The sequence below is a fragment of the Acartia tonsa genome, chromosome 2, assembly GCF_053477335.1.
Source record: "Acartia tonsa isolate MP-2025a chromosome 2, ASM5347733v1, whole genome shotgun sequence".
Lineage (NCBI taxonomy): Eukaryota > Metazoa > Arthropoda > Copepoda > Calanoida > Acartiidae > Acartia > Acartia tonsa.
The window spans coordinates 24658218-24766280 of record NC_137261.1 but is presented as its reverse complement, the minus strand read 5'-3'; the positions used below and the strand labels follow the sequence as shown (position 1 = coordinate 24766280).

The 108063-nt window shown below is 32.2% G+C and overlaps 3 protein-coding genes across 16 annotated transcripts; all 3 read left to right on the top strand.

Annotated features, from left to right (window-relative positions):
* Nucleotides 1-228: 228 nt before the first annotated feature.
* Nucleotides 229-82570, top strand: Stoml2 (stomatin like 2). Of its 14 annotated transcripts, none has more exons than XR_013875427.1 (24): nt 229-295; nt 767-835; nt 4222-4313; nt 5318-5416; nt 5810-5877; nt 6698-6739; nt 14042-14132; nt 16433-16462; nt 17721-17750; nt 20973-21032; nt 21220-21294; nt 21582-21620; nt 24556-24604; nt 29397-29502; nt 29997-30109; nt 32110-32256; nt 52779-52869; nt 54166-54223; nt 56148-56201; nt 75001-75156; nt 78475-78682; nt 81052-81164; nt 81521-81561; nt 82042-82570. XR_013875427.1 is itself a non-coding variant. In XM_080149780.1 (22 exons), the coding sequence occupies exons 1-22, from the start codon at nt 244-246 to the stop codon at nt 81105-81107; spliced, it is 1755 nt and encodes a 584-aa protein (XP_080005906.1). In that variant the 5' UTR covers nt 229-243; the 3' UTR covers nt 81108-82570. The 14 variants fall into 14 exon arrangements, 2 of the variants coding, with proteins under 2 accessions (XP_080005906.1, XP_080005853.1); XR_013875426.1 differs by having other exon boundaries at nt 81508-81561; XR_013875425.1 differs by having other exon boundaries at nt 81508-81561; nt 81866-82570.
* On the top strand, nt 63439-68363 carry LOC145312318 (uncharacterized). Its single transcript, XM_080151562.1, has 3 exons — nt 63439-64334; nt 64575-68266; nt 68316-68363. Exons 2-3 carry the CDS (start codon nt 64775-64777, stop codon nt 68361-68363), a joined length of 3540 nt encoding a protein of 1179 aa, XP_080007688.1. The 5' UTR covers nt 63439-64334; nt 64575-64774.
* LOC145307334 (uncharacterized) lies at nt 68335-72309 on the top strand. Its single transcript, XM_080149717.1, has 2 exons — nt 68335-71497; nt 72011-72309. The coding sequence occupies exons 1-2, from the start codon at nt 68378-68380 to the stop codon at nt 72116-72118; spliced, it is 3228 nt and encodes a 1075-aa protein (XP_080005843.1). The 5' UTR covers nt 68335-68377; the 3' UTR covers nt 72119-72309.
* Nucleotides 82571-108063: the final 25493 nt, after the last annotated feature.

Here is a 108063-nt window from a genome sequence, read left to right as displayed (position 1 = left end):
TCTTTGCTTAATCTCTGAGGGAAGGGGGACTAACCCTAAGGGGCAAATGCCAGCTGTGCTCGACTACGCTCTTTGGTGGGAATCGCTTCTTTACTTGAATGGGCTTCTTCAACAAGAGGGATTTTTTCATCTATAAAAACAAATTTTTTCATAACTTTAATAGTTTTTTCTTTGTTGGCTTTTAATTCACAATTTATGTTAATACTTTTTATTAATTGATTGATTCGATAAAATAAAGATAAAATGGATGGAAGAAGAGGTTCAGGGGTGTCAATACCCGCCACTCAACCTCAAGGTAAAAAATTACAGGGATTTCAGATTAAAGGAAAATATTTAATATAATCATAAGAAAACTTGGGTATAGTCCCTTTCGTGACAACGTTTCTTATCGGGCGATTCATCATATTTTCACAGAAGCTTTTCTCCTATTGCTAGCCCCTGCGGGGGGCTCTAACTCTGCTGGGCCAATTAATTGCCTAACCTAGCGGGGCAATCACCTAACCTAACCTTAGAATAACCTATCAAAAGCTACTGGGAAAATATTACGAAACGCCCCTTAAGAGGCGTTTTCACGAAAGGGACTAAAACCGAAAACTTTATTTTGATTTGAAGCTGTTAAAAGTGCCTCGTAAAAAAGTGGACAATCAACGTTTGGTCGAATTATTCCTTATGACTACATATCAGAAGGGAATATGACGTCCATAGGCCAATTTTAATAAAATGTCTCATTTTAACAAGGCATTTTTAACAGTTTCTTTATTTTTAGAAACGTCAACTCCAAGAAGAAACACTATGGATTCTTTTGGGGCTAAGTCTGGAAAAACTCCTAATATAGGTATTTTGCTTTGGAAATTATAGTAAAAATTACTTCGTCTACCAAGGCGAAAAGAATTTTTGTTAAACTTATAACAAAAGTATCCCTTTATTGAAGTAAAAGAATAAAAGGGACAAGGGTTAAATGACTGTATGTTCACAGGGTGGGGACCCTGTGCCGATTTTCAATTGGGTCCTTGAATATCAGAAGACGGAAATATTAACATAGCCAAGTCGCTTCAAAATATCATAAAGTAATTTGCTAGCAGACTAAAAAGGACCCCACCCATTTCTGGATTATACATCTATACATCTATACTCATATATTTATTATCCCTTTGAATAAGAACCTGGTCTGAAAGTTGGTCGCACATTTAAAAAAAAGGTAATTATCGTTATTTATTGCATCGTATTATTAACAGCTTTCCGCAGTATCTCGGGGCTTACAAAACTGATTGTAAATTTTTATATTCGTAGAAAACTGGAAATAATACGAAACATGATTTTTCAGTAAGGCTTAGAACCGGTCCTAATCCAGCGGATATTCATCAGTTTCGAAGCCTTACTGGAAACAAATTTTACCGTTTTAAGTTACAGACCAGTGCAGTGTAGAAAATTTCTATCCTGAAAACAATAACAAAAGCATTTACGCAGAAACCATAAATTTGAAAGGTTTTAATTTAGTAAAATGTAACTTTGATGATAAATTATAATTAACATAAGAATAGATTTGCATTTTCCTTAATTATGGCGGTCATTAAGACCAGAGAGGGAGAGGACAATGGACTAAAAAGCAAACTAGTAACTAAGGTTTAATTAACACGTTCTCTCATTTGCTGGCTTAACAACTTTGGATATTTTATCAAATCTTTATCAGTTAGTTCAAACTAGTAGTGTCTAAACTTTTTAACCAAAAACTTTAATCTAATGAAAGGTAATTTTGTCGTCCATTGTCTTATCCCTTAAGATCCCTGTTTATGACGCACAATATTCAGGCTTTTGGATAGGTATTTGAAAACATATAATACTGGGTTGACAAAAATCATAGTAGGTTAAAATGAAAAATATATGTATAATGAAACAAAAATAAATCCTATAAGTTATTGTAAGGCGGGGTTCATACCAACAACCACCACAAAGCTTTAAAAAATAACATTCTGTGACCAAAATGAAGCTGCCCTAAAAGAGAGAAAGTAAATTGGTTCATTGGTTCAAGACATTTTAAAAGACAAACAAAATCCTTACTATTATATGAAATAGATTATGTCTGTTTTCTGGAAAACTTTTTCCAACCCAATGATGGATAGTGCATAAAATGTTGAATACCTAATTTTCTAACAAACAGGCAGCCAGATACTTTCCCCTCCAATGTCCATGACACTTCTCTTGGGTGCATAGTTTGTAACCAGATAAAAAATCAACTGCTTGAACAAAAGGGTTTTATTAAAATTTAGGAAAAGTGACAGGTTATAATATCACTAGTGGCTGCACACCTAGCATAGGAAAGTGTATTCAAAGGGGCTAGAATAGCTGAAAACCATCATAGCACTTAAATCTGAAAATGAAACAGCCCAGAACCATCACATGAACTATATAAAGCCTACTTAAAATAGAGAACCCAACCGGTTCAGTAAACATTGAGACCTTAATCTTCAAACAAAAAACCTTACTACTTTATATAATAACATAGAGTGATCAACACAGTTTAATTAAACATGTTATTTTTATTTGATAAGTCCAATACACAGTGTTTCATGTCAAGAACAATCTTCAGTTGGAATTAAACCCCGAACAAACATATTATGCAAATCTGAATTTTCAAAATAGCAGCTTTATTATTCATTTAGGATGATTTTACAATAAATATGAAATGTAGATGCCTCTTTTGGTTACAAAATTCCACTGTTATTTTTTAATTAATCAGCACCAATAAAGCACAAGATCTCAAAAACAGCATTTGGGGGTAATACTGGTGAACAAATATATTATGCAAATCCAAGGCAAAGCAAAAAAAAGGTTTTTTGGCACTTTTCTCCTCTTTTAAAGATTGATTATGATAAAATAATATTTTTTTAAGGGATTTATGCATTAATTATTATGAAATATAGTATAAGGTAGAAATTAATGAATTTTCGAAATAATAAATATATGAAAAAAATAAATTCGATCCCTATCACTTTAGAGGACAGCTGCTGACCCCCAGTCTTATGGATGAACCTAAATACATGTTAAAGATAAAAATTACCCTCAAAATTATACAAAAATGTTTTTTGGTGTGTTGAAAAAATCTACTTTAAAATCTTGATTTTGAGGATGATGACCTTTAAAATGCCCCTATTGGTGGTGATGGTGAGCAAAATGTTATCAAAGTGCATGTCCATGATGATAACTTATATATTATAACTATGATTCAATTTTTGTAGTTATAGCATCCTCCAGCCCAGCATTATTAAAAAAGAAAAGAATTGCAATTTTATTTACTTCAATTCATAAGGTGAATACTGTAGTTTTTAGAAGATGGTTATATTTCTTGTCGGAAGGCTCCATTAAGGGCTGCTATGACTACAAAAAATGGTACATAGGTTAATAGACAAGTTGTTGTAATGGGCATGTACTTAGATAACATTTGGCTCACCATCACCACCAACAGGAGCATCTGAAAGGTCATCATCCTAAAAATCAAGATTTTAAAATGAATTTTTTTAACACATAAAAAAACATTTTTGTATACTTTTCAGGGTAATTTTTATCTTTAACATGTATTTAGGTTCATCCATAAGACTGGGGTTCAGCAGCTGTCCTCTAAAGTGATAGGGATCGAATTTATTTTTTTCAATCATTTCTTATTTAGAAAAATCATTAATTTCTACCTTATACTATATTTCATAATAATTAATGGAGAAAAGTGCCAAAAAACCTTTTTTTTTTGCTTTGTTTTGGATTTGCATAATATATTTGTTCACCAGTATTACCCCCAAATGCTGTTTTTGAGATCTTGTGCTTTATTGGTGCTGATTAATTAAAAAATAACAGTGGAATTTTGTAAACAAAAGAGGCATCAACATTTCATATTTATTGTAAAATCATCCTAAATGAATAATAAACCTGCTATTTTAAAAATTCAGATTTGCATAATATGTTTGTTCGGGGTTTATTAAAACTAAGAATAAGGCAATCAAATCATATAAATATAGTAAATTTCCATAGCCCATTTAAGAGGATTTTGGGAGGATTTAGCTATATTTCAAATTTATGCATTGTGGATATTATCCACTTTCTAATGCATCCACTTCAAAAGATTTCTACGGTAAATTTATTGCTTAATATTACAGTAGGGTATTCACCTAATGTAACCTGATACTATAGTGTAATTTCAAGCCTTTGAGAATAAAACTGTGTTATTTTGAGGAATGTATCCGTTTCCGTATGGTCAGCCAGCTGCCACCACTTTCTATGTCCAGCAGCCACAGGTCTTTATGAGCCCTTATCCTCAAAGCCAGGTTTTAGATTAATTTGTTTATGCATGTATTTAACAATGACAATTAAGGTCATAATTGGCCCAGCATCGGAAGTTAATAATAACATTGACAAAACAAAAATCGAGGGTTGGCATAATTTTAAATATACATAATAGAAAGTAGAACGATGTTTGTCTGTCTGCCTGTCCGTCTGAAGCTTAAGATCTTGAATTGTATAAAGTAATAACGTATTTTTGTATGTTGCTTTCAATAACTACTAATCGAATTGAGATCCTCATTTAAGGGAAGATCCAGGAATGGTTTATGCTATTTTTTGGTATTTAAGTCTTTGAATTGATTTTGCTATATTTCTGGCCTTTATAATATCGAATACATATCTCCTATATGTTAGGGGCGTAGACGTTAAACGCATTATTAAGAAGGAAATACGATCCTTTCATATTTATCTCTACTATGTTCAGGTATGATTTTCCGGATCTACTGCAGTTCACGGTAAAATATTGTTGGTAACGAATATTGCTAACAATCTATGCATTTTACAGGCTGCTAGCTGCCAAACGGCTGAACGTACAGTTCATACCCGCACACCATTTTAAGCGGTATTAGAAGGCTTACAAAAAATCTGGAATAGCTAAGATCCAATGATGCACAGGGAAAGCTTCACTGAAGAAAAGACGCGTAAAATAGGCCCTTTTCGTGCATTTCTCTGCATTGTGAGATAATTATGCAATATTGATTTATGACTATTCCAGATTATTTGTAGGCCTTTTTATGCCGCTTAAAACAGTGTGCGGGTATTATCTAAACGTTTAGCCGTTTGGCAGCTAGCAGCCTTTAAAATTCATAGATTTTTGGCAATATTCGTTACCAGCAATATTTTACCGTGAACTGCAGTAGATCCGGAAAATCATACCTGAACATAGTAGAGATAAATATGAAAGAATCATTAGTTTTGAATAATTGTTCTGATCCCTGTTATTATTATTCGATATTTAGTATTTCAAATTATATTTTTTTAAATCTAGGCGTATCCCCCTCAATTTGGTTGTGGGCCGGTTGTTTATCCTGGAGATATGCTGCAACAGCCACAACAGTTTCAAGCCAGCAGGCCAATGCATCCTCAGGTTAGATTTATTGGTAGTTTATCTCAAAGTGCCTTCTCAATCATAGAGCCCCCCCCCCCCTCCGCGCTTTATTTTGAAATAGATTTAAAATAAATGGGGGTTAGTGTTTCGTTTGTTTATTACTTTAGTATAGGTTAGCTTAGGTAATATTTTTACCGCTTAGGTTAGGTATTTAAAAACTAATTACCTCCCCACCTTGTTTTATTTTTTGGATCATGGAAAGAAAACGAAGTAGCAGGTTTCGTCGTATTTTCACAGTAGCTTTTCTTCTACTTCTAGTTCCTGCGGGGGGCTGTAACCCTATAAAAAAAACCACAATATTCGGAGAAATATAATTTAACGAACTTTAAAGAACCCTAACATATTTCACTAAAATAAATTTTAAAATTTAAGGTTCAAGCCCTACAGTATCAGCAAATGGGGAGTAACCCACAATTGAATTCTTCTCAGCAATTAGCAAGGTAAACACTCTTTTAATAAAACGACTGAGAAAAAAATATTTGCAAGTTTCTGTAATTCTAATAATTTTGTTATGAATTATAAATATTTGAAGTTTTAACGGTTCTTGTTTACTAAGAGATATAAGTTTTCCGGAATTGTAATGTAGGGAGTAGATTTGAAATCTGCATCAAATTTTAAGGATTTTTTATAAAATTCGTTTTTTGTATAATTCTTTATCTAAAAGCGGAAATATAAATTAAGATAATTAATTTTGGCATCTGTGATTGGTTGGTTTAAAAAATTCTGCGCTCTGATTGGATGTCGTACATCATTCAACCAATTAGAGCGCAGGTAGTTTAAAATCCACCTATCCTATTGGTCAAAATTAATTAACTTAAAATGTATTTTCGCTTTTAGATTAAGAATTTTACAAAAAACGAATTTTATAAAAAATCCTTAAAATTTGATGCAGATTTCAAATCTACTACCTACATTAAAATTCCGGAAAACTTATATCTCTTATTGTTTACATTTACATAGACTATAGAATATTTAAAGAAACATCGTAAAGTGCCTCCAAAAAAATGACGTCATACAATAAAATGACCAATTATAGGCCAAAATTCATTGTAGTTGACCAATTATAAAATTTATACTAGCCTCTCATTGGTCATTTTACTGTATGACGTCATTTTATTGGCGCCACTTTACACTGTCTCATATTTGAATTTTGAAAACAGAAAAAAAATTAGACATTTTAAAATCAGCACTATATTGATTTTCTGTTAATGTAATCTTTTGTGCCTGTTCAAAACAAATTTCTAAGTGTATTAATTTTAGGACTGGAAGCTTAAATGCCAGAATATTTACAGCGGATGCAAAGTAAGTTATTTCTCAGAAAATCAGCTAAATATTATCATAAATATTAACAAACACCGGGAGGGAGGGGATATTGGGATGTTTATTACACTAATCCCCAGAAATTGATTACAACTCTTTGGCTTATCAACTTTGGGGACATTATTAAATTTTGATAGGTTGTTTAATAAGTTGAATGTTTAAACGTTTCAATCACAAATTGTTATTTACAGAAGGAGTAATTTTGTGTATCGTTATTTAGGATGTACATCAATTTATCAGCTATTGTCGTATTTATTTTGATCCATGAAACAAACATCAAATTTATTTAGCGAAAGGATTAATGATTACATGTTTAAGTGCATAAAATAATATACTGCATTTTGTGTCACATACACATTTTGAAAAATTTTCATTTTACTTGTGCTCTGCGCTATTTGGTTTTGATTTAATTTCCGATTTATATATATGTGTGTTATAACATATTTCTTTAATAATCCTAAGAATCTCGTCTCTAATCCCTTGTGATTTGTGGAAATAGTCATCCCTAATCTCTGGTGATTTGTGGAAATAGTCATCCCTAATCCCTGGTGATTTGTGGAAATTGTCATCCCTAATCCCTGGTGATTTGTGGAAATAGTCATCCGTAATCCCTCGTGATTTGTGGAAATAGTCATTCCTAATTCCTCGTGATTTGTGAATATAGTCTTCCCTAATCCCTGGTGATTTGTGGAAATAGTCATCCCTAATCCCTCGTGATTTGTGTATATAGTCTTCCCTAATCCCTGGTGATTTGTGGAAATAGTCGTTTCTAATCCCTCGTGATTTGTGGAAATAGTCATCCCTAATCCCTGGTGATTTGTGGATATAGTCTTCCCTAATCCCTGGTGATTTGTGGAAATAGTCATCCCTAATCCCTCGTGATTTGTGTATATAGTCTTCCCTAATCCCTGGTGATTTGTGGAAATAGTCGTCCCCAATTCCTTGTGATTTGTGGAAATAACCGTCCCTAATCCCTGGTGATTTGTGGAAATAACCGTCCCTAATCCCTGGTGATTTGTGGAAATAGTCGTCCCTAATCCCTGGTGATTTGTGGAATAGTCGTCCCTAATCCCTGGTGATTTGTGGAAATAGTCATCCCTAATCCCTGGTGATTTGTGGAAATGCAAATTATCTTTAAACAATCGTCCTTGACAATGAAACAGGCGTAAAGGCATGATTAGATTGTCGAATTCATTTAAAATTTAATATTATAACATTTCCTATGATTATTTGCCTACAATTTTTACATGGCTGATGATCTTACCGATTTATATCCACTTGTCATAAGATTATTACTTTTAATTATACATAACATAAAGAGGAAACTTATCTCGCTGATGGAGTGCATGATTATACAGTCAAACGCCTTTTAGACAACTAACTATTTCACTGCACGACTTTTATCTAGAATTCTTAACTGACATTCCCTGTACTCTATTTACGCAGTGTTGGACCGAGATTAAAACCTATCACCTAACAACCGACACAGTCACTATTCTTTTGCTAGTCGTAGAAATGGAAACAGTCTCTTGTCTTAACATCCAACCCGCAGCAAATCTGATATATGATCCAGTCATCCGTTTACCCCCAGAGATAAAACAAGATAAAGTTTAAATTTGTGAGATTTGGCGGGGAAGGATAATGACCTTAAGAGAGAAACTTTGATTGCCAATTCCTTTCCATCCAGGTACAGTGACAAGTTGTCTGCAAAAAAAACCTATCATAGAAGTCAAAGTTGTAAGATGAGTCAATAAAAATAAATATCAAATAAAGATTAATTACATAAATACTTAACTTGAAGCAAAATATTTCATAATTTGTGCCATGTTTAATAAGAAATTTTTTCCTCAAAATAACATCTTGTTTAATTAAGTGTTCTGTGTTATCTAATTGAAGAGCAGTTCATTGTTCGCTTTCCTGTATGGACATAATTGTTCTTGTATCTTTTTGTATTTATAGGTCGACACAATCCCTTCAATTTCTAATATTGTTAAAAAAAATATAAATTTTTGTTTGAGATTTATGTTCAGGGGCAATATCTCTTGGAAGGTTTGATCTTCTATCCCACCAAATTGATAAAAATCTTTGCCAGGACATATGATAAGCAGGACCCTACCGGTCCAGCAGATAGCGAGACAGACAGACAGACAATCATCCTGTATATTTTATATTTCAGTTTGAGTAGAACTATCCCTGTCCCGTGCAATGGATATTTTCCATAAATGATGAAAATCCAATGCATTTCCTTTATTATTCATTTGGTTTTAGTTAAAATTCCCATAGAATTGTTATCTTTGATGGAACTATTGAAATTAAACCTCAAAAACAAAGGACAATTTATTCCCAGGACAAAACAGCTATATAAATAATATTAATATTTTCACAGGGAGGTAGGGGGCTATTTTGTGTAAATCATACTGATTCCTTAAGTTTATAAACATATGTTGGATTAACCATATTGGGTAATTGTATCATTTTCAATTAGTTTATACATATTAACAGTCTGCAGTGTGTAAACATTTTAATAAAAAGTTGTAAAATACAGAAGAAATTATAATATATTTAATAAAAATTGGAGATGAATATAAAAATATTGTCCATTGTATTATCCCTTAAGATTTCTGTTATTTTCCTCATTACATACAAGTTTTACTTCAAACTGCCGTTATGTTACTTAATCCTTTCTTAACACGATTATGTACTAGCATTCATAAAAACATTTCAAGAACCCCCAAAAATTTAGAAAAACAAATATTCCAAACATAAAAATGTAATGATAACAGTTTAAAATTAATTTGATAATTTGAAAAATTTCCTTTTGTAAAGATGAACCTTTTATGAAAGATTCTATTGAAGAGAAGCAAATATGTGAACTTGTCTGAGTTCTAAAGTCATTAAAAAGGAAAAATCACACTTGCTTTAGATTGTTTTGTTTACTTTTCTGTTTTATTATACTTGATGACTTATTTGGGTTAAGAATATTTTCCACTATGTGGCAATTTTTACAATATATATCGTGGCTTAATAGAGATAGATATAGGTCCTAGGACAAACGCAGGAGTCCAAAACGTCAGAATGGACAAACGTCGGAGTGGACACTTAACCTAACCTTACCTATTTTAAACCATCTTATAGGTTTTTTAAATGACTAACCCCTGCGGGAGGCTTATTTGTAAATTCATATCTTAACCTAACCTAATCTGTATAGAAACACTTGATTAGATTAATACTTTAACACTCCTGCGTTTGTCCACTACGACGTTTGGGACTCCTGCGTTTGTCCTGGAACCATTTCCATCCAATTAAGCCTACAAATCTTTATTCAATAGCAGTTTTATTATTAATTTTTTTGTTAGCCTTTTGGAGAAAATGTCTAAAAGTGTTTAACATTCAATTTCCTCTCCACCGTCAATAATATTTCACTGATACATTTATACTTTTTTTTGCGAAAAAACAACTGTGATTATTTGTTATTTATGACTATAGAAACGGTCCTCTTGACTTATTGTGCTCGCTATGTGTGAAAGGAAAGTGTATAAAGATTGTTGAAAGGACTAATTAAACTTTCTCATTGTATTGGAAAAATTAGATGGGCCCAAAAGTTTGGATAAGAAAAGTTTGTATATTTTTCATAGTTCTTTATCCATTCCTGCAGGAAAAGGCGTGGACAGAGAAAAAAATAAGGATAGGTCATTGGCAAATTAAATTAGTCAATGTTTTCACTACTAACAAAATCATTGATTAACAAATTTACACAGACCAGAAAGTTTTAGCGATGCCCATGAAGATTAGGTTTAATGATATTTTTATGTTAAATAATCCTTGAACAATAAAGAAAAAATCTTCGAATTTTAAAAATGTTTTTTAATGTTCTTCAATGATGTTTCAAAAAAATCCTCCAATGAAAACTTTAAATAATATTAATACTAATCTTTCTAGTGCTCTGTATAAAAATGATTTGCACACTCTAAAAAGTGGTCATATCAATCTATATACAAACATTGAATATATCTTTTTTCATCAACAGCCGAGAAAAAAACGTATACCCTTCACGGTTTAAGCGGAATGACAAAAATATAGAAAAGATACGGTACATAAAATGTTACCAAACTTTCATGAAGGTTTTATACTAAATATTAGAGAATAAGTACATGCGACTTTTTCTGATTAAATTCTAATATGCAATGTAATGCTGATTATGAGGATTATTTTATTAATTTAATTCTCAAATGTTAGAATTAATGCTGATTTAAACAATTAAAGAGAGAGTTACAGGGAAGGAGATTAACAAAAGATAAAGAATATGCTAAAGGGATCATGGAAAAAGAAAACGAAGTAACGAGTTTTGTCGTTGATCCGACGTGTAACGATTAAAATGTGTTTTTTTTCGAAGATTAAGCAAACAAATAATATCTATTTGAAATTCTAAAACTATAAATTAAAAGATTATTTTAATTTTACTATTTTATTTATCTTTGTGATTTCCCTGTTCTACTAATTTTTATTTTGTATAATAAAAGTGTAAATTTGACCTTACAAGAGTGTTTAACATAATTTTTCTTCTCTTTTTGAACTACATGCTAGAATTGTAAATCTTTCTTCAAATAATTTTAAAAAGAATCGAGTAATATCTTTCCATTAAACAGCTTTAATATTTTGTTAGCCTTGAAATATTTTTTTTTCTCCTAATAGTTTAGGATTCATTGTTAACACAAAGTATAATTGATAAGGGTTTAAATCATAATTTTCATATAAATATTTGTTTAAAAATATCTTCTTTTACTCTCCTTTCTAAAGATACTTAGTCTGCGACATTATGAACAAACTATTATATACTTTAGATACTAAGTAAAGTAAAGATTTTTGGGGCGAAACTTTTGATTTTTTTTTGGGGGGGGGGGTGAGTTTAAAAATAAAAATTTTACAAATCATTTTTTTTTTGGGGGGGGGGGAGTGTAATTTTTTTTAGGGACAATTGCACTTGGGAGGGTGGTGGTACCATCCCCAAAAATAGTTGTAAACCTTCCTACGACCTCGTTCAGTGGTTTTTGAGATCAGTACAGACAGACAGACTATTCTTTTACTTTATCATTAAAGTTTAATTAAAGAACTCTTTCAAATTCTATAAATGTAGTATGTAGACTCCTAAGCTTCCTATGTTCAAGTAATTAAGGTTTTGTCATTAATGTTTGCCCTAATTAAAAAAAATTAGTTTCATAGTATTTTTGTCCATGTCAATGATTTTTTTTGCAAGAAATGGCAAAAAAAAGAATATGGTCGAAAAATATATATAAGGATTGCATTGAACAATGCAATTGCAATTCTATCAGGCTTGTGGCGCCACAATTTCGTTAGTGTCGTCCTTGAATCATAGTCCATTTGTGTTATCCTTATAATAAACGGTTCTTCTTTACAGGGTAGCTTTTCATAAGTACTGAGAAGTTTTATAACTTTGGGGGACGGTACCACCACCCTTCCAAGAGAAATCGCAAAAAAAAACTATCTCCATCTAGCGATATTTTAAGTTCCACTTGATGACTCTACACAGTGGTCCTCAAGGCAAAAAAAGTTTGACAAAACCCACCAGAAAAACGAACTATATGGCCATCATATATACCCATTTGGCGGCCAGTAACTGATTTTCTTAAAATCATAGCTGTTCCTTCTTTAGATTTATTCCATTTTAAAGATAATAGACCGAATTCCTTAAAAAAATAAGGTTGTTTGTCACTATTTTTGTTGCTATGGTTTCAGAATAGAAAAAATCCTTATAAACCCTGAAAATCTGGCTCGGGTAGATCACAAAAAGTCATGAGCTAACATTTTCCCCCCATTGGCAGAAAAGTTAGAGCACCTCAAAGTTTTTTTAACCATGCCCTGGTGTATTGGCCCCAGAGGGCCTCCCAGAAAAGCTAGCAGAAATCTAAAGGTACCTATAGAACCACAATGGCTGGCTCTAACTATTATTTAAAGTTGCCAGAGATGCTGGCCGGCCTCCTTCCTGCCTTTAAGTGGCCGCAAAATTAGCGCATCCCAAAAATGACCATTTTTTGATGTGTTTTTTGCGCGTAGCGCGGTGTGTGTGCAGGGCGCAGCCACATGTATTCCAACTTTTTTGTAGGCTATCCCAAGCCGGTTCAGCAGATGTGAGGTCGGCCCAGCCATTTGGCCGACAGCGGCCGTCAAAGGTTGCAAAAATTGTCAAAAATTGACGTTTTTGCAGATCTTTGGTGGGCCGGTGCAGCCAGGCAGCCGACCAGTTCAGGACACATATCCGCCAAAAACAGTGTGTTTAGACGGTTAGATGGTTTTGGCCGCACTGGCCCATTGAAAATCCGCAAAAACGTTTATTTTTAACAATTTTGCGACCTTTTATGGCTGCTGTCGGCCAAACGGCTGGGCCAACCGACCTCCAGCCGCACATCTGCTGAACCAGCTTGGGATGGCCTACAAAAAAGTTGGAATACACGTGGCTGCGCCCTGCACACACGCCGCGCTATGCTCAAAAAACACGTCAAAAAATGGTCATTTTTGGGATGCGCTAATTTTGCCGCCACTTAAAGGCAGGAAGGAGGCTGGCCAGCGTCTCCGGCAACTTTAAATCATAGTTAGAGCCAGCCATTGTGGTTCTATAGGTACCTTTAGATTTCTGCTAGATCCTCTGGGAGGCCCTCTGGGGCCAATACACCAGGGCATGGTTAAAAAAACTTTGAGGTGCTCTAACTTTTTTCCGCCAATGGGGGGAAAATGTTGGGTCATGACTTTTTGTGATCTACCTGAGCCAGATTTTCAGGGTTTATAAGGATTTTTCCTATTCTGAAACCATAGCAACAAAAATAGTGACAAACAACCTTATTATTTTTTTTGAGGAATTCGGTCTATTATCTTTAAAATGGAATAAATCTAAAGAAGGAACAGCTATGATTTTAAGAAAATCAGTTCCTGGCCCCCCAATGGGTATATATGATGGCCATATAGTCCGTTTTTCTGGTGGGTTTGTCAAACTTTTTTTGTCTTGAGGACCACTGTGATAGCCGTAGCCGCTGGCATAAAATACTTCGCTAACATTGAGAGTTTTATTTCAAAAGAAAAAACTTTTTTTTACCAACTTCCTGCCACTAAAATAAAATTATTATAAGAACAAATCATATTACTTTATGGCAGAACATCAATTCCTGTTTTTTTTAATAAAAGAATTTCTACATAAAAGTTTCTTTCTTAGAATTTTGAGTTTTGCACTTATTGATGTATTCATCCATATTATCTATTTTATACAATATCTAGGCGACCATTTGGCTGTGCTAACAACAACAACAATAGTGGACAGGTCAACAACAGTCATATGGCCAATACCAATACTGATCACAAATCAGGAAACATATTTTTTATATTTAATTTTTGTTATTTACAGGACAAAGGGACTGTATATCAAAGTAACAAAATGTCTTTATGTCTATCTGTATTTATATTTGTTCAATGAAATCTCGTAAATTAATTCACAATTTTAAAGGAATCTTAGTATTAGGCTTTTGTGGAAGGATGGCGGAGGAGGGTAAATTTCAAACTCCAAATTGAAATTAATCAAAGAAAAGTTATTTTTTCATTCTTAAAAAATGATATTTATATAAAGGAATTAGTCTAGTAACGATGTCTTATCGAAACGATAGAAAAGGCCGTTGTTCTTTTTTTAAGTTTGCTCATTTATCCTTTCTTCCTTCCGGGCGAATAATAAAAATTTACCTTGGCCTGGAAAATATCCAATTTGATTTCTACCAGAGCAAGATATCTATATCAGAGCCTTTTTCAATTACAATTCTTCAAAAATCTCAATTCTAAAAATCCGTGTTATATAAGGTATTAATCTCCCTTATATTGACAAATATTTAATGGGAGAGGAATTACCTCCCCCACTTTTAGTTGCCGCCATTGGTATTTCAAAAAAAAACTTTATTCGGGTTTCTCTCTTTGAATTTTTTATTCCATTTAGTAAAATAGCTTAAAAACTGTTGTAAACCTTTAACTAAAAAAGCAATGTTATGTAGCACATAGTCAATCACACGAGTGAAAATATATTTGATTTTCTCAGAAGAAAGAATGACACATGTTACTTGTAGATTATAAACGCTACTAAACTTTGTAATCTCAACCTATTTGTATTTTCCACCCATCCTCACATATTTCACCGTAGCTTCTAAAGTTCAAACAGCACAAAGATAATACTACATTTCCAAAAACTAGAGCTCATAGCTGTTCTAATGTCATACGTGGAATTTTTTTTCCATTAACACAAGCTTCGCAATTTCAAAAAATTTAAATAATAGAATTTAAAATATTAAAAACGGATACATTTTGTACACACCCTTTGTGTTTGTGTAAATATGTATGTTGTTGTGTGTGTGTTTGTTTGTTTTTTAGCCTGTGTGTGCCAAACCAATAAAATAAAACATTGGTTCTTCTTTTTCATAGAAAACTTTAGAACAAGACAATTTGAAAATATTTCATGTTTATGCATTGCATAGCCTTTGAACAACCTTTGTATGAGTCCTTTTTCGATTGCACTCTTTAACAAACAGACTGGTCGCTCAAAGTAAGTTATTTATACATGTTCCATATGCATTGACAGGAAGCGATTTATAGTGTCTATGAAAAAAATGAGGTCATACAATACAAATGACCAATGATAGGCCAATATACAGAAAAAAATACCAATAGCAGGCCAGTAAACATTGTAATTGGCCAATTGTAGGCCATGTTGAATTAATTTTTATAGGCAATATAACAAGCTTCATTTGCAGAATTAAAATAGTACAATAAAAATCTTACTTGTCCAATTTATACTAATTCTTGACGTTTAATCCATTACTTATTTTGATCTACCCATTTTTCCACTTTTGTATTGCTGAAAGCTCTCTTTGGATACCTAACCTTTGGTCTATAGTAATCTATGATCTGTTCTTTTCTTTTTTATATTTAATTAAGATAAAGGTTTACTGCTTATTGGATCTTATCAAGTCGTAAGTCTTTACTTTTATACAAATATATCAAATGTTTTCAATCAGCTTTAACGTTTAATTGTAATTTATTTATCTGATTATATGTAACAATTATCAAAGAGAAAAAGTTAAAATGTTTTTTCCAATTCTAAAATAAAGTAGAAATATGTTTGTCTGTCTGTGTGTCTATCTTAAGATCATGACTAATATTATGGATGTTCAGAGAGAAGATTGTTTTCAGGCTATTTTCTTGAGGGTAGTTGTTCATCATCAATAATAAGTAGGCTTTATATTAAAATTAGTTTTAAATTCTACACTACATTCATTCAGAGATATAAGTTGCAAGATATTATATTATGAAAAATAGCTAGAGGCCTTTAGGATACCTTGAGAGAAGGTGGTGGGGAGTTGGATGGGTGAAATGACCATTTTCTTTTAATTTTTTTTGAGAGGGGGGGGGGGGGTGTGGAGGGTCGCTATTTTTTTAGGAGGTTGGAGGTATCCCTTCCAAAATAGTTTAAAACTTGCTCTTGGTTATTATGAAGCTCCATTGTTATGGATAACCATATCGGTTCAGCAGTAAGCGAGATACTCCGGTTTGATGTACTGATCATATGTAATTGTTGGAAATTTGATTGTGCTCATTGAAAAGGAATATGTAATAATTTTTTTCTGGACAGGATATGATGGAAACTGGTCACACCAAGCTCAGGTTACAATTATGTATCCATTTTCTAAAAGCAAAGCTTTTCTATAATAAGGGTCGGTTTCTCTGTCCGTACGTCCATAACGAAATTTTTCCGTTAATTTAGACTTGTTAGAATTGTCCTATCGATTTCAAACTTTTAATTATGATTCCTACAACAGTTAGGGATGACTAGAAAGCATAGCAGCTCAATAATCGTTAGTAGACTGTCCGTACGTTCATTTAAATAATGTTGAGTTTTAACCTTTTTTGTAAACATCTTTTAATGTATTTTGTCAAATCTTAGACTTTCATATTTTGCTATATAAGTTTACGATTCAGAAGACTTTAGTCAATTATATTTAATTAATCCATGTTTTAAAGTGGGTGTTTTTCCTCAAAGTGTCTGGCGAGCAAAGCAACTGAATCTTTTATGTGCAATAAATAAGCCTATATCTCCAGTGGCATAACCCTGCGCTACAATCTAACCAATAAAAACTAAACCTCTCCTTACCTGGTTGGAAACACTAACACACGAAAAACTACCAATTCCCCTAATTTATTTTAAATAAGGAGGGAAGAAGTTTCTCTGCTCGAATTGGCACGTTGGGGGAAACCGCCAAAATTGTTATAAAGTTTTTTTTGCAAATTTGGATCAAATGTAAATTTTATTCGTATTATAATAAAAATATTCAAAGTATTTTGTATTCAATGATTTTTAAAAATTAACAAATATTTCTACGATTCTTTTATCTAAATCACAATAAAATTTTTTCTTTTATTTAAAACTAATAAAAGTACATAAATAACCGAAATTTTTAAGACTATTTCTAAATTATATTAACTGTTACATTTAAGTACTTAATTTATTAAAGTAATAGACTGTTCTTATTCTTTGATTACATTAACTTTAACCATAAAACGCCATAGTAAGTCTGAAATAGCTTTATTCGAGGAAATACAAACTGTCCCAATTTTGTATAACTTTTGTGGAACAAGTCCCAGTTACGACTTATTTTTCTTTCCCGAAAAAGAGAAGGGGGGAAGAAAATCTCTCCCATCTCTTTTTTCTTCCCCCCTTCCCTTTTTTTTCTTTCCCCCTTCCCTTTTTCGGGAATGAAAAATATGACGTAATGGGAACATGTTCCGCAAAAGTTATACAAAATTGGGACAGTTTGTATTTCCTCGCTTTATTCTAGCAATTTGTGCATGAATTTCATAAAAAAATTACCTGTTATATAGAGCATTTTCCCTATTATAAAATAAAACTTTTATATTTTTTTAGGATTCAGAATCTTGCATCAACAATCTGAGGAAAACCATTTGTTAATTCTGCTAAAGCCTGAATCCAGGGATGGGGATTGATATTGTTAAAAAAATTTTATTTTTTTTATTTTGAGGTACTTAGGGTGAATAGCAAAAAAATATAAAATTGAAATCATTGATTCATAAAGTATTCTACTTATCCTAATCTATCTACTCTTTATATTAAATTAACTACCCTTGTATAACAAAGTATCCTGATCTATCTACCCTTTATTCTGTATTAACTATCCTTTACCCCTGTATTGCAAAGTATCCTAATCTCTCTACCCTTTATTCTGTATTAACTATCCCTTACCCCTGTATTGCAAAGTATCCTAATATATCTACACTTTATTCTGTATTAACTATCCTTTACCCCTGTATTGCAAATTTTCCTAATCTAACTACCCTTTATTCTGTATTAACTATCCTTTACCCCTGTATTGCAAAGTATCCTAATCTATCTACCCTTTATTCTGTATTAACTATCCTTTACCCCTGTATTGCAAAGTATCCTGATCTATCTGCCCTTTATTCTGCATTAACTATCCTTTACCCCTGTATTGCAAAGTATCCTAATATATCTACCCTTATTCTGTATTAGCTATTCTTTACCCCTGTATTACAAAGTATCTAATCTAACTATCTTTATTTCCATATTTACTATCTCTTACCCCTGTTTAACAAAGTAACCTAATATATCCACCCTTTATTCTGTATTAAATATCCCTATTTTCTGTATAACAAAGTATCCTGATCTATCTACCTTTATTCTGTATTAACTATCCTTTACCCCTGTATTGCAAAGTATCCTAATCTATCTACCCTTTATTCTGTAATTATCCTTTACCCCTGTATTGCAAAGTATCCTAATCTATCTACCCTTTATTCTGTATTAACTATCCTTTACCCCTGTATTGCAAAGTATCCTGATCTATCTGCCCTTTATTCTGCATTAACTATCCTTTACCCCTGTATTGCAAAGTATCCTAATATATCTACACTTTATTCTGTATTAACTATCCTTTACCCCTGTATTGCAAAGTATCCTAATCTAACTACCCTTTATTCTGTATTAACTATCCTTTACCCCTGTATAACAAAGTATCCTAATCTAACTACCCTTTATTCTGTATTAACTATCCTTTACCCCTGTATAACAAAGTATCCTGATATATTTACCATTTATTCTGTTTTAACTATCCTTTATCCCTGTATTGCAAAGTATCCTAATATATCTACACTTTATTCTGTATTAACTATCCTTTACCCCTGTATTGCAAAGTATCCTAATCTAACTACCCTTTATTCTGTATTAACTATCCCTTACCCCTATATTGCAAAGTATCCTAATCTATCTACCCTTTATTCTGTATTAACTATCCCTTACCCCTGTATTGCAAAGTATCCTGATCTATCTACCCTTTATTCTGTATTAACTATCCTTTACCCCTGTATTGCAAAGTATCCTAATCTAATTACCCTTTATTCTGTATTAACTATCCTTTACCCCTGTATAACAAAGTATCCTAATCTAACTACCCTTTATTCTGTATTAACTATCCCTTACCCCTGTATAACAAAGTATCCTGATCTATTTACCATTTATTCTGTTTTAACTACCCTTTATCCCTGTATTGCAAAGTATCCTAATATATCTACACTTTATTCTGTATTAACTATCCCTTACCCCTGTATTGCAAAGTATCCTAATCTAATTGCCCTTATTTCTGTCTTAACATTGACTTATTACTAACCCATTTCTCAAAATAAGTCTCAATGTGCAATTGTTACAGCATTGAAGGATTCAGCAATAAGTGAAAGTATACAAACATTAAGCCTATATTAAAACAATTGGTCTACAATTTTTATGGAATTATTTGTATTGGCCCTGGTCAGATTTCAATTTATTATTAGGGTCTAAGAAAAAACAAACCCCCAGAATTTTGTATTTAAATTTTTTCACTTTAATCAAAAGGTAATTATAGGTTTATAAAAAGAGACAAAGGGTATTAAAGTGCTTAAGAATTGAAAATTAGTTTGAACAATAAAATAATCTTAATAACTCACGAAAGATTGACAAAAAACAAAAGGACATAATAATAAGCTATCCTATTATAAAAAGTAATAAAGGATTTTTTTCTGAAGCTTAAGATCTCAGTAAATACTGAACCGATTGGGTTCTCTTTTTCAGGTAAGCTTCACAAATATCCTGGTGATGTTTCTAGGCCATTGTTTTCAAATTTAAGTCTTGGTAACGTTTTAAGCAATTTTCTTGCCCCTCTCAGTATATTTCAAATACAAGGCCTTTAGATGTTAAGGGTGTAGCCGCTAGTAAAGAAAAGCTGAAAAAACATATTAAACTAAAGGGAGCAAATTAAAGGAAAGCCTTTGTTTGTTATAATAAAGGAGGGCTGACACACGCCATTAAATGGCTGTGCCAAAATTTCTATGGCGTGCACAGGATCAGGTATAATTATCATAAATAACAGATAGCTTAACAGGGCAGAGATTTTTCATAAGTATTAAAAACTGCTCTCATAATCATATTAGGTGGAATCATAAAAGTATTGTAGACCTATCAAAAGAAACCTAACCTAACCTTGAAGTGGATATAAATATCTACCTTTCCACTATTATAGCCTCTATGTTCTTTTTTTTTAGCAGGAAGGACGCCTGAAAAATAGCCTAAAACCTTCCCGAAAGTAACATTAAACTTAAGTTAAAATGATAGCTTCTAACAAACAAAAAACATTACTACTTTAGATAAATATGTATGTGAAGCCCCTTATTTGAAATGACCCATTGATTTTGGTGGAAATTAGTCTTTGCCAAAGCTAGCTAGTAAAAAATAAAAAAAATTGCTATACACTTTACTAGAATTGATTTTCCCAATAACTGTCCCTGCCTGGGAATTGTGCATATTATAATATATATTGGTAAAGTTTTGATTGATATCCTGGAAACAAATGGGAGCAGCTACTCTCACAATTTATAAATACAGTACAACAAAGTTAGCTTGTAAATGCTGTTGCAAAAAATTCAATCAATATAAAGAATTTTTTTCATTGTGGCTTAATTATATTTTCTAATCTTTGTGACCATAGAAAACAACTTGTAGGATGTGGAGGAAATGAGCCTTTACACAAATTGGTGAGCCAACCCCCCCCCCCAAAAAAAAAAAAGACAAAAAATAAAATAGTACCTTGAAGCAAATGGTTGTTTAATTAGGCTGGATACAGCTAACCAGGAGCAGGATTTTATCAACAGGATGAAACTCTGGGAAGAACAGGTAAAACAGATTTGTTGTAAAATCAAGGTGCTTTCCCTCAAGGTGACATGCGAGCAGAAAATGCCCCTTTAAGTTAAGTGCTCGACTTTTTATTTATAAATAGTTTTTTATTCAAGTAAAATTTTGATATTAAGATTCAGTCTTACTTTAAATTGGGTCTATGGCTGCAATAACTTTCTATTTGTAGGTGGGTGGACGCCCAGACATTGATCTGCAGGGTCTAACTATTGAAGAAATACCAGATTCTGTTTCCTGTATTGAGGTACAGTTTTATTTCATGGCTAGAAATGCATGTCTAATGTAGGTCTGTATGTATGTCAAGTTACACCAAATAAATGTGAAGAAAAAAAATTCAGAAGCTTTTTATAGTGTCTATAAAAATTACGTCATACTGGCCTACTATTGGCAAGTTAAAATCTATACTGGCCTGCCATTGGTAATTTAGTCTGTGTAATTGCCTATCATTGGTCATTTGTATTTTAGGACGTCATTTTTATAGACATTTATAATTGTAATAAATTTTAAATATACGAAATTTTTAATATTTAGGAAAAAGTAGAATGCAAAGAGATAGAAAGTGCAAGCCAGGTAAACTTTTATACTCACCTAAATAAAATGTATTTTGATTTCAAATTTTTTTTTCTTAATGTACAACAGTGGTAGAGAGACAATCCAAATTTATTATTAGATTTTGCAAAAGATAGTATTTAAGCTTGTTATGTTATCAAATTTTTGGCAAGGATTTTTTTATTTTTTTTTTGGGGGGGGGAGTAATTTAATCAATCGTTAAAATGGAAACCAATTCATCCACCAATCTGAAGTCTAAGGGGAAGGGTGGGCAATGCATTGACAAATAAATGTTAAGAGTTAAAAACTAATGTTAAGGGACATAAACTGCCAAAACTGTACTTCATTTGTACTTTTGGAAAAAGTCTTTTGGAATGGGCGAAGCGTCAAAATTTTATTTTGGATTGAGTAACACCCTAAACAGGGAGTAAAGTTTTTTGGTGTAGGAGGGGGGGGGGCACAGATATATATATATATATATATATATATATATATATATATATATATATATATATATATATATATATTCCACATATTGGTTAATTCCACCCCTCGATTTAAAACTAAAGCACTTTAGAAAATCCGGAGTAGCAAAAAAGGTTGATTTACCGAAAAAAAATCATGTTTCAATTTTCCTTATTTATATAATTTCAGAAAATATTCTAATATCTAAAGCAAACTTAATTTTTATTATTAGATTATTCTCTTATTAATAAAGAAAAATCAGTTCAGTAAATTATCAGATATGAGATAAATATAATGATAATAATAATAGCTAGATTTTAAAAACAAAAAATAAAACAAATTTACAGTATTAAATTTGGTTAGTCGAGACTGTAATTATATTGTGATTATTATTTAAAAGTGTTTCTAGACCCGATCTATTGACGAAAAAGAGCCACATTATTATTTGCTTAGACACACTTGTTCAAATAAATTCCTTTTTATTGTTCTGCATTTATTTGATCATAATCGATATACAGAAAAAATACATTAATGATCTTTTTTTTTATTTTCAAAATATATAGATTAAGTAATAAGACATTTTATTTGCCTGTTAAGATCTTACTAAATACTTATCCGATCGAGTTCTCCATTTTAAGAAAGTTTCAAATAGGCAATCTGGAGACTTTTAATCTACTTAATTGCTAAACTAAATTGTTGGGGCGGTTTTGAGCTATTTATCAAATTATCTCCCCCCCCCCCTCTTCGCCCATCAATACAGTACCAGTGGCGTGCACAGTAGTTCATGAGAGGGTGTCAAGCCTTGAGGGTTTTTATTTAAGGGGGGGGGGGGGTGACCTCCCTCTACACCCCTCTTTTGCCCGCTTATGTGTTGCAGACCCTCTAGATACTAGGAGCGAAGCCACTATGTAAAAAACAAGACTTAAATTAAACTAAAGAACATTTCATCAAATCAGCTATATAGGGAAGGAGGTATGGGAAGCTTTACATGTAGGCAATTTTTTCCAAATTATAATATTATTAAGTAATTGGGATAGTTTTATAAAATTTTCCATCAAATCAGAAAATAGAGAATTGTATGTTCTAAATTCAGTTTGAAAATAAAGAAATGAATTTTAATTCAACTACAAACAAAATAATAAAATAAAATTAATTTAACATTTGAAATTATATCGAGTTTATGAAAAATATTACTTGAATTATATCCGCTCTAAGTATATAACTTGTCTATGAAAGTGTACACCGCTACAAATCTGATGTAATCAGCTGATACTGCATTTTCATAACACATTGAAACAAAATTTAAGATTTCATAAGAAAATAAACATTATTTCACCAATTAATTGTAAATTAAACCATTTAAATAAATAAAAATTGTTATTTATAGATAAAATGGCATTTTCATTAACGCGAAATTTAATAAAACCATCTATTAATATAGCCAGGGTAAGTGTTAGTTAGAAAAATAAGTCTTTTATTGATATTTTTGTTCTGACTATATGTCAATAAAAGTCCATATTCAAATTTTTATGAACAGAAAAAAACGCGTTTGATTCGAGAATTATTTGATGTTAATTTTGTCAGTTAAAATACTAAAATATTAATAAAACTTAGTTTATTTTATGACACAGACGACCTAACTAATATATAATTAAAGACAACCAGTCAAATTGATTTAATAGTACTTATTGTTATTTAAACATGAAACCTACATTTAAATTTCTTTCGAAGTATTTATGTCATTTTGTTGGCACTTAATGTATTTCAGATTGGCATCAAACCGTAATTATTATTAATTTCACATTATGAGTATTATTTCTGTACGTCTTGTGTCTTATAAAATAAAATTTTAAACTAGCTGTATCCTTAAATTGTTACTTTATCATTGATTTTTCCGTAGGTTCCTTATATTTAAGAATAACTCTTCACTACTTTTTACTTGTTTTACTCTGCTTGATAAACAAACCACTTATTTATAACAGGGTGTCGGAGCCGTTTAATTTTGATGCGGCTCCGCCTCCGCGGAGCCGTATCTGGAAATACGGCTCAGGCTCCAGCTCCGGCTCCTAACTTAAAATTAATATATCATTTTTTTTTCATTATTGAATTTGATAAAATAAAACAAATAATATAAAATATTTTGCTTTTATTTGATTAAAGCTATATAAAAGTAGAAGGATGTGTGTCTATTTGTTAAGTAACAATAGTTTTTCAGTTTATTATATGGAAATAGACCGTTGCCAAATTATAATATTACTTTAAAAAATCATTTTTAGCTAATCCGGAGCCGGAGCCGTTTTTAACGAAAAATACGGCTCCGGATCCAGCTCCACCAAAAATGTTGCTGCTTCCGGCTCCGGCTCCGAAACACTGATTTATAATTACTTATATTTCTTTTATCGTAAATATCATTTTCTATCTATCTTTTGCCTCATCATAGTACAATTGTGTAACTCTTATGTTTTAAACTCTAATCAATATTTTTGTATAGGTTGGAGGGTCAGTTTTGGGACCAAATCAATTTTCAGCTGCTATACCAGGTAAAAGGATGTCATCCGCGCACCTTAAAATTAGGTTTCTTTTTTAGATAAGGACTTTTTATATAGTGGCGTGCAGAGTTTTTAAAGCTGCTCCGAAATTATCCCCATTTTGATATAAATGGAAGGGGTGTAGCAGGTGGATGTAAGTAATAACGATAGTTTTTAAAATATCAAATATTATATTTATCATGGAAATTGTGACTTATGTAACTTTACATCCAAATTAAAATTGGCTAGGTATAAATGTTAATGGAGTCGCACAAGGAAGTATTCAGCCATTTTAAGGACATAACCACATTATAAAGTTACTACACTGTTGTAAGCTTGCCTACCTAAGTGAAAAAGTACCATATAAAAAATTACATCAAAAATGCCCATATTCTGCCTATACCGAAAGACAAGAATGGATCATACAAAGTTCCACCTATAATTGTAAGGTTCCATAGTCGCCCATTGAAAGATTTTATCCTCTCAAACAAAAAAAATCTGCCTATAAGAGAAATTGACATCAAAAATGGTGTAGAGAGATACTCGATAAGCGCCGACCTCACCAAAATGAGGTATGATGTAATGCAGAAACTGATCAGAAGTAAACAATTCTCTAAATGCTGGCACCTGGATGGTAGAGTGATCAAATATATTAAGAACGAAGGAGACAGGATACAATCTGTGAAGTTTTTTGATAAATCATGCAATGAACTAATGAACAATTAAATAGTGCTCAAAGTTAGTATATATAATAGTAATTATGACCTAATCTTAACCTTCTAAATTAAACTAGTAATTTAATTTTATTCAAAATAGTATTTCTCGCTATTTTTTTTCCCCTCAATTTTTAAAAATGTCCTTTCATACACCCTAAATATCTTATTTCAACAGGAAGTTAAAATATTCTCACCCCCTCTCTCCTTCCCTTCCTTAATAAAAGTTCCTAAGTTTTCCCACGCAAAATTTTACAACATTTTTTATGTGCTATTTTTTTCTTTAAATTTTGACATTTATTAATTATCTAAATGAATGTTTTGCTGATAAATTAAATAGTGCAAATCAAAACGAAATTGAAAGCCCGTATCTCAGTATAGATTTAAAATGTTCCTATTTTGACAACACACAACTCTTTAATAAATTTAAGAATTGCAGGAAGATAAAATTCTTAAGCTGGAATCTTGGTTCCTTACCCTCGAAATTTGATGAATTTAAAGAATATATCAATTTTCTTCTACAAAACAACATTTATTTTGACATAATTTGTATTCAAGAAATATTTTCAATTATTGATCAAGATCTATATAAACTTGAAAATTATAATTTTGTATTTTCATCTAGAAAAAAGGGAAAGGGAGGGGGAGTTGGAATCTATATTCATAAAAAACATAGATTTACTGTAATTGATGATTTATCATATTTTGAAGAAAATCTTTTTGAATCTTTAACATTGAAAGTTATTACTGAACAGAAAAAAAGCAATATAATTAGTTGTGTCTATCGTCCTAATTCTCCAATACAAGGCATGAGTTCTAATGATCAGATGGAATATTTTATTGATAAAATATCAAATTTACAAGCAGCAATGTCATCTTATAAAGGTGACTCTTACATCATGTCTGACTTGAATTTAGATCTCCTTAAATTTGAATCTCATTTAAAAACAAATGATTTTATAGAGAACACTTTATCTAACGGGTTTTTGCCTTTAATTACTAAACCAACTAGAGTTACACATGCTTCATGTACATTGATTGATAATATTTTATCTAATTCTTGCAATAATACATTGGAATCTGGCGTTATTCTGAACTCAATTTCTGATCATTTCCCTATTTTTCATGTTAGTTCTCAAACACAAAAAACAGAAAAGCCTAAAACATTTATCAGCAGGGATATAACAAGTGAAAAAATTATTCAATTTAATGCAATGTTAAACACGAACAACTGGGGTAATGTTCTTAATGAATTAAACCCACAAATTAGTTTTGAAAACTTTCATGAAATATTTGATTGTGCTTTTAATTTACATTTTCCCATCAAAGAAGTTAAATTTAATAAAAATATTCATAAAATAGAGGGATTTATGACGGGAGGGCTTATGATTTCTAGACGAAAAAAACTTGAGCTAGGGACAATTTATTCAAAAAATAAAACACCAGTAAATAACATTGCATATACAACATATAGGGACATTTACAATAAGGCAATAAAAGATGCAAAGAAAATTTTTTACAGGGAACAACTTAATCAAAATAAAGAAAATCTAAGAAAAACCTGGCAAACTTTAAGACAAGTAATCTCAAAATCAAATGACAAGACATCGTGTATAGATGAAATAATTGTCAATGATACATCTTACAGTAATAATCATGATATTTCTAACAAATTTAATACTTATTTTACTTCAATTGCTGATGAAATTGCCAGCCAAATTAACCCTTCCCCACTTAATCCGTGCGACTTTATTCCTGATACAGACAGTGTATTTAAGCTAAGAGAAATAAATATTCATGTTCTTTTTAATTTAGTGAAAAAATGGAAAATAAAAAGAGCTCTGACATGTTTGGATTATCAAATTGTTTATTAAAACAAATTATAAATAGTATTGCCGTACCTCTTGTTCACATTATTAACCAATCTATTAAAACAGGTCAAATTCCTTCACAATTAAAAATTGCTAAAGTTTTGCCAATTTTTAAATATAGTAACAGCTCTAAAATGGATAAATGTAACCCTGGCAATTATCGTCCAATAAGTTTGCTACCTATTTTTTCAAAATTGTTAGAAAAAATTGTATCTGAACAACTCACAAGATATCTTGAATTTAATCAAATTATCTATGAACATCAATATGGATTTCAAGCAAAAAAATCTACACTACATCCTATGATTCACCTTTTGAATTATCTGGGACAAGCAAAAAATGAAAATTTAATTACTATAGGGGTATTCTGTGATCTTGCTAAATGTTTTGATACAATTTCGCATACAATTTTATTAAAAAAACTTAGAAAAATTGGTATACATGGATTAGAATTAGAATGGTTTAAAAACTATTTAAGTAATAGAAATCAGTTTGTTTATACAAATGGCGAAAAAAGTGATTTATTAGGAATCAGCAAGGGTGTCCCACAGGGAAGTATTTTGGGCCCAATTTTGTTTCTAGTTTATATCAATGATATTAAAAATTGTACTAGCTTAATGACACTACTCTTTGCAGATGACAGTAATTTTTTGATATCAGGAAAAGATTTGAATGAGATAATTGAAATACTCAACATTGAACTTAAAAATATCTGTGATTGGTTTCGTTGCAATGAAATGTCTCTTAATCCAACTAAAACTAAATTTATGATCTTTAATAAAAGGGAGGATTCCATAACTTGGGACCAAATTAAAATTAAATTAGATTTTAATAATGAAAATGAGAATGATACAGATAAAATTAGATATTTGGGTTATATCAACCAACAGAGTGAAATTCCTGCAATTAAATTTTTGGGTGTGTTTATTGATTCTCAACTTAACTTTAAATACCATATTGAATATTTAAGGAAAAAAATATCTAGAAGTTTGTTTTTAATCAATAGAGTTAAGCATATATTATGTGAAAAATCCTTAGTAACACTATTCCACTCTTTTATAAATAGCCATTTATTGTATTGCTTGCCAGCATGGAGCTGTGGCTTAGAATCATCTATTAAGCCTTTAGTAGTTCTACAAAAAAAAGCTATTAGAATTATACACAAATCCGCTTATAACAGCCATACGCCACCTTTGTTTAGGAAAATTAATGTTTTGCCTATTAAGGAGCTATCTATTTATACAAAACTACTATTTTTTTATGATTTTATTCGCTGGAGGCTACCAAATTCTTTTGATGGTGTATGGATTAGAAATAATCTAAGAAATCAGAGACAACTAAGAAATTCTAGTGAGTTTTATATTCCAATAGCCAAATTTAAAAAAATTGAAAGGTTTCCATTATTTTCATTTCAAAGACTATGGAATAATTTTTGTCATGAAAAAGATCTTTTAAATGAGAATATTCCTAAAAAAACATTTGCATTAAATCTTAAAGATGAACTTTTTAAATCTATATGTAATATTGAAGAATGTAATGAATGTACTTAAAATATATTGATTTGCCTGGATTTATTAAAAACCTTACATTATTAATTACAGAAATGGTTTTAAAATTTAAGAAAAACTAGCCTTAAAATTTGTTGTAACCCTTCTTTCCTTCTCTTTTTCCCCTGTCCATTTAATTTTACCTACATTTATTTTGACATTATTATTTCTTATTTTTCTTATTATTTTAATGCCAACCTAAAAAAGGCAATGCAAACATCTCGGATACGCATATTCCTACTTTTAGGGAAGCCTAATCAGTGCCACACATAACATCTAGTGTTAGTCATGCAATTTAAATTTATAAATATTATGAAAAATTGTAAAGTACACCTGGTACTAAGCAGTAGCTTGGTGTACTATTGTATGTACTGCTTCGTAAGACGGGGCGTAATCTGTCACTGAATAAATGTTTTTTATGTTTTATGTTTAACTTAAACTTTAACGGATGTACCTATATGTTTAGTTCAAGATTTTTTTTTGTGTTATCCATCTCTGTTATCTATAATATATAATACGCAAATAATGCACTTTAAAGTTGGAAACATATTTGGGTTTATATATTTTAGAAAATAAGCCATTTAAATTATGTTTTCAATTGAAGAAAACCTATATTTACTAAATATAAAAGTACCTACATAGTCAGAAATTGAAACCTTTATTATTATTTTAGGTCGTATGCCAGTGCGATGGAAAGGATCAACTCCAATTAATACAGCAGTTATGTTTGTACCTCAACAAGAAGCCTGGGTGGTTGAGAGAATGGGAAAATTTCACAGGAATCAATTTAATCAAAAAAATATTTATGTATTTAATTTACCTGCCTTCCTTCGGGTTGTCATTAAATTAATGGTTATGATTAAAATCGAATTACTAAACAAAATACCTACCTACCTACCTAATATTAATCCAATATGATTATATCCTCTTTTAAAAAGTAACAGAATGTCTCTCTGTTTCTCTTTATTGTTGTACCAAAACATCCAATTTACTTCGTCTGTGCCGATATGGTTCTCCTCATTACATTTAAGCTTCTTTTGGTCATGGAAAGTTCTTCTATTTTTGCGAAAAGTATCTCAACTCCCCAAGAAAAAAATAAAATATTTTTAAAACTTTTTCTAAACTTCCCATTAAAATAATATCTAGGTTGGTGGGTCATCCTCCCCCCTCTTAGGGCTCTAGAGGCGATGTCGTTAATAGGAAATAGTTGCTAATGAAGAAATAATAGGTACCTAAGTTTGTTCATTTAAACTGATTAAATTGAATAATTCAGAGTTTTGGACCCCGGCATTAACTTGTTAATCCCCATACTTGACAAAGTTAAATATGTTCAGAGTTTAAAAGAAATAGCAATTGATATTCCACAACAGACTGCCATTTCCGCAGGTGATTTTCCACTGATTTTTGATAGTTTGATTTGCTAGGTACTTAGGTATAAAGGGCTCGAAATAAAATCATAATCCGCTAGGTAATTGTTGTTGTGTTGACTGAAGTGTTATGTATAGTTATACCTACTTAATTTCTAGTCTTATGTGACTGTTGTTAAGAGAGACGTAAACTCCGATTTCTACTTTTGTTATGTCAGATACGTGACGTTAGTTTTAAAACTGAGCTGGATCTTCAAATCATTTTAGTATTGAGCCATATCGGGGTGAGCCAACTTTCCACCAATGATAGCACAGCATTTTATGAAATGCCGCGCTGTGATAGGCTGATATTCGGCTCAACCCGATCTGGCTCACTACTAAAATGATTTAAAGATCCAGCTCTGATCACTGTTGGGAAAAAAGTTTAGTTTAGTGTTAGGCAAATATGACTTTGCAACTGTTTCAGTAAGTAGGTCTAATAACACCCTTTGCTAATTTTGAAATCCAACCAAAGGGATAGTTTCACGAAGTGCATTTAAAAAAAAATAGTGAACTGTAAGTTTTTTCTATTTTAAATAACGTAGTAGTGCATAATATAAAGTTATTGATTAAAATTAAGAGATTTTACCAGGGATTTTCCTTAAAAAATGAGTTTTTCATTTTTATTTTCAACTTCGTTGCGTGTTATATATGGCAAAAACTTTTTTGTCATAAATACAACTTCAGATAGCATTTACCAGTTAATAGAACTTTAAACTTTTTATACAACAAAATACATATAACAACAAAGAATGACCAATAAAATATTCAGTATGGTACTTAGAGTAGTGATCTTTTTATATGTCTTAGTAGAATATATTAGGCATTTGATAGATATGATTGTGATAAAGAATTTTAACATAGACCTGACCAAACTTTTTTTTATTTGACAATATCTAAAAGAGTTAGTGATTTGCAACATAAATTACATGAGAATGGTCTTTTTATATATATATATGTTGTATGGTTATTTGGTATTTCCGCGTGAGATAATGTGTATATTGTAAGTAAACCGGACGGTTTTCTTTATTTTTTTAAAAAGAATCTATAGAAAACCTGTCCTATAGTGAACCGGACGTTATTTTTTTATGTTTTTTAAGTAACTTGTCCCAAGGGGAACCCCTGTTCAATTTTTTTATAACTCTTGTGAAATATGTGGAAAAAGATTATCTAAAATTGGTGTTTTGGCTATACATATTTGTAAAAAAAATAGACCATTCTCATGTAATTTATGTGGCAAATCTCTTTAACTTTTTTCGATATTGTCAAATAAAAAAAGTTTGGTCTGGTCAATGTTAAAAATTCTTTAACATATAATCATATCTATCCAATGCCTAATATATTCTACTAAGACATATAAAAGTTCACTACTCTAAGTACCTTAACTCTTTAAATACACTTCATAGAACTATCCCTTTAATTTTGATGAAATTTGAACTTGAAATTTTCAAAATTAGGTAGGTAAATTTTTCAAAAATTAGATTTGGTTGGATTTTAAAATTTGCAAAGGGTGTTGTTAGACCTACTTACTGATACAATTACAAAGTCATTTTTGCTTAACTCTAAAATAAACTTTTTTCATCTGGCCTCCCAATAGTGTGATATACCCTTAAGCATCGAAGCTGGGTTTTTTTTCTATGGACTAAAAAGACTTCCAGACAACGGTCTTACAAATAAGGGGCTAATGTTATTTTTAATGAATTTAATTTTTCTCTTGGGAGGGAAGGTTGTACTCTCCCCAAAAATAGTTATAAACATTACCGGGATATATAACAAGGTACACTCTAGGAACTATATCGGTTCAACTATTACAGAGATCCTTGGTACACACAGATAAACACAAAGACATCCTGTTACTATTATATAAGTATAGCCATTTTTTTTACTAAATTCTGCTTCTGTTAGTAGATGCTTATTTTGTAGGTATCTATCTATCTATGAAAAAATATGTATTTATCTATCTATTCTGTATTTGCCTAGATAACGTAACAATCAATATTGACGGAGTGCTCTACCTGCGTGTGATGGACCCGTACAAGTCCAGTTACGGGGTGGAGGACCCGGAGTTCGCCATCACCCAGCTGGCACAGACAACCATGAGATCTGAGATTGGTAAAATATCTTTAGGTAAGTATCTACATCTGTTACAGTTGGGTTCTTTTGAAGATTTAAACTGTCTATGATCATTGATCAACATTTAGGTTTTTCAGAGTAGTCGGTCCAGCCGTTTATGAGCCTTTATTGGACATACACCTATAATATACCCACAAGTTAATACTACCTACTTACTGTAAATAGGAAAAGTTTCCGAAATGTTATAGGTACTATTCAATAAAATCTCAATTATAATACCTATTTTTCAGTAACTCTCTTTATGACACTTTTAAAAATGCTTTATTTTATAAAGACAATAAGATTGGTATAGCTGTTTTAGATATCTTTATAAACAAAAACCAGAATAAATACCCTGTTTCATACACACCCTGCCTTAACCAAATAAAGGATAAACAAAAATTACCATAAAAACGGACAATGCAGCGTTCAAATAGGACCTAGAGACAAGTAGAATCCATTGAGAATGAAATCTTAGCTGTTCCTTCTTGCCAGATATTTCAATTTTAAGATTTAAGGTGAAAATCACAAAATTCGCTAAATATACAAGGCAAATCTACTTTTAATACAGAAAGATCAGATCCATTTTATTTGTTAATCATGCTTCTGATACACTTTTTAAATCAAATATAATCTTAGTTAAGTAAAATCAATTAAGCAGTTGTGATTTGACTTGAATCTGGTTAACTTGTCTTTGTGTTTTTACTTGTTTTCTTAATCATAACAAACATCAGGGAATAGAACTCTTTACACAATGTGTATACAATTAGAATAGAGATGTCTAGGGACACCATCTGTAAATCAGCCAATAGGATGACACTGGAAGAACAATCTGGCTATGTTATTGCTAGAGATACGTACAGATTTTGGCTCAAAAGTGCAAAATCTTTGATTGTTTGCATAATGAGTTACCTATAAATAGATGTATTTCTTAGGTTAAAGCTTTGCTTGAGTAAATCATATCTTGTAAAAATCTATTCTCTATCACTATAAAACATACCTATAGTAAGTCACCTATGAATAGTTGAATTTATTAGGATAAAGTTAGCTTTCCAAAAATCATTTTGTGGAAATATTTTGAACTAATTAAGGGCTTAAACTTCCCCCAGTCCAGGGGTTTGGGTGGGGCTAACAATCCTTCCCTAGAAAAAAAACCTGCCTATGTTCAATCTGCATTATTTCAATGGATTGTATAAAGCAAATAAAAGAAACAAAGGTGTGTGTATGCTAGAAATTTTTTTTAAGTTTGACTGATCTAGATATACTATATCTATTGGTCTAAGATATTATTATACAGGTTATTTGGTTCCTGACTGTATGATTATCCAGGCTTTATGTATTTAATATTGTGTTTTTAAGTATTTCTATAATATAAATCTGCTAAGTAATAATTTAAAACCAATCTGTTTCCTTTAGAAGCTTTTCTAAATTAAATTTGTTTAACATAATGGAAGACTGATTATGATTGTAACAAATTTACCTTTGCTCCCTATGAATTAAAGTATGACTATTACTCTGTTTCTGTAAGGTTTCCTTCAAGTTATTGTTTCTTCTTTCATGGTCTCTTCTGCTTTAAGTTGTTGTATAGCTTTATACTTAATAAAAACTTGGTGGAACCTAAAGTCTGTGCTGAGTGGGAATATGATCATAACTATAGATGGAGGAGAGGGATTCTTCTTACTTTAGTTCTTAAGACATCAAAAATCAATTTCCTTGTTCTAACTGTTTGGTACCAATCAGAGATTTAGAAGATTAACTCCTTCTGGTTTATGAATATAGGTCAAGATTTTTTGGTCTGTTACATCAAGTTCACTTAAGATCTCAAGCTTGCTAAACATAGTGCCAAATCTAGGCTACCCTATATGCAAGGACTTGGACAAGGGGTTTGTAACAAACAGTGTAGTATATCTAGATGGTCAAACTGAACCCATAATCTGATTTACAGAATGCTAACTCTTTCCTAAGAAATTTTGCCTTCAAAAAGAGCGAGTTGTGAGGAAAAACTCAAGACGGTAATTTTAGCCTACCAATTTAGAATCCGGAATCCGCTATAAAAAACGGATTACGGATTCGGATTCCAAGATTGGCCGAAAATTGGGCGGATTCCGGAGCCGGATTCTCATCACTAATTATTATACTAGCGGCTACGCCCCTAGAGGCCTCTAGTGGCACTTTAAATGTTTTTTTTTGTTCCAGTCTCTATGATACCTACCAATGTTGCGTTCAAGTCTCTCTTTAAGTCTCTATGATACCTACCAATGTTTCATTCAAGTCTCTCAGATATTTTCAAAAAATTTAGATTTTTCATTATTTCTCATTGAAGGGTGGTGGTTCCCTCTCCCTAAATAAATATAAACCTTCCCGGGACTTATGAGAAGCTACCCTGTTAAGGAGAACCCGATCGGTTTAGCGGTTAGCGAGATCCTTCGTAACAAACACACAGACAAACATCCTGTTACTTTAGTATAAGGGTATTGTTCGTATATATTTCACATTATATGCGGGAATACATTTTTACAGGATATGATTTACCCAAGCAAAGCTTTATCCTAAGGAATACACCTATTTATAGGTGACTCATTATGAGAACAAAATGAAAACAATTTGCCCTTTGGAGCTAAAATCTATACATTTCTTTACCAATAACAAAGTCAGATTATTCTTCCAGAGTCATCCTATTGGATGATTTACAGAGGGTGTCTCTAGACATCTCTATTTTAAGTGTATACACATTGTGTTTAGAATTCTATGCCCTAATGTTTGAGATGGTTAAGAAAACAAGTAAAACACAAAGACAAGTTAACCAGATTCAAGTCAAATCACAACTGCTTCATTGATTTTACATGACTAAGATTTTATTTGATTTAAAAAGAGTCCTCACAAGCATGTTTTACAAAAAAAAGTATCTTATCTTGCTGTATTCAAAGTAGATTTGCCTTTTATATTTGGCGAATTTTGTGATTTTCACCTTAAATCTTAAAATTGAAATATCTGGCAAGGAGGAACAGCTAGGATTTCATTCTTAATGGATTCTACTTGTCTCTAGGTCCTATTTGAACGCTGCATTGTCCGTTTTCATGGTAATTTTTGTTAATCCTTTATTTGGTTAAGGCAGGGTGTGCATAATCTGTCTTTGTACTGTATAAAAAAAATGAATAACGGGGAAATATATAACTTCTTTGTTCAACTAATGAATTCCATTTAACTCTGAGACACATCACGTAAATTCTAAGTAGTACTCTTACTTTGCTCTATATTTCTTTAATCCGCAACTTTTTACTGCTTCAATCTACAGATGGATAAATTTTTGCAACTTGTAAAGATTGTCCTAACACTGTAGCCCTGCTTTTAAAGTAAGCTAGGAAGATTCCCTTAAAAGCAACTTATCTACTGATATGGTGGTCTTGGTTGCTTCTTAGATATTTTTCTTAATGTTGATGTAATGCACAAACAGACATACGGACAGGTAAGCTGACGGACAGAATAAGAAAGAGATAGACAATGGGACAGACAGACTGTTGAACAGACAGACGGACAGAAAAACGTGTAACATAGATGACAAGCGACTTTCTGATATTCAAATGCGGGGATTGCTTCATTGAAAATTATAAACTGTTCTAATTTATCAATCTTACTCTTAATTTATATCCTTTTATATAAAGTAGTAAGCGTTTTTTGTCTGTACTGAAGGATCTCGCTAACTGCTGAACCGATTTTGTTCTCCTTTACAGTGAAGCTTCTTATAGGTCCTAGGAAGGTTTTAAACTATTTTGGGAGAGGGTGTCCCTCCCCCCAAAAAATATCTTCTTTATCTTTTTGAAACTCAAATTTTAAATGGAATGAGGTCGACTTTTCCTCCTCCTACCTTAAGTAAAGTGCCCCTAGATGCTTCTAGGGGCGCAGCCGCTAGTTATATTCATAATCAAACAACATTTTTAAAGACCTAGTTGGTATCTTAAACTGCTTGCTACGCTTGATGTTTAGTGTTTATCCTGGGTGGAATATGATTTTTTTACATTCTTGTTATTTAATATTCAAAACATAAGTTTTTGGACAAAGATATGAGTACCTAGAATTTGTAAACCAACACCAATCCTAAATAGGGTTCAACTTTTTCATTTCTTTTTGTACCTTTAGGTAAACATTTATCATTTCGGACAGTTAGGCTAGCTTTGTAAATATTTTTTTTATGAACACGATTCGCCAGTGTTTGGCATCTAGGTATCTTATTTGTTGTCTCAAAAAACTTTGGGTACTTTTATTGAAATTTGATTTGCTGATTCCAAAGTAGTAGGTAGTATCGAAACTTTTTAAGCAATAGTTATAGTTTACAGTGCAATAGGGGGTGGAAATCAAGGGGGGGGGGGAAGTTTTGACACATTTGCGTAAACCTGGCACCTAGGTTTTATCTTTGGACTGAGAGGATAGGTTATTAATGATAAAATCATTCTTATATGATGAATTTCACGAAGTTTTAAGATTTTTTGGATAGGCCTCCAGGTTCCAGAGCTCCAGGCCTCCAGGTGGTCTCTGTACAGGTAAAAATGTAAAACAAATTTTTTTAAAAAGTTACAAATCAACCTATAAAACAAAATATGCATCTTTTTTCTTCAAATATATAAATAATATTTAAATTTTTTTTTATTTTTACCTGTACAGAGACCACCTGGAGGCCTGGAGCTCCGGAACCTGGAGGCCTATCCAAAAAATCTTAAAACTTCGTGAAATTCATCATATAAGAATGATTTTTATCAATTATAACCTATCCTCTCAGTCCAAAGATAAAGCCTAGGTGCCAGGTTTACGCAAATGAGTCAAAACTCCCCCCCCCCCCTCTTCATCGTCAATTTTCTTATTTATAAAGATCACTTTTTTTTCAACCAAAGAACTTTTTTAACTTACCAAACTTGCCAAATTTGTCCTAAATGCTCTGTAAGTTGTGTTTAGTGTATTGAGTAAAAAAAGGTATATTTTATCTTCTTCCAACACTACTACACCCACAAAACAAAATTTTCTTCAGGAATAAGGTATACCCGCCTTCTTAAAAAAATTTCCCTTGATACCTATTATACAGCTAGGTTATAAATTTCAAAATAGTTAGAAACAACAAGGTATTCATAAAATAGATAAATAAAAAGAACAGTAGGTAACCTATCTTACAAATACAGTAAAAACTAAAACTAAACAAACTTAGGAAAAACTACCAAATTATAGGAACACTTAAGTGACTGACGTATAGAAATCCACTAATTAAGAGTAGCCACACTCAAGGACGTCCAGGGGGAGGGGTAAAGTGGTGATTACCCCCCCTCCCCAAACGAATTTCAAAAAATGACGTACCCTGGTTATGAAGTGTCACATGAAAAGGTCTATTTCTACTTTTAATCATACTATTTGCTTAGCCTCTAGCCTCTAGAGAAAAGCGGGGGAAATCAGTAAATTAGCATAAAATCAAATAAAAATATTGATTAAGCTTCCCTAAAAAGTACAACCCATTCGGACCAACATTTACCGAGATATTTTAGCTTCAGACAATACCTATAACCTTACTACTTTATATAATAGGATTTACGAGAAAATTTGTTTTCGTTTGAAATAACCTATAAATCCCTGATTTTCCCATAGATTGCCGAGAGAATATTAAACTTTTAACTAAACTTTTCACTCACCTTCTTTTGAATAAAAGTTTTGAGTTTGTGTCAGGTTACAAACTGACCAGATATTGATAGTACTTTATTAGTAGCTACGCAGCAGCGATCTAGGACAAGTATTAGGAAAATATTTTCTAGTGTCGCTTCGAAACCGGTTGATATTCGCTGAATTATAACCGGTTTTCACCCACACTGAAAAATCATATATTGTATCATTTAATATCCAGGTTTTTGCAAATATAAAAATGTACAATCATAATACCAGTTTTGTTAGCCCGTGCCTTCGGCACCTCTGAGCTACCATAACTAGTTTAAATCTTTTAATTGTACATTTTATTTCCGCGAAAAGCTGTTTGTAATACGATGCTATGCAAAGTCTAATGGTCTGGAATGTATGTAGGAAATCTTTTTTTGGTAGGGTAGTTTGGAAGGGGTGTAGTTAACCCCCCCCCCCCACATGATATTTAATTTTAGATATAAAATAAAAAGAAGGTTGGGGGGGGGGGGGTCGAATTTTTTTTCTACGGGCTTTTTCTCCTTACTTACCCCCAAAATAATTTTAATTTCCCAGAACCTATAAGAAGTTTGTTACATTGTAAAGAGGAAACATGTGTTCAGCGGTTAGCGAGATCCTTTGATGCAAACAGTCAGACATCCTGTTACTTTTATATAAGGAATGAGTAAATTCTTTCATTGGTTTACTTTACCCTTAAACTTCGCAATGAAGGCACCTACTTAATATTCAGACCTAATAAATGTATTTTTATTAAATTTTCCTCAGTTTATCTAAGAAAAGTCTGCGAAATATAATTGTACATACATTTTCCTTCATGAAAGAAATTGTGCGAGGAAAGAAACTCAATAAGCTTCTTTTTATTAAAACAATAGAGTTTAATTAGCTTCCTTTACAATCTTATAATATTATTAGTTGTTTGTGTAACTTTTGCTGTCTCAAGATATTGAGATAGACTTATTCAGTTGGACCAAATCTGTTTATCAACAATTGTAGTAATGTCTTCTTGAGTAAACTAATGTTAAGGGGGGGGGGGGGGCGAAAGTGACACTTTGAAACCAAAACTAAAAGTCAACAAAGGTACTCAACTAAAAAAAGAGTTGCAGGTCTGAGATTTTGCATGGCAGTTGCTTTATAGGGGTAAAATATGGAACTGTGAAGAAACGGCGGCGCAACCGCCGAAAACCGCCGTTTCCCGCCGATTTTTTTGCCTTTTTTCGGCGGTTTTCGGCGGTTGCGACGTCATTTCTTCACAGTTCCATATTGTACCCCTATATAGCAACTGCCATGCAAAATGTCAGACCTGTAACTCTTTTTAGTAGCGAAGCTACTCTATAATTCACAATGTCCGTCCGTCTGTCCGTCCGTAATTAATGAATTGGGGGAAACGTGATTTTCTCGGCTCCTATAAAAGATAGAGAGCTGAAATTTTTTGACAACATTCCCATCATTAAGGACCACAATTAACTTTAAAACATCAATGGCGGTCGGACTGCTATTTAGCAGGTTTTAGGCTATTTTTTATATTTTCCAAATTTTCCCCATATCTTTGGTGTTTATGGTCCGATTTTCAAAATTTTTTTAGTTAAAGATATCAAAATTAAATTTCCCGTCATTTGAAGAAAACAACAATGACGGTCAGACTGCCTTTTTGCAGGTTTTTGGCTATTTTTATATTTTTCACATTTTTCCCAATATATCTTTGGTGTTTATGGTCCGATTTTCGAATTTTTTTCAGTTAAAGATATCAAAATTAAATTTCCTGTCGTTTGAAGAAAACAACAATGACTGTCAGACTGCCTTTTTGCAGGTTTTTGGCTATTTTTGTATATGTATATCACATTTTTCCCCATATCTTTGGTGTTTATAATAATAATAATGTTGTTTATTTGGTGCTGCCAGGTACCCCCTAGCTTAGGAGATAGCACATACAATACTCTAAATTGCTGCTATCTATTGATAATTTAGAGTTTACATTATGATGTTTAGTCTCATACAAAAATAATAAAATATATACTAAGTTTAATTATTAACTAAATATAAATTGGTGGAATAAAAGGAAAATTTTTTAGGATATGCACCAGGATCTACAGGAGTACTATCTTGACCAAAATGGGGATAGTGTATTTGATTCCTGGAGCCCCTTTTTAAGGAGGACGAAAAGAAAAAAAAGAATATAAACAAATTAATTGTAAAAAGGGAAAATTGAAACTTTAATTTTTAGTTAAATTGAGTTGTGAGGATGGTAAAAAAAGAAAAAAAAAACACAAATAAACATTTATATTATGTAAGAGAAATCAGTAAATAATAAGAAAGATGGAGAAAAAAAATAGATGAAGGAATTTAGAGAAAAGTAAAACAAAATAAATCAAATATAAAAAATAATAAGATGGATCATTGTTGTATATAAGTTTAATACCATATTTTAAGTTTTAAAATATCATTGAAGATTAATAAGTAGAGATTTTATTTAAAAAGAATTTTATTTTAAAAGAAAGGAGGAAGAAAAAAAACATAAAAAGGAAAAAAAAGCAATACTTCAAGCCTATGTCATTGTATTATTTTTCAAAAAACAGAAAATTTCTCAATTCAAAATAATATCTTTTTATAGAATGCCACTTTGACTTTTGCCCTATATTCAACCCTCCTCTCCCCGCCAAAAAACAACACTCCCCTCCCCGCCAAAAAAGACAACCCCCCCACCTCCTTAAAAAAATCACCAGGTTTTTTATGAAATCAATTTTTAAGATCTATTTATGCACTCAGAACAGTTTTCTCTATTACAAATAAAATTAAGTTTTTCCAATAAAAAATCTTTAAGTTTCATACTAAATTGTTTTCTTGACATAACTGTGCTAAAAGTATACATAACCTCGTCATTATTATTATCATTTTCAGGATTAGGATTAGTATTAGGAATAATGATTTCATTCCATAACTTTGGTAGATCAGAGTAAGGGAATTTTTTAAAAGATTCAAGTCTAACAAATGGAACATTGTACTGTTGATTATTTCTAAGAACTCTTGTTGTTCTTGTGCTATTTCTAATCCATGAGTTTTCAAAAGAACATGGAAGCCTATGATTAACGTAATCAAACATAAATTGTAATTTAGAATAGACAATTTGTTGAGTTACAGGAAGAATTTCTAAATTTTTAAATAAGATTGTAGTATGTGCATTATATTTTGAGTTGGTAATTATTCTCAGTGCTTTTTTTTTGCTGTTTTACAATTTTATCAAGAGTTGATGCTGCTGCACTTCCCCAAATTGGGGCACAATATGTAAGATGACTATGGACAAGTGAGTTGTATAGAGTTTGCAATGCTTTTCTGCCAATAATATGTTTTGCAGCATTTATAGCAAATAATGAGCGTGAAATCTTTTTATTTATCATATCAATATGATATTTAAAGTTTAATTTGGGATCTAGATAAACACCTAGAAATTTAATTGCAGGAGTTTCACTCCTTGAGTTGATATATGAAAGTTTGTGTACCAAATTTGGATCATTTTGGTTATCATTATTGTGATCAAGATTAATACTAATGCTATCAAAGTCAATTGTTGATTCATCTTTTGTAAATATCATAAATTTAGTTTTTGATGGATGTAGGCTTAACTCATTAGTTCTAAACCAATAAGTTATTTTTCTTAATTCAATATTAAGAATATTAATAATATCATGAAGGTTTTTACCCGAAATTAAAAAACTGGTATCATCAGCAAAAAGTAATGTAAATAGAGTAGTACATTTAGCTAAGTCATTGATATAAATTAAAAATAGTAAGGGTCCTAAAATAGATCCTTGAGGTACACCTTTGTTAATATATTTCATATCAGACTTTTCATTGTTGATGTAAACAAATTGTTGTCTATTTGCTAAGTAATTTTTAAACCAAGTCAATTCTGTACCATTGATTCCAAGCTTAGAAAGTTTGTCCAGCAAGATTCTATGAGAACAGCAATCAAAAGCCTTTTGTAAATCACAAAAGACTCCAACTGTATACTTTTTATCATTACTATTCTTTACAATTTCATTTATTAGATGAAAAATGGGCTGTATGGTTGACTTTTTTTTCTGAAAGCCATATTGATGTTTGTAAATAAGGTTATTTTCATCAAGATATGCAGTAAGTTTATTTGCAACTATTTTTTCAAGGATTTTTGAGAAGATTGGCAGAAGACTTATTGGTCTATAATTAGACATGTTACCTAATAGATCAGATTCTGTTGTTTTAAGTTTGAAAATTGGCAAAACTTTGGCTATTTTGAGCTCATTAGGAATGTTGCCTGACTGTAAGGATGAATTTATAATGTGAGTGAGAGGAATAGCAATATTTTCAATGATTTTTTTCATAAGTTTATTAGAAACACCTAGACTCTAGGCCATTTACAATTGTTACTATATCTTTAGGCTGAATATGAGTAAATGAAAATATGGAGTCAGATGCAGTGGTATAATAAGTGCAGTCTCTATCGGATGGATTTATTTTAGATGTAATATCATCTGCAATGGTTGTAAAAAATTCATTAAATTTGTTAGAAATATCTTTCCCCTCCTTATAGTAAACCCCATCACTAAAAATTTCAGTTATGACTGAACTTTTGTCATTGTGCTTCCTTATTGCTTCCCTTAGTATTGACCATGTTTTTCTCAAATCATTCCTATTTTCTTCAAAAGATTTTTGAAAATACAATTTTTTCCCTGTTTTAATTGCTTTGTTATAGCATTTTCTATATTCATTGTATTTAGAAATGTTTTCTTGAGTTGGTTCTCTAAGTTTAATGTCATATAACTCAAATTTTGTCTTTCTAGATTTAAGTAAAGCATTTGTCATAAAAGGTTCAACTTTATGAATATTTTTATTTAGTTTAACTTTTTTAAATGGGAAATGTCTTGAGTATGACTCATTAAAAATACTATAGAATTTATTATATGCATCTTGAGTACTGTAATTATTAGACACTGAACTCCAATCAGCATTTAACATATCTCGTTTAAAAGAGGAAATATTTTCCTCACTAAAATTTTGAGTTTGAATAAAAACAGGACCAGACTCTTTAACTTTGTCAAGAATAATAGTGCAAGTAGGGAAATGATCAGAAATATCTGCTGTAATAATAAATGACTCAAACTTATTTTTATTATCATTGGTATAAATATGATCTATGAGAGTAGCACTTGTATGAGTGATCCTAGTTGGCATTGAGATTAATTCTAAGAAACCATTTGCAAAGCTATTTTCAAGCAGTGATCTAGTTTTATCATGTTGATCAAATTTTAATAGATCAAAATTTAAATCCCCAATAATATAGGAAGGGTATCTGCGGCTATTTAGATCTGCTTGTAAGTCAGAGAACAAGTTGATAAACCTGTCTAACTGCTCACTTTCTGTTAGATTAGGATGTTTACAATTTGATCTATAGACATTTGTTAGAAATATTTTATCATTTTTCCCAATATTAATCTCTAAAGTTAAACTTTCAATTATTTTTTCCTCAAATCTAGATAAAGCTTTTACTTCCTTGAATGCAATACCTTTTTTTAAATATATACCAACCCCACCTCCATTAGATTGAGATCGACATTTGTATATAAAATCATACCCCTTTAGTTTAACATAAGCATCATTTTTTATATTCCAATTTTCAAAAAATTTTCAGTTATAGATATTAACATTAAATTTTTGGTGTTTTAAGAAAAGAAACAATGATGACCAAACTGCCTTTTAGCAGGTTTTTAACTATTTTTATATGTTTGACATATTTCCCCAGATCTTTGGTATTTTTGGTCCAATTTTAAAACTTTTTTGCATTAACAGTTTCAAATTTTCCCCCCCATTGTTATCTGCATCTAGTATGTTTAACCGTCTTCATCATACAAAATAAAACAAGGTTTCGTGTTTATTTTCTCCAATAAATCTATTCTTGATTTTAATAAATACACTTTAAATCTACTTCTACGTATTCCCATCCACAATTTTTTGTGCTTCGCTACTTATGGATGTTGTCATCCTTGTTTTAGTTGAGTTCCTTTGACTTTTAGTTTTGGTTTCAAAAAGTGTCACTTTCTCCCCCCCCCCCCCCCTTTCTTATGTAATTATTAATGATTTCAATTTTGTTCTAACCAGTGAAAAGAGAATGTGATTCTGACAAACAATTCTAATTGAAAATTTCCCTCTCATTTCCCTTCCCTTTTTCTCCCGCTTCTTACCCTCTTTCAGTTACACCAAAAAAACAAGTTTACTCCATCAAAATATTTAATTTTTGGCAATTTCAAATGGAATTAGTTGGCTGAATAGCAGCCCCTAACAAAATATAATCATAAGCAATACACTTATGTTTTTAATTTATAAAATACTCCAAATATTGTGGTAGAAGTTATTTCAAATTTAATCAGTAGGTATAGCCTTTTGCCTAGCATATCATATACAAATTTTTGGCTGATTATTAGGACAAGGTCATAAATCTACCCCTTCGAAAATCGGTTTGACTTGTATAATTAACTTTATAAAATTCTAAAATAATTGAGGTTTAAATATTGTGTTCTTGTGTTATTTAAATTCCTAGCTAGTTAAAATTGAAATTCTGTTGTGCTTGTTATTTCTAGCAGGAGAATAATTATGTACATTTACACCAATTTAAACTTTCCAAGACCCGGAGAATTATCCCAAGAAATTGTTAAGAACACGTTTTGGAATTCAGGGTTGAAGAGATTGGTTATTTGAGTACCCTCCTTTCAAAAAAAAAGAATTTTATAAAGTTACTCAATCTTTTTATATTCAAAACTGAAACACTTTTAAAAAAAAACTTTTTGGTTATCAACTTTTCCTCGGGTTAAATTTTCAGATAATATACCTAACCTATAAGATTTTTATATTACTAAAATTTTATAGTCATTTCTTCTAAAATTGAATTATCTTTTACAAAGTAAAGCAGGTGTTTCAAGGGCTGATTATACTTGTTAAACCCCTTTTTCCTGGTTTAACCATACACGCATGTATTTACTTCTGGTCGGATAGACTCTCTTTAGAATTAGTTTTAACTCAGGGACAATGGATGTTGAATTGGCTAAAAATAGAATAAACATAAAGACGCTATCACTCAAAGTATCTAGTTGAGCGCTGACACCAGTGTTTCGGAGCCGGAGCCGGGAGCAGCAACATTTTTTGTGGAGCCGGAGCGGGAGCCGTATTTTTCGTTAAAAACGGCTCCGGCTCCAGATTAGCTAAAAAGGATTTTTTAAAGTAATATTACAATTTGGCAATGGTCTATTTTCATATAATAAACTGAAAAACTATTGTTACTTAACAAATAGACACACATCCTTCTAATTTTATATAGCTTTAATAAAAAAATAGCAAAATATTTTATAATTATATTTTGTAGGTACCTATTATATTTTTATATTATTTTATTTATTTTATAATGAACAAAAAATGATATATTGATTTCAAGGTAGGAGCCGGACCCGTATTTCCAAATATGGCTCCGCGGAGCCGGAGCCGCATCAAAATTATACGGCTCCGACACCCTGGCTGAAACTCTTCCCTTTAATTTTCAAACAACTTGGAAAATATGAGGGTGGGGGGCTCTACTTTTCCATTTTGTTCATTACTTAAGGTCATTTAAGTTTTTTCGGGTTCTTGGATAGCCCCGCAGGGTGAAGGCACTTCAGGTATTTTTGTTCCTTTAAAGTAGGAATGGACTTAATTTAAGCATAAAGCCAAGAGGCTTACTCTAGAAGTACCCTTCTTTCAGCTCTACTTCAAGACTTATTGTCATTTTTTTTATCTTAGATGATTAAATATTATTTTTTAAAGTCTTATCTCTTATTCCTGGCAGTTAGTAGACAAGAACACAAATTAATACACTATTCCATATACATTAAACATACATAGATCAAACCCATCTAAATGCTTGTTTAACAATCCTATTATTGTTGTTGTAGCTCTTCTAGTATTTATCTTGAGTATTAGCCAGCCAGTCATATTGGCATAAAATTTTATGTAAAGAGACTATTTAATCTTCCATTTTAATGGAGAACTGTATAAATTCTAAAAACATAACCTACTCAAAATGTAATCAATAATACAAAGTAGTACGATGTCTGTCTGTCTGTCTGTCTGTCTGTCTGTCCGTCCGTCCGTCCGTCTGAAGCTTAAGATCTCGGTAACCACTGAACCGATCGGATTCTACTCTTAAGGGTATATACCTATTGGTCCTGTGGTGGTTTTAAGCTATTTTCTTGGGGGGTGGGACACCCCTAACCCCCCCAAAAACAAAAAAATCCCCCCCCCCTTATTTTTTATTTTGCTCTGCTACAAGCTGCCGCAGGCTGCCCTTTATTATTTTTTATTCCAGCATTTATTTTGAATGAAAGAATAGCAACATTCTCTCACCAAAAACAATAAATATTAATTTTTTTTATCACCTCTTGGGGCAAAGCCCCTAGAGGCTAGGGGCGAAGCCGCTAGTCTAAATACAAAGTAGAACGATGTCTGTCTCTTTGTTTGTGTGTTTGTAGCGAAGGATCTCGCTAACCGCTGAACCGATCGGGTTCTCCTTTACAGGGTAGCTTCTCATAGTTGCCGGGAAGGTTTATAACTATTTTCTTGGGGGGGTGGGACACCCCCAACCCCTCAAAAAATAAAAAAATACCCCCCCTCCTAAAAAAAATAATTCTCTCCCCCCCAAAAAATTTGTTTTTCTTTTTCTTTTTTCTTTTAAATCTAAAATACGAAAATTGGTTTGATCAAATCTCTTGGGGCAAAGCCCCTAGAGGCTAGGGGCGAAGCCGCTAGTTAAGCAATAAAGCAGAAGACTTCAAGAGTAATATTTTAAAGCAAATACCGATAATTTGGTGCAATTTTGATAAATATGTAGATATATAACATATATAAGTTAATATAATTCAAATTCATAATCGATAAAGAAAAGAAATATACCTAATATTTGAAACCGTTGAAGCAAAAAAATTTATATTTCTTTATTTCAGTTATGTAATAAAATATGATACCTAACTATTCGCTATTCCAGAGTTGAATGAATTTATATCCAGAGATGTATTCAATTCTTTAGGGCCTAGGTTTTGTTTGCTATACATTTGTATATTATCATCAAAGATTTAGGGAAAGATATTATGAAAACAAAACTTTTTAAAAATCGCAATGTATTATATATATCACATTTTTTTTGCTTTAAGGGTTTAATTTAACCATTCTATGATATATTAAAAAGTAACGTTATTTTATGTCTGTCCTTTAAGAGTTCGATAACGACTGGATTGATGAGTTCTCATTTAGGGAAAATAGACCTACCAAGAATTTCACATGCCAAGTTTCATAACGAAATTTGAATTCTAAGTGTCATTTGTGCCAGGAATAAGGTATAACCAACAAGCAAAATAAATCTAAAATAATATTTGGGGGGCAAATGGAGAGGTCGTCAATTTTACGATGTGTTGCCCCCCAACGACAGCTGAAAAACACGTATAGGTTTCGTGATTTTCTTCCGAATTAATTTCTTTATTGGTATGAGCTGCATTTGTGCAATGATTACAAGATGGATGCATTAACCCCCTTTCCCCCCCCCCCCCTCATAAGCTAAAGGACCACACTTCTACAAGCACCTAATTATCAATATAGTGTATTTTTGTTTTCCAACGACTGATGCAGAGAGATGAAATCATTTTTCTTTTTTTTAAGATTAATTCTTCCTTTCTGATTATGTAAACTTAAGAATTAAGATTTAAAAGATTAAATATTTATTGTTACTAAACCTCCAGCAATCATGAATATTTTAATCTTAGGTTTATATAACAAAATCATTTTATATTTGATTTGTATTGTTTATAAAGGTATAATATGGATGAATATTAATTCACGATGACAGTTGAAATATCTTAGTTCAAAGTATTTTATTAAAAGGTTTGGATCCATCAATTTGATAGAAAAATTGTATAATCTGATAGCTGAAAGTTTGCTTGAACCTCGGTTTAGGACGTAAACAATTAAGTGGTAGTGCACAGTTATGGGAGTAATTAGGTGTGATAAGAAAACCTTTAACTAAATATCAAACCGTGTTCCTCTTATAAGCAATGGACAGAAATCAAAAATTAAATTTAAATAGTAAACATTTTAAAGTACAATACAATTACAGTTTATTCAGAACAAAACAATATATTACTAAAGAAAGTCAGCTATGAAGATAGATGATTTGTACAAGTATGACAACAGCCATAAGTAGCGAAGCACAAAGAAATTATGGATAGACAATAGACATAGACAGGACAAAATAAGTAAGAGAGCTGATGTGCAATAATTTGTATAATAATTTTCCATGCTTGTGGGAAAATGTATTGTACAAAGTTTGGTGTGAACCTGTCTACCTAGTAAACTTTTTTATTAATTTCTCTAAACTCATTTCTACCCTGACCAATAACAAGGATTATGATCAACAAATAGTAATAGTGATGGTATTACTATTATTATTACTAGTAATAGTTTTATGTACGTAGAGATAATAAGATTGGCATTTACTTTTAAACAAACCTAAGTTTTTAAGTTTTATTGTTTTTACTTTTTAGCCTTATTTCTACTCCAATTATAGGTTTCAGGACAAACGCAGGAGTGACAAATATCGGAGTGGAGAAACGAAAGTATATAATCTAAAATATAAAGTCAATTAAGAATTTCTATAGAGTTTAGATAGGTTAGGATATAAATCATTTACAAATAAGCCCCCGCAGGGGTTAGGTATTTAATAAAACCTATAAGATGGCTAAAAATGGGTTAGTTAGGTTAAGTGTTCACTCCGACGTTTGTCACTCGTCCGTTTGTCCTAGGACCCAGTTAAACAACTAATTTTACCTACTACAATTCCACTTATATATCTATTATTCCAGCCGCATCCACTGACTTGACGGAATCATTTCATGGATATAGGAATGGAAATTTTTGGTCATTTTTAATACTAAATCATTTTTGTCCAAACAAGTGTTATTTTATTTGCCTTTTACCCTCTTATAAGTAGCCTACTTAATAATGGATCAATCTATATTCCTATTCTAAACATTTTTTATCTCATTGATTTAAAGAGAAATTTTATCAGTTGAATATACTTACTTAGTTAAAAAGTCGAATATTATTTCTTTACTACTTGTTTAGGGTAAGGGGGGGGAAGTTTCGGTAAGGGGCTATTCTCGGTAATTTCGACCTACCTTCATTAAATGACCTTTTTCTCCATGTTCCTTTCAAATGACAGAAAAAAACATAAAAGCAAATTTGTTCCTTATTAAATTGCCTACAAAAAAGTATAAAATGAATTTTTTGTGAGATGAATATTAAGGGTACTTATTGGGTCTCAAAGTCGGACGAAAAATTTTTTTTTTCCAAAAATTTTTTAGTAGGTGTGTAAAGATCGACCTACACAAAAATTGGTAAGACCTAGAGCTGATCTGAAAAACTTTTTGAACTAGAAATTGCCCGCTTTTTCCAAATCCGTTGAGAGCTTTAAAATCGGGTTAATATTTTTTTCAAAAATGACCAAAGTTGGCGCCGGGGGAAAAATCGGTAATTTCAAAAGAAATTAAAATTCAACTTTTAAGGTCATGTTTTCATGTTTTCTTTTGTCAAATCTATTATTCCATATGGACTTTTTAAGAATTAGGCCTAAAAATGAATAGAACAGATAAAAAACAAAAAAAAAATTAATTTTATTTTTTGAATAAAAATTTTGCGAGGAAAAAATCAAAATTTCTGGTCCTTTGAAAAAAAAATATTTTTGACATAGGAGGAATAGTCCGATCTTTATGAATTTTTTTGTGGTTAATCCCAATCACCTATACTAATTATGATTTATTACGCTTGTTTGGTCGTTTGGCCTTTTTTCATCGATTTTTTTAAGGTTAAAATGTAGTCAAGATTTTTTGCAAAGATGAGACTTTTGCTTCAAATTCAATTTTTGAGGTCAATTTTTAATCAATTTTCATGTTTTTTGCGCTAAATCTATAGTTCAATGTGAGCTTTTTTAGGATCAGGCCTAAAAAGTAATAAAATACGTTTTTTTCTTATATTAATTTTAAGTTTTTTAAAAATAAATTTTCGAGAAAAAAAAATCGAAAATTCGCGTCTTTCAAAAAAATTCATTTTTAACATAGAAGGAATAGTCCGATCATTATGAAACTTTTTGTGGATAATCCCTATAACCTATACTAATTATGATTATTTATGTTCGACTGGCCGTTTGGCCGTTTTTCATCGATTTTTTTTAGGTTGAAAAAAATTACCGATATTTCCCCCGGTGGTGGGGAAATATCGGTAACTTTTTTGCGGTCAATTTCGGCCAACTTCTAAAAGTCCTAGGATAATGTCCTTTTAGGACCTGATAGTCCTTTCCGTAAGCTTTCTACTGGTCTTGGTTTCATTTGAAAATATTAATATTTACCCCATTTTTTTTCAAAAAAATCGAAAAAAAACCGAAATTTCCCCCCCCTTACCCTATGTACATACACTCCACATAACATTGCAAATCTAATTTATCCCAGCTTGAATTTAATTTTATTTTGAAAATACAAGTTAGAACCTTGCCATTATATCATGCTATTATATTATATAAGCTCTTTTAAAATGAGTTTGTAGATATATTTTCATTGTTGTGAAAGGGGTTGTTCTATGAAATTAATTCATTTTCTCATTTTTCTCAGAGAGTTAGAGAGCAATCGGTTGTTTATTGTTACATTATTCCCTAAAGTTTTATTAAAATGTTTTCTTATTCGTTGGCTTAACAATTTTGGGGACTTTTAATGGATTTTGATTGGTTGGTTTATTAACTTGAGTGTTCAAACATTAATTGTAATACACAGAAGGGGTAATGTTGTGTATTAACATTGGGGATGTGCATCAGTTTATCGGCAAATGTCTTATTCCTTTAAATTTTTTTAGAGTTGGTAAATTGTAATTATTAAACTTTGTTTCTGTGTACCTAATATTTTTTAAATAATGAAACTACTGCACGAAAAAAAATAAAGTAAATTCTTTAAATCATAATAATCATTTAGTGTGTAATGATGATACGTTAGAAATGTTTAACAACACACATTTACAATGATTTGTTGAATTATGGCATTTAATAATGAAGTTTAGTTTAAAAAGTATGAATGCAATTATACCCTAGAGGTATAACTATGCATACAGCTGCCACAAATTTGGACAGATTTTCTCAGAGTCAATCCTGCATTATAAAGTAGTTAACAGCATTTGATTCAACACAATCGGGATCAAAAAATGAAAAAATATGTTGTTTTAAGGTGAAAGTTAAAATATAAATAGGGTAAGGGGGGGGAAATTTCGGTTTTTTTTCGTTTTTTTTGAAAAAAAATGGGGTAAATATTAATATTTTCAAATGAAACCAAGACCAGTAGAAAGCTTACAGAAAGGACTATCAGGTCCTAAAAGGACATTATCCTAGGACTTTTAGAAGTTGGCCGAAATTGACCGCAAAAAAGTTACCGATATTTCCCCACCACCGGGGGAAATATCGGTAATTTTTTTCAACCTAAAAAAAATCGATGAAAAACGGCCAAACGGCCAGTCGAACATAAATAATCATAATTAGTATAGGTTATAGGGATTATCCACAAAAAGTTTCATAATGATCGGACTATTCCTTCTATGTTAAAAATGAATTTTTTTGAAAGACGCGAATTTTCGATTTTTTTTTCCGAAAATTTTTTTTTAAAAAACTTAAAATTAATATAAGAAAAAAACGTATTTTATTACTTTTTAGGCCTGATCCTAAAAAAGCTCACATTGAACTATAGATTTAGCACAAAAAACATGAAATTTGATTAAAAATTGACCTCAAAAATTGAATTTGAAGCAAAAGTGTCATCTTTGCAAAAAATCTTGACTACATTTTAACCTTAAAAAAATTGATGAAAAAAGGCCAAACGACCAAACAAGCGTAATAAATCATAATTAGTATAGGTGATTGGGATTAACCACAAAAAAATTCATAAAGATCGGACTATTCCTCCTATGTCAAAAATATTTTTTTTTCAAAGGACCAGAAATTTTGATTTTTTCCTCGCAAAACTTTGATTCAAAAAATAAAATTAATTTTTTTTTTGTTTTTTATCTGTTCTATTCATTTTTAGGCCTAATTCTTAAAAAGTCCATATCGAATAATAGATTTGACAAAAGAAAACATGAAAACATGACCTTAAAAGTTGAATTTTAATTTCTTTTGAAATTACCGATTTTTCCCCCGGCGCCAACTTTGGTCATTTTTGAAAAAAATATTAACCCGATTTTAAAGCTCTCAACGGATTTGGAAAAAGCGGGCAATTTCTAGTTCAAAAAGTTTTTCAGATCAGCTCTAGGTCTTACCAATTTTTGTGTAGGTCGATCTTTACACACCTACTAAAAAATTTTTGGGAAAAAAAAATTTTTCGTCCGACTTTGAGACCCAATAAGTACCCTTAATATTCATCTCACAAAAAATTCATTTTATACTTTTTTGTAGGCAATTTAATAAGGAACAAATTTGCTTTTATGTTTTTTTCTGTCATTTGAAAGGAACATGGAGAAAAAGGTCATTTAATGAAGGTAGGTCGAAATTACCGAGAATAGCCCCTTACCGAAACTTCCCCCCCCTTACCCTAGTTACGATTCAATGTTTAAAATGAGAAGTTAGACGTGCATTTATTTATCACAATGACCCAATTCTAGCCTAAGTATTACTGTTATCCTTCTTAAATGAAGAAAACATAGCAGTAACTTTTTTCAAGAAAATCTACCACCATCCTTAATTGTTGGTATGCATACATAATTATTCTAAAATTGAAACTTTTAAAATCTTTTCTATTTAGATGCAATATTTCGAGAGCGGGAAAGTTTGAACGTGCAAATTGTGCAAGCAATTAATTCAGCCAGTGAGGCCTGGGGTATTCAATGTATGAGGCAAGTATAATAATTTATTCAAGTACATGCGCCTGTGTTGTTGTGTATGCCAGGGTGCACCAACTGCGTTTGTTGACTTACTATAGCAGACTCAGTATGGCGGAGAACCGGTTCTAATCCAGAGTACCTATATTAATCGAGGTTTCGAAGCCATACTGGAAAAAAATATTGAATAACCCCCCCCCCCCCCCCCCGAAAAAAAGCTTAAATCTCCCACAGGATCAGTTGGCATATTATATTACCTGAGAAGAACAGCCCAATCAGTTGAGAGGTTACCGAGATCTTAAGCTTCATACGGCAGACAGACAGGCAGCATACTACAGTGAAATATAATTGGAATAGTTTTAGGATTTTTTTGTTAGCCGCTAGCGTGCCACCCTTAGGTGCTCTTACAGCTTATTGTTCCATTTCCGTTGACAAATTGCAATGCACATGATATTTACTAAGTCGTTATTATTGGTACCATTTTTAACGTTTTTGCGGCCCATAGAATCTTGTCAGCCCCTTGCAAATTTGTAAACTAGACAGATGCATAATTTTTATGCAAAATATTTTCAATTTTGGGTTTTCGTCAAATTCACATTTGCACCAATTCATAGGTACATTTTAATTTGAAAATGCTAAATAAATAAACGAATTAAAGATGCTAATTAAGGTTCTTGGGACTTTTAAAATATTCACCGAAAGCTTATTTGCAAAACATGAATAATGGGTTAAAACAACATCTTAACTGATGTTGGATTATTTGAGGGTTATGAAACTACATAGGCACCATGGATCCAGGAAACTTTTTACAGAAAAACATTTTACAACATTCTCTAAATCTTATTAATTTCCGCTTCTGAACCATAACCTAAATACATGTACCGGTTGTTATTATAGATAATTTTTTTTATGCCAACAAAAAAGAAAAATGCAAATTCAATGCATTCTTAACTTGTAATTTAATCTCATATTTTCTATTTCTCGAATGATTTTCTATGCTCGCTTTCTCAAGGACACTAATATAAATTTTCTTATGCTTCAGTACATTTTCATTAAAAATTTGAATATTGGACTGTTCTTAATTTGAAAGATTGTGTGTCTGAATCATGGAAATATTCATTACGAATCTCTTCGATTATTTTATTTTCATTCAAAGGGATATTTTCAGAAGGGTTAGATCTGGCGCACTTCACGGTAAACTGTTGATTATTTAAATTCAAAACTTGAAAAATTTCTTATACCTAAGATCCTAATAGACGAATTTAATAAAAGTAGATATTTGATTAAAATTGATTGTATTTCTTATTTTAGATATGAAATCCGAGATATTAAATTGCCATCAAGGGTTCAAGAGGCCATGCAGATGCAGGTATGTTAAACCTTAAAAATTGACCTAAGTTGTAAAACCGAACGACCGTCTAAATGATATTAATCTGCAGGGTAGGCGATTTTACGTGCCTTAATTATCCAAAACACATTTTCTGAAAAATTGATCATAACTGACATAATAGCGACACATCGACAGTATATTGGCAATTTAACTACTTACATCCTTTTTTAACTAGGTAGTATATCTATAATACAAAGTAGAATGATGTCTGTCCGTTCGTCCGTCTGAAGCTTATGATCTCGGTAACCACTGAACCGATTGGATTCTACTCTTCAGGGTTTATACCTACTCGTCCTGTGGTGGTTTTAGGCTATTTTCTTAAGGTGGGACACCCCCAACCCCCCCAAAAAAACAAAAAAATCCCCCCTTTTTTTATTTTTTTGCAGAAGATTTCCTTGGTCCTTTATTTTTTTTTGATTTTTTGCAGAAGATTTCCTTGGTCCTTTATTTTTTTTTTGCAGAAGATTTCCTTGGTCCTTTTACGAATTTCACCTTAATTTTTTTTTGATCATCTCTTGGGGCTAAGCCCCTACTAGAGGCTAGGGGCGAAGCCGCTAGTTATACATAATATACTATACTTTTAAGAAGTGATCATTGCTTACATAATATCGACACATAGATCGACAGTATATTGACATTATAACTACATACCTACATTTTTTGATAGGGTAGAATGTATCCTATTACATAAAGTAGTTATCTGTTTTTGTCTAGCGAAGGATCTTGCTAAATGCTGAACCGATTTGATTCTCCTTTACAGTGAAGCTTCCTATAAGTAGTATGATGGTTTTAGGCTATTTTATTTTTATAAATAAATCTGGGTATGGCTTTCGGCTATTTTTCAACCCTACGCTTTGAATGTACAGCAACTATATGCTAGGGGCGCAGTGGCTAGTTATACTTAATATACTAGTCCTTTCCAATCCAACTTTATGAAACATAATATTTTAAAAGTAATTTCATGATGGAGAAACTTACTCTATTTATAAAGCAAGTTCATCATGGGTATAAAGTATTACTCGCAGCTGAACTATAATTTTTAAATGTGTACTTAATACCTATACCTATTGGAATAGCAATTTATCAATATTTCAAACTTCTAAATCTTTCTAAAATCAAAAATAATCTTAAAAGCAGTTTTTGTAAAATTATATTCAGATACCTACTGTTATTGTTACGAATAATTTCGTCTATTGAATACTGTAGCAATATGTTTTCTTGAAGTGGCGTATCTTTGCTTTTATGACTAAATAAAATTATCAATAGAATTTCATAAAAAAAAATTGTGGTTCCATATCCCTGCATCCTTATAAACTACAAAGTTATGTTACGCCGGCAGGGATTAAATGGATAAACAATAAACATATTTTATTAATATAGAAAAAATGATACTTAGGTTTTGGAGATCAGTTTAAATGCAGTTTTTGTTGAGATTTTAGATTATAAAACTTTTATGTTTTAAAACAGATAAGATTATACATATATTTAGCTTGAATTCCTTTATGAAAGTACAATTTCTACGTGCCTTGCTTAGTCTAGGAATGAATATATATAATGATAATAATAAATGTGAATTCTTATAAGGGTTATAGTCTAAAATCTGTATAAAATATTTAACATGACATGTTGAGAAAGAGATCTTATCGATACATGACAACTCTAATGAAAAAATAAATACAACAGATTTCTTACCTATCCATTAACTCATGTTCCGTATGTATGTTTATATTCTTATCCTAATAATTAATCTTAATGTCATATTTAAACTTTCATCACGGGGTTTCAACTTTTTCTTTTTTTCTTGTATCACAAACAATTCTAATGCTCTCTTGGTTTGAATATTAACTGTAATTATAAGGAGTGAAACAGTCTTATAAATAACATTTTAATGTTTTTTTTTTAGGTTGAAGCAGAAAGAAAGAAACGTGCTGCCATTTTAGAATCTGAGGGTATTAAGGTAAAGGTTTTAAGTAACGGAGAAAATCCTACAATTCGCTCGTCTATTTGTCCGAATCGTTTTTAGAGAAAGATTATTGATCTAGGTACTTAATGAATATGGAATGTCGAATTTTCCTGTTTCATAAAAATACATGAGAAGTTCAGTGCTTTTACTCAAAGCTCTCCCTCCCATTGGGAAACCACCAAAAGTTTTTTTTTTGTTCTCAACTTATTCCTGGTATAATCCTTTTCATTCAATTCAAATTAATAGTAGTTTAATTTCTGGTCTTTTGTCTTTCTATAATAATTCAGAAGTACAGTACATGTACTTCATGTATTTTTGATAAACATTATATGATTACAATGTCATAAGTATAACCATAGCTGTCATTGCTACCTATCAATATGTGTTATAAGTACATTACTCCTAATGTTAAAATAAAATTCTAAAAGAATATCTTTTTGTTTATAATATTAACTTTAATAGGATACCAAACGGGGAGGGTGATACCTACATTTCTTTCAAATCATAAGAAATTCGCCCTAAAAAGAGATGCAGTGCTGCATCAGATTATTAAATACAAGGGGGTGGGGAGGATCATTTATGTTCCTAATGCAGAATTAGAAATTTTCTAGGGAGGGAGGTTGTACTGTAAATGTTAATGGTACTCAATGTTTTATAAACACGCTAGGTATCTTTTTAACTAGCTTAAAAACTTTGTGTACTATTATTCAATTTTTATTAGGTAGTTGTTTAAAAACTAAAAGTGTTCAAACTTTTTAAGTAAAAATTTAATTATACAAAAGGGGTATTTTTGTGTATTTTTGTGTGCTTTTCTTCTTATAGTGTAAATAAGGCAAAACTATTATGACAGGACAGAAAATAAGAAATTTTTCTAGAACTTACTGGATCTTATTTTTAAAATTACAAAAGAAATTTCAATTAAGATCAAAATACTGAAACAGAGTTGTTTTCTAACTTAAAAATTGTGCAAGTTCATCTGTGGCTGTTTCTATGTGGTTTATGAAAACTACTTTGATATTAATTCTACTGTATTTTTTCTCTCTTAAATTTCTTTAATATAAGAATGTGCTTAATTTTGGGAGTTATTGTTTGTGTGTTACTAGTGTTTTTGGTGTCATTAAAAGAATGTGAACTGAACTGTACTACTAATGTATTATGGATATATTCACAATTTATTGCAGTTGTTTAAACTAGGGTTGGCAATCCGAATCCGGAATCAAAAATCCGGAATCCATCCAATTTTTTGAAGTTTTTGGAAATTTTTGAATCCAAATCAAAATTCGCTATTTAAATTCGGATTGTTAATTGTTAGGCTAAAATTAGCGTCTTGAGTTTTTTTGGTCCGAATATGTACTTTTATTTTTAATAAAGTCATTTTGGCCGCTGAGGGTCTAGAAATAGGAGAAAAGCAGCAATGCTACTGTGTAAATATGAAAAAAATCGGTACTCTGTAAAATTTAATCCCTTAATTTTTTTATAAAGGCCTTTTAAAATATTGCTAGAATCCGGAATCCGTCAAATAACTAAGAATCAGAAATCCACGGTTTAATCCGTTTCATTTTTGGGCGGATTTTTGTAAAAATCCGAATCCGGTCCAAAAATTGGACGGATTGCCAACTCTAGTTTAAACATAGATAAGGTAAATTTTAACTGATGAATGTACAAATTAGGAAATGTATAGATGTTAACCCCAACAGATGTGCGCAAATTCTTCAACAATGACATTTAATAGCTTGCTCTGTTTGCCTTGAAAACTATCCAAACTTTTAGCCAAGGTTAAGTTTAGCAAATTCGAATTTCTTGGTTTAATATTTCTCTAATGCAAACTTTAATTCATAGTTAAGGTGTGACTTAAAATTCGGTCTGTTAATGATTTTTATGCCGTAGAATTATGTTACATTAACTGGGAGAAAGCTACTGGAGAAAAAAACATTTATACGTGTCCCTATAATTAAAAATTATATTGATATATGTTATAAAATGCATCTTTTTTCTGCATATTATTTACAAAGGCATGCTTTAAAAATCAACAATAAAATAGGATTGGATTTAATTGTCTGATACCATAGTAAATTTCTGGTTTTCTTAGGCATATCTTTTACCTATTTTAAGATTTTCTATGCCAATTTTGAAGAAGTCGAATTATGTATTGGCCAAATTTTGAGTAGAACCATAGTTAATGCATAGTTTTGAGTGGCAGTAAGCAGATAGTAGAGAAAGGCATGGATACATGGATGAGATAAAGGATATTTAGTTTAATATTTTAGATCTATCTATCTAGCCTTTTAAATTTATAATTTTTTTCTGTCTTTAAATGTTTCCCAGGCGTTGAAAATCCGCTAACTATAACAATTGCGTTATTTCACCATTAGAGTACAACACTAGATGGGGAAGGGGTTAAATAACTGTATGTCCCCATCCCAAGGTCCTTGAGTCGAGACTCAATTGGGTCTTTAAAAATCAACAAATAGTGTCAAGAATATTAAAATAGCCAAGTAGCAGAAAACAATTTTCTAGCAGACGAAAACGGTCCTTGGAAAAGGGAGACATGTAGTTACCTGTAAATACAAATATACTATAGATCTGTTATTTCAGCCCTCTAGTGACTGTGCCAACCAAATTTTAAATTGTTCTCTCATTGTCCTATCCCTGTATCCCTGGTAGGTAGGGAGAGGTATATCCTGTCCTCACTGACTTGGACTTTTCCAGAAGTAATGTTTGCTTTATGAAACGTGTATTTTATAACTTTATAGTGCACACAAAGCTGTATCAAAGTTTAATTAAAAAGTTCAAAACGTTCACTTCTGTATCTTTTTAAACAAAATACAAAATCACTGAACATATTTCTCCAATATAAAATATCTCACAAAGCAATATTAAGATATACATAGCGCAGCAATGAAGAACTAAAGGATATTCAGTATTTCTACTAAATAAATGGAAATCTGTGTTTAAAGCAAAAATTTTGTAAGATGGCATAATCATATTTAAGTAATTTGCACCTTAAAACCTACCAAAAAATTTAATATTAACTTGTATAGTTAAAATATCCATAAATTAATTCCCAACGGGTTTTTGATTTAGAATTTTAAATCAAAATCGCAGGAGGATATACCTAGTTATTTATTAACCTAATTATGGAGTTGCTTCGCTAAAATACTTAAAATGTTGTAAAAATAGTATTTTTAGATTACGTTTGTACTTTATTTGCACAAAGTTATAGAATTGTATCCATATATTTATTACTAAATAACATTCATTTTCTTAATCTTTTTACGCAATTCACAATTCCAACTTTTTCGTGGATAGATTTATTTTTAATCAAAAGTTGGAAGCTTTTCTTTAGTTTTAACGTGTTGGATGGTTGTTTGTGTCGGTCGATCGGTTGGATGATCAGTAATTCCTATTTAAGCACTAAAAAAAGTGTCTTAATGCTTTAGTAAAAGAGTTCCTAATTCTTAGGTCTTATTTACAATGCCACAGGTTAGTTGTAGGTGTTACACCTGCGGAAGGCATTAAAAAATGGAAAAGGGGGGGGGGGGGGGGTTAATGCAACCATCTCGTAATCAATGTATAAATGGCACTTAGAATTCGAATTTTGATCTGAAATTTTGCATGAATAATCCTTGGTAGGTCTACCTATTTTCCCTAAATCGAACAAAAAGTTGGAAAAGTAGCGGCTAACGGCTTACGGCTCAGGCGTGTAGCCATTTTTTGGGTATTTTCAAGGGAAATCCATCACGAAACCTCTCTCCACATAATGTTCTTTTCCACTCCAAAACGTTTTCAAACGGTTCTAGCCGGTAGTTGCTGGTACTAGAAATCTAATAAATGTTTTTTTTGTATTATTTCACATGATTTAAAGCAAAAATATGATTCAAACCTGCATAATTTATGACAGATTTGCTCTAAAAATAGCCAAAAAACGGCTAATCGGCTGAGCCGTTAGCCGTTACTTTTTCAACTTTTTGTTCGATTTAGGGAAAATAGACCTACCAAGGATTACTCATGCAAATTTTCAGATTAAAATTCGAATTCTAAGTGCCATTTATACATTGATTACGAGATGGTTGCATTAAAAAAAAAACCCTTATCTACCTTTTTAACGGGTTTTTATTATTATTTTTTCTAATTTCACAATAAATATTCTGTTGAACCTTTACAAGATTCAATTATGTTTCCTAACATGGTGCTATATTGAGTCCATAAATCGTAATAATGTGTCTCTATTTTATGTCATTTCTTTCTATATAAATTGCACTGTCTCTACCTAACCAGGTGTGGAATTTAGGTTGGCTACTGTTAACTAAATTAATCACTTAGGTATTGACTATTGATCAAACATATAATTTCATTTAGGATACCTGGATATCTTTTGTTAATAAAAAGAAATAAATATATTTCCTTCCTATTAGAAATATACACTCACATCATATCGATTTATTTTTAGAGGGGGGGGGGGGGGAGACGGTCTTGACGGGATAAAAAATTTCCTGATTTCGATTTTATCTCGATTATATGAAGCAAATAGGTACATTTGCTGTAAGCATATGCGTGTGACCGTACTCTGAAATCTGGAGGCTTACCAACCAAGGATATAAATTCTTTCAAATGCCACACTGCACTGGAATAGTATAGGTCGATAGTTATAAAAGTAAGGTGTCTGAGAATTTTTATTACCTTCACAGGGACAAACGATTCCTATCATGAGCATAGATTATTTACCTTTACATAATATTAAGCTACTATTAGTTATTGAAAATTAAAATATCCCCCCCAAAAAATAAATAATAGTAGGCAAACACTACTTGACTTTTTAAATTGGGTTTTAAGGCTGCTCATACACAAACATGATTCCATAATTTTGAAGCCTAATTCTTTTAACAGAGATAAACCACTTTGTTTTTTGTTTATGCTTGTTTTTGTGTTTTCTTGGTGTTTCTTTGGTGTTAGTGTTGTGTTTATATGCAACTTATGTCTGCAGATTTCAGATTGGATTGAGCCATGGATTGGAACAATACTTCTCAAATCTCTATCTTTATCCACGATTTTCAAAGATGTATATTATCGGAATGGGGCCAGTCGCTAAATCAGGGAGAAGGGAGGATACATTGGTCTAATTGTAAGGTCTAAATTTTTTTAGACTTTTATTAAATCCTGATTTGGTTCACAAATATAAAAGGGTAATTTTGAGTTATCATAAATGGGCATGTAGAATAATTTATCTTGATACCCCTATCATACGGTAAAAGTGAGGGGATGTATTTTATTGATCACCATGCATACTGCATAGCTAAAATTTTTAGAGAACAGTCATGCAATAAAACCACTAAAGATGTGTGTACACATTACCCCTTAGTCATAATACATACTGAAAGTTATCATTACAAATAATAAAGAAAAAGTTTTTTTCTTATAATTGAATCCTTATTTATGTCTTAAGTTTTGTTGTAGCTATTCCATTTATTTAGCCTCAGGGGTCAGTGGTTTCTGTTTTTATATCTTAGAGTAGGAAAAATATATTATTATTAACAACTTGAAATGCTTAATTTTATTTTAGGTTACCTATTAAAATATTTTTACCAAAACAAATTATAGATTACCAAATGCTTTTAAATGAATATATCTTATTCAATGATATTTTTAAATCTATAAGTTTTAGCGAAGGATTTCGCTAACCGTCATATAGTGTTCCTTTGCAGACAGGTTTCTTACATACCCAGGGAAGTTTTATAACCATTTTTTAGTGATATTTAAACAGACTACCTATTAATTATTTTCAGTGAAAGTTATTTAAGGATGCATCTTATAAAAGAAAAAATACTTTCACGAAACTTTAATGTGTTTTAAGTTTAAGGTTTGAAGAAGTATTCTAAAAACTTTTAATTGTAGGTCTTAAAAAGTAAGTTTTACAAAACCTTTTATATATTGGAAAAATATAAAGCTGTCTAAGATCAAAATGATGCTTTACTGAAAACTATATAGCTATCGGATCTACCATTTTATATTATTAAGTAAGGCACAACTGCATTACAGTTCAAAATATTAAGAAATGAAGGGGACAATGAACCGTTTCTTACACTAGTCCCCAAAGTTTTAAATAACGTTTTTTTATTTGTTGGTTTAACAACATTGGGGACTTTTAATTAATTTTTATTGGTTGATTTTAATAAGTTGAGTGCCCAAACGTTTCAACCTATGATTATAATCTACAGAACTGGAAATTTTTGTATTTTTCATTGGGGATGTACATAAATTAATCGGTCATTTTCTTATCCCTTTAGGTCCCTGTATAATAATCCATAAGGGGGGGGGGGGGGGTTCGTAATGACATCTATTTGTAAACCGTGAGCAAAATGGTCTAAATATTTATCTAGACCCTTCAAACTTGGTATATAAGCCTAGTCCTATAGGTATTACATCTAAATGGCAAAAAAATCCAAAATTTTTTATTTTAAGGTTTAGTTAGGTAAGAAAAACCCTGCGGAAATGGGGTTTTTAGGCTTTTTTTGGTCTATTTTGATGTGGAAACTTACCTTAAATTGTTTTTTCTTAGGGTTTTAACCTAAATACACTGTGTCTATTCATATGGACATTATTTTAGATGATTCAGCAAGTCTTGGACCGACCCCAGGGGGCTAGGTGGGTGGCCCGCAGAGGTTTAGTGCATTTTTCCCAATATATATGTTGTGATACATCAAATTATAGGTTTTTTAGGTCAAGGAACTCAAATTCAGAGCTAAAATAAGAATTAGTGTACAGAATGTACATCTAGAGCAGCAAAATGGAATTTCACCTTAATCTTCTGAATTTTCTAGATCATCATTGGCAGAAGAGTCCCCATTGTCAAGAGGATCCTCCAGATGATTATTTCCACCAAAGATCAAGAAGATTTAGTTATGAAATTATTATTTAAACTTGTTTAGCTTGAGTAAGGCTTTATGTAAATAGGATGCCAATATTAATGATTCTTATGTAAATGTAAAAGTCTAAATGATTCTTTTCTTGATTTTGCTTTTGCTGCATTTAATTCCCTTAACTTAACTTAAATTAGCAGTCATAGGCAGGAAAGATAATTTATGAATAGACCTTATTAATTGTTAATTTTATTTCCAGATATCCTAAGTGTTTTATTTAAAATGAATGTCTGAAACAATCTGAAAGAAACCAAAGATTTAAAAAGGTAGAATTTTGACTCTTTTTTACAATTTGCTCAGTAGCCAAAAGAGGTGGGGCTGAGGCATTGTTGATGTTGATCCTGATCTTGTCTTGTTAAGGACTGTTGCTGCTGATGGTGATGGTGACAGAGATGATCTGGTAGAGTTCAGAGAGGAGGATCAAGCAACACTAGAGTTGGTCAACTGTGGATAAATGTCTGGCACTCAAATCCCCAACACCCTACCAAACAAGGGTTGAGCTTGAGTTGGGAAGCTTGCAGGTGTGTAAAGTTTAATTTAATGCTATCTGATGTTTAAAGCAATCAAATTCATGCAAGCAAAGTTGATCTCCTTAAAATTGAATCTGGCACTGAATAGTTTAAATTGTCTGATGATTATGTATCCATTCAATCCTAATCTGATGATCTTTAGGAGTGGCTTGGAGTGGAGCCAGCCCAGTAGAGAGGGAACCCTGCAGGAAGTGGCCTACAAGCAAAACTGCCACTTGAAAAAGGTACATACATTTAAGAGTCAAATTTAAAGAGCCTTGAAACTAGCAATTTCATCAATATCAGCAATTGAGTCCTTTAAGTCATCTTTAATAGTGTTGAACAAAAGAATCTTAAGTCAAGTCTTTAAAATAACTGATGATTCATTATCATCATCTTCCAGCTCCTCAAGTATATCTTTTTTAGAGCTGCAGCTGCTGACAATCACAAGCTGACAAGGAGCACCAATTGACAAAGGAGCACCCATTGACAAAGAAGTACTAGAGAATGAGATAAGAGTTGATTGCTGATGATCTGATCAAGATGATGATATAGTTGATGATGATACCAAAGATGATGATATAGTTGATGATGATACCAAAGATAATGATGAAAGTAATGATGAAGAAGCTATGAGTGATGAAGTTATTGATGTTGACAGCCAAGAAATGTTGAAGTAAAAGATGCTTGAGAAAGACTATGTAAGTTTAATTATTATTGTAAACCAATTTATTTTAATTTCTTTCTTCAATAATTCAAATTCAATCAATTTCTTTTACAAAAGCAGATAAAGTTTGACCTTCTGTCACTAAAAAATATTCAATTCAAAATCATTCCAAAAGTTTTATTTTTATCAATTTTAAACATTTTAAATTTTAAATCAAATGCATATATTTATTGTAAAGGATATCTGGATTAGTTTAATGGTCTATTCTTTTTAGGTTTACCGCACCATTGATGTAAGAAACTATTGAATAAGAATAAGAAACTGTGTGTAAATAAAGTTCAAATATTTGCAGAAGTCAACACAGAATGGCTAGAAACAAACTTTAAAATTCTACCTGTGGGCAGTCAAGCTGAAATACTATGCAGGTCAGAACAGTAAACATAGTAAATCTAGTGGACCAGTTACTATAAGCCAATGTCTGAATCTGATGCTTCTGAATCACATGGATTTAGCCTATCATCAACTGAAACAGCAATCAACATATCACTGGAATTATCAAGAAGGATTGAAGCTCTTGAAACAGAACCAGAATCATCTGTTGGAAGTGCCTCAGGATTAGATGATTATGATATAGATCTTACTGGTACTGAGTATATTGTTGAAGATCCTCCTGTTAATTATGGTAATAAAACAAGTGTTCCTCTACAAATAGCTTTTGTCTCTGATACTGATGGTACTGAGGAAGATGAAGCTAATGCTACCATTAGGGATCTTGAAAGGTATATTAGTGCTCCTACAACTCCAGTACCCTCAACCAACAACTCAGCTCTTTCTCTACAAAACACAGATACAGTTGTTGTAAAGAAAACAGTCTCCAAAACTATGGCAAAAACAATTAAGAAGCATCTCACCCAACTGCTTGATGCCTCTATGGTCTGGGAAGATGACTTTGAGGATGTTGATCCTACTAAGATTACAGCAGCTGCTAGAAGTGGCTTGGTTGAAATTGCAAGAGACCAAGCAACTAAGACCAGAGAAGTTATCACTTTCTTCAATGAGAATCCTTCTGATCAGTTCCTTGAAAACAAATTAGAAGAAGCTAACCTGCTGAGGAAGAAGTTCTCTACTTTTATCAAAGCAGCTAATCAAGCAGAGCATGCCACACCTTCCTCTTCCTTAAACACTTCTTCAAACTCCATATCTGATGAGATTTCTGGTGAAAGAGCCTTGGCTTTGGAAGCCCCAGTCTTGAAATTGGTTGATAATGTCCTTGCAGAGTTGAAAGCTGTGAAGGAGACATCTGTCAAGACAATGGCTAACTATAAGTCTATGGAGGCTAGTTATGAGGCAGCTGAAATGGAAGCCAGGGAAGTAAAGAGTCAGATTGATGACATTGTTAAACATGCTATTGCTGCTGGTAAGAGAGAAGCTGTTCATAGATTAGATCTGAAGTCTGTTGAAGTTCAGAATGCTAAACAGGATGCTAAAACTGCTCTCAAGGCTGCAGCCAAGAAGCTTGGAATTACACCAGGAAGCACTAAGAGTAAGGCAGATATCAAGTTCAAGGTTCCTGTATTCTCTGGCAACTATAAGGAAGGAAATGACTACTTCACATTCTCTACTCAGCTGAATGATTACTTTGATTGTCAAGGAGATTTTAGTGATCATGAGAAGTACCTGAAGCTAACAACTGAGTGCTTGCACAAAACTCCAAAGGAAGCCTGTGCTGGATTGACAACATATTTGGAATGTATGGAGCTGCTGGAGTCAATTTATGGTCAGCCAAAGATTCTCTTTAGTCAGAAGGCTGCTGAAATTGAAGAGTTTGGTAGGTGTCCTACAGGTTATATTGAGAGGAGAAATTGGGCTATTAATGTGCAACACAAATTGTCTAGTCTGCACCAGATGGCTACCAGGCATGAGATTACTGATGTTTATGGATCTACTGATATTCTGTCTATTGTGCAACAGAATATGCTTCCTCATGATGTGCTAGAGTTGAAGAAGAGAGTTAAAAGTAAAAGGAGAGCTTATGGTGGATTGATGCCTGGCAGAGAAGAACTGATGATGTTACAGATTGAATACTTACAAACTATGGTTGATGAAGCTACCTTTGAGCTTGAATATGATATCTCTATCTGTGGGAAGACAATTACTGATCTTGGCAAGAAGAGCCTTAAATCAACCAGGAGTGGCAAGTCATATGCAGCTAAAGTCAATGATAATACTGGTGATAGTGATGATCATAATCCTACTGAAGCAAGTCAATCTGTTGGTACTGTTGTTGCAACCCCTTCTCAACCTGTCACAAGCACTCCAATTAACAGTCCAACTGCTGGCAAGGAGAAGAAAAGCAGTAATAAGTCTAAGAATGCTGCTCATCAAGTGAATCAAGCCAAGGATCCTAAAGTTGTCTCCTGTTCTTGGTGTAACAAGAAACACACTCACTTGTCATACTGTAAAAGATTTCTGAAGAACAAGTCCTATGAGAGGTTTAAGCAAGCATGTGCTACTGGGAGCTGCATAAGATGCCTGAGAATGGATGCTGGATTTACATATGATAAGAGAGAGGAATGGTTCAAGCAGCATAAGCCATATTGTCTTGATAAGTATGTTTGTGATCAAGAGATATGTAGAGACAAGGAGCCATGGAGACAGAATCATATTTTATTGTGCAAGTTTCATCATGAGGAGAATGAGAAAAGGAAAGAGGAATATATTGCTACTTTAGACACCAAGTATATGCCTGCCAATGCTGAGATCCACTTTAGCAGTTTCCCCATCTTCTTCACTGACAATAAGATTGATTCTGATGATGTACCTGAAAATCCTGCTGTAGTTAAGGATGTTGATAGCCCTCCAATTTATATGATGCAATATGTACCTGGACCCAAGAATGAAAAGTTGCTCTGCTTTTATGACAGTGGTTGTATGGGAGCTGTGTTGTCTGAAAGAGCCTTTTCAGTACTTGATTCTTCATTGACAAGACCAGGGCCAACAGTATTGGAGGTAGCAGGAGGTGGAACTGTCAGGATTCCATATGGTGACTATACTGTTCATTTACCACTTGTTGCCAAGGATGATCCTAATAAGGTTGCTGAAATGACTATGCTGAGGATGGACCAAGTCAGCTCTGAATTTCCTGTTTGGAGACTCTGTGAAGCCTGGGATGAATTGAATGAGTCATACAACAATGCTAACCCTGATGGTAAACCACTACCTACTGTTGAGGAGGAGATAGGTGGAGCCACAGTTGATCTGATGATTGGGATTAGATATCTCAAGTATTTTCCTGTGTATGAGTTTTCCTTAAGTTGTGGATTATCCATCTTTACAGCCAGATTTAAAGGATTTAATGGCAAGCAAGGAGTCCTTGGAGGATCACATAGCTCATGGAGGAATGCAAGGAATGCTGCTCAAATGATGGGTCCAAAGATGTTCTTAACCATGGAAATGAGAACATACAACTTTGTCAACTCTACTCTTTATGGTCCTACTTTTCCTGTAATGGAGTGTTCTGAGGAGTTCACCAAACCACTAATTTGTCAAGTGTGTGAGTGTGAGGAGGATTATGAAGATTACAAGGTAAGAGTGATCATTGCAGCCAACTCCCCTAAAAGAGAGATCAAAGAATTCCAGCTACTAGAAGAATATGGAGGTGAGGATAATTACAGATGTCAGAAATGCAGAAATTGCCAAGACTGCAAGAATGCTGAGACTCTTGAGGAAGCTAGTCTTAAGGAGGAGCATGAGGATTTGCTAATTCATGACAGTGTTACCTATGTACCTACCAAGAAGAAGTGTACTGCTAAGTTGCCATTTATCCTTGATCCTAGCAAGTATTTGGCTGATAATAAGTATATTGCTGTAAAGATCCTTGAGTCACAATTGAGAATTGCCAGTAAAAGCCCTGAGATGATTCCTGATATTTTACATTCCCATGAGAAGCTAAGATCAAGAGGATTTGTAAAGAAGATATCTGAGCTGCCTCCAGAAACCCAGAAGTTAGCAAGAGGGGATGGATATTTTATACCTTGGAGATGTGTATTCTCATCATCATTGAGTACACCATGCAGAATGGTCTTTGATGCATCATCAAGAACAAGCACTGGTTATAGTCTTAATTGTATTCTTGCCAAAGGATCCAATATGCTTGCAACACTTGTAAATCTTCTGATACAGTTTAGAGTTGGTGCTTCTGCTTTTACAGCAGATGTTCAGATGGCTTACAATGCAGTTGAATTGGAGCCAGAGTTCCTGAAATATCAAAAGTATCTCTGGTGTGAAGATCTTGACCCTAAGAACCCAGCTGAGGAAATGGTTGTTTGTACACTTATCTATGGAGTAAGACCCAGTGGAAATCAGACTATGGTTGGTTTCAAGAAAACTGCTGATTTTGCTGCTACTATCCCTGAGCTTGAATATACTGGTGGACCTGCTGTGCTTAAGAAGAAGTTGTATATGGATGATGCTATGTCTTCTCATTTAACTGATCAAGCCAGAGATCTTGCTGCACAAGGATTGATTGATTCTCTTGCCCTTAGTCAGATGGGTGTTAAAGCTATAACCAAGAATGGGGAAGATCCTTCTGATACAGTATCTGCTGATGGAGAATCTGTTGGAGTGTGTGGATATGTTTGGAACCCCAAAGAAGACACTATTGGACTAGACATAAAACCTCTCTTTTTTGGTAAAAAGAAAAGGGGGAAAATGCCTGAACTTGTCACAGGTGATGTTAAGGAAGCTCTTGCCAAAACATTTACAAGAAGAACTCTTTCTGGTAGAGTTGCTTCAGTTTATGATCCTCTGGGTATTGTTGTTCCAGTGACTGCTGACTTGAAGGTTGATCTTAGCCAGATGTGCAAGCTGTCTGAAGGATGGGATGATTCCTTGCCAAATGAACATCTTGACAAGTGGGTGCAGAATCTTGCTAGTATTCAGCTGCTTGGAAATATTAGAATCCCTAGGACAATCTTCCCAAAAGAAGGTCTTGACATTGATAACATTGAGCTTCTGATTGCTACTGATGCCAGCCAAGTTGTTGCAGTTGCTGCTGTTTATGTTAGACTCCTCTGTCCCAATGGAGAATTTGCTTGCCAGTTGATAGCAGCAAAGTCCAAGCTGACATCAAAGTTGACAGTGCCTAGGGCAGAGATGAAGGCTTGTACAATGGGAGCAGTTCTTGGTGATGTTGTCAAGAAGCAGTTTAATGGTTTAATCAAGAGATGTCTGTATGTGACAGATTCTACTGTGGCCCTCTCATGGATTCACCAAGACAGCAGGCCATTGCAAGTTGGAGTAAGGAATTGTGCTATCCAGATAAGGAGGTATTCTGATGTTAATGAGTGGAGACATATTGAATCTGCACTTAATCCTGCTGATATTGGTACAAGGCCTTGCAAAGTTTCTGATGTAATGGAAGGATCAATTTGGCAGGTTGGACATGAGTGGATGAAGCAGCCCCAGCAACAGATGCCTGTCAAGACTGTTCAAGAGATGACCTTGTCCAAGGAGGAGAAGATGATTGTTGCCAAAGAAATCAGAAGCTCTGATATTCAAGGGATCATTCTGACAAACTTGGTTGCTAAGGTTTCTGAAAGGTATGAGTTCTCCAGATATATAATTGATCCTTGCTCCACCACTTGGCCAAAAGTTCTGAGGAAGTTGGCAATATTGGCTAGATTGACCAAGATTTGGAGAAAGAAAGCTAAGAGTCTTGAAGTAGTAGCAGAGAAGGTTGTTGTAGTTGTTGATAATGAAGATGAAGAACATGCTAAAAGGTATCTGTTCCAAGTTACAACTAAGGAAGTGCAACATTTTAATAATCCTTCCAAGTTGGTTGATGGTAAACTTGTTGATGGTGTTCTTAGACATGATGGAAGAATCCTTGAAGGGGATGAGCCTGACAATGTTGCCAATGTGATGGTGGATCTGAAGCCCTTCACCTTCTTCAACCCTATCTTGGACAGATACAGCCCTGTAAGTTATAGCATTATGACATATTGTCATGTTACAGTCACTCATCATGGTGGAATCAAGAGTACTTTGAGAGCTTCCAGAGATATAGCATTCATTCTTCTTGCTGACAGTTTGGCTGCTGAGATCAAGAAATCCTGTAAGTTTTGTCAGAAATACAAAGCCAGACTTCTAGAGGCAGAGATGGCCAAAGTTCACCCATCAAGATATACTATTGCTCCTGCTTTCTACTCAAGTCAAGCTGATCTTTTTGGACCCTTTGAAGCTCACTGCAAACATGGCAGGAGATCAACAATCAAGGTGTATGGTGTTGTCTTCAAGTGTTCTACAACTAATGCTTGTGCTGCATTTGTTATGCAAGCATATGACACTGAGAATTTTGTTGATGTGTTTCTCAGATTTGGCTCCAGATATGGTTATCCCAATCATGTGTATATTGACCAAGGATCACAGATTGTTGCTGCTTGCAAGAAGATGGAGTTGTCTGTTGTTGACCTCACCAAGACCATCAACACTAAAACTAAGACAAAGCTTAGTTTTGAAACTTGTCCTGCTGGTTCCCATAATTTCATTGGTGGTGCTGAGAGAGCTGTAGGAAGGATTAAAGAGTTGTTTAATGCTGTGTTCAAGGGATTGAAGTTGGATGTTCTTCACTATGAGACTGCCTTCTGTTGGATTACCAATGAACTCAATTCTTTGCCTATGTGTATGGGGAACAGGTACACAAATTTGGATGAGATGGATTTGATCACCCCTGCCAGGTTGTTGCTAGGAAGAAACAACAGGTGTGCCCCAGCTGGTTCTATCACAATGGCATCAGGAGCCCAAATGCTTAAGCATATGGAGTTAGTTGAGCAGAGTTGGTGGAAAGTTTGGGCAAGTCAGAGAATTGCTGATTATATTCCCAAATCAAGACAATGGCATGGTGATGGTATCCCAATAGTGAAGGTTGGTGATGTTGTTATTTTCCTGAGAGATACTGGTGTTCAGCTTGGTGGATTATCATGGAGAGTTGGTATTGTTGCAAATTTGGAAGAATCTCATGATGGTATTGCCAGGTCAGTGAGTATCAAGTACAGAAACAAGATTGGAGGGAAGTATTACTACACCAAGAGATCTGTAAGAGAGATTGCTGTGTTGGAATCTGAGGATGAGTTGGATTTGCCAGGCCAATTGAGTGAAGCCCTTGCCAGAGCCAACATCAACCTGACCATCAATACTGTAAGTACAGCATGAACTCTCTATCTTTCTTCTTCTATGAACTTTAAATGTCCTTTCTTATTAGTGAATTGGCATACATTTTGAACTGTGTGAAACATCTATGCCACAGTCAGCCTTTATGGCACTCCTAGTTTTAGTGATTTTATCTGATGAATTTTATTATAAGTCTGTTGGAACACTTAGTCTGTAAGAAAAAACTTTAAATCTGATGAATTGATATGTGAAACAAAGGACATTTAAATATTTGTTTATTTCCATGTTTTCCTCTATCTCTGTTATAGTTGGCACAAATTGTGTCATTTTATGAACATTTTATGAAACCTTTAAAGATTTTAACAAACCAATCAAAGCTCAAATAACCAAATCATATCAAAGTGGAGCTGGAGTTCAGTCAAGATTCAAGTACTGGAGTGTTGAAATTCCATTGTGGCTAACTTTCTGTGGTGGGACTGTACAGAATGTACATCTAGAGCAGCAAAATGGAATTTCACCTTAATCTTCTGAATTTTCTAGATCATCATTGGCAGAAGAGTCCCCATTGTCAAGAGGATCCTCCAGATGATTATTTCCACCAAAGATCAAGAAGATTTAGTTATGAAATTATTATTTAAACTTGTTTAGCTTGAGTAAGGCTTTATGTAAATAGGATGCCAATATTAATGATTCTTATGTAAATGTAAAAGTCTAAATGATTCTTTTCTTGATTTTGCTTTTGCTGCATTTAATTCCCTTAACTTAACTTAAATTAGCAGTCATAGGCAGGAAAGATAATTTATGAATAGACCTTATTAATTGTTAATTTTATTTCCAGATATCCTAAGTGTTTTATTTAAAATGAATGTCTGAAACAATCTGAAAGAAACCAAAGATTTAAAAAGGTAGAATTTTGACTCTTTTTTACAATTTGCTCAGTAGCCAAAAGAGGTGGGGCTGAGGCATTGTTGATGTTGATCCTGATCTTGTCTTGTTAAGGACTGTTGCTGCTGATGGTGATGGTGACAGAGATGATCTGGTAGAGTTCAGAGAGGAGGATCAAGCAACACTAGAGTTGGTCAACTGTGGATAAATGTCTGGCACTCAAATCCCCAACACCCTACCAAACAAGGGTTGAGCTTGAGTTGGGAAGCTTGCAGGTGTGTAAAGTTTAATTTAATGCTATCTGATGTTTAAAGCAATCAAATTCATGCAAGCAAAGTTGATCTCCTTAAAATTGAATCTGGCACTGAATAGTTTAAATTGTCTGATGATTATGTATCCATTCAATCCTAATCTGATGATCTTTAGGAGTGGCTTGGAGTGGAGCCAGCCCAGTAGAGAGGGAACCCTGCAGGAAGTGGCCTACAAGCAAAACTGCCACTTGAAAAAGGTACATACATTTAAGAGTCAAATTTAAAGAGCCTTGAAACTAGCAATTTCATCAATATCAGCAATTGAGTCCTTTAAGTCATCTTTAATAGTGTTGAACAAAAGAATCTTAAGTCAAGTCTTTAAAATAACTGATGATTCATTATCATCATCTTCCAGCTCCTCAAGTATATCTTTTTTAGAGCTGCAGCTGCTGACAATCACAAGCTGACAAGGAGCACCAATTGACAAAGGAGCACCCATTGACAAAGAAGTACTAGAGAATGAGATAAGAGTTGATTGCTGATGATCTGATCAAGATGATGATATAGTTGATGATGATACCAAAGATGATGATATAGTTGATGATGATACCAAAGATAATGATGAAAGTAATGATGAAGAAGCTATGAGTGATGAAGTTATTGATGTTGACAGCCAAGAAATGTTGAAGTAAAAGATGCTTGAGAAAGACTATGTAAGTTTAATTATTATTGTAAACCAATTTATTTTAATTTCTTTCTTCAATAATTCAAATTCAATCAATTTCTTTTACAAAAGCAGATAAAGTTTGACCTTCTGTCACTAAAAAATATTCAATTCAAAATCATTCCAAAAGTTTTATTTTTATCAATTTTAAACATTTTAAATTTTAAATCAAATGCATATATTTATTGTAAAGGATATCTGGATTAGTTTAATGGTCTATTCTTTTTAGGTTTACCGCACCATTGATGTAAGAAACTATTGAATAAGAATAAGAAACTGTGTGTAAATAAAGTTCAAATATTTGCAGAAGTCAACACAGAATGGCTAGAAACAAACTTTAAAATTCTACCTGTGGGCAGTCAAGCTGAAATACTATGCAGGTCAGAACAATTAGACTAATCTGAAGCTAGTCCCAGTGGGCTAGATTGGTGGCCCGCAGGGGTTAAGTGCATTTTTTTCAATATATATCTTGTTATATATCAAAATATAGGGTTTTTAGGTCAAGAAACTCAAATTCTCAGCGAAAATTAGCATTAAACTAACCTGAAGCTAACCCCCCCGGGCTAGGTTGGTTTTCTGCAGGGCTTAAGAGCATTTACCTAACCTAACCTAGAAACTTACTTATATTTTTACAGGTTTTTTTCTTGAATAAACTGTGTCTATTAATGAGGACTTTATTTAAGATGATCCAGAAAGTCGGGGACTGACCCCAGCGGGCTAGGTGGGTGGCCCACAGGGGTTAAGTGCATTTTTCCCAATATATATGTTGTGATACATCAAATTATAAGTTTTTTAGGTAAGTAACTCAAATTCAGAGCTAAAATTAGCATGAGATTAATCTGAAGCTAGCCCCAGCGGGCTAGGTCGGTGGCCCGCAGGGGTTAAATTAATTATTTTCCAATATATACCTTAGGTAAATGCTCTTAAGCCCTACAGAAAACCAACCTAGCCCGCTGGGGCTAGCTTCAGATTAGTCTAATGCTTATTTTAGCTCTGAATTTGAGTTCCTTGACCTAAAAAACCTATAATTTGATGTATCACAACATATATATTGGGAAAAATGCACTTAACCCTTGCGGGCCACCCACCTAGCCCCCTGGGGTCGGTCCAAGACTTGCTGAATCATCTAAAATAATGTCCATATGAATAGACACAGTGTATTTAAGTTAAAACCCTAAGAAAAAACAATTTAAGGTAAGTTTCCACATCAAAATAGACCAAAAAAGCCTAAAAACCCCATTTCCGCAGGGTTTTTCTTACCTAACCTAACCTTAAAATAAAAATTTTTGATTTTTTTGCCATTTAGATGTAATACCTATAGGACTAGGCTTATATACAAAGTTTGAAGGGTCTAGTTAAATATTTAGACCATTTTGCTCACGGTTTACGAATAGATGTCATTACGAACCCCCCCCCCCTTTATGTCTCTTCCTTCTTTAAAAATTTTAACTCCGTCCAAAAAGTTAAAGGAAGGAACTAATTTAAATTACTTTCTATAAAACTAGAGGCTACGCCTCTAGAACCCTCCCCCAAAATAATTAAAACCTTCCCAGTATTGTGAGAAATTACATTGTAAAGAAGAACCATATTGGTTCAGCGGTTAGTAAAAAACCCTTTAAACTAAATAATGTGTTTGTCTGTTATCACACAGACCTTTATATATATTCTAGGCAGCTGAGATCAACATTGCCGAGGGTAAGAAGCAGGCACGGATCCTACAATCCGAAGCTGAGAAACAGGAGATGATTAATAACGCGGAGGGTGCGGCCAGAGCAGTTGTAGCCGCAGGCGAGGCTAGGTCTAAATCTATCGATATGATTTCCAAGGTGAGCTGTTTTATTTCTTCAAAATACTATCAGATGTATATTGCTTTTTTCTCAAAAAAATTAAAGATGTAAAGCTGAAATTTCAACAGCAAAAAAAGACCAGTTTATACATTGTCAAATGACCGCTCAATTTTTTTAAAAATAATATAAAAATCTATTCTTAATAAAATCTTTGTGTTACCGAATCTGTATTTCTGGTTGGTTTGTTAGGTTACTATTTCATTTTCATGTTTAAATAGGTCAGGTTAGGTTTTATACATACATGATATTTCTCTACTGTATTACTTTAAAAAGACCTAATTCTGTGAGAAATTATTTTCATTTGCATCTGAACCTTAATAAATACATAAGAAAGTATCATTTTACGACTTTCTTTATTAAGTTTTTATTTTGTTTGCATTTTTTATGTAATTTTATTTCATTTAATTTTCAAACTTTCCTCTCCTAGTTTGGTATAAAAAAAACTTCTTTTAAAAGTTCAGTGCTTGTTATATAAATCTTAGCTTCATTAATTAACCCTAGTTGAAGTAATGTAAAAATTAATTAGAACAGTGGACGACAGAATTTACCCATGCAGTTATATCGTGATCCAAGTATTTAGCTCATTCAGAAACCTTATAAAAATATAATAATATAGCTGGTACAGCTTCATAGTAATAGGCATTTGAAAGCTCAATTGAAATAAAATAATAAAAAAAATCATTGGTCGTTAAAATACTACAATGTATCGTTATTTCTTACAATTTTTATTTGATATCAAACACTATGCAAAGTCTAATATAAAGATAATTCTTGAAGGTATGTGAATATTTATTTAGTTTAATTTAATAAAAATATTATATACAGCAACTAATCGGTATTATTTCCATCTATCTATATCAAAATCTTTGCTCGGTTTAAAATTATGCTATAAATTAAACATTTTGGACAATAAAGAATTTGTGTGTCATATTTTCGATATTAATTTCATATTTGAGCTGCTTAAGGTAAGCTTATATGATTTTTAACCTATGGTTAGAGGTATCTAAATGTTCTAGATACTTTGATAACGAGATTGGTCCGTAGTGGCCTCTAGGGGTACTTGAAGTGATGAGGGGTTGAATTCCCCCCCACCCTTCCCGAAAAACTTTTCCCTCCCCAAAAAAGTTCCGCCCCTCCCCCATACAAATAAATCAGGACCTATGAGAAGCTAAATTGTGAAGGAGAACCATATCGGTTCAGCGGTGAGCAAGATCCTTCGGTACAAATACACAGTGATCCTGTTACTTTTATATAAGGATATCCCCAATTATTTTGTTAAAACCAAGCCTGGGATTAGTAAATTTTTATAAAAGTTTGTTGTTTAGATATATTACTCTGCCATTGTACTGTCGTCCATCCCTGATATAGTAATGCATGTGTGCTTAGTATGTCAGCTGAAAACACAAAATTAAATTGAATGTGCAATTTTATTCGGCCTTAGACTAGAAACCAATGGAGCGATGGGGTCAGGGAAAGTTAATCTAAAGAAGATGTAAAATTATCATAAAAAATATTGTTTGTCCCGAAGTTATTTAGAATTACCTATTTATTTTTAAAATATATCTTTCTGATGATTGCAGAAGCATGAAACTCTGAGTAAAAGAAAATAAAAATTAAAGATAAAATGTTGTTTTACTTTTAAGTATTAAAATTAATTAGGTATTTTTAAATTAAGAAAATCTATAAAATAAAACTTAATTATAGGAAGACCAAAATAAATTTTGTAAATAACACCCGGCATTCTTGAAGGAAGGAAAAACCAGTTAGTCATACAGAGGCGCCAACTAGCGGGACTTTTTATTTGTTTTTGGTAATTTTGGCGATATGATGTTGGTACCCTTCCCAAGTAGCTATTAACCTTTCTAGGGCCTATGAGAAGTTACACTGTAAAGGAGAACCATATCGGTTTATCTGTTAGTGAGATCCTTCGGTACAGACAGACAGACGGAGATCCTGTTACTTTTTTATACCTAATGATTGTCAATGTACTGTAGAAAGAAACCACTAGAGCGGGTAAAATTAAGTTTGATATTTCAAATAGATTCTGGATATTTTAAGGTTTAATGCAGTCAGACTCATCGTAAGTCTAGTGTGTAGTTTTACACAGACTAACGTTTAAGAATTATAGCTTAAAACATGACCAATCTCAATATAGAGATTTCAGGATAATATTAAGATAAATTGGTCTATTAGTCACCGAGACCAACAAAAATACATTACTAAGCTTTTATTATTTTTTCAATGGTGTTATGAGAGATCAATTAAGCTTTTTATAGTGCCTATCAAAACTGATGCTATACTGGCCTAGCATTGGTCATTTAAAAAGTATACTTTCCTCCCATTTGCAATTAAGTCTGTGTTGTGGCCTATCATTGGTCATTTGTATTGGATTCACTTGAAATACATCAAAATGAATAGTTTTTTTTTATGGAGATGTTATTTAAAAAGAACAAATAATATTTAGATATGTATATCTACTGCCACTCTAAAGTCAAAGTGATTAAAATATTACGACTTTAGTCAAAGTTCTCCAATAATGCTTGGCCCCTTAAAAAAAATTTAGGTTTTGTAATTTTTTCTTTTAATTTAGATATACCTAGCCAGTTGGAATGTTTTATGCAAAATAATAATCTAATGAAATCTATAACTCGCAAAAAAATTTCTAATCGAAAATTTGCCATTGTTAAATATTCAAAAGTGAGACAATTATGTAATAATATGAAATAACTTTTTCAATATAATCTAAATATTTAATAAAAAGAATAGAATTTAATTTCATTTGAAAACTCCACTTCTAGGTGGTTGCATAGCAGCTACATATATATTTTCTGCAGCTTCGACTCGTTATAGAATTGAAAATCGATAATTGTATCGGCACATTATGTAAAGAAATATATTCTTTTTATTATATTTTATATTTGTTCATCAAATGTTTCTTTTATATTTGAATATTTTTATGTTTTCAAATTTTTCTTTATTTAAATTTCTTTTTCAATTGTTCTAGCCTTTAACAAATATAATATTCAAAACTACATAGTTAAAACATTATCTTTTATTTTGGGCTTAATATTAAGTAAGAATGTTTATTTTTTCCTATGCCTATACACGCTAGGCCCTAATCCAACGGGGCTACTCCGTACCAAATATAAACTAATTGAACCTGACCTAAAGTAATTATCAAACAAAAGAACAAAAAACTAAATTATCTTTTGGTGTCAGTGATTAAAAGTCACATTGAAGGAATACGCCTTTTTATTTTCATATCAGCGGATAAAATATAACATCCTTACATTTTAGGCGCTTCAACATGAGAACGGTATGTCCGCTGCTAACCTGGCCGTTGCTGAGAAGTACGTGACGGCCTTTGGAGAGTTGGCCAAGGAGACGAATACCGTGATACTGCCAAGTAATCCTGGAGATATTTCTGGCATGGTAACACAGGCCATGACTATCTATCAGAGCCTTAACAAACAGCAGGCAGCTGTTGCTGCTCCTGTCAAGCTAGGTAGGTTAATTTGATGATAATTACGATTCTGAAGAATAACTACTTGGTTCACTAACCAATTTGAATAAATTTTATGCCTTTGTTTCAGAAAGTCATATAGTTTTCACTTCTTCCACCAATTTAATAAAAATTTTAACGCTTTCTCGTCATTTGTATGACCCCTGTCCAAAAAGTTAGTCTGTCTTTCTGTACGTCTCACTTTTAACACTACTTAACTTTTGCTATAGCTTAGCTAGACGAATGGTTCTTATTGTTTTAAAATCAACCAAGCCTAAATAATCTAGGACATTACGGGCGATTGTACGTCCGTCTGGCCGTCTAAGTAAACTAACAGAAATACTTTAACTTTGGCTATGATGGGCAGTAATCTTTTTTCATTTCAATAATCCATCAATTTTGAATTTGATTAAAACTAGACTACTTTCTAGAGATTTTGACTAGAGAAAATAAATAACTTTTTTTCCATTTTAACAATAAAATTACATTGCCAAAAAAAAAACTTAAACATTTTTAAATTAAATTGAAATAAATTGTTTCAATTTTAGATGATTTATATTCAATGTGCGGGAAAAAGTTTAAATCTATCTAATTAGTTTATAAGCTTTTAATACCTCCTCAACTTATTTCTTTAAAATTGGTTTCTTGCATTTGATTTGATTTTTTATTTATTCACTTATTTTCTATTTTTCGTATTAATGCTTCAGATTAATTTCAAATGTCCAATCTTTTTAAAACCAACAACCTCTAAAAAAATTTCTTGTTGCCATTTTGTTTGTAATCGTTATGTACCCAGGTAAAGGTATAATCAAAAACTGAAATAAAATTGAAAAATGTTAATTTCAGCTGTTTTGGGAGGGAGATTCTGTATACAATGACTCAGACTGCCCCCAAAAATTGACATTACGAGATTTTTTATTCGAATTGATTTTGTTGTTGGTTACAGCGGTTATTTAGCAACTATACTAACGAGAAAAGTATCCTTTTGTAGCTTAAATTAATTTATGTAAAACGACAATCTATTGTTGTATCTTATTTTAAAGATATATTTACCTCCATTTTAATTCCATTCCTATCTTTTTTTTGGAATTCTAGAATAAAGATGTGTTTTAGTTATGACGTACATACATGTTTGCCTAAAACGTTGGAAGTAAAGAAGAAGAATATATAATTAAATAGGAACAAAGAACTTTTGTTATCTTTTAATTGGTACAAAACTTTGGGTCCTAATCCTTTTATTCAATGATGTTTATGCTTTACTGCTGAAGTATAACATTAGCTAATCTGTTGTTATTGATGTATGGGAAGATATTCCCTTGCTTTTAACAATGCTACCCAGTAATCCTGAAATCTGAAAAATATAAGTTAAGACCTTGGAAACAGATGAACGCAGGGCTCGGCAGCCGCGCGTCATCCGCCTTTAAGCATCTTACCTGAATATGGCAATACCTCTTTTTTAAAAGATGTCAAAGCATCTCGTGCCTTGGATGAACCGATTGTTCTCTAATTCCAATACAATTTTCATGATGGTATTAAAGAATGGAATCGAGAGAGGGGGTTTTTGAACTAAAATAAATCTTGGCGTCAATGTATAAACACCCTTATTCAACTCTTCCCACTTTTGTGAACCTAAAGTTTTGACGCAAGGTTGAAAAAGAAGATATTCATTTTATATCAAACTATTTAGAATAAAATTAACTAGAGTTGAATATCTCTTTGTTTTATTATTGTATTGTTAAATACTTTAAGAAAAACGTTTATTTAATTAAGCTTGATTAGTTAATACTAGATTAAGCTTTACTTAAGATCTTAATTGAAGATAATAACATTTTTTAATCTTAATTCTTTTTAACTTCTATTTAAACGAATGTTTTTAATATACTTTTCTTTTATGAGATATTTGATAAGTCGACACACTAATTGTCAAACCTAGCTTGAGCTAAAGTGAATAATCTTATAGAAAAAATTTAAATATTTTACAAAAATGGGGACGGTTTTAAATTGGAATACATAGACTATATCAGACTAATGTACCTGTTTATTTAGTGTGCCTTTCTCTTAGTTTTAGAGGTAATTGGGTGACACTTTTTTAAATGAATCAATTATTTCTCCAACTAGCCCTAACTTTCATTAAAGAAAGGCGCGCAGTGGGTCAGCCACTCTCACCGAAACCGCCACCGTGTGAAGAAAAAGAATGATTTATGTAAATAATTTTTGGAGTATTTATATGCGCTTCGGATGACATGTGTGAAAAGGTTGAAACCTAAATTATGTACCTTGATTTTCTTATATTTTCACAGTTTTCATGCAATACAGATGTGTTTTAAACTTTTCATATTTATATTTATATTTTATTTCAAATTCTTTTTCAGATCAAATTTTGGAAACAAAGGAGACTGGTGGCGAGAACTTTGACAAATTAGATTAAACTTGCCACAACTTTTCACCACTGGGCTATACCAGGGCCTAGGCAGTATAGGGATAGGTATACAGAAAACATATAATAATTCATCAGGGCAGTGTTCACTTTTAAACTAAACATTTTATTACAGGCGCTGTTTCATGCAAAGTTTTTCTTGATATATGGCATAGAAGAATGAAATCTTTTTACTGTTTTGTGCTATTTTTAAAAATAATTGTTCTTATCCAAATAACGAAAAATTTTAAACATTATTAAAGTTCACGCCATGTAAAAATAATTCATGCCAAACATAAACAGAATTCTTTTTATAATTTAAAATTGCATTAAACTGTTTGGAATAGGATTAGAACTTCATAATTTATCCTGTATGTTTATTTCGTGAGTATACTTATCTCTGCACCCCTAGGCCTTCCTGATAGCTGGTGATGTAACAAAATAAAACAACCTTCAATATTGCTTGGTAAAAGATTTTGTGGGAAAACAACTTTTTGTTGCTTTTAAATAAAGAAATAACCTAATCTTCAGTTTTAATGGCTCAAATATATTTTAGAATTTATGGAATATTTAAAAGTAAAAAACTAAAATTTCATTTTAATAAAACTTTTTAAAAGTTTCAAAGATTTCATTGACAGTGGTACATTAATGAAAATAGAAGTAAATGTTTAATTTTTTTAACAATTTATTTTCATAAATCCATTGGGTCTCATTGTAAGAGTTATTGCCATTTTGAAACATTCTTGTAATATTGATAGATATATTTTCAGTATTTATTTTATCCTGCTCATTTTAAATATATTATTTGCTTTTGGGGTATTTTAAGGAATACAAGGGCATGGCAATGGAAGGTAGGTTGAAATTACACTGTATTTAATGGGTACTAAATTTATCCATTTTTTTATCTTCAATTGTTCATTCCTTGGATCCCTGGGTATTTTTCGAGAATTATTGAACTACTACAAATCTAACAAAAAAATCATGCATAATGTTTTTTCATCAAGAGATCAAGGGATATGGCATCTGAAGAGAATTATTTATTACTTTTCCCCCATACCCTTTTTTCTTTCCCCAATTTTTCATTTTGTATTGGGTAAAAATTTCTACTTGAATCTTTTTCTTTAGTTGACAAATCCCTGATCTAATTATAATTAATGCTATTGTGATAAACTTAGTGTTGTTATTATAATATGTATGAGTTTACTTGAATCAATACATAATTCTTATTATATTATCAAATAGATATTCTTTTTTCTTGAAATTCTTATGAGCAGGTATAAAGATTTGATTTAAATAAATGTTAAACTTACTTAGAAAACACATTTGCATCTAACTTTTCAACAAGTCAAAAATCATCACTATAAAAAAACCAATTAAGCTAAATAGTGATTGATATATTAAATATATTTACCTCTTAAGATAAAAGAATATCTATTCTTGTAATATAGAATGTTGAAGTATTTTTATAAGACTAATTTAAATTTCAATTTTTTATTACATAATTGTTAATTAATATACTTTTTAGTTTTTATTTAGCTATAAAGCTCTTCTATAATTCACAATTACATTGTCCGTCAATCATTTGCCGTTCATCCGATCGATTTTTAAGCAAGAAATATTATTTTCTCTGGTGTTTTTTACGATAGGCCTGTGAAACTTCTTTTGTTGGGGAATGGATTATAAAAGAGAAGAAAAATAAAGGAAGTATAATTTGATTTAGGCTTATATGAATGTATCTAATGCTGCATTTACAATTTGGAAAAGGCTATTACTTATGGAGTTTTGGTTTTTAGCAAAATTTGGTTACGGCTATTACGATATGAATTAGTGTATTTATGCGAGATGGCAGCATAATCCTTGGTGAAGAAAACAGAGACATAGTTAGGTTGCCAAATAAGGCTTTTCAATACTTCCGCATGCATGTTAATAAATCTGAATAATAATTCAAATACGCAACCTAAAAGAAACATTGGCAAATAAATTGTATGAGGTATAAAATTAGAATATATGGAAGAATAAGTGGTAGATCTTGTTCAAATAATTTTTCTTTCAATATATCAAAAATTGATATTTTGATACATTTTTGAGAAAGTGATGACACACTGTTCAAATGTTTGTAATTATGTAATCATTCAGATTAAGCTCCTTTTGATATTATCTTGCATGCGAGAATAACCCTCCGTGCTCTTCGTTGACAATAAAATTTTGGAATAAAGTCTCATTTGGAAGTATGTTATGTATTGGTAGAGATGAAAATATATTTTTCTTCGTATAAAATTGTGAAAGGTGAATAAATCTATAAATATAGATGTTTAACCAGACATCTACCTGGATCTCTCCGTTGGATACCTTTTTTTGTAGAGACTTGGCTGTATTGATATTCCTGACGCCATTGGTTGAAAGGCGGCACAGGGTCCTCGGGTTGGGGACGTACAGTTATTTAATCCCTTCTCCCTCTATTGTTTTACTCTTATGAAAGGTGTTCTGCTCAGCACAGTAAAAATTTAGGTAGAATTTTAAAGTATCTTTCTAGCCATTCAGCGTGGCCACATTTTTCAGTATACTGAAAATATTCAGTACTCTTCAGTATTTGGAAATTAGAGGTTCAGTATTTTCAGTAAATACTGAATATTCAGTATTTGAAAATTTTATTCAGTATTTTTCAGTTTTTGGAAATTTTTATGATTCAGTATTTTCATTATTTCTTAAATTCCAAAAAAATTTGCATAAATAAGATGTTTTTTTAAGTAGTTGATGTCTGATTTTTTCGGCGCTTAGCGCCTCACTTTACTTTCCTTTAAATTACCCTATAACTTTGTACATTAATTTTGCTTTTTTATTTTGCTTATAACCAGCCCTGCGGAGGACTTTTTCATTTTCTCGTCATTTTTTTGTGCTTTAAAGATATTGAAACAAAATCTTTTGAGGTAGATCAGTAAAAAATATTTGAATAAAAAATGGCGGCGGTACTGCCGCTCCTGCAGTCTACCACCGTTTTTCCCCCACAGGGTTGGTTATTAGGGGAAAAATTTTTGAAAAAAATAACATGGTCTCAAATGATTCCAAATTGCCTAATTCGGCGAGAAATGCAATAAAAAATTGTTTGGCGGCTGAAAATGGTGGCGGTACTGCCGCTCCTGCAGTCTACCACCGTTTTTCCCCCACAGGGTTAATTATAAGGGGAAAAATTTTTGAAAAAAAAACATTGTCTCAAATGATTCCAAATTGCCTAATTCGGCAAGAAATGCAATAAAATTGTTTTTGGCGGCGGAAAATGGCGGTGGACGGCGGGAGCAGCGGTACCGCCGCCATTTTTTATTCAAATATTTTTTACTGCAAGAAAATCTAAAAGGCAAAATTAAAAGATCTTTAAAATATCCCCCTAATTATAAAGCTATGATATATAAAATTTTGAAATGAGGAATTATATAAAAAAAATACTTACCTATTCAGTATTTGTATTTTTTGATCAGTATTTCAGTATTTTTTCTTATTTTAGGATTCAGTATTTTCAGTATTTCCTTTTTTTTCTTCAGTATCAGTATTTTTTTGGTTGTGGCCACACTGCTTTGTGTTGACTTCTGTAAATATATGGACTTTTTTTCACACTGCTTCAATGGAGCAGTAAACATAAAAAGAATACACCATTAGACTAATCCATATATCCTTTAGTCTTTACCAATAGATATGTATATTCATTAATTAATTTAAAATGTTTAAAACAGAGGAGTGCTGAAGGGGGGTGTATTGGCAAATTAAAAGGGGGTGGCTAAGGACGCAGCTCAATTTACCTCAAAAACTAATGTAGAGTTTTAAGATTTTTAGAATCGTCCAAAAAATGGTTCTCTGGTCTAAATATTAAATAATGAATATGATGTGACAATCTTATACTTGATTATTTCCTACTAGTTGGGCAGTTCCAGAAGTCTTATTGTCACAGTTGCAATCAACATACAGAAAGGGGAAATGTAAGGGAGGGAGGGGACAATTGGCTGTTCATTTCATTAGTCCTCAAAGTTTTATAATAACGTTTTCTTTTTCGTTGGCTTAACAACTTTGGGACTTCAACCAAATTTTGATTGGTTGGTTCTTTTAGTTGAGTGTCCAATCGTTTCAACCACTTATTGTAATCTACAGAAGGGGTAATTATGTGTATCATCCTTGGGGATGTACATCACTTTATTGGCCATTGTCTTATCCCTTTAGATCCCTGGGGGAATGTACTCTGATAAAACAGTTGTAAACAAGGACGTTGGAGTCTGAAGGAGCAAAACATGTACGCAAAATGATAAAACAATCTGGACCATGTGAAGGAAACGATATGGTGGGTTTCGTAATATTTTTACAGTAATTTTTTTTGTTTCTATTTTTAGCCCCTCTAGGCTCTAACCCTGCGGGGCAATCACATAACCTTACCTAAAATAACCTTTCAAAAGCTACTGTGAAAATACGACGAAACCTGCAACTTCGTTTCCTTCACATAACCCAAATATAAAATTAAAGTAGTAAGGTTTTTTTTGCCAAATCTCAGAAATCGATGTTCCCAATAAATTGTTCTTTTCTTGAAACTTTAAAGATATCTTGGGGTGTTTTTAAGCTATTTTACCGACCTCTATAAGCTAGTGAGAAAATATCTAGTGAATCATAAATTAACATATTTTCATCTCCAATGATGATGAAGACCAAAATAACCCATTCTGTTAAAACTTTTGGTTGAAAAGTTTAAACCATCGAATCAAGATTCAAAAAAGAGAGAAATGTCTCAACCATTATTGTACTAACATGATAGAAACTAGGTATAAGACAATGGCCGATTAATCAATGTACATACATCCGTAATGATGATACCACTTCTTTTGAATACAATTGTTAATTGAAACTTCTGGACACTCAACTTAATGAACCAACCAATCAAAATTCATTAAGTCTCCAAAGTTGTTAAGCTAACGAATTAAAAATCTTCATTACAAAACTTTGGGGACTAGAGTAATAAACAGCCCAATGTCTCTTCCCTTCAGGGATAGAAATATACATAAATTTCATTGCCAATTAACAAACATACCAGATCTTAAGAGGAGCTTCAGTCAAGTTTCTAGGAATGATGTTTGATTATATCCTACTTATTCATAACTCTTTATTATATTAGTTTGCAATATTATGATAGATTATATAAATGGGTGAAAACATGCACGGGGATATTTATTCTAAAGAAGGAATTGATAAGACTGCACGTTTTATGCAATGAAGGTTAATGATTATTGTTTTTCAAAGTGCCCATTATAAGTTCTGTCGACAATATGGCATTAAGTAAAAGAGGACATTGGTGACATACTATTGACATAATACAATACAAAATTTCGAAAGAAAGTTTACTATTAATAGTCAATTTACGAAAGTCCGTATGAGCGATTTTATCATAGTAAATCCATTGCTTTTTCTTTCCCAATGAGTCTTTTTTACTTTCATAATTATCAGGTTTTTTTGTTATTGGAATGAATCTTATTTTTGTTTTTCTTACCTAATACTTGTCTTTGAAAGGAAGGGGGTGGGGGGCGTTATTACCATTTCAATCTTATTTTTTGGCACATTTTATCTATTTTATTCTCTTATAGAACAGGGATGGGAGTGTTGGAATAGTTATTTATTGAATTGTATTTCAGACAACTTTCCACGGTTATTAAAATAAACAAAAAATTAGTTTTAAAAATCCAGTTTTGTTATCCCAGAAGGACCGAAGGCCCGGGATAATAAAACTACTATTGATTTTATTATTTTTATTTTAAAATTCGTAGAAAATTGTTAAAGATTCTATTAATGATCAGTCATCATGGCTGAGAACGGGTTCTATTCCAGCGGATATTAATCGGTTTTTAAGACATACTGAAAAATTTCCTTATTGCCCTATCAACAACTTAAATACTTTTAAACAAGGACAATTACGTGCAATAGTAGCATTGGTGTTTTTAATTTTTGCTTAACCTAAGACGGACATACCCATTCAAATACTTTACAAAGAAAGGAACTAAAAGGATAAGAGAGAGAGAGAAAAGTCTTTCTAACGCCACTGCTGCCCTATTCTACTACTTTTCATTTCTATATTTATTTCTGATAAATTATCTCTGTTTCTCTCAGCATGTTAAGATGTTGTATAGCTTTTAATATTCTTTTCATTATCATAATCATAGGTTCGTTGACTTAAGGAGAACATACTTGCATTATACTTGGTTTGGGCGGGAGTTATGTTGAAAAGAGTTCGTACCTTTTAAACTTAAGACAAGACTCATAAAGTCTAGTTGTTTTAGAGATCTTACATGGCATGCAGCTTGATCCTTTTATAGCTTAATATTGGTTTAAAAACCTGAACCAAAAAGAAGTACAATTTCTGTAAAAAAATATTTCTGTGTAATTGTATAAAACTTTTCCATTTCATTTTAGGCGGGAGTTGTTTTAAAGATATTAAACGGCATGCAGCCTAATTCTTTTACAATTTGACATTGGCTAAAATACCAACAACAAAAACTAAATACTATTTTTGTAAAAAATATTGCAGTGTAATTCTACAAAACTTTTCCATTTCGACATTTTTGGGCGGGAGTTGGGTTGAACTGAGTTCGTACCTCTTGACAACTTAAGACAAATGTATTATTTACAAACAAATTCTTTCAACATAACAAGAATGAAAACATTCCCAATAGCGCAAACAAGGAGAAAAGAAAAACATAATAATATGAGTAGAGAAGGGAAAAAACAATCATCTTCTTATATAAAGTAGTATTTTTTTGTCTGAAGCTTAAAATCTCGCAAATTGCTGTTGCAAATGTGTTGTAGACTTTAGGAAAACTTTGTAATAGTCTAAGCGTGATTTTAAGCTTTTTCACAGACCTGCACCGCCCTCCCCCTAGATGTTAAATGTAAAGAAAAGGCTATAAATAGTAAATACATTGAAATAGGGAAGCAAAATTTTGACTCAAAGTAAGCGGGATTCCAAACACATATTTAAATTTGCTTTAATATTGTACCAACTAAAGGTTTTGCCCGTAACATCTAGGAGGTAAGTATTCGAAGTAGCTACAGACAAATAACCTTACTACTTTAAATAATACTAGCGGCTACGCCCCTAGAGGCCTCTAGGGGCACTTGAGGGGAAGAGAGTCGAATTTAAAAGAATAAGTTAAAAAATATTTTACGTTTGATGTTTGTTTTTCGTTGAACTCTCTTTTTAAAATTGGGAATTTTTTAAAAAATTTATTTTCTCTAGGGAGGGTGGTGGTACCCTCCCCCAAAATAGTTATAAACCTTCCTGGGACATATGAGAATCTACCCTGTTAAGGAGAACCCGATCGGTTCAGCGGTTAGCGAGATCCTTCGGTACACACAGACAGACACACAGACACACAGACATCCTGTTACTTTAGTATAAGGATAGCATAGAGTGATCAACACAGTTTAATTAAACATGTTATTTTTTAAATAATAGGATAGTAGACTAAGAATAGTTAATAATCATTTTTTACACGCAGCACCATCATTATTAGCATTATCATAATTGGATGTTGACATTGTAAAACTTTACAAATAAATTCTAAGATTTTTGGATATTCAAATCTCAACATAATGTACAATAGTGAAAACCTAATCTTAATGGGAATCGCTAAAATTTTCTAATCTGTTGAAACATTACCTCATTCTTATCCAAGTTATCACAATGCTTGTAAAAATAGATTTTTAAAAGGAATGATAAATTAAAGCCTGCAAGGACGTCCAAGCATTTTTGGAGGAAGTAACATTTTTTTATCATTCCCAAAACATTAACTCCAAAGATAAGATTCATTCGGGGAATAATTATCATGAATTATTTAAGGGCTATTAAGACTAATACGATTTTAGCTAAAATTTACGTTATTAAGAATTGCAACGAATGTAAAAAAATACCTACTTTGAATTCTTACATGTTTTGAAATGTTATGCCAGTGAGAAACATTTACTTCTGTAGAAATGCTACTCATAATGGTCGTATGAAAAACACTACAAATAAGTTTAACTGAGTATGGTAATAATAAAGATAAGGACACTTTTAGAGATGACACGCATCTTAAAAAAAGATGATCCGTTTGTAATATCGAAATTCTATACTAGTTGTGAGAAATAGTTCTTGTTGGACCCACCGTTCTGTCCACAAATAAATCAGTTTTTATAATAATTCTTCAGATTGAAAAAATGATATGAACAATATAAATATAAGCAGATACGTATAAAGGAAGTTGTATACATCTATAATACAAAGTAGAACGATGTCTGTCTGTCTGTTTATCTGTCTGTTTGTAGCGAAGGATCTCGCTAACCGCTGAACCGATCGGGTTCTCCTTTACAGGGTAGCTTCTCATAGGTCTCGGGAAGGTTTATAACTATTTTCTTAAGGGATGGGACCCACCCCCAAAAAAAATGAAAATCCCCCCGCGAAGCCGCTAGTATTACATATACCCACCACCCCCTTGGAAAATTAAGGGGTTTTGAAACACTGTACTTTAGTCAGGTCTGGAAATGGGTGTTATCTAACTGACAACTTTACGCAATATTGCATAAGCTATTATTCCCTCTATCAAATTTAATGATAGCCAACGTAAAATTCTGTTCTTTTTAAATTGTCTGATATTTACCTCGTACGGGCGGGATTGCAGTACCGGACCTTATCGACTTGATGTACTGTCCAGGTCCTGGTCCAGCAATCCAGGAGAACTAAGGATGACTAACGCACCCTTCTCTGTCCAAACACCCAAGGATATTAGGCTAAGTAACATCCATCAGACAACCAACCCTCTGTGATGCACGACCTTTGTCTGAGAAGTCCCAACTGTGCATGGTAACGAGTTGCGCCTGTTTTGGGCCAAGGCATTCCCCCTACTCTAACTATTTATGTCGCGCATCTGACATAGCAGCAGTAGGAACCATTTTTAACGTCTTTAGTTATGACGCGGTGTCGGCCCGAGATTCGAACCTATCACCTTCCCGACGACGAGCGGATGCGCTACGTGTTGAGCCACGGTCGCGGGTTTGTCTGATATTTCCTTCGACGTTGTTTCATTAGTGGAATACATACATGAAGTATGTATAAAAAAAATATTTAGGGTATATTTTTTTACAAACTGTTCCCACGCAAGAAAGAAATGTTGTCCTTTAATGCAGCAGTGGTTGAGATAATCACACATGACGTAACAAATTCAATACAATTTAGTTAGTTTAAAACATTTTCCAGTATGGATTCGAAACCGATTAATATCCGGTGTATTAGACTAGTTCTCATTCATACTAAAAAATCACGTATAGCATTGAATTACAGACAACGAATATTAAAATAAAAATCATAAATTAATACCAGTTTCTGTAGCCCGTGCCTTCTGCTCCTCGGGAAACTGCTTTTGATAGTAAGCTATATCCTATCGTTTTCCTATGCTAGCCTAAGAGTTCTAATAGTCAAAGTAAGGTTCAGGAAATTATAAATACTGGGTTAGCTTGATAAATTATTAGGATTTGACTTACTAAAAAACATAACTATTTGTTAAATCGGACTTAAGTCCTAAAATGCAGGATGGTTGATAAGGACGTACTCAAATTTTGAGGTGCTGTACAATTATTCCCAATCGTTTGATTAATCATTTAAAAATTAAACTAATAGGGCATTAATTTGATTTGTTTTTAAAGAATTAGCATATATAAAATAAGCATACATATTTTCTGAAAAAGTACTAAAGATTTTTGTAAGGTTTTCGACAAATAGAAGGATTTTTAACTGCCCTTTTTTATCGACCAGAGCAATATTGGAAACACTATATATTAGGTAGCGTTTTTAAAATCTGAATATGTTCCTTGTAAAGTACTTTTGATTGTAAGCCTATAACCCATACTGAATGTATCCATTATATTGTTTGCTAATTGTATTGCACCAGCAAGGTTAAAACTTACCCAGCGCCTAGCCTCATCATGGTTACTCAACTTTCTTACAGTTCAAAAGTCGTCTTTGATAATTGAATTACATCATATAATCATCCATTTTAAGGCACATGCTGTATTGTAATTCTATTGATGTAACCACTCTAAGAACCACTAGTTACAAGATAAATGTTCATCTCTGTTGTCCCTGACAATAGGTAAAGTATCTGAGATAAAGGAAAAAGTTATTAACCTAAAAATAGCATTAATATTTGTCTACATGGCATATATATATATTTCTCGTCCTTTAGCTTTAATGCAATCTCAAAATAGAAGTTGCCCTGAGAGACTAGGGGAACGGCCGTTAAAAAATCCGGGAATCTTTTGAAAAATCCTATTAAGGGAGGTTGATTTTAAGTTAATTTTAAAATTGAGTGTTCTCTTCAAATGCGCATTAAAAAAAACTAATGATTTAATAAAGTTTTTTTTACCGATCCTAACTCCATGGTGTAGGTATGCACTCAACATTAACAAAATGCATTTGGCTTCCTCTTCTTATATTCCACAAACACTGAAAGTTGTTCTAAAAATAAAGACAATTGTGTCCAAGTAAAGCTTTTACTTGGCCTCGGCAGCCAAGTTGTTGAAGCTAAAGTTTCCAGCTTTCATATATGTTCAAAGTCTCAAAAACAATAACATAAATACAATGTAAATGAAATGTAAACTAGAATCATTACTTACACCTTATTTAACACACTGAATAATTAATAAAAATTAAATGAATTAAATCTCATTTAATTTCTAAAAACTTATTATCCTCCCTAGATCCTTACGAGTCAAATATTCAAAATGATAAAAGTATGAATGATGACTGTATATCAAATGCTTTGATTTTGTCAAACTGTATTTAAATAAGAAATAAAAAAAATATAAAATTATCATAAAACTAGAAACTTCCCTTCATCAAAGACATTCTTTTTGCCATTTAACAATAAGCTCTTTAAAAAAATGTCGTCATACAATACAAATGACCAGTGATAGGCCAATACACAGACAAAATTATCAATGGCAGGCCATTATACATTTTAATTGACCAATGGTAGTATGACCTCTGACCAGTATGGAGTGATTTTTGATAGGCACTATAAAAAGCATCATTTAACAATTCTCTTTTTTTTTCAGAAAAAAGGTCCCTAGCTGTCCCCTTCCTGCATCATTGTTTCATTCATCTAATCACAGGGATACAAATATAAGTAAAATATAAAACAATTTAAAAGTCCTTATGATAAAGTAAAAGGATCACTATCTGTATGTTTGTCTGTTTGTGTGTCTGTATGTGTGTGTGTGTGTACCAAAGGATCTCGCTAACCAATGAACCTATATGATTCATATGGTTCTCCTTTACAGGGTAGCCCACTATAGGTCTTGGAAAGGTTTATTACTATTTTAGGGAAAGACACCACAATCTTCCCCCGGAAAATTGCCCCTGGAAAAAAAGATCCCTTCCCCTCCAAAATATGTTTTTCCTTTTCTTCTTAAAACTAAAATTTAAAGAGGTGGGGGCACTCCCCTTCCCCAACTTTAAGTGCCCCTAGAGGCCTATAGTGGTGTAACCGCTAGTGATATTCTATAATAATTTTTATCCAATTATTGAAATATTGAAGAAAAATTTGATTTTACTTTGTCTGTAAAATCAAAGGTATTGATTGATCTTTCGTCATTATTAAAATATTTATTTAGTACCCATAAAGGAGTTGTCTCCAAAATTAGTCTAATTGTGTGTATGACAGACACAAATTTATATAATATAGATTAATAAGTTTCTCATAAGATTTCAATAGAATTCTATACTTTTTTGAGTTTTTTCAACGGGTGTACAATCGAAGGGTGTATACGCCCAAACTTTTCTAGTATCTAGAATAACCTCCCATTAGTCCCCCCCACCCCTGCCTCAGGGTTTAAAGCCAAGCATATGAAAATTTTATAAGCCTATCCCTTTGTTTCTAATTTAATCAGGGTTTACTTGTATAAGATGTCTTTACTTCCTCAAACAGCTTCCATGTATAGTACATACTTACATATGGTTCCATTAGAATTCCATCCACTAGAGATTCCACCTACCCAGGGATCAAAAGGGATAAACTGATGTACGTCCCCATGATGATATACACAATTACTCCTTCTTTAGACTTAAATTTGAACGAAAAAGAAAACATCATTAAAAATTTTGGAGACCAGTGTAATAAATAGCCCAATGTCCCCTCCCTCCTTGTCACCTGCCACCTGCATCTAAGTCCTTGGCTACTTCAGGGTGTCTAAACCTAATACTAGCATCGGAGCTAACATAAACAAACTAAAAAAACCTTAATTAACACAGCTTAACTAATCAACAAAATTCCTAAAACACAAGATATCATATAATTCCTCCCCTGACAAAATTGTTGTTATTTTAGATAAGATAAGATAAGATAAGATTTTATTTCCTCTAAGGTGCATATAATTAGGGCGAGTTACTAATAAAGTTTTACAATTTTTAACTATAGGTTTCTTCCTGAAAAAGATTGCATGTTAATTAAGATACTAGATTTCTTTCCTGAAAGAGATTGCAGGCAAGATAATAAATAAATTATTACATTATACAGTGAATAATAATTCATTAAATTGTAATTTATTAGCAATTTTAAGATCCTGTAGTACATTTACTATTTATGTACCTAGCTCAGGGTTGTAGTGAACTTCTCCTTCCCCGTTCACCTACATTTTACATTTTACAATACAATTTTATTATATAATTGAACACTGAGCAAGCTGTGAAGCGAGTGGATGGCTTAACCCCGGCCGGGGTTGTTGAACCGCAGTTCTTCGCGGCGCTTACCAAATCGTTTCATAGCTTTTAGAAATAGTTGTAACAAATTATTTTAGTTACATATTGACATATATAAACACATATATAAGACTACTATACTACGGTATGCTGAATATACCATCTAACAATCATTCCACTAGAATCCATACGGGGTTTCCAAAAATAAGACCGATACAATTATGTTACCGGTGCCATGGAAGTTAGCCATGTTTTTTTTCCCGTTATAGACCGCGACTCCCACCGACCTAACGTTCCCGGATTAAAAGATTATAAGAAATGAGTAATTTAAAATCCTGTGGGATTCCAATCCCACACTTCTTTGATGCCTGTAATTTATTTCCCAACCCGTCACCATATTCCTACATCCCTGATGGCGATTATTAAATAAGAATAAATTTACATATTTGAGTTTTTTGTTGGGTAAAAACTGGAGGGCTTGATGGATTTTAGCCACATTTAAACATTTAACATTGAACATTGCAATAACAAGGAATACATATGCGCGGTAGGCGCGCATATGTACCTAGTATGTTAAGTAAAACTTAAATAAAACCAAGCAAAAACTAAACAAAATATAAAAATTTAAGATTTTTAGAAAAGAACTGATTTTATTTGGATTTTTGTCAGACGTTACAGGTGGCGATGTACTTAGGTATCCTAAGTTGATCGTGTATTCAATATTGGCTAAGCTAGTTGTAGAGTGGCTTTGCAGCTTTGAAGTTAAAAATCTTGTTAAGTTTGATATTAAGGAATTGTTTTTGCTAGATTCAATTTAAGAAGGCTAAAAATCATTTTTAGAAACACATCAGTTTACTAGCATTGTTCTTCAAGTGAAGGTTCTTTTTGTAAAGATTTATGAGACGTTAAGACGTTAAGACGTTAAGACGTTGAGACCTAAGGAGAGAGAGGTAAAAAGAGTTGGAGAAAGAGAGGGATGGCAGGTTTGGTGTCCGAGTGGCTGCGCACCCGAGTTCTGACCGCGGCAGTCGGTCCCTGGAATAACTTATCTGAGCGTTTAACAAACGCTTCCTTGTTGGCAGAGTTCTACCTCTGGGAGGTTTCAATTGAGGATGTTGTTTACCTCGAAATGCTTAGGATTTATGACGAGATTAATGAGCTGCGCTCATTTATCTTTGTCAGACAACCCCGTAGCTTGACAGGCTGCCTGTCCGGGTTGCGCTCTTTGCGGCGCACGCAAGCCGCCGTTCCTATCATCGAGGAACGGCTCATGGCGTGCGCGGAAAGATGCGCTCAGACTCTTAGTGGGCGGCGTCGGTCACCTTACCTGCCGGAGATTGTTGACGCTAATGAGGACTGAATGACTGAGTGATCTGATTTGGGGAGGAACTGACCGACGGTATGGCTGGTTGTGAATGGAGAGAGGAGTGTGAGAAGAGGAGAGTGGGCAACAGACTAAAGACTATGAGACTGAGTGATGGATTTAATTTTGGTTGAACCCTATGATATTGATGCCTAATTTTGTAGTGAATGAATGTACACGTGAAATAGTATGTATCAACCAATCGTTACATATTTAGATGAGTCTGCTAGAGCCACCCAGCTCCAACGCTTATTAACCTGTAACTGCAGCAACATATAAAATAAATAAATAAAGTGATCGAGTTAGATTTGTTTGTAATGATTGTTGAAATAAATATTCTCTCCAATTTAATGGATTAATTTTTATGTCAACAACCCCACTGTTGTTGCAGTTGTCAGTAACCTGTATCGCTGTGTCCCAACTTCACACCTAAGCTTAATACTCAATGACTTAACAACTTAATAACGTCAACGCTGCTCTATAATAGGATGTGTCCGTGCGTTCGAATATAAGACTTCACGGCCTCAACAAAAAACTATAAATGGATGACAATGAAATTGGTGAAATTATGAGTGATGGGAAAAAAGAGACTTTGGTGAAAATTAATGATGTATGATGAATATAATGAGTATGAAAAATATAGTTAAATTTGAAGTTAGAATGTTAGAATGCAAGAATTTGGTGTAGTTTTGTAGAAAGCACTATATACCCCCCTCCCCCCCCTCCTTACCTACCCGGGTGAGAGTTCGGATCTTACAGATCCTATTTTTGGATTTTTGAGTATAGGACATGGATAAATAAAAATATTGATAGAACACTTACCATTTTTAAGTTTGTTTGTTATAGGTACCTATGTAAAATCTATTTGGTTAAGAAAGTGAGTAAAACATTTTCTATTGAATTCTTTTTCATTTACTATTTGCTTTATATTATTTGGGAGACTGTTGAAAATTGTGGGAAAAGAATGAAGGGGTGAATTTAGTAAAAAAGTTCTATTTACTCCATTTGCATATGCAAAGTTGTTTACATTTCTTGTATTATACCTGTGGCGATCACGGGAGATTTCCCAGGTATTATTAAAAATTTCTGGCTGTAAGCCATGTAGGTACCTATACATAAATTTACAGACGTTAAATTTTATTAATAGATTAATGGGCAATATCCCATTACTTTTAAAATATTCTGCTGTGTGTGCTCTGCTAGGTAAGTTTTCTATTATTCTTACTGCCGCCTTCTGTATCTTCAAAATGGGATCTAAAAGATAGGCTGGACAGGTTGTGAACAGAAGGCAGCAGTATTCCACACTAGATTTAATATAGCTTGTATATAAAATCTTTAAGTGTTTCTTATCAAGCAAATGGCGCATGACACGCATAGAGTAAATAATCTTTGAAATTTTTGCATGTACTTTTTTAAGGTGATAAGAAAACTTTAATTTTGTATCCAAGCTAATTCCTAAGTGCTTTACAAAACCCTCATTATTATCATCTACAAGGTTTAACTTTGTGATCTTTTCAGGGATGCTTTCACCTACGTTGTTCATGTCTATGAAGACATTAAATTCCGTTTTTAATTGAATTTCTTCAGGGGTAAGATTTTCTCTGGGGGAAGTAAAGACCATAACTTTGGTCTTGAGGGGATGGATTAAGAGTTCATTTGCGTTATACCAGGCGGTCAGCTTGGGGATGGTTACTTTTGCGAGTTCAATCAATTCCGCTAATGAGTTCCTTTCCATGAAGGTTAGGGCATCATCAGCAAAAAGATTAATAAAGACTTCTGGGCTGCAATTTGCAAGGTCATTTATGAAGATCAAAAACAATATTGGGCCAAGAACTGACCCCTGTAATACGCCTATGATAATCTCTTCCAACGTAGATGAAAACAACCCCTTAAAAAACACCTTTTGACGTCTATTGCTATAATAAGAACGGAACCATTGTAATGGTAATCCCCTTATCCCTGCATTCCTTAACTTTTCAAAACTTGTTATTTTATCTAATGATCTATGTCGCGTCGAATTAAAAAGTAGTCATGGCTGACAAAATAATGAATGTCGACAATACATTACAATTATATCTTATGTTGACATAATTACTACACATTTTTTTGACAGTGCTAGCTATCCTGGTGCGAAATCAATGGCCAAATGAAAATCAACTCACATAGAATGGACTATTAACTAACATATTACTAAATTGACCTTACCTAAACTTTATAAATATTAAATATATCTATCTAAAATAGGAGTTTTTTTCTGACATCCCTGTCAACAAATTGTGTCGTTATCAAGTTCACACAAGTATGATGTAGACTGTCGATATCTTGACAGCCATGACCATAGTGTCGACAAAAAACTAGCCAACAATTTTGAAAGGGATTTTCACTTCACCCAACCTTTCTGAATGATTTAGTGGGTGGAATCTCGGGTGACTTCAATTCTATGTTGCCTTCCATTGCTATTGTGTTCACTATTTACAATTCTAATTCGGTTAAATTCTATCAAGTACGATTATATCCAATAGTTTCTCTAGCTCAATATTCTGTGCTGGTATTATATAAACGTGACAGTCTAAACATTTTCTGGAGTGTTCATTTGTATTCTATTATTAATCTTATCTATAATACAAAGTAGAACGATGTCTGTCGGTTTGTTTGTGTGTTTGTTTGTAGCGAAGGATCTCGCTAACCGCTTAACCGATCGGGTTCTCCTTTTCAGGGTAGCTTCTCATAGGTCCCGAGAAGGTTTATAACTATTTCCTTGGAGGTGGGACACCCCCAACCTCCCCAAAAAGAAAAAATACCCCCCCCTCCCCCAATTTTTTTTTTCATTTTTCTTTTAAATCTAAAATACGATTAATTGGTTTGATTAAACCTCTTGGGGCAAAGCCCCTAGAGGCTAGGGGCGAAGCCGCTAGTCTATAATACGAAGTAGAACGATGTCTGTCTGTCTGTGTGTTTGTGTGTTTGTCTGTTTGTTTGTAGCGAAGGATCTCGCTAACCGCTGAACCGATCGGGTTCTCCTTTACAGGGTAGCTTCTCATAGTTTCCGGGAAGGTTTATAACTATTTTCTTGGGGGGTGGGACACCCCTAACCCCCCAAAAAATGAAAAACACCCCCCCCCCAATTTTTTTTTTTTTAAACTAAAATTAAAATATTGGGGTCGACTACCCCACCCCCCCCCCAAAAAAAAATCCCCCCCCCCAAAATTTTTTTTTCTTTTTTCTTTTAAATTTAAAATACGCAAAATTGGTTTGATCAAACCTCTTGGGGCAAAGCCCCTTGAGGCTAGGGGCGAAGCCGCTAGTACAATACAAAGTAGAATGATGTCTGTCTGTCTGTCCGTCCGTCTGTCCCTTAAGATATGAACTGATTGGACTCTACTCTTCAGGGAATATACCCTCTGGTCCTGTGGTGGTTTTAGGCTATTTTTTGGGGAGGTGGGACACTCCCAACTCCTCCCCCCCTCAAAAAATTTTAGGCAGTTAATTAAAACATTTGTGATCGCACCATAACTGATTTTTCAAAAATCACCCCTTGGGGCAAAGCCCCTAGAGACTAGGTGCGAAGCCGCTAGTACTTATATTAAAGTAACAGGATATCTGTCTGTCTGTACCGAAGGATCTCGCTAACCGCTGAATCGGTAGGGTTCTACTTTACAGGGTAGATTCTCAGTACGGGAAGGTTTATAACTATTTTGTGGGAGAGCAATCGCCAAAAATAAAAAAGAATAATGGTTATTTCTCGCATCGTATTATAAACAGCTTTCTGCTTATATATAATGTACAATTATAAGATTAAAACCAGTTTTATAGCTCCGAGGTGCCGAAGACACGGGCCAAAAAAACTGTTTTTATTCTTAGGATTGTACATATTTATATCCGTAGAAAGCTAGATATAATACGATGCGTATGGATGAGAACCGGTTCCTATCCACCGGATTCGAATGAATACGAGAAAAAATGTTAAAATTTTATTACCAACCCAGATTCAAATACACACGACTTATCTAGAAGCTTTGGTGTTGAAAAGAACTTGAATGCACTCAACAAAGTACATTATACAGTAATTAGAGGCATTTTTACTGTTAATGTTTTTGCCAAGTATTTGCTAAACTTAACATGTAGAATTTTAACCAATATTGCTTTTGTAATATAACAGGGATAATTATGTTTAGAAATAACGAACATTTTTATAGAAACTCTCCTCCAGGTTTATATATATACAAGTTTTTTTTAAAAAAATAGAACATAAGTATTGCTTAATCTAACCCACTTAGCATTAACAGAAATTAAAAATCTCTATCTCATTTTCTTCAATGGGTTGAGGTTATTGTACAGGAGAAAAATATTTAGCAATTTTCAACAAATTATGCCTTAAAAACTTTTTTTTCCTTAGCATATGAGTTTGGGAATATTAATAAATTAACGCCAAATTTCAAGGTTATTGTTTTGACTAAATAACTTTAAATAACAGTCGGAGTACGCTTATAATTAGAATCGTAATTAAAAGATCTTAAAATTATATGAACATTTGTTACAAAAATTATTAATACTAAATTCTAATCTTAAACTTTGGTTTAATATTGACATCTATTGAGAGCAAATATACTCAAAACAATCTTTATAATGCCTTAATAAATAATATTTAATTAATAATATTTTTTGAGTTAACCTTTTAAATATTTTATATAACATCTATATTTAAAATTATGAAATATGTATGTATTCGTTATAAAATATCTTATTTTTAAAAATCTTTTAAATTAAAATTGGAATAAAATTTTCGGATCATATGAAGGAAATGAAGTCATTCCTTAAAAGGACAGAAATTTCATTGCAAAAAGGACAGAAATCATCTTCCTTTTTCTCAGATAAGTAAAATATTGACAAAAATCACTCTCCTTTTTCTCACATATCTGAAAAAGAAAATAAAAATCACCTTCCTAAATCTCACTTAATCTTCCTAATCCTAAGAAAATTAACCTAGTTCCTCCAAATTCTACCTTTTCATAACAAAGTCTACCTTTTCCTTACACATTCTCACTTATTCTCAGATAACCTACCTTATTCTAAGAAATTCTTCCTAAATCTAAGAAAATCTACCTTACTCCCCCAAATTCTTCCTTGGTTTCCCAAATTCTTCCTTATTCTTGGAAATTCTATGTTATTAAAAAATTCTTCCTTGTTCTAAGAAAATCTACCTTATTCTCGCTAATTATTCCTTATTCCCCCAAATTCTACCTTATTCTAAGAAATTCTTACTTGTTCTAAGAAAATCTACCTTATTCTAAGAAATTCTTCCTTATTCTAAGAAAAACTACCTAATTCTCCCAAATTCTTCCTTATTCTAAGAAAATCTACCTTATTCTTCCTAATTCTTTCTTATTCCCCCAAATTCTACCTTATTCTAAGAAAATCTTACTTGTTCTAAGTAAATCTACCTTATTCTGGGAAATTTTTCCTTATTCTAAGAAAATCTTCCTAATTCTCCCAAATTCTTCCTTATTCTAAGAAAATCTACCTTATTCTAACAAATTCTTCCTTATTCTAAGAAAATCTACCTTATTCTAAGAAATTCTACCTTATTCTTCCTAATTCTTTCTTATTCCCCCAAATTCTACCTTATTCTAAAAAAATCTTACTTGTTCTAAGAAAATCTACCTTATTTTAAGAAATTCTTCCTTATTCCAAGAAAATCTACCTTTTTCTAAGAAATTCTTCCTTATTCTAAGAAATTCTACCTTATTCTAAGAAAATCTACCTTATTCTAAGAAATTCTTCCTTATTCAAAGAAAATCTACCTAATTCTCCCAAATTCTTCCTTATTCTAATAAAACCTACCTTATTCTAAGAAATTCTACCTTATTCTAAGAAAATCTACCTTATTCTAAGAAATTCTTCCTAATTCTAAGAAAATCTACCTTATTCTAAGAAATTCTACCTTATTCTAAGAAAATCTACCTTATTCTAAGAAATTCTTCCTTATTCTAAGAAAATCTACCTTATTCTAAGAAATTCTTCCTTATTCTAAGAAATTCTACCTTCTTCTAAGAAAATCTACCTTATTCTAAGAAATTCTTCCTTATTCTAAGAAAATCTACCTTATTCCCCCAAATTCTTCCTTATTCTAACAAATTCTTCCTTATTCTAAGAAATTCTTCCTTATTCTAACAAATTCTTCCTTATTCTAAGAAATTCTACCTTATTCTAAGAAAATCTACCTTATTCTAAGAAATTTTTCCTTATTCTTAGAAAATCTACCTTATTTTAAGAAATTCTTCCTTATTCTAAGAAAATCTACCTAATTCTCCCAAATTCTTTCAATATATAGGGGTCCCAAACTCAAAAACAAAGTTTCAGCGCGATCCGACTACCCGTTCTTGAGATACAGTGACCTGGTGTCCTTGGCACTGACGTTGAGATTCGGGAAATGGTTCGAATCCTTAGTAAAATATTTTGGCCCTTAGTCAAAATTTTGAAGAAAAAATACCCAGGTGGACAAATAATTTTGATCAAATATTTGAAAATTAGTGTCAAAACATTTTTGGACTATAACCAAATTTACTAAGGATTCGAACCATTTCCCAAATCTTACCGTAGGAACCAAGGACACCAGGTCACCGTATCTCAAGAACAAGTGGTCGGATCGCGCTGAAACTTTGTTTTCGACTTTGAGACCCCTATATATTGCAAGAATTTGGGAGAATTAGGTAAATTTTCTTAGAATAAGGAAGAATTTGTTAGAATAAGGAAGAATTTCTTAGAATAAGGAAGAATTTGGGGGAATAAGGTAGATTTTCTTAGAATAAGGAAGAATTTCTTAGAATAAGGTAGATTTTCTTAGAATAAGGTAGAATTTCTTAGAATAAGGAAGATTTTCTTAGAATAAGGTAGATTTTCTTAGAATAAGGAAGAATTTCTTAGAATAAGGTAGATTGTCTTAGAATAAGGAAGAATTTGGGAGAATTAGGTAGATTTTCTCAGAATAAGGAAGAATTTTTAAGAATAAGGTAGATTTTCTTAGAATAAGGAAGAATTTCTTAGAATAAGGTAGATTTTCTTAGAACGAAAAAGAATTTGGGAGAATTAGGTAGATTTTCTTAGAATTAGGAAGAATTTCTTAGAATAAGGTAGATTTTCTTAGAATAAGGTAGAATTTCTTAGAATAAGGAAGAATTTCTTAGAATAAGGTAGATTTTCTTAGAATAAGGAAGAATTTCTTAGAATAAGTTAGATTTTCTTAGAATAAGGAAGAATTTGGGAGAATTAGGTAGATTTTCTTAGAATAAGGTAGAATTTCTTAGAATAAGGAAGAATTTGGGGGAATAAGGTAGATTTTCTTAGAATAAGGAAGAATTTCTTAGAATAAGGTAGATTTTCTAAGAATAAGGTAGAATTTCTTAGAATAAGGAAGAATTTCTTAGAATAAGGTATATTTTCTTAGAATAAGGAAGAATTTCTTAGAATTAGGTATATTTTTTTAGAATAAGGAAAAATTTCCCAGAATAAGGTAGATTTACTTAGAACAAGTAAGATTTTCTTAGAATAAGGTAGAATTTGGGGGAATAAGAAAGAATTAGGAAGAATAAGGTAGATTTTCTTAGAATAAGGAAGAATTTGGGAGAATTAGGTAGTTTTTCTTAGAATAAGGAAGAATTTCTTAGAATAAGGTAGATTTTCTTAGAACAAGTAAGAATTTCTTAGAATAAGGTAGAATTTTGGGGAATAAGGAATAATTAGGGAGAATAAGGTAGATTTTCTTAGAACAAGGAAGAATTTTTTAGAATAAGGAAGAATTTGGGAGAATAAGGTAGGTTTTCTTAGAATAAGGAAGAATTTCTTAGGATAAGGTAGATTTTCTTAGAATAAGGTAGAATTTCTTAGAACAAGGAAGAATTTGAGGGAATAAGGTAGATTTTCTTAGAATAAGGAAGAATTTGGGGGAATAAGGTAGGTTTTCTTGGAATAAGGAAGACTTTCTTAGAATAAGGTAAGTTATCTGAGAATAAGGGAGAATTTGTGTAATTAAGGTAGAATTTCTGAGAATAAGGAAGAATTTGGTAAAATAAGGTAGATTGATTAAACATGGTTGTATTAGTGAGGAAAAGGAAGAATTTCTAAGAACTAGGAAGAATTTGTAAGATGGTGGACAGAGGTCACCTTCCTTTAGTGAGAATTTGTAAGATAGTGGACAGAAATCACCTTCCTTACTGAGAATTTGTAAGAAAAAGGAAAGGAAATAGCCTTCCTATACCCAAGGAAAGGAATTTCTGTCCTTTTTAGGAATGACTTCATTTCCTTCATATGATCCAAATTTTCTTTATATTTGGAATCTAAATAATAAACATCTATCTGCAGTGCAAGCAAAAATTTGTCAAAAGTCAGCTTTAAATACTTATGTGATTTTCATTATTATTGGTAATTCCAATTAATTTGTAATAAAACAAGGATGACAACATCTATAACAGCGAAGCTCCAAAATAAGAAATAAGGATAACTCTTGTAGAGTGTCAGAACTTAATAAGCCGAAAATTTATTTTTAAAACTAAGCAAAATTAAGCATTCATTTGTTCAAAATTGCTTAAATACTGAATACTGTATAACTAAGGACATACTTTTATTTTTTTGATTTAATTATAGAGATGCTTAGCTTATAATATTGGACCTTGTTGTACTAGGATTCAGCATTCCAAAAATCAGATGAATAAGATAGTTATATCATAAAAAATTGTCGTAAAAAGGTTAAAAATTAACATGTTTTAAATTAACGTAAGGACTTTCTGATAACGAAAAGATTCACGTAAAGAGATATCTGTTACGGATGGACGGACAGGCCCTAAATATAGAAAAGCTTCGCTTTTGAAAATATCAAATACTCAGACTGGCGTATATTTTGTTGTTGTTCTTGTTGTTTTAATTCTCATACCTAACTTATGACACCTCAAAAGACATACACTAAAAACCCTTTACATCATAATTTCACACAAATCTAGAATTTAATGAAAAAGTTTTTGTGAATATTTCTGTGAAAGAATTAAGAATTGCGGCAGCTTTAAACTTTTTTATCTGAAAGTTTCATTTTATGCAGGAAGGAAGTTGTATTCTAAAAATATTTATTTTGTACAGAGAAATAAAAAATCGTTCCATGTTTTTGGCTGTCGAAACAAAGTGAAAACCAATTTTCAAAAATATTTTAAAATTTCTTTAACTCGCAAAATTTATTTTAAAGAATCAGATTTTTATGTTCAGGTTAAATTTTACTAAGTTATGGGTTACGATCACCAGAATTATAGATGAAGTATTTTTGTCAAATTGTTAATGTAGTTGTATTTTTGGTAGATTTTATTTCTTATCCATCCAATTATTATAGTTCATTTACAAAATTACATTAAATATTGTCATTTATACACCTTTTCAAAAGATATTCTTACATTTTACAAAAAAAAACATTTAGTTGTATTTCATTGTACTCCTACTCTTACAATTGATATGCCAAGCTTGACATAACAGCAGGTATAATTTAAATCATATTTTAGTATGACGCAGTGTTGAGTCGAGATTTGAACTGACGACGAGCGGATGCTCTATTTGTTAAGCCAGTGTTGCGGGCTTCCTTACCCATTCGTGGGTTCTATTATCTCATTCTTATTTGCAGAGCGTATACGCAGAGATCTAAAGGGATAAGACAATGGCCGATAAATTGGCGTAAATTCCCCATGTTAATACACAAAATTTAACCTTCTGTAGATCATAATAAGTGGTTGAAACGTTTGGACACTTAACTTAATAAACCAACCAATCAAAATTCATTAAAACTCCCCAAAGTTGTTAAATCAACGAATAAGAAAACTTGATTTTATAACTTTGGGGACTAGTGTGATAAACAGCCCATTGTCCCATTTCTCTCTGGCGTATACGTCATAATTCTTTTCAGTTAAAACATTAGCTTTTCATAAAAGCTGTATGTGTCCATTATTTTATGCATCACTTAAAATTTAGAGGATAAAAGCTTAGTAGCACCTGGGAATTTTTTTACCTTTTTTCTGTTCTGTTTTTATATAATACTGGTCACTGTGGGCTACAATTGAATCAAGACAAAAGTAAGTGCCGAGCCCTGGGACCTATGTAGGGTGAAAATAGACATCAATCCTTGATGATTCCAGGTGGAGACAAAATATTTCAGCGGGGTCTTTTGGTTTTTTTTCAATTTTAAGTTCTGAAAAAAAATTGAAAAAAATATGAAAATCTTTAATAAAAAACAAACAAAAAATAATTTTCAATATTTTTTTTCACAAAAAGATTCAAACAACTTATATAAATACTGTAAGCTTTAAAAAAATCACAATTTTCAAATTTAGACTTTCAATAAAAAGATTTGTAGAAAAAACCTAGCAACAAATTCTAACATATTTCTGATCAACATAGCAATAAAACATCTTTTGCAAAATCTTTATCATCAAAAATAAATAGCACTTACTAAAGACTTTTTTTCATTTAAACTTATACTTTTCACATTAATTAACTTTAAAGATTGAATTTTTTAAAAAGAAAGGTTGCGTGATTTTTTTATTCATAATTAATTGCCTAATTTTGAGATTCAGATAAAAAACTTTACTACTTTATATTAATTGATAATCTACTAGCAGCGGCTACGCCTCTAGAGGCATATGAGGCCATTGGGTTGGGGGGGAAGTCGAACCCCCCTTACAATTACAGTTTTTTTTAATGAAAAAGTTAAAAACATTTAATTTGAGAGTTAATTCTCTTGGGATAGTGATGGTACCCTTCCCCAAAATAGTAATAAACCTTACCACGACATATAAGAAGCTACCATGTAAAGGAGAACCATATTGGTTCAGTGGTTAGTGAGATCCCTTGGTGCACACATAGAACCTGTTACTTTATTATAAAGATACATATATACACAGAAACTCTACAATCAGAGTATGTCTGTTTGTTCATCCGTCTGTATAAAAAAAATACAGAATATATTTTTTTTGCTAAAGCGGCTACGCCCTTAGAGGCCTTTAGGGGCACTTAAGAGGGAAATAAGGGGTTTAATTCTACAACTATATTTTTATTTTAGGCTTAAAAAGGAAAAGTTTTGTTTGTGTGTTGTGGTCCTTTTTTAAGGGGCGATTTCTCTTCTCTTTCTCAAAAAAAGTTGTGAACCTTCCAAGGACCAATGAGAAGCTACATAGTAAAGTAAAAAAAGAACCATATTAGTTCTTAAGCATCAGAAAGATGGACAAACAGACATCAATCTATTTTGTATCATAAATAGTGCTTTAAAGCAGTGAGAGAAATATCATCTGGAAAAAAAAATTTTCCTATTGTTTAAAAGTTATATCCCTGTATAAAAAAGATAGGATGTCTGTGTGTTTTTTCTGTCTGTGCCTAAAGTTCTTGCTAACCACTGGACCAATTTAGTTCTTCTTTATTGACCTATCTTTTAGACTGATAGGATCAACATATTAAGGAGTAGTTTAGTGTCTATTAATCCTTATATAAAAGTAACAGTTTCTGTGTCTGTCTGTTTGTGTGTGTGTGTGTGTGTGAGGGTGTCTGTCGGTACCGAAGATTCTTTGTAACCGCTTAACTGATGTAGTTCTCCTTTTGGTTCCAGCTTTTCATGGTCCTGAGAAATTTTGAGTTTAGAAAAAAATGAGTTCCTACCCAACACTTTTAAAAAAACTTTTTCTTTTACATACTATAACTGAAAGTAGGGGAGGGGTCAACTTCCCCCCACTTATCAAGGGCCCCTAGATGCCTCTAGGGGCAAAACCGCTAGTGATAAAATAATTTTTATCTTGAATTTTGATTAAATTGTTCTTTTTCCATTTAATAAAATATAATTGTAATTATCAACCTCAAAGAATATCCAGAATTAGGTAATTGGATTTAACAAGGGAAAAAGACAACATCCATAATTAGTGAAGCTGTTAAGTTTAAAAGAATACAAATAAAGAAAATAGCAAGTGTAATATACAGATGCAAAGATATATTAATCAGAGCGAGATGGGACAATGGACTGTTTATTACACTAGTCCCCATAGTTTAATATAGCAATTTGTTATTCGTTGGCTTAACTACTTAGGGGACTTGTTGCGATTTTTGTTTGGTTGGATTATTAAATTAAGTGCCCAACGTTTCAACCATTAACTGAAACATACAGAAGGGTTATCCATGTATCATATTTGGGAATGTAAATCAATTTAGCGGTCATTGTCTTATCCCTTTAGATCCCTGAATAGTAATTAACAATGATCAATGGTTCTTTTTTTCTATGTAGCTTCTCATTGGTTCTTGGAAGTTTTATAACTTTTTTTGGGAGGGTACCTCCACCATCCTAGGAGAAATCAACCCCTAAAAAAGGACCCCATTTCACACACAAAAAATAACTTTTTCTTTTTAAGTCTAAAATAAAAATCTAGTTGTAGAATTCAACCACTTCTTCCCCTCTCAAGTGCCCCTAAAGGCCTCTAGGGGCGTAGCCGCTAGTACCAAATAAATATATTCTGTAATATTTTTATACAGACGGATGAACAAACAGACATACTCTGATTGTAGAGTTACTGTGTATATATGTATCTTTATAATAAAGTAACAGGTTCTATGTGAGTCTTTGTGCACCAAGGGATCTCACTAACCACTGAACCAATATGGTTCTCCTTTACATGGTAGCTTCTTATATGTCCTGGTAAGGTTTATTACTATTTTGGGGAAGGGTACCATCACTATCCCAAGAGAATTAACTCTCAAAAATAAATGTTTTTAACTTTTTCATTAAAAAAACTGTAATTATAAGGGAGGGTTCGTCTTCCCCCCCAACCTAAGGGCCTCATATGCCTCTA

Bases quoted from the DNA above. Each gene is read 5' to 3' on its own strand.
- Stoml2 (XM_080149727.1), top strand. From the start codon at position 244: ATGGATGGAAGAAGAGGTTCAGGGGTGTCAATACCCGCCACTCAACCT. The intron at 296-766 runs GTAAAAAATTAC...CTTTATTTTTAG, and splicing joins ACCCGCCACTCAACCTCAAG to AAACGTCAACTCCAAGAAGA. The intron at 17,751-20,972 runs AAAACCATTTGT...TGTTTAATTAGG, and splicing joins CTTGCATCAACAATCTGAGG to CTGGATACAGCTAACCAGGA.
- LOC145312318 (XM_080151562.1), top strand. From the start codon at position 64,775: ATGTCTGAATCTGATGCTTCTGAATCACATGGATTTAGCCTATCATCA. The intron at 68,267-68,315 runs GTAAAGAAGATA...AGTTAGCAAGAG, and splicing joins AGCTAAGATCAAGAGGATTT to GGGATGGATATTTTATACCT.
- LOC145307334 (XM_080149717.1), top strand. From the start codon at position 68,378: ATGGTCTTTGATGCATCATCAAGAACAAGCACTGGTTATAGTCTTAAT. The intron at 71,498-72,010 runs GTAAGTACAGCA...TGAATTTTCTAG, and splicing joins TCAACCTGACCATCAATACT to ATCATCATTGGCAGAAGAGT.